This window comes from Carassius auratus, chromosome 50 (genome assembly GCF_003368295.1).
Source record: "Carassius auratus strain Wakin chromosome 50, ASM336829v1, whole genome shotgun sequence".
NCBI classification, from domain to species: Eukaryota; Metazoa; Chordata; class Actinopteri; order Cypriniformes; family Cyprinidae; genus Carassius; species Carassius auratus.
The window spans coordinates 6,400,901-6,545,079 of record NC_039292.1 but is presented as its reverse complement, the minus strand read 5'-3'; the positions used below and the strand labels follow the sequence as shown (position 1 = coordinate 6,545,079).

General features: G+C 36.9%; 6 protein-coding genes and 3 pseudogenes across 16 annotated transcripts; 7 read left to right on the top strand and 2 right to left on the bottom strand.

Annotated features, from left to right (window-relative positions):
* The first annotated feature begins 27,051 nt into the window (after positions 1-27,051).
* LOC113066807 (cryptochrome-2-like) lies at positions 27,052-38,522 on the top strand. The gene is made up of 11 exons (XM_026238850.1): positions 27,052-27,390; positions 28,731-28,839; positions 30,325-30,467; positions 33,110-33,383; positions 33,651-33,791; positions 34,687-34,998; positions 35,078-35,229; positions 35,604-35,806; positions 36,423-36,506; positions 36,766-36,989; positions 37,410-38,522. Exons 1-10 carry the CDS (start codon positions 27,233-27,235, stop codon positions 36,981-36,983), a joined length of 1,794 nt encoding a protein of 597 aa, XP_026094635.1. The 5' UTR covers positions 27,052-27,232; the 3' UTR covers positions 36,984-36,989; positions 37,410-38,522.
* Positions 38,523-39,704: 1,182 nt separating this feature from the next.
* Positions 39,705-55,718, top strand: LOC113066805 (C-Jun-amino-terminal kinase-interacting protein 1-like; annotated as a pseudogene).
* A 1,843-nt stretch (positions 55,719-57,561) lies between these two features.
* LOC113066804 (cytoskeleton-associated protein 5) lies at positions 57,562-78,994 on the top strand. Of its 7 annotated transcripts, none has more exons than XM_026238844.1 (46): positions 57,562-57,667; positions 58,924-59,010; positions 60,082-60,275; positions 61,150-61,356; positions 61,481-61,652; positions 61,809-61,941; positions 63,482-63,585; positions 63,677-63,790; positions 63,874-63,978; positions 64,123-64,212; positions 64,304-64,468; positions 64,576-64,704; positions 65,096-65,248; positions 65,335-65,433; positions 65,534-65,644; positions 65,746-65,838; positions 65,928-66,113; positions 66,481-66,575; positions 66,674-66,731; positions 67,207-67,332; positions 67,633-67,769; positions 67,882-68,056; positions 68,203-68,316; positions 68,439-68,567; positions 68,802-68,996; positions 69,219-69,351; positions 69,661-69,758; positions 70,060-70,146; positions 70,654-70,779; positions 71,529-71,678; positions 71,759-71,962; positions 72,060-72,195; positions 72,289-72,482; positions 72,586-72,752; positions 72,941-72,964; positions 74,558-74,731; positions 74,829-74,949; positions 75,077-75,256; positions 75,438-75,625; positions 75,768-75,843; positions 76,419-76,607; positions 76,692-76,829; positions 76,905-76,988; positions 77,072-77,234; positions 77,321-77,463; positions 78,239-78,454. In XM_026238844.1, exons 2-46 carry the CDS (start codon positions 58,954-58,956, stop codon positions 78,452-78,454), a joined length of 6,132 nt encoding a protein of 2,043 aa, XP_026094629.1. In that variant the 5' UTR covers positions 57,562-57,667; positions 58,924-58,953. The 7 variants fall into 7 exon arrangements, with proteins under 7 accessions (XP_026094629.1, XP_026094633.1, XP_026094632.1 ...); XM_026238846.1 differs by having other exon boundaries at positions 57,594-57,659; XM_026238845.1 differs by lacking the exon at positions 57,562-57,667 and adding an exon at positions 57,701-57,837.
* Positions 78,995-83,560: 4,566 nt separating this feature from the next.
* LOC113066799 (group XV phospholipase A2-like) lies at positions 83,561-89,979 on the top strand (annotated as a pseudogene).
* Positions 89,980-90,033: 54 nt separating this feature from the next.
* usb1 (U6 snRNA biogenesis 1) lies at positions 90,034-91,958 on the bottom strand. Its single transcript, XM_026238842.1, has 7 exons — positions 91,626-91,958; positions 91,332-91,540; positions 91,079-91,262; positions 90,756-90,809; positions 90,543-90,648; positions 90,374-90,457; positions 90,034-90,245 (listed from the first exon to the last, which is right to left on the bottom strand). The coding sequence occupies exons 1-7, from the start codon at positions 91,730-91,732 to the stop codon at positions 90,141-90,143; spliced, it is 849 nt and encodes a 282-aa protein (XP_026094627.1). The 5' UTR covers positions 91,733-91,958; the 3' UTR covers positions 90,034-90,140.
* A 454-nt stretch (positions 91,959-92,412) lies between these two features.
* On the top strand, positions 92,413-99,401 carry LOC113066798 (zinc finger protein 319-like). 4 transcript variants are annotated; one of them, XM_026238835.1, is made up of 3 exons: positions 92,413-92,977; positions 94,919-94,942; positions 95,058-99,401. In XM_026238835.1, exons 1-3 carry the CDS (start codon positions 92,969-92,971, stop codon positions 97,023-97,025), a joined length of 2,001 nt encoding a protein of 666 aa, XP_026094620.1. In that variant the 5' UTR covers positions 92,413-92,968; the 3' UTR covers positions 97,026-99,401. The 4 variants fall into 4 exon arrangements, with proteins under 4 accessions (XP_026094620.1, XP_026094621.1, XP_026094623.1 ...); XM_026238836.1 differs by having other exon boundaries at positions 92,414-92,977; positions 95,061-99,401; XM_026238838.1 differs by having other exon boundaries at positions 92,438-92,977; positions 94,919-94,983; positions 95,061-99,401.
* A 100-nt stretch (positions 99,402-99,501) lies between these two features.
* On the bottom strand, positions 99,502-102,222 carry LOC113066801 (coiled-coil domain-containing protein 113-like; annotated as a pseudogene).
* A 165-nt stretch (positions 102,223-102,387) lies between these two features.
* Positions 102,388-110,624, top strand: LOC113066802 (casein kinase II subunit alpha'-like). 2 transcript variants are annotated; one of them, XM_026238840.1, is made up of 12 exons: positions 102,388-103,257; positions 105,831-105,942; positions 106,206-106,307; positions 106,879-106,929; positions 107,193-107,252; positions 107,343-107,426; positions 107,651-107,761; positions 108,201-108,302; positions 108,442-108,542; positions 109,233-109,381; positions 109,467-109,566; positions 110,133-110,624. In XM_026238840.1, the coding sequence occupies exons 1-11, from the start codon at positions 103,154-103,156 to the stop codon at positions 109,541-109,543; spliced, it is 1,053 nt and encodes a 350-aa protein (XP_026094625.1). In that variant the 5' UTR covers positions 102,388-103,153; the 3' UTR covers positions 109,544-109,566; positions 110,133-110,624. The 2 variants fall into 2 exon arrangements, with proteins under 2 accessions (XP_026094625.1, XP_026094624.1); XM_026238839.1 differs by having other exon boundaries at positions 102,390-103,257; positions 109,467-109,549.
* Positions 110,625-119,115: 8,491 nt separating this feature from the next.
* LOC113066797 (fatty acid 2-hydroxylase-like) lies at positions 119,116-143,135 on the top strand. The gene is made up of 7 exons (XM_026238834.1): positions 119,116-119,397; positions 137,273-137,377; positions 139,883-140,025; positions 140,144-140,244; positions 140,710-140,882; positions 140,997-141,249; positions 141,866-143,135. The coding sequence occupies exons 1-7, from the start codon at positions 119,116-119,118 to the stop codon at positions 141,931-141,933; spliced, it is 1,125 nt and encodes a 374-aa protein (XP_026094619.1). The 3' UTR covers positions 141,934-143,135.
* The last annotated feature ends 1,044 nt before the right edge of the window (positions 143,136-144,179 follow it).

The window sequence follows — 144,179 nt, the reverse complement described above, 5'->3', positions numbered from 1 at the left end:
CATCGTAGCCGGAACTACTTCTCTCTGTTTATGTCTATGAAGAATCACAAAGGTACTGGGTTACTCCGCCGCGGTACCCCCGAAGCAATCTAAAATAGTCCGAATATAAACACTTATTATAGGTGCACCCTAGTGATTCAGAACAAGCTAAAAACACGGCTTGGAAAATGGATTCATGGTGTCACATGGTACTCACTTATTATATAAATTTTTCTACATTTTGAACACAAACAAAGTTACGGACCGCAGCTCTGATTGGTTATTTTTTACCGGGAGCGATGGGGTTTCTGCAAATGGCAATAGGACCACTGGGAGGAGCCAGAGGAGCTTGATTTTTTTCACAGATTATCTGTCTCATATTCTACTGTCAGGACACAATGACAGGTTTAATAAATATGTAAAAAATATTTTTTTACAAAAGTTCCCTACAGCACCTTTAATAGCAAAAATGGCATGCATAAATACCACTTTGGCATGCACGAAGTGGGCTAGGCTTCATATGGTTGTGCTTTTCAGGAAGTCGCACAGATGGAGACTTGCCTCCGGTGAATTTTTCACATTATCTACAATTAGACATTCTGAACAACATGCCTTGCGGGCATCCACTGCCCATGATAGTTTGATAGAGGTTTGTTAGCTGTAGTTTTGGGACAAGGAAGGTTTCGCACAATATGAGGATGTTTGACAAATTGAAAGTGCATTGTACAGGCTGATTTCCATAAAAAATAACTCTTCGGATGGCAGGAGACTGTAAAGACACAGAGCTTCCTCAGAGAACTAAAGCGTTCCAACCTCCCTGTGTGCGTCTCTGTTTCTCAAGAGAGTGAGAGATGTAAACACATCACAACACAACTTCACATCTGTCATTTCCTAACCTTGAACCACTTAGATGATCGCATATGAGGTTTATAAATACTGTACCATTGTTTAAAGCCTCTTTGAGTTGTCACTTTTTTTCTTGTCATTTAAGTAAAAAGGAACGGAATATGACTAATACTGATAAATACAAAGCTGTCTCACTGGAGAATATGAAAAAATATGATTAAAAAAAAACGACATAATGCACAGTTTTATTCCAAAGTCATGTTGTATGCACGATATTTGCCTTAAATAAATAAATAAATAAACTCATGAGTTTGCTAGTGGCATGCTCTGCTATTATGATTAATAAATGTATTTATTATTATATTTATTTAATATATAAATGGTTAATATATTCAACTGTAAATAATAATAATAATTTGCATCTAATCTACAAATAAAAAAATTAAAAAAAATCTAACAATAATCAATAAAAAATAATTTAATTATAATAAAATGTAAAATAATGTTTAAATAATAAAATGTAATAAAAAATTAGAAAAGTAAATAAAAATGAGAAAAACCTAATTTGAAATAATAAACACTTTCAAATTTATAATTTACATTTTATTTAATACTGATTTTTAATAATGTTTTAATATCTTCAGTAATTCATAACTAACCTTTAGCCAAATAATTTACAGTACTTTACAGTTTCATTCCAAAGTCATATTTTATGCACATTATTTGAATAAATAAATAAAACCCATGACTTTTCTAGTGGCATGGGTTACTGTAAAAATGTATATATCTAAAATATATATATATATATACACAGTATATAACAAAAGTATAACAAAAATCATTTAAATATTAATTACATTTTAAATAATTAAAAAATATTTATAGTGCATATCTAATAAAATAATGAATTAAGTGAATTGAATTAAAATGTTTATTCAGTACTACTTTTTGTTTTAATGAGTTAACAACTTCAATAATTCATAATTATTCTTTAGGCAAATAGTTTGCATGGTTTTATACGCACATGCTTGATATATTTTTAGAGCTTGATAAATGTGCTTTGACATTCAGTCTCGTTCCAATATGTTTTATCAAGCAATTTCACATTTGCATGATTTATCAAGCATATGACTATGTGGCATATTCGCTTCTCATTTTAATGACCCCTTTCCTCTTGTCAAACAGAAACGATAAAGGCAGCGGCACAATTTCCTGTTGCGAGGGGCTAAAAATACTTCCGACTTGCTGATCTAGATGGATTCAGTCAATAAAAAGATGTGAGCATTACAGGGCAGCTCAAAAGGACACGGCTAGTAGCTGGTGAGCGTGCGTTTGTATGAGTAACCCTATATGAATATGTGTGTTTGTTTGCACCAGGATGGCATATGAATGCATCTGGCTCTTTTTACAGGTGTGAACGAAATGCAAAAGACCCAGAGAGTTGATGGAAAGGCCATTCTATTTAAAATACTCTGTTAAAGCCCAGTGCCAAATGGAGTTATAGGAGACCTGTTTGTTAGACCACTTCTCTCAGCTTTTCTCATTTGGTGAGCTTCAAATTAGATTCAGTGTGTTACCACCATCAGTTTTCAGCAGTCCGTCTACCTTCTTTACTCTCTGCATTCTAATTTGATTCTATTTCGTTCGCCATTCATTTTCCTCCCCCTCTCTCTCTTATTCACTCACTTTCTCTTAAACTCCCCGACATCTCTGTCTTACCAGTCCAATTTCATTCCAATCAGTCTTCAACTGTCCAGCAAAATAAAAAACAGCCAAAAAGAACAATGGAAGGCATTGTTAATCAAAGCAAGCAAGCCAGTGTTATTGGATACCACATTAAAGCTAAAATACCTGCTTTAGAAACTGCTTTAGTAAACAGATTGCACTTGCTTTTCTAAATGCTGTTGCACATGGTCTGAAATATTTCCAAATTAAACATTAATTGCAGCAAGTGAGTAAGACACTAACAAGCCAGTGTTGCTCAAATCGCTTCATTTACTTGTAAATAACGCTGTGTCTTGTCAGGCCTAGGCGACTTATTGGATATTAATGGTGTGTTCAAAAAACTTTTTACTTGATATAAAATTTAGTTTAGTCATTCCTACTTTCAAATATGCTTACTTCCCTACTCTACAAAAATGTTGTGGAAAAAGTCATATGTCACATAAATAGGAAGAAGTCTGAAACATAATCATTAAAAAAATAATCAAATAAAAAAATTAATAAAAAATAATATCAAATGTAAAGTCTGCTAAAGTTGTCTGAAAAAAATAAAAAAATAATAATAGTTTCAATAGCCAAAAATGCATTTTATGAATTTTATGGAAAAAAAAAATTATGAAAATTTTTTTTATGAAAAATTTTATGAATAAGTTTGAAATTGAAAGTGATTTAAAAATGCAGATTTAGATTCAAAATGAACAGTTGTGATTCTGATACAAAACTGATTTATTCAGTGTATTCATTTAAAACCTATTTAAAGATTTACTTTGATTGTCATCATTCAAAAAACAAAATGGTCTAATTTAATAAATGCTTTCAAACCTTTTCAGATGAAATACACAAGTATTGAGATATTGAATATCCTTATTTCTCACTAAGCCCTATTATATAAAACTAAGCTGAGATTTTCTGGAACTGAGAAAGGGAGAGAGTGAATTCAAATTGTATCAGTGGCTCATTTGCATATAGAGGAGGTTGCACAATCGTGACCAGTGTGAAATGAGTTTGGTCACTGATGAGAAAATAAACAGTATTTGTTGGCTCCTCTATACACTGAAATGCACTTTCTTCACAGAGTGTGTGTTTCAAAAAATAAATATATTATACATTACACTTTACAAATCATTTGAAGGTCATCCTGTGAATAGTTGCATGGAAACATAATTGAAAGGGGATAGAGGAACATATAACAATAAGAACAAATTAATCAAACTATGTTTCTCTGCCATTTACAACTTATCTCTACTGATAGCAAGCAATTGGGAAATGGGAAAAATTGTATCTTCAACTTCATTAGCTGGGTTATCTAAATTACAGCCCTTATCTGTTTTAATTATTAATTTAAGTTTTAAGTGACTTCTTTATCTGTACTATTCAAATACAATGTGGTGCTATACTGCTGAAATTTCAACTACAAGTCTAAATCTACTCGGATTTACTTGCTCTAGAACTATTAAATTGATATGAGGTTCCCATCTGCTTGCCATCTTATTCTAAGTCATCTGACAGACCCGAAAAAAGAGGGAAAAGTTCGATTTGAACCTGAAATCCACATGGTGCACTGCTGTTTCATTTACAAGCCCAGCAGCTCCAGAATGCAGTCTGATTTCAGCACCATGGAGAGCTCACAAAGCAAGCTCCTCACAGCTGAGCACTCCTCTTTCAACTAGGGAATTTCTCTGTGTATCTGTGTTCTAGGTCTGTTTTTGGAAAGTGGCATGGAATATATTTTCCTACCTTACTGGATGGGTTCTGTCATATTGTTGCCCTATTTTCCTTCTCCCCAAATGTAAATTATTAATATATCCCCATTTGAGGACATTTTATGCCACTAAATCTTTGATTACTCAATTATTGGTGCAGCCTTCTAAACTCTAAAATATATGTTAGTCATTCTGTCCATTTTCGGGGTCAAATAAATAAATACATACATACATAAAATGATTTTATTAATTAAATTAAAATTAATAAATAAAAGTATTTATATTCAGCCCGTGTAACTCCAAAATGCATAATTTTATATAAAAAGGCAACCTATCCCATTTTTTGAACAAATAAAATGTAATAATTATATAAAAAAAGAAAATTATCATATAAAAAATATAAAGAATATATATTGATTGGTCAAAAATAATAATAAATACAATTATTTTATCAATGTTTTTCATGTTTCGTCCATTATTTGTGTGTGTGTGTGTGTGTGTGTGTTATAATCATTGTACTACTTTATTATATATATGCAGCCTTCTTAATCGCTTAATGAAACATAAAAAAAAAATCATACATTGTTTATATGTAATTCAAATTAAATATAATGTGAAAACATCAACATAAATAGCATATTATCATTTAGCAGACTCTAAAAGAAGAAACCTCAACCAATTCAAAACAGGTATGTATTTAATGTGGTAAAGTCATTTGTGTTTTAGGGTCAACTGCATTCTTCACTGAATTAAGAAATTGATCTGAATTAAGCTAAACTGAATTTTCTTGCCTTATATTGTAGTATCTCAGTGCATAATGTTAAAACAAATGTGAAATGCTTCCTTTCTCTCTCTTTACTTCTCCTTTTTAGTTTGTCCTTGATGCCATTTCACTCAACCCAAGGCGAAAAAAAAGCTACTGTACACAGAGCTATTTTAGCCACACAATGGCTTTTTTCATACAGCTCCACAACCTTTTTGGCACATTATCCACAGGGCCTGTGAGGTCATTTATAAAAGACTGTAAAGAAACCGCAGCCTTTCAAGGGCTATAGTAATACGCCTTTGGATTTACACAGTTTCGTTTTGCACATATAAATGTACATTTCTAATAAAAAGCATTTACGAGCACAGACCTTTATTACTGTGCTGTGAAACACCTCACTGTGGTTTAATTAGTCCCATTACCCAGCATTCTCTTTGGCTGAGCATTGATAATACAGCGGATGCAAAAGCTGTGTAATTGTATTCGAGGCCCTCGCTTGAAGCCGGTGTCTGCGACACATTAAAAATGAAGCGGCACACATACCCAACTCTCACAAACACTCCACTTGCTAATCTCCTGCCTGAGTTAGCACTTGTTATGTTGAGGGGAGAGTCAAATAGTACGGCCCACTGCCTCACAGACAAATGTGCCACATTAGCATTTGAATATGTATTGTATTCTAATCTCCTTTCACTCAAGCATATTGAATATAAACCAACTTTTTTCCTGTCCATTCCGATTAGTCACTTTGCATTGCTCCGAAAGGACATGGTTAATATTCAGTATCAGATTTTCATATTTTGTAGGTTCATTGTGTGGTAATGATATTTTATTCTATAATAAGTTTTTTTTGCGATTTTTACTGATGTGGGTTTCATACTAGGCTTTGTCTGAAGTCTATTTTTTTCTTTTGCTCTGATACAAACCTATCTTTGAAGCTGTCATAAACTATAAGGTTGTTGAGCTAGGTTTCTGTGTGCTATATTTAATCAGAGATTTGAAGGCAGGAGTTAGCCCGCTTCTTCAGAGCGAGCCTCAAAAGGCCAGATCAGACATTTTGTATATATATATATATATATATATATATATATATATATATATATATATATATATATATATATATATATATATTTATTTATTTATTTATTTATTTATTTATTTATTTGGTTTATTACACTAACCCTGAGTGTTAAGTGTCATGATTCTGCCTTCATGTCCTGACTTTTCTCTAGTCTTGAGGCAGGATCATGACAGACCCGTGTTTTGTGTACAAGCACATGGCCTTGTCTTTGGGCCATGTGCTTGTGTTGTCTCGTTCCCTTGCCCCGCCCCCTTGTTATCCTAGTTTTGTCGTGATTGCCTTACCTGTGCCACCTGTTGTGTCTTAATTAGTTCTCCTATTTATATCCCCTAGTGTGCTCTGTCTTTTGTCAGTTCATTATTTCTATATATGTTTCTACATGGTTCCTGTGATTGTTAGCTTGTGAGTTATTGTATCATTGTTACCCCTAGAAGAAGTTGTTGTGTTACCCGTGAGTGTTTTGTTTGTAGTTAGTGTTTAGAGTCATTGTTTATCGTGTCAACCCAGTCTTGTTTAGGTATTTAGTCTCTGCCTTAGTCATTGTTTTCCCCCTCGTGGGTTTTGTTTTCCCCTTGAATAAACCATTGTGCTGTACTTCCTGTCTGCAAGTGAGTTCCTCCTTACCCTCCACATAACAAACCAAGCTTCCAATAAGGTGTGACTGATGAGGTAACAAGACACAGGTGAAGGCAATCAGTGATGATGAGTCTGGCAAAGAATTATGGGAAATGTAGTCTGTGAGGGTGTGACAAGGGGAGATCAGGGAGTCAGGGGAGGGATGCCCTCTGGTGGAGCTCATGGGCACTGCAGTTGGTGATCGTGACAATAAGATTATTAATTACAAATGTATTAGCACACACAAAGTACAGTATCTAAAGTAAATAATATAATATTAATATAATAATATACAGAAGTAATTATACATATATATAGAACCACTCTGATTTCGTAAGCCCATTAATTATAAAATTAATAATATTCATATTTAATATAATTAGATTAGATTAGATTAGATTCAACTTTGTCACTGCACATGTAGGTACAAGGCAACGAAATGCAGTTAGCATCTAACCAGAAGTGCAATAAGCAGTAAGTACAGAATAAAGGTTTATAATATGTACAATAACTATACAGGTAAGTATTATGGACATAATTTACAGATATTAAATACTATAAGCACGATATACAGATAGGTGTACTATGAACATACTATACAGATGGGCTATGTAAAAGTGTATGTACACTATAGGCAGAACTATGAACATAATTTACAGTATTGCAATGGACAGTAAAGTGCATAGAAAAAAATATTTCAATGTGCAAATGGATTATACATTGTTCCTGGACGAACAGGCAGTAGTGCAAGTAATAACAAGTTACTTTTTGCTTGTTGTGAGTAAATAATAAATCAGAGTGTTGAATAGGGGGAGGAGTCTATGTGTGGTGTGGGGGGTGTTGAGGGGTGTCAGAGGGCAGAGTTCAGCAAGGAGACAGCTTTAGGGAAAAAGCTGTTCCTGAAACGCCTTCCGGAGGGGAGGAGGTTAAACAGTTCGTGGTCAGGGTGAGAGGAGTCCTTGAGAATGCTGCGAGCTCGACGTAGACAGCGTTTCTTCTGGATGTCCTCAAGAGCAGGAAGTGGTGTCCCTGTGATGCGCTGGGCAGTTTTCACCACCCTCTGCAGTGCCTTGCGGTCAGCCACTGAGCAGTTCCCATACCAGACTGTGATGCAACTGGTCAGGATGCTCTCGATCGCACACCGGTAAAAGTTCACCAGGATGGTTGAAGACAACTGGTTCTTCTTCAGTGTCCTGAGGAAGAAAAGGCGCTGGTGAGCCTTTTTGACGAGGCTGGAGATGTTTGTAGTCCAGGACAGGTCCTCCGAGATGGTGGTTCCCAGGAACTTGAAGCTGGAGACACGTTCAACAACCATCCCGTTAATGTGGATGGGGTCATGCGTGCTTCCTTTCTTCTTCCTGAAGTCCACAATGAGCTCCTTGGTCTTATTGGTGTTAAGGAGCAGGTTATTGTCAGCGCACCATGTGGCCAGGTGCTGTATCTCTTCCCTGTAGGCAGTCTCATCGTTGTCACTGATGAGGCCAATCACCGTGGTGTCATCTGCAAACTTAATGATGGAGTTGGATCCATGCACAGGCTTGCAGTCGTGGGTGTAAAGGGAGTAGAGGAATGGCCTCAGCACACAGCCCTGTGGTACGCCAGTGTTAAGTGTGATGGTGGTGGAGTGGTTGTGGCCTGACCGAACATGCTGAGGCCTGTTGGTCAGAAAGTCCATAATCCAGTTGCAGAGGGAGCTGTTAATGTCCAGGTCTCCAAGTTTTGTGGTCAGCTTGGAGGGAATGACGGTGTTAAATGCTGAACTGAAGTCAACAAACAACATCCTAACATACGTGTTGTTATGGTCCAGGTGTGTGAGTGCAGAGTGCAGCACTGTGCATACTGCATCCTCTGTGCTCCTATTTCTGCAGTAGGCAAATTGGTGTGGGTCCAGTGTGGGTGGGAGGCAGTCTTTGAGATGTGCTAGGACCAGTCGCTCGAAGCACTTCATAATGATGGGTGTGAGTGCTACGGGGCGATAGTCATTGAGGCACGTTGGGGAGGAGTGTTTCGGTACTGGCACAATGGATGTGGACTTAAAACATGTAGGCACAGTTGCTTAATAAATTGATAATAATAATTTGATAGTTTTAATGTTTAAATTTACATTTGAAATAAGTTGTGTTTTAAAAGTAATTACCTGTTATCATTTGGAAACATTGACCTCGTATGTACCAAATGTACCAAACTAGTCCTTGCATAATTTACAGCAACAGCTGAAAGAGAATGTCTTCCATTTAAGCAAAATTCCATTACAACCAATTATATACCCAGATGAATTTAATGAAACAAAGCAAATTGGAACTGAAATGAATCGAGAGCTTGTTAATGTGAATCAAACCCACTTGAAGCTGCATAGAAACTCCCTGGACAATGACCCACAATGCCCTTCCATTGTGAAAGCAAGTCTTTCTTGAACAAATACTGCTTAAAATCTAATAGCATCTCCATCCATTAGCATTGCCCCTGTTACAAGATGGGAAAACCTCTGGTGTGTGCTACATAAAACACCTTTGCCACTAACAGGCTTCTATAATTAGAGCTTTGTCAATCAAATATTGAATTTCTGGACTTGTTTTATTAAAGGACAGTATTCAAAAGAAAAAAGAACAGCCTGTCTCATCAGTGTAGTTTATAGCAAGGGACCCATGCAGGTGGTGATCATTAGTCTCTGGGTTTGATGTTGCTTCTGGGAAGTGTCTACGTCATTGTGTCTTATCAAAGAGAAATACACCACCAGACCACAGCTACAGATGACCACAGCGGAGCTATTGCGGATCTGTTCACCTCTAACATAATTAGAGGTTAAGAGCTTTAAAATGGCCCTTGACTCATTTGCTTCACCAGAGCCATCATTAAATGATTTCAGTTCTGCACGGGAGGGCCTAATAAATCTCTGTTTCTCACTAAGTGAGTAGATTTCATGATTTCAAGATTCACCCTAAGCATTTTCTACTGACCTAAAAGCTAAGCTTTGCAGTCAGACCCACAAGTGAGAGAAGCGCCTGCAGTCAACTGCGAGCAGCAGCCCGTGACAAGTTATGTCCATGGTTTGACAAAGCACATCTTCAGAATGAATGGTGTCAGGTCAGTACAATGACATATTCTATGGGTGGATCACTGTAACATGTCCTCCAGCCAATAGACGGGTATAGGTTGTTTGTCAAAATCCCTGAAATACGACCCATCAAAGTGTATACTACAATTATGCCCCTATCAGCAACAGGACACTTTCATATTAATGCTTTGTACTCTTTTATCTGTGTCATAATTTGGGATTCGTATAGCTCAATTGGTAGAGCATCATGTTATATACGACAATATGCAATCATGTGATCATGGATTTGATCCCAGAGAACGCACTAGCTCGTAAAATGTATATGCACTGTAAATCACGATTTTGCATGATTTCTGTGAGGGTAGGCTTAGGGGCGGGGTTAGGTGTGTTCATTCATACGAATTCATATTAATAAGCCACCTAGTAAAATAGGTATGAATTGCTGTGAGATCATGTTGAACCATGTAAAAAGTCTGCGCTGCATTTAAATAAACACACATTTTGATTGGTAATGACAGTCATACATAATTTAATGACGACAGACGCAACAAAAAACTGTCATTATTTTTACGCCCGCTAGAGGGCACTTAACTTTAAAACGTAAATATAGGTCCTAATAAGGTGCTTGCACAAATTACCTATGGGGTGTTTTTTTGTTGGAGAAAAGTCTGGGTGGATTATCCTTTGTTTGTTTCACATGAGGCGAACAAAACAAACAGATCCTTATACATATTAAACAGTTTATAATGTTTTCTCTGAAACAGCGGGGACATCTAATTACTGCATTTGTTGTGATGTTAAGACCTGTGCGAATCTGCTCCTCGTAAAAAAGACAGATATCAAAGTGAACATGTGTCCAATGGCATGTGTGAGGGTGATTGTATCGATGTAGACCCCATGCACTGAGGGATGCGTTGAACCTGACTCCAGACACGGCAGGCTGACAGTGAAATGCCTCGGATTGAGAGTGGATACAATGTCAACATTCATTAGACAAGGTCCTAAATGAAATGGAGAGCTAATGGACTAGAAACTAAATGAAACTCTGGTCTGTGTGTGTGGAAAGCAGGATTTCTGGAGTTTTTTTTTTTTTACCTTGGCTAAACAAACTTTGCATCAAATATTAAAATAATAAATTTTAAAGCTAATGATATCAATACAGCATAGTATATTGTCTCCTCTTTATAATTCAAGCACAGCTTAGCAGTATCATTGAGTGATAATAAGTAGACTATCTACAATGACTTTGACTGCTGAAAACAAATGTTTCTATAGGAACTATGGGTTCCATCTATCTAGTACTTTTGTGAAAGAGGCAAAAAATAATCATTTGCAGAAATTAGCTTTTATAGGTGAAATACCAAGAGTAGGAGAAGAATTGCAGCTCACTGGAACAAAGAAAGTCATAGTCAGAGTTGGCGTAATGTGTACTGAACAGTCTGAACACAGGCTATTGTGGAAACAGAAAGATCTTTTACAAGAAGAGACTCTTGTAAAAGGCCTTTAAAATGGGTTTCATTTAAAAGTAATACCACAGGGAGTAATCTCAGCATTATACGCTCAATTTAGGATCACATTTTCAAAACATATAGTTAAATATTACACTTATAACCTCCAAAGATAAAACTCCCAAATGTTTAGTGCTGCAGACCAGTGTTATTTCAGTATTAATTTTATACTGAAATAATTTTTATTCATATTTAGATTTTGTTTCTCATTTTATTTTGGTTTCATTTTAGTTCATTTTTAGTAATTTTCTTATTTGGTTTTATTATTTCTGTATATTTCTATTTAGGTTTATTTATTTTTATTTCAGTTCTTTTATTTTATTTACATTTAGTAATTTTAGTGCTTCGGCTTTTATCAGTTAGTTGCCAAGGAAACATTTCTAGTTTTCATTTATTGTAAGTTTTTAATTAAATATTTATATTTTATCTTATTTCAGCTTTATTTCAGTTAACAAACAAACAAACAAAAACTCTGTAATACAATATTTTTAATTAACAATAATAACTGCTGTGGACATTATAAAAACACACCTAGCGATGACAGAGAATACCCAAACAACCACTCCAAATGCATAAGCATCCACACAGAAATGTACAAATAATAATATGTCTATACTATATTAAATATGACTATTTTAGCAAATCATATCTACAATTTCCAGCAGTTTTTTATATAAAAAATATTTTAATAAACAAAAAAGAGAAAACTTCACTTGTAATGAAATATATTAATGTTTTTTTCTAGCAGATTTTCAAAAATATTTTTCCTATATGGCATTTGAATATTTTTCTATGATATTTTGTAGCAAATTAAAAAAAAAAACACATAGCTGAAAGTAAAAACGGATTATTTTTTGAGAGTGAAAATATTGGCAGGTCAATTAAAATCAGAACTACAGGTCTGCCAGGCCAGCAGCAAGAATCCTTAATGCTGAACACTGAAGGTATATCTGTTTGTAATGCCAACAACACACATGCCTGCACACACACACTCGCTGATATTAGATGGTGGTGGATAAGACAGTCTGTAGACTCAGTATTTGTATTCAGAATGCTTTGGTCCAGTTGAATGAGTTCATGTTTTTGTAATGATGATCGTAATAAGAGGCTGTGTGTTTTTGCAAAGATTTCCCACGAGCCCCATTACAGACATCAGACAGCTGCCGCCACCACCTCTGTCCACCAGTTCCAGCATCTGCTACACACACACACACACACACGGATGCCAATAGACACCATTCACTCACATACAAAAGCGGACTTCCTGAGGAGCCAGTAGGGGCCTCAAGTTTCACTTCTCACCTTTAAAAGGTGAAACAAACCCATTCGGCCACTGGGACCTCGTACTCTTTGCCAATAACTGTGCCAAGTAAGGTTTATTAACATTTTAGACAATCAATCATTCGATCAATAAATAATTTTCTTTTCATTTTAAAATGGCCTTACACAAAGGAATGCATCAATGTATCATTTAAATGCACCTCAAATATTATGCTGACCGGTTTTATTTCATGCATTAAATCAATTTTATTTTCCAAAATTGCTTATTCGTTAACTAATGCTTAAAAATATATATTTAAAGAAGTCTGCTATCAAGTAAATTTGCCTCAAAACTTATGCCAACAAATTATATTTTGCCATTTTCTACCGGATTGTTTATAAATAATAAACAATTGCACATAAATAAATGCATCCGATTTCCCTTCACAAAGAAAATTATTCAAATTGGCCTAAAACAAAGAAATACAGCAAAGAATCGGTCGACATTTAAATGCACCTCAAGAATAATGCAAACAGGGTTTATTTTATGTTTTAACCCCATAAACTTCCTAAATTGCTTACTCATTCTCAATTCCTTAATGAAATATATCAAGAAATCTTTTATCACCTCATGTCAACAAGTCTGCCAATTTATGTGAATTTTCCAGATTGCTTGGCATATTCATTCTCTATTATTTATTACGAAGTGCATAAATGTTTCAAATGGTCCACAAGAGTAACATAACCACAAAGCCACAAAGTGATGTCAACAAATCCCACAAGACCCAATCCACAGTTGCCAAACATGTTAGCCGATAGCTTCGTGTGTGCCAGAAATGGGAGGGAATGTTCTTCCACGTTTACCTAAAACTAACTAATCACGAGAAACCAATATGACCCAAACCTGACTTCACCGATCTGTCGTTTTTTCCCTCCGAGGGCTCAAGATTAAGCCGAACAAATGGACAGATTGTGCAAAAGAAACCCCATCTCCTTTCAAGCCAACTTTATTACATTGTGTTGTCATCCGATACCATGATTAGGACAATGACTCTCACTGTGAGACAGCGTATGGCTATACGAGACAGAAACGAATATCCTTCGTTTCACACAAAAGCGGCCTTAAATGTTAGCGGACATCCAAACTCAGCAAAGGACATTTCTGTTTTCCTTTCTCTCCTGATTATTCAGAATAGATGGACCCCAACACTATGTCTGGCGTACAATTATCATCGGGCCCATTTAGCAAAGGAAAGAAAGAGCAGCTTGTTGATTAAAAAGCTTTTTACTTTAGACGTGTCCTCCATTCATTCTATTCAAACGCTCACGTCAAATCGCCTTGTCTGGAGGCTAATCACTATGAATGATCTGCAAACTCAAGCAGCCCAAAGAGAAGCTATTCATAACTGTTAGCAGCCTCAATAATAAAGCCTTCTAATGCTTTAATGGCTGTAGCTGGTGTGTAGCGGGATTCATTTTCCTTTTTAAAAGCAATTACGTTCACATACTCAAACAGGTGCGCAGTCTCTCTCAGAGCTGTTTACTGCGACACGGGGTGCAATAAACCTTCTTTTGGATGGCATAGACTAATTTAAAAACGGCAGATTGATTCATATGCTAGACTTTATGGCTTCCGCGAGCTCTCTGGTGGATGCTAGCTCAGTTTTAGTATTGTATAATATGTTAAAACTACGCTAATCTAACTCACAGCCGAGCCTGGAAAGTTGAGCTGTTCGCTGGCACGGTGATTTTTAACGAGTGCAGCTTCTCATTACTGTCAAGAACTGAAGGACCGTCTTCTCTGACTTTAAGGTGCTAATTTCGCAAACAGTGAATTTTTTACAAGTCAAGTACCGTTTCTTTATATTTTCTGTGGCATGCAGCAAAACCAGCTTAAGTAACATATTGCAGCGGAAGCTAAAATTCACAAAACTTAATTATGCAGATGACACGTACTTTACGGCACCTCTTGACTCTGTTTTGGATCTGTTACTGTCATCACCTCGCTCCTCCAGACGTCTCAAAGGGGAGGAAGGCAGATGCAGACGGTCATTCATGGCCGTGATACGTTCTCATCCATTCTGACCGAGAAAAGGAGCTTTTCTGAGAAAGATCTGAAGTGCTCGTCTGCCCACCAGCTGATAGCAGCATTCCAGACTTAGAAATAACTTTATTGCAGAGATAATATTGGAAAGAAAAATGTAATTCATCATTTTAACCCTTATGTCAATCCAAACCTGCAGGATTTTATTATTCCCATAAAACGCAAGAGATAGTTGGATGTTCAAGATGCTGTTTTCCATCAAAGTGAGCCCTGACCAAGGCCTGTCGATGTCGAAAATGAGTAAGAAACGTATATGTAGCATAGCGGTCGCAGTGAGTCCTGGATCAACATCTTTTGATGATCCTGGGTCAACATTATTGTCCAATAATATAGATTTAACCCAATCCCTACCCCTAAACCTAACCCTACCTATATGATAGCTAATTAACAAGGGTGTAGAAGAACCTAACTCTGATTGTAAGCTTAAACCAGATATTTCCTGAAAAATGATATCTCAATTCTGATTGGTTGATTGGAATGCTGTTCCAGGATCAAGGATGTTGATCCAGGAACATGTTGTACTTGGTGAAATCACGCTCACCGTAGCATAAAAGTGCTTTATATCATTAGCATATCATAATAAGTCTTTTAATTGACTCGCCTTCATGACTGACTTTCTCATGTCAAACTTAGAAATCTAGCAAATCATGACAGTATATTAATTGTTGGGTTATTTATTTCTTTTTATATACACTTACTGGCTATAAAATTATAATTGTATTATAATAACACATTATGCTAATCAAGTTATAGTAATAATAGCTAAAATCATTGGTGTTTATTGTACATATTTTATTGTTTAAATAAAAACAGCAACGACGATAATAATAGCTACAATTATTATTTATTAAACATTGAATATTTTAATATAGTTAATAGTTCAAAATAATTTAAAATATATTGTATTTTCATTCATAGCTTTATTTTTTTCAGGTCTTACACCTCTAACTCTAAATGAAAAAAAGATCAACAATTAAAGATCTTTTCCGCACATATTTTTAACAGTATAAATCGGTCTTTATATGTGACCCTGGACCACAAAACCAGTCATAAGGGTACATTTTTTGAAATTGAGATTTATACATCATTTGAAAGCTGAATAAATAAGCTTTCCATTGATCTATGGTGTGTTATGATAGGACAATATTTGAGATACAACTATTTGAAAATCTGGAATCTGAGGGTGCAAATGTAAAAACTGAGAAAATCACCTTTAAAGTTGTCCAAATCAATCTGGATCTTTACGTAATGTACTAAAGATTTTTAGTAGCACTTTATTTTACAGTCCTGTTCCTCATGTACATACTATGTACTTATTATAGTAATTACAATAACTATGTAATAACTAAGTACTTACCCTAAACCTACCCCTAAACCTACCCCTACCCCATGTAGTTACCTTGTGTTACCAGAACTTTCTTAGATAAATACACTGTAAGTACACTATAAGTACAAGTAAGTACACATACTGTAAAATAAAGTGCAAGCAGATTTTTGGCATTAAAAAAACTATATTTTTAACCCATACAATGTATGTTTTGCTATTGCTACAAATATACCCCAGCAACTTAAGACAAGTTTTGTGGTCCAGGGTTCACATACAGTATATGAAATAAATGTATAGCTTCTTCAATATTTTTGGAAAGGGATCCAATGCAAGGGAGTTCGTGGCATCAAAAAGCTTACAAATCTCTGGGTTAACAAACTCCAGGAAGCATCCCTCATTTGTCTTTTTCATGTATTTCATTGATTTCTTCATTGTGTTTTCATTTTGATAATGGCCTTTGAGACGGTTTATTCTTTGTGACATTAATGATTCAGACTGACCTACCATGTTTGAGCCAAATAACAAGGCCAGTGGATTCAGACTGCAGAACCAATGAGAGTGACAAATTATCTAAACATCAGAATCTAGCAGATCATCTGACTCATCTTCTCCGGTGTGTTCATTTCAGTTCCGTTCTTGTTCGAGGTGGATGGAGGATGAGTCACTGGAAGCGTTTTTAAGCTCATAAATGCACTCTGCTCATCATCTGCAACTGATGAAGTCATAATTACAGAGCTTTGCAGCCGTGCAGCCGCCAGATATCATTCAGCATCACCTCTGTCCTCAGATGTGTGTCTAACAGTCGGGCCGGTGGAAAGAGATGCTGCACAGCCACAGTTAGGAATCCGTGTTCGCAGATGGGCACAGCCTTCAAACACTTTGTGCAACATCAATCTTGTGGACGTGACATTTGGCCCCCTCCCGGCGCCTTCCACAAAGCTTGCTTTTGAAAGATTACTTCGGGGAGCGTTTTTCTGGAGAGCAGAACAACCTGATGTATTTCGGTCTTGGAAAAACCTCAAAAAGATTAAAAGCAGACTGCACCTGCACCTGCAATCGACATATTTTCGTACAGCGTGATGAATGGATATCCTAGTTTTTCTGTTATTAACTGCATTAAAGAGTTTCTGTACAGGTCAGCAGAGATCTGGTAGCTGGTCATTAGTGATGTCTGCTAAAGCAAAGCATTGCTAATACTTTTGCTCATTCTTGAGGAATTTGAAAAAAAAAATCACTAAGCAGTAAAATTTGGTGCATACATTTTCCTGAATGCATAAAATCAAGCAGCTTGTTGAGGAAATGTTCGACTGTGTTCGATTTTTATACCTGGTGGACAATAAAATGTATGAAAATATCCTTAGACTTACACTGAAGAGGAGACCTGAGCCATATCTAAAGTCCAGAATATCATAGATTTGGGTTCATCCAGTTACTGTACCTTTGAGGTACTACTAGCATTGTTCTTGCCATCCAGCTGGTCCTGTTTTCCTTGTTAAATAAGATTTGGTTGAGGTGTACCCTGACAATGTAAAACGCTTTGAGTGCCTAGAAAAGCATTATATAAATGTAAGGAATTATTATTATTATTATTAAATTCAGCAAGACAAGACTGCTTTGCTGTCTTCTCGCACCATGCCAGCTCTGTGAGACTTCCAAAAAATCACCCGTGCGTTAACTGGCATGGACACTCATCCCTGGCAAGACATGAATTAAAGCTAATACAGCATGGATCAGCACCACCTGTTCTCACAGAACGACAAGACTTAGACCCAAAACTTTTCATTTAAAAAAACAACACTTTACATAAAAACACTCTTAAGCCACTATAAAACGGCTTTTGGGGACTCACTTGGTTTGAAATTAAACTGATAGTCCGTATTAAAACTTTTATCTTTCTAATTAAGTCACATTCATGGATTCATATGCTACTCATATAGTCCAAAACATACTAATATGTTTTTTTTGTTGTTTTTTTTTTACAGTTTTCATAACTTTGTTCCTTATGATGCCTACTAAACACATGTATGCCTATTTGGAGATAAAACATTTTTAATCTTGTGCTGCTGCTAATAAGTTAATGAACAGTTATCAAACACTTAGCTGTTGTAATATGTTGTATTATAATAAAATGACACTTCTTAATCCTGTGAAATGTCAGATTAAGAGACTTCCACAACAGGAAACTGTTTCTAATGAGGTGTACTTTTCGATACAGCATTACTGAAAGAAATGAGAAGGTCGTTGGAAAAGCAGGAACTTGTTAATCATTTATAATGTCTGAGACACATATGCTTTTTACAATACTTGAATATTACAAGGATGTACTTTATATTAAAACTACTTCTACTGATAGCAAGGGACAGCTTAAGGGTCAGCTCTTTTGATGCATGTTTTAAAGCATTCAATTTTAATTGTCCATGGTTGATTTTATCCAGTAAAAAGGGATTAGTCTAAGAGATATTTATCTGGTATCACTACATACAGCAGGAGGTTTGAAGGCTTATTGTAGAGCAGGTTCCAGCTTGTCAGTGATTGAATTTGGAGCCTTTAACACCCAGAAATTTATCAGACCATTCATAACAAACGTCTGGAATCTGCCCAAGTTCAATCTAGACTTACCATTATTGATCAAAACACATCGCACATCTGAAATTGGATTGGTTGTCTCAGAAAATATATAAAAAATAAGAGTGAGCCTCTTTTTTTTTTTGCACTCTGCTCAGTTTTCAAGCATGTGAGGTATTTAAGTCATTCTTAAATCCAGATCTTAATTTTGATAGACAAAAGAAAGAATTTTCTCTATGAATGTTATTAAACTTTAGACCTTAACAATTTAACTCAAGAAATCCATGCTGGAATTGTAGATTAACAGAAAAATAAAGTGGGAGGATAGTTTTAAAATGTGTACTTAAAGCGCCATCTAGAGGCAAGTAAATGATTTATTATTTAAAAAAATATATTTATTTTTTAATTATAATAAATTATTTATTGTTTAAATATATGTATTAGAATATTTATACAACATCTTGTATAGAATATAATTTTTCATTTATCATTTATTATTAATATAATAAATGATAGGCTCAGTAAACTTCCAAAGGGCCACAAGATGTTACATTATACTGTACATACTAGATTAAAATGTTAAAACCATTAAAAATAATAATGATGATAATAATAAACCTGTAACAGGAAAAACATCTGAAACTTTACAACACAACATTTCTCTCAATAAATAAATAAACAATAAATCAGCGGATCTAAAATGTTTGTACTGACAAATTCTCCCAGATATACAGTACTTACTCATGTTTCCTGTAAATAGCTAAAAAAAAAGACTATATATGTTCTTCAAACTGAGAAAAAAAGATCATTGTAAATGGATACTCCACCCATAAATAAACAATTCAGTCATAATTTACTCACAAACATTATTTAATACATTTTGAAGAATGTTGGTAACAAAACCATTTCGGTTCCTAGAACCATACAAAAGATATTCATACAGGTTTGGAACGACATGAGGTGGAATAATAGATGACAGAATTTTCACTTTTAAGTGAACTATACCTTTTAGAATCGTTCAACAAAAAAAAAGGTTCTTTCTAGAACCCAAAATGGTTCCATGGTATTGCTGCAAAACAAAACTTTATTTTTAAGAGCGAATGACAAAATAATCATAGCAGAAATCCATGTAAGCAATAAAAAGAATATGCATTTATTTACATTGAAGGGTTAATGTAAAATAAGTTAGAAATTACAAAAGAAGATGAAGAAAAAACTGACCAGGGAGCAGGACTTCAACGGAGCAAAATCAAAGAAAATAATAAAATACAACTCCACTTTAACTAGATTCTCATTCCCAAAAACTACCTATATAAAATAATAGAGTAATAATAATTTTTAAAGTTATTATTAACTTTCCTAATAACAGTTTGTTTTCCTAGGTGTGTGCAAACATGGAAGACAAGTGACACCCTAGTCACTGTTTCCAGCAACTTCAGAAAACACAAGGAAATAGAAAAAGCACTAGCAAATTAAAAAAAAACTCTTCATCAGTTTGACAGCAGGTGCTGCAAATGCTCACAATGCAAACAAATAAACCAAATAAACAATTTTATTTGCAGCGTTTCTTTGTTTGGTTGTGTTGTGAGGGTTTGCATTGCATGTTTGTTTTTTTGGTTGTGTTGTGAGCATTTGCAGCAGTGCATCTGTTGTCAAACTGATGAAGTTGTTTTCTTAATTTGCAGGTGTTTATTCTATTTGAAGCACGTTGAGTTCTCTCGGCCACCGTAGGCCGGCGATCACAAATCATAACAAACTGGCAAGTAGCAACATAAAGACTCTAAATATCAAAGTAACACCAAAAAATACTAATTAAAAAAATTAAAACTAGTTAGTTCAAAGCAGGAACGACATTAACTAACACACACACACTCACTAAGCCTGTTCAATCGCTTGGTAGCACAAATTGCTAATCAGCCAATCACATGGCAGCATCTCTCATTTAGACATCTAAATGTGGTGAAGGCGACTTGCTGATGTTCAAACTCAGCATCATGGGGAAGAAAGGGGATTTAAGTGACTTTGAACGTGGAATGGTTGTTTGTGCCAGACAGGCTGGTCTGAGTATTTCAAAAACTGCTGATCTACTGGGATTTTCAAGCAAAACCATCTTTAGAGTTTATAGAGAATTTTTGAAAAAAATATCCAATGAACAGCAGTTGTAGAGACAAAAATGCCTTGTTGATGTCAGAGGTCAGAGGAGAATGGTAAGAGATGATAGAAAGGCAACAGTAACTCAAATAACCACTCGTTACAACCAAGGTATACAGAATAACATGTCTGACTGCACAACACGTCGAACCCTGAAGCAGGTGGGCTACAGCAGCAGAAGACCACACCAGGCGCTGCTCCTGTCAGCTTAGAACAGGAAACACCAAAATTTGACAATAGAAGATTGGAAAAACGTTGACTGGTCTGATGAGTCTCGGATTCTTTTGTGACATTCAGATGGTAGGGTCAGAATTTGGCGTAAAGAACATGAAAGTATGGATCCATCCTGCCTTTTCTCAATGGTTCAGGCTGCTTCTGGTGGTGTAATGGTGTGGGGGATATTTTCTTGACACACTTTGTGTCACATTTATGAACTTTCTGTTTCCTTTGTCACCTTCCTCCTAGTTTTGGTTAATTGATTATTCCCACCTTTTTCCAGTTCCCTCCTGATAGTTTAAATACCTGGTCTGTTCAGTTCTCCCTCGTCCGTGATTGTTGATGTGTTTGTAAGTAGATGTAACCTGATCTAAGTGTTTATGCTAAATGTAATCGAGTCTATTGTCTTTGTCCTCCTTCTTCACCAGTAAAACTCCTTATTTGTTCCATATCCTCATCTCGCCCTTTGTTTGACGTTTAGCACTACCTTAGTTTATAACACTTTGGCCCCCTTCATGCCAATTGAAGATAGTTTAACCTGTTAGGAAAAAGGTATGAAGTAAAATTTTAAACTCACTACTTGTTCTTTTACTTGACTACATTCATGAAGAAAATCTGTACTTTTTACTGCTTGAGTCCTTACAATTTTATTTCAACTTGAAAAGTACTCCTTACATTTTTACATTTTTATTATGCACATTGAATATGATCAAAAGCTCAAAAGTGCTTTTGACATGCGAGAACCAGTGAGGTTTGTTTTCATGAATCAAGCACACACACACACACATTTCAGGTTTCATCAGATAAATTTCTGGCTTCAAATGTTTGCATGTTAAAATTAGCATCACTAATTTTTATTTGCAATCAACCAATATATTTCACAGCTTCCTCAGATTTTATAATCCATGTTGTGATAGGAGTGATTGCTTTTTAAAATTAAATGTAACAAATCTAAAAAAAAAAAAAGTAATTGTAACAGTTTGGCTTTGCAAGGAGAAGATGGTTCAACATGGTGACAAAAGTATATTTATTTATTTTGAGTACTTTATTTGTACCCCAACTTTTTTTTTACTTTTATTCAAGTATGGTTTTGGCCAGATACTTTTCCTCCACTTAATTTTGACTGAGTTTCTGTACTTTCACTTGAGTATAATTTTTAAAATACTTTTTATACCTTTGCAAGTCTGAATATCATTCAGTTCCTACTTTATTTATTGTTTAAAAAAAAGAACTATTAATCAGATTTAAATATCCATCCAGATGTGTAATAACAACTTTATCTATTTAAAAAAAATCATAATAACCAGAATAAAAATGTAAAACGTAATTAAGTGCTTTACTATTCTTTCTTGTAAAACGATAAACTCATGGATAACAACAATAATTTTATTTTAGTGTTAGAAACACTGTGACTAAAAAGTTTGCACATACTGGTAGATTAGCCATTACAGAAACATAAAAAAAAGATTTTGGTTATCACCAATGATAATAGTTTAGGGCAGCTGTGGAAATGTTTTCTTATGTTGGAATGAAACACAACACGAAGGATGAAGGGTTTCTTATTCTTACCCAAAAATACAAAATGGAAGAAATAGAAATGCAACTGAAACTGAATACAGTCTTGCTATTCAAGCTGTGTATGAACATTTACATACAGAGAGGTGCTGGTCATATAATTAGAATATCATCAAAAAGTTGATTTATTTCACTAATTTCATTCAAAAAGTGAAACTTGTATATTATATTCAAATTTTTATTTATTTTGATGTTTATAACAGACAACTAAGGAAAATCCCAAATACACTATCTCAGAAAATTTGAATATTGTGAAAAGGTTCAATATTGAAAACACCTGGTACCACACTCTAATCAGCTAATTAACTCAAAACACCTGCAAAGGCCTTTAAATGGTCTCTCAGTCTAGTTCTGTAGGCTACACAATCATGGGGAAGACTGCTGATTTGACAGTTGTCCAAAAGACAACCATTGACACCTTGCACAAGAAGGGCAAGACACAAAAGGTCATTGTAAAAGAGGCTGACTGTTCACAGGGCTCTGTGTCCAAACACATTAATAGAGAGGCGAAGAGAAGGAAAAGATATGGTGGGGGAAAAAAATGTACAAGCAATAGGGATAACCGCACCCTGGAGAGGATTGTGAAACAAAACCCATTCAAGAATGTGGGGGAGATTCACAAAGAGTGGACTGCAGCTGGAGTCAGTGCTTCAAGAACCAATACGCACACAAGTATGCAAGACATGGGTTTCAGCTGTCACATTGTGTCAAGCACTCTTGAACAACAGACAGCGTCAGAAGCGTATCGCTTCAAAAAGGACTGTACTGCTGATGAGTGGTCCACAGTTATCTTCTCTGATGAAAGTAAATTTGAATGAAAATAAAGTCAGGTTCCCAGAGTCTAGAGGAAGAGAGAAGAGGTACACAATTCACGTTGCTTGAGGTCCAGTGTCAAGTTTCCACAGTCAGTGTTGGTTTGCGGTGCCATGTCATCTGCTGGTGTTGGTCCACTGTGTTTTCTGAGGTCCAAGGTCAACGCAGCCGTATACCAGGAAGTTTTAGAGCACTTCATGCTTCCTGCTGCTGACCAACTTTATGGAGATGCATATTTCACATTCTTGGCACCTCCACACAGTGCCAAAGCTACCAGTACCTGGTTTTAGGACCATGGTATACCTGTTCTTAATTGGCCAGCAAACTCCCCTGACCTTAGCCCCATAGAAAATCTATGAGGAAGATGCGATATGCCAGATCCAAGAATGCAGAAGAGCTGAAGGCCACTATCAGAGCAACCTGGGCTCTCATAACACCTGAGCTGTGCCACAGACTGATCGACTCCATGCCACGCAGCATTGCTGCAGTAATTCAGGCAAAAGGAGCCCCAACTAGTAATTGAGTGCTGTACATGCTCATACTTTTCATGTTCATACTTTCATTTGGCCAAGATTTCTAACAATCCTTTCTTTGTATTGGTCTTAAGTTATATTCTAATTCTCTGAGATACTGAATTTGGGATTTCCCTTAGTTGTCAGTTATAATCATCCAATTAAAAGAAATAAACATTTGAAATATATCAGTCTGTGTGTGATGAATGAATATAATATATAAGTTTCACTTTTTGAATGTTATGATATTCAATTCAATTCAATTCAAGTTTATTTGTATAGCGCTTTTTACAAAATAAATCGTTAAAAGCAACTTTACAGAAAATTATGTTTCTACAATATTTAGTAGTAGCTAGTAGTTTGTGCACATTTGACAGGATTTTAGAAAAAATAATAATAATAATACAAGACGTAGTCAGCTAGACGATGAACTATCAATATTATTAAGTTATTATATGATTCAGTCACACATTTAGCAATAATTGTTAGTTCTGTTTGTTGATTCAAGGTTAGCATCATCTGGGGTCCTCTGAGGGTCAGCATCATCTCTTCTCAGGTGTTCTGGATCCAGACTGGAGCTTGTGTAAATCCTAGTTACCACGGGATGTAAATCCCGTGGCGAAACATAGAAACAAAATACAGACATCATTAGCATAGCTGCTGATCCAACAAAGTAAAATTAGTTTAACCCAAGCTAATGAATAGAAATGCAACTTTGAACAGATGCAACTACACTCACAATTAAAAAGAAACATTATTCGAATGCTTGGCGAAAGAGATGTGTTTTTAATCTAGATTTAAACAGAGAGAGTGTGTCTGAACCCCGAACATTATCAGGAAGGCTATTCCAGAGTTTGGGAGCCAAATGTGAGAAAGCTCTACCTCCTTTAGTGGGCTTTGCTATCCTAGGAACGACCAAAAGTCCAGCGTTTTGTGACCTTAGGGTGCGTGATGGGTTGTAGCGTGGTAGAAGGCTAGTTAGGTACGCTGGAGCTAAAACCATTTATGGCCTTATAGGTAAGTAATGATAATTTGTAACTGATACGGAACTTAATAGGTAGCCAGTGCAGAGACTGTAAAATTGGGGTAATATGATCATATTTTCTTGACCTCATAAGGACTCTAGCTGCTGCATTTTGGACTACCTGTAGCTTGTTTATTGACGAAGCAGGACAACCACCTAGAAGTGCATTACAATAGTCCAGTCTAGAGGTCATGAATGCATGAACTAGCTTTTCTGCATCAGAAACAGATAACATGTTTCGTAGCTTGGCAATGTTTCTAAGATGGAAGAATGCAGTTTTTGTAACATTGGAAATATGATTTTCAAAAGACAAATTGCTGTCTAATATAACACCCAGATTTCTGACTGTAGAGGAAGTAACAGTACATCCGTCTAGTTGCAGATTGTAATCTACAAGATTCTGTGTAGTGTTTTTTGGTCCAATAATTAATATCTCTGTCTTATCCGAATTTAATTGGAGAAAATTGTGTGTCATCCAATCTTTTACATTTTTAACACACTCTGTTAGCTTAGATAATTGGGAAGTTTCATCTGGTCTCGTTGAGATATATAGCTGAGTATCATCAGCATAACAGTGGAAGCTAATTCCGTATTTTCTAATAATATTACCAAGGGGCAACATATATATTGAAAATAGAAGGGGACCTAGGACGGATCCTTGTGGCACTCCATATTTTACTGATGATAAATGAGATGACTCCCCATTTAAGTAAACAAAATGGTAGCGATCGGACAGGTAGGATCTAAACCATCTTAGAGCCTGCCCTTGAATACCTGTATAGTTTTGTAATCGATCTATGAGTATGTCATGATCTATGGTGTCGAACGCAGCACTAAGATCAAGTAAGACTAGAAATGAGATGCAGCCTTGGTCTGACGCAAGGAGCAGGTCATTTGTAATTTTAACAAGTGCAGTTTCTGTGCTATGGTGGGGCCTAAAACCTGACTGAAATTCTCCATACATATCATTTTTATGCAGGAAGGTGCTCAATTGAGCGGACACAACTTTCTCTAAAATTTAGACATAAATGGAAGATTTGAAATAGGCCTATAATTTGCCAGTACACTAGGATCTAGTTTTGGTTTCTTAATAAGAGGCTTGATAACCGCCAGCTTGAATGGTTTTGGGACGTGTCCTAAAGTTAACGACGAGTTTATGATATTGAGAAGCGTTTCTTCTGCTACAGGTAACAGCTCTTTCAGTAATTTAGTGGGTACAGGATCTAATAAACATGTTGTTGGTTTAGATACAGTGATAAGTTTATTTAGCTCTTCCTGTCCTATGGTTGTAAAGCGCTGCAGTTTATCTTTGGGTGCGATGGATGAAACTGAAGTGTTAGACGCTGTAGAATCTACATTCGCTATTGTATTTCTAATGTTATCTATTTTATCAGTGAAGAAATTCATAAAGTCATTACTATTTAACGTTGGTGGAATATTTGAATCAGGTGGCATCTGGTAATTTGTTAACTTAGCCACTGTGCTAAATAAAAACCTTTAAAAAATTAAAATGATATTATAATTATATTACCAGCACCTGTATGTGTGTGTGTGTGTATATATATATATATATATGCCTCTTTTCCATTTTGCATTTACTTGCACTTTTACCTTCCATACTTTTCTGTACATTTAAGATTTAAAAAATACTTCTCAGACTTAAGTATAAATATCACATACAATTACATATTAAATATTATTAGTATTATTAATTTAATAAGTAATATTGTATTATACTACAGTATACATTATATTAAGTTGTAACACTATTGATATAAATTTTTCATCCATATTATAAATAAAAAACATGACTTGGCCACAAAAAATAGCACTGACCCTAATCTGAACCTTGTTTTATCTGAGCATAGCAATCTGTAGAACTACCAAGAGGGGGTGCGAAACACCACTTAATTGCAAACACGTTAATGCAAGCCCATTTCTTCAGTTTATGCTTATAAAACATTTAGACCGTCATGTCCTCTCGTGTTGTGCTCAGTGCATATATTGAACAAAGACTTGACGTCTGTTTACCTCAGAACACTTAAGCGTGTGCTTTACGTGTTTTACCAGTTGCATGAACTGATCTCATGATTTAACGATTATTTCCCACGAACACGGCGAACAACACACCAGAGAAACGTGACGGGGCTGGACTTCCACCGTGGGGCGGAACCAATAGCCGCCAGGAAGCGCGAGTCACTCACTATGGGTAATCCGTACACGTGTCATTCTGCTACCCAATGAAAGAGACGAGAGGCGGAAAAACCATCGAGGCTAGTGTGACTGCCCCTCATCTCAAACTTCACAGAGAGGCATATGTGGCTCCTGGTCGGCTGAAATCGGGAGTTTGTTTACGCTTCTGGAATACCATCGACTTCACTGAACCTTTAAAATGGAATAAAGTGCAACTATGGTGGTGAATTCCGTGCATTGGTTTCGCAAAGGGCTGCGGCTTCATGATAATCCGGCTTTGCAGGAAGCACTAAATGGCGCGGATACTGTACGGTGTGTTTATATTTTGGACCCGTGGTTTGCAGGCTCGGCCAACGTGGGAATCAACAGATGGAGGTAACGTTACGTGCCTTTTGTTTTAGTTTTTTTTTTTTAGCTATAAACAGACATACTGTGTGAAGTGTTATACGTTACACGTGTGAAGGGTAACGTTAGATATGGTGCCGCGTAACTACGCAGCATTTTTGCATAGCCGTTGTTATGTTTTGGCCCTGACAAAGGCCGACTCGTGGTCTGCTATGTCATTTCAAGGCAATACTTGTGCATATATCTAATTTAAGTTGAAAAAATGTAACGCTGTTTTTTTATAACCCGTGTATATTATAAAAAGCGTAAATTATTGACTCTCGTAAGGGGCCCAGCTGCAGTTTAGAGCAAGTGAACGAACTTCACCAGACAGCTGGACACTTCTGTTCAACTTATCTAAATTCAATAGAGTATGTTATTTCTATTTTTAAAAATAGGTCTGCATGAAATGTATATAATTGTGGTGGGCCGTGTGACAGAGTTCTGACATCTCAGCTATATGGAAGCTAGCAGGCCAGTCGTTTTGCTCACACCCACTTTGGTTTTATATAACCACTAAAATTACCAATTTCATTATTGCGTCACTGGCTGTGTATTTCGGTGAATTCAAACACGCAGTTTGGAGACAGAATTTATAAAAGCCTGCGAGATTCTGAAGATTCTAAATTCGATTCCGCGAGTCACGTGACAGAACGATCCTGTTTTCACGTGTGCTGTCGTATGCTGCATTCAAGCCATATCATTATTAATGTGATTTCGAAATGACAGCACGTGCTGTTCTACTTAGAGCTGTTCACACCCTTGGACTCGGAGCTATTTCACTATCAATCAATGCCTAAACATAGCGCCTAATGAATCTGAAGTGGTCAGGTGGTAAAACCGTAGCGGTCAGAAAACTCCCGGTTCACCAGTTGTAAATACGAGTTCTACGAGGATGTGAACGCTTTTTACGAGTTGGTATCCCATAATCACGGTAGTTACGATATGCCGTGAATGCACTTTTATTACGTATGATGTAAAATGAATTGTGACTAGCGAGCTGTAGTTTATTAAATGTCAGATGTTGAATAGTATTTACAGTTGTCCAATGAAAATCTGAATAAATACCAACCAATAGAGATTTGGGTGATCAGTGCAAGGTGCTAATAATATCGAAATTTGCAGCAAATCATTTAGATTTGTACTTAACATTTGTCATTTCAATTTTCCCAAATGTTGACAGAAAAAATGTATACAGTATGTATACTACACTAACAATATTGAGAAATTACTCCTGGTAAACTGCTACAATTTAGCTCTACTACAAGGTTATGGCTTATTCATATAAACTTTTGAAAATATTATAATATTTGAAATTTCCTCTCTGGCAGATTTTTACTGGAGTCTTTAGAAGATTTGGACACAAGTTTGAGGAAACTGAATTCCCGGCTTTTTGTGGTGCGAGGACAGCCAGCGGATGTCTTCCCTAGACTCTTCAAGGTTTGTATTTCTCTCTGGATATTTGGTGTGTTCCTTTAAGTCTCACTCTGGCTTTTAGAATCTAAATCGGTATGTCTGATAACTTGAAACATGGACATTTTCCACCAGGTCTGATGATATACTGGTGCAGAAATGCAGAGTTTTTTAGTATGTCTAAGTGTTTACTATGGTTAGTGGATCTGATAAAGCAGAAACTTATCTACAGAGAATTTAGTGGCTAGCTATCATTATGCGGTTCAGTTGCAAGTGATGACTTGTTTCAACAAATACACAATTTTTGTCAGGGTTCAGTCTACATTTTTCTTAAAAACTAGAGAACTATGCAGTGTGTTGTTGTTTTTTTTCTTCTTCTTCAACAGCCGTTCTTAACAGATAACAAGCCTAAACACTGATTTCAAACATATTGTCAAATATGTGGGTGTTTTGATCACTGGTCCATCACAGTATCAGCGTAAGAAACATCCTCAAAATGAGGTTCAGTTTCCTGTGTTGCCCATTCGGTACAAGACATAATAAAATGATGCGATATGACCTGGATGGTGTTTGTTGGAAATCACGGCTTAAGTTGTTTTTTCTTTATAATGATAAGACTAATAAAATTACAAAGTGTTTGGAGATGGTCTCCATGGAGGATGACAAACCTTGTGTTGCTCTAGTCTTAGTCTTTTTGTGGGCCAGTTACCTAGTGTGATAAATTAATGTCTTTTTTTTATATTAGATGTACAAGTAGTAGTCTAATGTCTTCCAAGGGTGCGTTTATTTGATCATTACATGACCTTATTTTCCTTAAGTAAACATGAACAGCTGGAAAATCCATGGGAATTCATTGTTTGAAAGGTGTGGGAACCTTGAGTACTATAAGTGTTTATTAGCTATGCTTGCTAAGGTGATCATCTCTTTACTGTTTAGGGGAGTATTCTAACCTAAAGTAATAAAGTTCAGTGCATCCCACAGCTCTTACATTTCTCATTTAGATGCTCCATTAATTCAATATTCAGCTAAACATCTGAGTCCTGATTGATTTGCACCAGCATTTTAGAGTAGTTTGCTATGAAAGATCTCATTTTCTTGCAGTCGGAGTGGTCTTCTGTCTCTTGATCACAGCAATACATCACTCAAGTGGCTTGTACAAACCCTTTGGCAGGTTAATAGTGCTGTTTATGCAAGGGGGTGAGGGCACCTGCACACCAGCCCTTCAATGTGCCTTTATGCAAAGTGCACAAAAGTCACCTGAGTGATGTGTGAAAGGATATTGAAATTACTAGTAATAGTTTTCTTTTCAGGCCTTTTGGTAATAATAATAAATTATTATATCACTAGATGAGATGTACTTGCCGTCAAAAGAAACCGTTTGGTAATTATGTTAACATCTCACTTTATAGATAGAGAGAGATTTAAAAGATTCTGCACCCTGATGTTTTTATAGTTAGTTGTAATATTTGTATCATTCTTTAACACACACATCTGGTCTCTTGTCTCTTTTAGGAGTGGAATGTCACACGTCTCACCTTTGAATATGACTCTGAGCCTTATGGCAAAGAAAGAGATGCAGCCATCATTAAAATGGCACAGGAATATGGTGTGGAAACCCTGGTACGAAACACTCACACGCTCTACAGTCCAGACAGGTGGGTGATGAACTGAACTTGCACACACATTCACTCACAGATGCAACCTTTAAGGGTTAAGGTTTAAGGTTTTGTAAAGAAGTTCATTTAGTGCAATTATTTGTCTAAAAAAATGTCTGTATTAAATTAACTTTATTAAATATACTACCTGTCAAATATTGACATGCTAGTTAATTAATGATATTTTTAGCATTATTTTTTTTCAACCATTCACAAGTGTTTTAAGAGGTTTTATTATGAATGTTTACTGCCGTTTAAAAGGTTGGGGTCAGTACAAAATTAAATATTTTTGAAAGAAGCACAATAAACTTTGTAAAATAACTCAAGAGCAATCACACACCCAATTTACACAAAAAAAAAGATAAACAAAATAAAAAAAAAATGACTGTCATGGTACAAATCATTATCATAAAACAATGCGATTTTGGTCATGTTTACAGTTGTATAATTTCAGGTATTATTTTTATAATTCTAAAATAATTATTTAATATTTATAATTTAATAAATTTTTATAGCTGAAAATGTGTGGGTGTGGGTATATATATCATTGACCATGTCTCATGCATTGTTAATATAATAATAATAATAATAATAATAATAATAAAATATTATTTACATGTATTAATAATACAAATTACATTTGCAATACTATCATTTTCAGCTATTACAAATTGTATTTGTTAAATGTTTTTATACATTTTATCATTCTTTTTAAAATATATATATATATAAAAATATATTTATATATTTTATTATTTTTATATATATATATATATATATATATATATATATATATATATATATATATATATATATATATATATATATATATATATAAATTTTTTTTTTTTTTTTTTTTTTTTTTTGCAAATGTTATAGGTAAACTTTTTGACACTGATGAAATATATATATATGATACAATCTACTAACTTAGTTCAAAAAAAAAAAAAACTGTATTTGGGACAAAAAAAAGCACTTTTAGTATAATATGACATAAAGATGAATTGTGCACTCATGTTTATGTGCAACTCCCGGTCTATCTCATGCCTTTCCTGAGAGTATTACCAGACAGGAGAGAATGACTCTTCCCTTCTCAGATCATCATGCAGATACCATTCCTGTCGTGTAATGTAAAACAAGTGTCCTTTTGCGTAGGTTACATAAATGGGACAGATGATGGTAATACGCCCAGATTCTACGTCTCATTCAGAAGGGAAGAGAATGAGCTTGCATTCATAAGTGTGTGTGCATGCATGTGCGGGTGTGCATATGACGTCAATCGCTCTCCTGGACATTATGAGACTCGCTGCTGCCATCTGGCCGTGGGAAGCGGCACTGGCGGTCACACTGTGAAACATGTGCTGTGGGTGGGAGGGTGAAATAGCTCATCATGCAAGTCACCACTCCAAACATGTGCGAGCCGAGCACTAGGCTTTTCCTAACGAGCACGCGGATGCACCCTGATTCTGCACCGTGCCGAGACAACCAGCCAATGGCAGGGGCTCCACCCTGACCGATATAGACAGGAGTTGTATAAGGTCAGGATTATAAATAAGGGACGGGCTGTTAATGTTTTAAGGCTGTTGTTTCTCTCATAGTGTAGCAACTGAGACAATTAGCTGTTCTCTTTGAGTCTCTCAGAACCAGACAGGCATATGTGCTTGCATTTAAAGGATGAGGGGAAATGTATTCCCAATGGACATATTGCTATGCACACTTTCTGCTTGATCCAGTATGATTTTACTTTATTGACCTTGTTTTCTTAAGAATAAAATTGGGCTTTTTGCAGTGCCACTTTAGTAGAATGTTCTAGTGAAGAATCCAATAATCAAGCAATTTTGTATTATAACAGTCAGGGCTATAAGTTTGTTTTTGATTTTCTGTTATATCAAATTTCTGGTCTGACCACATTTTATATTTTATTTTAAGTAATTTAATTAATGTTTACTTAATTTACAGGGTTTTTTTGTAGGAATGTTTTAACTCTTTTATGCTCACCAAGTCTGTATTCATAAAATATATATATATATATATATATATATATATATATATATATATATATATATATATAATACACACATTTATATAAAATAAAATAACTGATGTGGATTATTACAATTTTAAGTAACTGTTTTCTTGTTTAATTTATTCTGAAATGTGATTCATTCCTGTGATAGCAAAGCTGAATTTCCAGTATCATCCCAGTATGCTGATTTGGTGCTCAAAAAAACAATATTATTATTATTAGCAGAAAAGGAAACAGTTGGGCTGCTTAATATTTTATTGGAAACCATGATTCACTGTAATATTCAGAATTCTTTGATGAATATAATGTTTAAAAGAACAGCATTTGTAATATTATGTTTACAGTCGCTTTTGATCAGTTGAAGGTGTCCTTGCTCATAAGTATTCCTTTCAACAAAAAAGTTACTTGCTATCCCCATATTTCCATGTTTTTTACACAAATGTAAAACCTGTGACAGCCTGTGATAAGCTTGATCAAACTTTTGAACCAGATGAACTCGGCAATGCCTTTGAAAATTATTTATCTACTCCATAACAAGACAAAACCGAAATGGTTCAAAACAAATACTTTTAAAATTAAGTTAAAATTCAATGACATGTTTTTGCTTTTCCCTCAGGATCATAGAAATGAACAATCACAGCCCCCCTCTTACTTTCAAGAGATTTCAAGCCATTGTGAATCGACTCGAACTTCCCAGGAAACCATTGCCGACCATCACTCAAGAGCAGATGGCCAGGTGTCGGACGCGGATCTTGGAAAATCATGATGAACGTTATGGCGTACCCTCTCTCGAGGAGCTGGGTTTTAATACTCGGGGGGACAGCTCACATGTATGGAAGGGTGGTGAGACAGAAGCCCTGGACAGATTAAATAAACACTTAGACAGAAAGGTGAGACATGGTGATACTTCAAGGTATAAAGTTCAAGTCATAAAGTTCAACATTTTAGAATACATTTTAATAATGACTGTGTACGTATTAATTATTAACTAGAAAATCCTATTATGTATTTTTAAATTTTTATTTTTTTTTAACTCCAGTGTATTTCTAGAAAGTAATAATTAATGGTTATATATGTCTGCCAAAATAGTTATTTTTGTAACTTTCATTTATTGTTCTTTTTTTAATATTTGATGTAATCATGTTATTTTGATGCAGGCCTGGGTAGCAAATTTCGAGAGGCCTAGAATAACCGGTCATTCACTGTTCGCGAGCCCCACTGGACTTAGTCCTTACCTACGATTCGGCTGTCTGTCATGTCGCGTGTTCTACTACAATCTGCGGGATCTTTATATGAAGGTAAGTCATTGCTGTTTTATGGCATTGTTGGTAGTCTAGAGAAGTGGAAGTTTATAATTACTCTTGCCAATAGATGCATTTATGTTGAATAATAGAGGGGCCTAGAATCGAGCCTTGGGGACACCACAAAAACAAAAAAACATGATGATTATACACTACTAGCCAGAGTTCTGGACACACTTGACTGAACTTATTTTTCTAATGATCTTAAAAGTCCTTTTGATCTACAGGTTGATGTTAATATGCTTGAAAGTATTTTAGGAGAAAAATATAAAGTTTATTTACAAATACATGGAAAGTTCAGTACTCCTTAAAAGTATGACCGGTGGATACATCATGAAGTTAGCTTTGAAATAGAAAATTCTAATGTGGCAGTAATTAAAATGAAAGAAATAATTGTTACCCTGGACCACAAAACCAGTCTTAAGTCACTGGGGTATATTTTTAGCAATAGCCAAAAAAAATGGTATTGGTCAAAATCATCGATTCTTCTTTTATGCCAAAAATCAGGATATTAAGTAAAGATTGTATTCATGTTCCATGAACATATTTTGTAAATTTTTCTACCATAAATGGATCAAAACGTAATTTTTTTATTAATAATAAGCATTGCTAAGAATTCATTTGGACAACCTCAAAGGCGATTTTTTTTTTTTTTTTTTTTTTTTTTTTTTTTTTTGCATTTTGACTTTTGCAGCCTTAGATTCCAAATTTTCAAATAGTTGTGTCTCGGCCAAATATTGTCCGATCCTAACAAGGATTTCAGATGATGTATAAATCTCAATTTCAAAACATTTACTCTTAAGACTGGTTTTGTGTTCCAGGGTTCACTATGCCACAGCATAGTAAAAATAATATTTTGTGACAATTTTTATGACCTTTTGCACTTGTCCAGCTACGGAGACACTCCAGTCCACCCCTCTCGCTCTTCGGACAGCTGCTGTGGCGAGAGTTTTTCTACACGGCAGCCACCAATAACCCCAACTTTGACCGTATGGAGGGAAACCCCATCTGCGTGCAGATCCCCTGGGACCACAATCCCGAGGCATTGGCTAAATGGGCAGAAGGTCGGACAGGGTTCCCTTGGATCGATGCCATCATGACCCAGCTAAGACAGGAAGGCTGGATCCACCACCTGGCCAGACATGCCGTAGCCTGTTTCCTCACTCGTGGAGACTTGTGGATCAGCTGGGAAAGTGGAATGAAAGTAAATGAGATGGCACAACTTTGCCGCCTTTACTTTTTTCTTTTTTCCCCCTCTCTTAATCTCTTTCTCTTTCCTTCAGGTTTTTGAGGAGTTGTTATTGGATGCGGACTGGAGCGTGAACGCAGGCAGCTGGATGTGGCTTTCCTGCAGTGCGTTCTTCCAGCAGTTCTTCCACTGTTACTGTCCCGTGGGCTTCGGCCGCAGGACGGATCCCAGCGGAGACTACATCAGGTACACAAACCAGCCCTGAACCACTCTTAACCAAGTCATACATCACTGGCAGGTGTTACATTTTGAGGGCTTCGCAGATTTGTGTTGCGTAAAGGCTTATGTAAAGTGCCACAGGTTCAGGCCTTTCCACTGTGCATATTCAAAAGAGCTGCTGTGACATTGTGAATAAAGATGAGAATCAGAAGAATACCTTGGAAAATAACCAGCTGCGTCAAATTATAGCACCTGCAAGATGCCATAAAAAAATACAAAAAAATTATGAAATGAGATTTTTAATCTTTTGTAATAAAATGTATATAATTAAATTAGTTAAGTGTTTATTAACCCATTATTTGTGTCTGATATAAAACGGTCTTGTACATTCTCACATACAGGAGGTACATCCCGCAGTTAAAAGACTATCCTAACCGCTATATCTATGAGCCATGGAACGCTCCAGAATCGGTGCAGAAAGAGGCCAACTGCATTGTGGGTGTGGACTATCCCAAACCTATGATCAACCATGCCGAGAGCAGCCGGCTCAACATCGAGCGAATGAAGCAAGTTTACCAGCAGCTGTCACACTACAGAGGCCTTAGTGAGTAACACACAAACTTCTCAATGATGACATTACTAAAATATCATTCTGATGATATTGAATGCTTGTGTATGGGGTTGATTAAGCTGTTATTAAGCAATAATTTTCAGTACAGTAATTTACTGTCATTTCACACTAACTTTTTTTGAAGCAGTAGCTTTAAGAACTGTAATGATGCAGTTTGTTTTCGACCCAATGGAGTTTGTAGATCATTAAACCGCATAGAGAAGTGATCATGCTTGCTACACAAAATGGAAAATATTACATTTGCAAATTATACAACAACTGAAAAAGCTTTTCAAGAATAGCATAAGATAACTGGTCTATTGCATTGATTTCAATTTTTTGAGTATTGTTAACATTGCACACAAAAAAAAACAAGGCTGAGAACATTACTTGTTAATACTAAAAGAGGTCTTGGTGATTTCAATGTGTTGAAAAAAAAAAAAAAAACATTTTCAGCATTTTAATAGAATTTCTGTAAATGTACAACCCAGGTCATCAGAAAGACTTGCTTATACGTAATGTGAACCTTGTATATTTGTTTTTATGCAGTTAATTTAATTAGCATTTACAAAAAACTGCAACTAAGCCTCTTTCTCTCTTTTCATGGCAGGTTTGCTCGCCTCAGTTCCTACGATCCAGGAAGAGGCAGAGCCTCCCATGTCAGATGACTCTCATGCCAGCAGTAGCTCTGCAGGTGAGACACGTCAATCATCCATCATCATACTAACAGAATTCACTGTTCAGCTTTCGGTTTTCTTTTCTTTGCTTTGCTTTGTTTTTATCTGTAAAGCAAAATGCAACTACACTCCCTGATCTCACATAAAAGTTTTACAATGCCAGAGAAAGTAAATGCTTAAAGCAGATTTCACCTTTAATAAGTTATCATCCCTTTGGCCCTTAAATTTTTCTTGTCAGGACAATGATTTGCTGATGAACCATCGTGTTTTCTATAGGTCAAGCGTCCAGTCCTCTCTCATCACCGCACCGGCCCACATCTGCACCATCAACCCCGCCCAACTCGGAGCCCTCAAGCCCGACAGGTTCTGCCCCGGGGGTCCACACCCAGAGGAAGAGGGGCCGGCCCTCTGGGCTCCCATGCAAACAGAAGTCAAAAGTCAAGCACACCAGCCAATCCAAAGGAGTCAAGCAGAATACTGACGACAAGCAGTGACAACAGGTACCAGCCAGAGTTATAAAAACATATAATAATTAATAATATAATTATATTTTTTGTTTATTATTATCAAATGATGCTTTCTTAAAGATCATTATTTTGTGTATTTGGTGTAACAGAATATCCTGACATGCTTTAATGTAAAAAAAAAAATATATATATATATTATTCTTAATAATTCAATATAATATTCTTGTTCATTTTAATTTGAATAAGTGGCAGCTCCGGCTGAATGTATATGTATCTATTTATTACTGAAGTGTTTTGTGATGAGGTCTGGGAGCGGTTTCATAAACCAGCTTTATTTCTTAATTTAATTTGCTGAATCCCACAACTGATTTATTAAGCGTATTCAGCAAGGAGCTATATAAGCCAGCCAACAATGATGATGATGATGAAATGCTTATATTCTGCTCTCTTCAGGTTGAGACTGCATTTGCGGTCCCATATTCAAGGAAGTCGGAGTCTCGGCCACCTCCCTGAACCAGCACAGACAGAAACCACAGGAGAAAAGTATGAAATGGCGCCACCTTTTGCAGAAAACAGAAACGGCACCATAAAAATAAAAATAAATACAGCAAAAAAATGAATGCTGGAGTTCCGTCAATGCGTGTGACAAATCCAGGACTTAATTTTGTCAAGCACCCATAATAAAAAAGCTGCTTTTGTTCCAGTTTTGGCCTGCTAAGCTAAACATGATTGTATGAAGATACAGATCTGTGTCAGGTGTGTAGTTCTCTTGGCGTTGTGATCTGACCGAGATCTAATGGATATTGCTATCACTGTTTAAATTTTAGGGTAACGAGTGATCCGCCGATATGACTATTCATGGATTCTAGCCAAATTTTATGCAACCCATGTTTATGTTTAACAATAGAAATGTTGCAGGAACATTCGAAGATATGGCCTACAGTGTTCTGACCAGGTGAATTAAAAATTTTCTTTTTTTTTATATAAAGTCTGATGTAGTTGGACTCAATAACTGCTTGCAAGCTCCAAGCAACTAGTTCGCACAAGCAATGAAGAATTTTACTTCTTCGGTTTCTGGTTTAGTAATTTATCCCTGTAAATATACGCTTTGTGTATCTAAATCTGAATGCAAACATTTCATTGCCATTGGCCGCACTAAACTTTTCTGAATTTAACAGTATCCAATACTCCGTTTATAATTCTATAAGCTTGATTTATTTACCTAGTGATTCATTTTAAACGTCTGCAAGGTTTTAGTTGACGAGGATTACATTCCACTAATGTGCATTCATAATAATTTAACATTTTAAGATGTTCTCTCTGACAATGTAGAACCGCTTTATTTATTTTTCGTCCCTTTATCTTTTTTGTATTGTATAAAAGAGTTTATTTTCATGAAAATGCTGATGGGATTGTTAACCTGTTATGTTTGTAGGCAGTAATTTATTTATGCCCTTTCACTGCATGCTTCTGTCAGCGACAAACCGTTTCCGCAATATATTGCATCTACAATGTTTCAGTGTAGATTACAATACATCAAATAAATTTCTTGAACCCATTTAAAAAATGTTTGAGATTGTTTTTCTTTAACCTGAGAATTTTATCATGTTATTCAAACATAAACGAATAATCATACAGCTCACAGAAGAAAGTGTGTTTTATTTTTCTAAGTGATCAGATGAGATGTTGGAACAGCTGGATAGATCCCATAGATCAATACTAAAGGAGGGGCCGTAGCCATATGTAGGTATCACATGATCAGGTTGTGTGCTCTTTTGACTTAATCGCTAGCAATTGTTTAGCAATTCCCTATCAACCACTCACAACACTAGCATGGTGATGGAAGTCTGGTTTTAGTTTTGAGAAACACTGACTTCAGCCATCACTAGAGGGCATCATGTCGACCTAATGTTTGTTTTTAATAAATATATGAAAATGCCAAAGGGCATTGAGTGGTTAAAATTGATCATATTTATGGTCATAGTCATAAATCTTATAAATCATTAATTAAGAAATCTTTCCAAATGTCTCTTTTTTTTTTTATGACTGCCCAGTACATATCTCAAATAAATATACTGTTATATGATTTAGTATTGTGTATTTATTTCTGCATTTTTTTGCATTTTCTTTATTTTCATTTATATTACATTATAAAAAAAAAAAAAAAAAGCTTTTAATGATGTCTTTTGGGTGGTTGTATGCATAACATTCGTTTGTGTGTTTATTATTTTAGTTTTTTTTTTTTAAATATAAAGTCTTTAGTGTTTTTTTTTATTATTCTGGTATTGTTTTATTGTGAGTATTGTTTTATATAGCGGTATGTATTTTAGATTTGTTTTCCCTTTATTTCTATTAAATATATAGTATTTTGTTTTTAGTATTTATTTTATTGTATTGTATTTTCTTGTATCGTCTTGTATTGTCCTGTCCTTTTGGTGTCCTGTTTTGTTTATGTCTTTTGTTCTCGTTTTGTGTTCTTTTTCCCCATTTGTTTTTGTTTTCCTTTCCCTTCTCTCTTTTTGGTGTGTTTTGGACTTTTTGTTTAATTTCTTTGTTCTGTTCTGTTTTGAGTTTTGTTTAGTTTTTTATGTTCTGTTATGTTTTTTTGTTTGTTTTTTTATTTTTGTTTTTGTCCTGTTATTTTCTCTCTGTTTTTTTTTCCTCTCTCTGTTGTTTTTTGTTGCTTTGTTTTACATAAAAGTCTCACATGGTTAATTTTTTTTTCTGAATAAGTGTAAGATTGAAATGACATCTATGAATTTCACATTTGTATTAAATCAGTGTGCTGTCAGCATCCAGCAGTGAGGCTGGCAGTGTAGTAATGCAATAGAGCTGCTGTAAGCAGAGCTGATGTGAATGGCGTCCTGTGGGAGCTGCGCTAATGAGGGAAGAGCTCTCAGCTCCTGTCTAGGTCTGCTAATGTCTGCTCTTATAGAGCATACTGACCATGGAGAGACTCTTATCTCTGCCGTTTCTCTCTCTTCGTCCTCCATCTTTTGCAGAGTCCCACAATGAAACGGATCTCCTCCAAGTCAATAACACATTATCTGCAATCGCCCCACTGCACAATGTAAAATAAGATGACGCATGTATGATCCGTCAATAACATGCTTGTTTTTCCATTAATGAAATGCAAGAAGATCTGAATCTAATTAACAGGGTTTAGGAGGAGATCCTAATGAACTGTAATGATGCAATGTATATCTCAGGAAGCTTTCCAAATATTTTCATCTGGTTATCAATGCCATCGATTCCCAGCAGGCATCTCTTCACCAAACTGGCCTGCAATTGTGTGGAGGTGGCAACTCGAGCCGCATTGATCTGGACCATCAATCAGTGGGGTGGCAGACCCTTTTAGTGGAGACTACGCCTCTCTCTCTCTTTCTCTCTCTCTCTCTCTCTCTCTCTCTCTCTCTCTCTCTTTCTCTCTCTCTCTCCTTCAGTCATCCGCTGCCGACTTTAATGGCTCCATTGAAGGACACACGCAGAGCAGAGCAAGGAGTGTTAGGGGTGTACAGTAGGATGTTTACAAGGGGAAGTGAGGACGTCCTCGACAGCTTCCGTGGCTGATGTAACACCCCGAGGACCCTCGTGGAGGACATTTATGTGTGAAGTGCCGGACGGGTGGTTGAGAAATAAACTGGCAGAATTGTTGGATCCATCGATTTTCCCCACAAGAAGGGTCCAGTGGCATCCTGCCCTGCCCTGCAGATGGTGCTCAGCCTGGCCATGGACTCCAGAGAGGATGGGGACAGCTGGATGGAGGAACAGTGGGAGAAATGGTACAGTAGTGATACTGCCGTGTGCCCCTGCACGGCCTTTTTGCGCTGCACTTACCTGACCTTGGATCAGCTTGTGGGTTCTGAAATAGGCCAACATGTTAGTTTGGTGTGCATGAAGGAAATATATGTAGGGTTATGGATGGGACTGAATGAGATGTGAAGGTTTACTCATTTAATGCGTGTATGTTTGTGTTTCCGATCATTCTTTTGAATGGTACAAAATCATAATCAAGGGATACAATAATGATTGTGGTCTGCAGAAAGACGTTTATAGTTCTGCTAGGTTGATTATATTGACTAAATTTGCTATGTTAAATTGTTTGTCTTGTTATCAATCTAGAAATGTGGCGGCTGCACAATTGCAGGTATATTAACAGGAAGTACTCCAAATTTTGGATGTCAGAGTGCTTTTAAAGCTTTATTTGTCAGTGAATGGCTAGCTTGCAGACAGAAGGTATTAGGATACTGAAAACCAACTTTATTCAAAACATTAGGTAGAATAAGAATGTAGCAAGTTCATACAATGTGTTAAATCAGCATTTAGGATTTACATTTAGGAAAACAAAAACAGAAGAATTGTGTTTGTATTTGCTTATGCTTTCTTACAACAGATTTCCACATTCATAACTTGCATAATTCTGAATAATATCTTTGAATCTATGTAATAATATTTTATGTAAATTTGTTTGTATATAAATCAATGCAAAGGTTTAGAAAATAGACTATTAAATAACTAAATAATCTTAAAGTTAGCAGGATGTCAACGTATAACTACAGGATTACATTAAATGACTAAAGAAACTACTTTAAAAGAAAGTGGTGGGGGGTATACACTTTTATATAAATGTATACACACACACACATATATATACATATGCATACATACTTATTTTATTTACATTTTTATTTGCATTCATAGATCAATGAGTTATGAACCTACAAGTTACAGCATTGCAGTAGTTGTGCAGTTATCAGACGAGCAGGCAAGCCGTGCCTCTCTGTGTATGACTGTCTAGCGATGGCCTCGTGGAGGGATGACGTAATGTGTGTCACTATCTGTGTGGGTGTGCTGGCTCTTTGCAGGTTAACCCATGACATCAGTCTGAATGAATACGAGGATGACGACCTTTCAGAAATGACAGAAATTCACGGATGAGAATGGAATCACTCTCAGCCATCTCGACCTCGACCCTAGTGTAAGTCTGTACCCTCAAATAAACTTACTGGACAGATTTTAGTCTGTTTTCATAGCTGGCATTTTGGGGTAAACATACATTTTCATACACTCTCAGAAAAGAAGGTACAAAAGCTCCCACTGGGGCAGCACCTTTTCAAAAGGTACACTTTTGTACCTTATTTATCCTTAAATTTGTAACTTAAAGGTTCATTTTAGCACCTAAATGTACTTTTTGAAAAGGTACTACCCCAGTGAATTTTTTCTGGGAAGGTATTAGTAATTTAGGTTATTTCCATATAAATATATTTACTTGTATATTTAAGCAATATATTTGTAATTTTAACCATTTATTTATTTTGTTAGTATATATATATATATATAAAACATATTGTGGTTTCAGGGTTTACTCTTAATTTTTGGGAGGTGTGCCAAAGCACCACCTGGACATGCCTATGTGGGTTAATAAACATCTGCTCTGAGCCTGTAGCTAATCTCCAGTGGGCCAGTTTAGGAATCAAACCTTACACTTAACTTTAGATTTATTCGCAGCTACAAAATCATTTTATGTAGAAAACAAAAGATGATGTTAGGCACACATCAGTCACCAACTCTCAGTGTGTAAAAGAGAAGCTTGGACATTCTGTGAAGCATTTTCTTTTGCTTTTTATGAACAAAAAGTCAAACCGGTTTAAAACGGCATGAGGGTGTGTAAATGATGACCAGCAGACTTTTGCATGATGTATCCTTTCCGTTTTTGACCTCCTTTGTGTCTTCCTTTGATTAAAATGACTTTCAAGAGCATGGACTATAGTGATTACTATAGTAATCACAGTTATCTTAATTTTAAAACATTACATGTCAACAGGCAGTCCTCACCACAAAGTAAAACATGTATATGTGGTTTATCTCCACCCTAAAACCAAACAGTCACTTATCTTTCCATGAGACACAGTCTGGAGCTGAATGAGGATTCATCTGACGGTGCAGAGCTTTGCGAGCTGTTTACCCAACAGCAAAAATAGATTTTTTTAGTTCAAAGGCACATCATCCGTTTCCATGTATTGCAGCCCAAAGAATGTGTAGAGATTGAGAATTTTTGTATTTGAGTGAGTAAGTGAGGTCACAAGAGACTGTTGTGTTCAGAGCCAATTAGCATAGCAGTCAGTTAGCATTAGCATTAGACATAAACTCTGAGGGAAGCCGTCAGAGTCAATCACATCTGACTGTTTATCATGTTAACCACTTAAAAATCCCTCATTTATCATTTCAATAACTTTTTATGTGATTACGAAGTGTTTTTTGCTAGAAAAGCTGTGTTTGAAGACAATAAGGCGAGTTAGAGTTATTGGTTTGACAGAGAGAATTTATTGTTCAGTCTCATCTGGTGGTTCAACATGGATATCATTGTCTGAGCACTTACATAAAAATCCCTAATTTATGAATTCACCACCTTTTAATGAAATAATTAGCACTGTAAGTGTTTATGCTATCAAAAGCTGTGTTTAATGACAACAAGGCAGTTTAGTGTCATGACATTGACAGAGAGAATCCAAAACATTTTAATTTACGTCAGATGATTGATCATAATTATTTTAATGCAATGATTAGCATTATGACGTAAGTGTTAATGCTAAGAAAATCTGCGCTGAAAGAGCATAAGTTTCAGCTTAATTTGCTTTGACAGAATTTAAGACATGTTCAGTAACATCTAACTGTTTAGCATGGATATCATTATCTAATCACTATCAGTAAAAATCCTTTTTTTATTTTCACAGCCTTTCAATTAGATACTGGAATAGTGCTTATGGTAAGAATAGCTGAGTTTAAAGACAGTAAGGCAGTTTAGTGTAATTAAACATGTTATAATCGTTCTCCTCGTCATTTTTGGGTGTGTTTATTTTGCTTCTGTCTTGTGACACGCCTCATTGTTCTCTGGGATTGAATTAGCTTTCCTTACAGCAGCCAGGAAGCGAGCCACAGGCTGATGTCATCCCCGTGCTCTGATTGGCCGGCTGCGTCTGACTGCAGCTCCTTTGCTCTCGCCTCTAAAGCTCTGCTGCCTGCTCTTCCCAGGATCACATGACTCAGCCGACCAATGGCACGCCGAGGAGCGGCCGGAGGAGGGGGGTGCTGGAGCTGCAGACCGAGATGCTCCACTTGGACCTGATTGATGCAGAGGGAGGAATCTTGGAAGAAGAGGAGGAAGAGGAGAACGAGAGGCGGCCGGTTGATCCCGTCGATGACAACCACAAGGAAGTGCAGGGTGCAGGGCCGCCTGTCACTCAGCCTCAACTAAAGGATTTCATCCCTGCCGTCGTCATGGATACATATCGGCCCAAGAGACCCACCACCCTGAATCTTTTCCCCCAAGTGCCAAGGACTCAGGTGAGACGGACAGCTTTTGGCAGTGGCCTATGGTCTTTAAGAGGCTTGTGATTACGTCTGAGGCAGATGGACAGGGATTACAAATTGTTTTAAAGTAGAAGTGATGATTTCCATTCTGCACAAACAGGATCTTGAGCCGTAATCTCGAGCAGTTCCCCTGGAGGGATGGCATGTATTTTCAGTGTGTATGCAAATCGGTGGCATGTAGCGTTCAGGTTTCTTTGATACTACCGACCGGTGATGTTGATGATGTTTCCTGTTTGTGAGCTCCAGCTCGTCCCACCTGCTATGAATCACTGCTATCCGCCCTCTGTGTAATGCAATCCAACAAGAAAGAGCGCAAGTGGATCATTACTGTTGACCTGTGAGGGTCAAACAGCAGGGGGCGGCACTTTAATGGGTCGATTCGAACAAAACATAATGAGGTGGGAGTAAAAACATAGTCATATGTGGCACTGTTTTGGAAAGGGTTGTGATTGACATTGTTGGGCTAGCTACTGTAAATAATTTGTTGATCTATATATCATGTTAGAAGAGACCGGGGCATGTTGTCTCAGTTTTTAACATTATAAATGTGTTAAAGTGTTATTTCTTTCTTATTACTGTGCATAATCTTACCTAGTATTGTTATTGTTAAATCAAAGTAAAACTATAAAAAAATATCGTTTCTGGATATTGAAATAAAGCTTAAATAAAATAAATATTAGATTTAAAAAATATATAAGGAATCTGAAATGTTGCCTTGACAATAACCAAAATAAGTAAAAGTAACGATATTACTAAACAAAAATTAAAAAATTTAAAATTTAAATACAAAATTAAAATAGTTAAATGTATTTAAAAATACTAAAATAAATAATAATAATAATAATTACAAAAGCACATTACAAAATTACTAAAACTAAAATGCATTTAAATACTATATATATAAAAAAACTATGACTCACTGAGTCTTCTCTCTCTGAATTTTGAAGTGCATCATGGGTAATGAGGCTGAGGAAACTAAATGATTTAAGTAATGGCCCAGCACTGATCTCCTGAAAAGACTTCCAGCCCAGACTGTACTGAACTTAAAATGACCTTTTCAGTTTTCTCTATTACTGAAATTGGATTTGGTTATGCTGATTGCTGCAATTTTCAATATTGCCCCAAGTTTTTTCGAAAAAACATTTATTCTAGAAATAATGGTTTTATGTGTTCTGTATTTTCAACTCCACACCCAAAAATGAATATTGTCATCATTTACTAACCCTAATGTAATTTTTTTTTACATTTAATATAAAGCAGTTTAATCAGGTTGTTCTGAATTGCATAACAATATTTACCATTTTATTAGTCCTGGCCAGTCCAGTGTCCCGAATTCCCAAATCACCGGATATATTGAAACCAGTGGTCTCTATACTTAAGACTTGCATAAGCCCACTTGTATTATATCCAATTATTTTGCCAACTGATTATTATGAGGTGACATGAAACCTAGTAGTTGAAAAACAGGCTTTTGCTTGAATATTTGAGCATACTGAATCATATCCAGGTCAGCAGACTTTTTAACGATCACAGAAGATGATGCGACTGTAAATGTGCTTCCCTGTCTTTAATCTCATAATCTTGCCTTGTCGAATCTCTCCACGTCTGCAGCATTGGCACAGCCGCTGGGCTCAAAGGGCATTTGAGGAATTAGCAAAGAGCTTTTCATCCTGAAAGAAAACAGGGTTTTTGGATAATACAAGTAAAACCATGAGAAAGTCTGCTCTAAAAATATCTACATTGTGACAGTAATATTTTAACCCTGGGTATTGACTGAAACCCTAAGAATCAATGTGAAGCTCTATTGACAACTTATTTACATTACTTCTGTAATCTGACATATTTCTGAGAGAAATGGCATATTCAGTTGTTAAAAAATTTAAACAGTTGATTTTACAAGGAAATTGAATTTTTAAAAGTGTTCATGGCATACCTTAACTTTCATTTCTTTCTTTTGTTGACATATGTCCTATTTCCTAAATCATATTTTTGGGCAAAAGTATTCCCTTAAAAATAAAAATAAAAGCCAATTGCCTTTAGTGATTTTTTTTTTTTTTAAAGTTCAGTCATTCTTACACTAGAAAGCATCTGATTGGATGAAACAATGTAGTGCAGGATGAGTCATCAGCACCAATAATATCCATCTTAAATCTGCTAAAGGAACTTTTAGGTGAACATTAGAATATAGATAATGCTATATATGATAGTAGCATATAGCTAACTGTGTATATAATAGTAGCATAACTGTCAATTCCTCAAAAAGCCTTTCTCAAATTTCAATGTTACCCATTATATTTCCTGCAGAAATAAAGATTACTTAATTCTAGTCTGATATTAGTAGACCTACAGTAAAAGACTGAGACAGGCTCCGATTAATAAATTAGATAGCAATGAACTGTAAGGATCGAGTTTCTCCCATCTGGGTTCTTTCCTCATACTAAATGAGAACATCATATCAGCCATCTGTGTCTTCTTTCTCCATCACGAACACTACTATGCATTCCCATCTACCCCCACACTTACACACACACTACTGACACGCTCTCACGCAGGCCAGTTCCTGCATCATCGATGGGCGCGTTGTGTCCATGTTAAAGGTGCATTATAGCGTGGTCAATTCATGAGTCAGCGTCAGGAAAGAGCAATTAATCTATCTGTAGACTGCTCTTCCTGTAACTCTCTCGTTATACGGACTGTAGTCAGATATGGTTTCTGTTTCAATATATGATATAAAAGCACCTAAAATGTGTTGACAATTAGAAATGCTGATTTATCCATGATGGATGGATGTACATGTCCGTATGTGTTTTAGTGTAATTTTTACATTTGATTTAAATTTTATATACTTTAAATAAAAACTATTAAAAATGCAATGACTGTACTGTACTTTTTAATTTATTATTTTTAGAAAAGTGGTCCAAAAATTGTATCCTGTTTAGTTTTGGTATAAACAATATGGACTCTCTCAGCCTTTTGTATATTGAAAAACCTATCCCTCAATCTTTTTACTTTAATCGCAGGACACAATAAATAACAATTCCTTTGGGGAGAAAGAGCGGAGGAAAGATAAGAAAAGCCATTCTTCATCGCCACACATTAAGGGTGAGTAATGGCCACTCACACCACACAAATGAACATGTCTGAAGAATTGCTGAGACTTGAATTTTCCAAACAAGTAATTTTTCAATAAACACTTCCATGCATAAGAATAATTACCATGAGATAAATGAAAGAAATGCACGTTGTAGGTGTATTATTGTTCATACTGTAGCTGTTTTTGTAGTATTCGCTTTCATGGAATGAAAATGTGTTTAAGTGATGTGATTAGCTTAATGGGATTTCCGTCAATCTACTTACCCAGAAAGTTCGTCAGACTTGTGTCTGACTCTTCCAGTATGAAAAAAGGTTTGGATACTGTAAAGCTAATGTCAATTGTTCTGTTCCAGCTTTATACATTTAGGAGTGTAAATATTAGGGCTTTGTCCCAATTTGGATGAGTTAACTATATACTAAAATGATATGCTTCCCTAATGATGGGAAATTAGCATTTGGTATATGTAAGCATTATATGTAAGCACCAGTCTGTATGAAATGAAAATTCACACTATTTTCTATTACCTATTTATATATATTTTATATATTTTTAAAAACCCATGTTTTTGATCTTATTCTTAATGATGTTCATCATTGATTTTTTTCCCCCTCTTACTACCTTGCGATTCTTAATCAAAAGTCATAACTGGATCTTCTGTTGAAACTACAGACGACTTTCTGGTGACAGACTTCTCCAGTTAAGATCTGGCTCCATCCAATCAGCAAACGGTGGATTGAATTAAGTCCCTGCCTTACAATACTAGATTTTTCGATAATTTGAATGTTAGTCCTAGTATGGATAAAAACTGCTGTTGCTACTTCTATTGCAATACGATTTTAAAATTCATTACGATTTTAATTTTAAGTTCATACCTTTGTTGCGAAGGAAGCTTTGATCTCATTGTATTTGATGGTACCTTTCTTCAGTTGACAAAATGACAAATTTCACCTTTATATATTATACCATATATATCATATAGTCACCTTTTACATTGGTTTAAAAGTCATCAGGATTCATTACTTCCTGTACTGAGTTAAACTTGGCATTTTGCAAGGCTTTAACTGTGGCATTAACTGACATTTTACATAATCCTCTTCAGATGTTTTTCTCCATTAGGCTTATTGCCTAATGTATAATCTTCTGTGTGTGTGAAACAGGAGATCCCGCGGTCAAACCTGAGCAGGTTAGCCTGACCGATGCGGACAAAGTTCAGGCCAGGGCTGGCACAAAACCACGGGGACCTGCCTCCTCCACAAACAAAGCCTCAGCCTTTCACACCAAGAAGCAGGATAAGCTGTCTGAACCTTTGAAAAAGTCCAATGTGGTAGCACCCCTTACACAGACAGTCATGAAGGGAAAATCCACGGAAGTGACACTGATAGAGGGTGTCCTTGACATCCCAACCATTTGCAAGGAAAAAGCCCGGTATCACACCGTCAATGGCTATCGGGAACAAGTGCATTATCTTGTGGAGAATGAAGGTATGTGTGATCAATTGGTCGACAAAAACAAGGACTATGTCATTTCAGAAGGAAATGCAACAGAGGAGATCCACCTCACACCAGTCAACGGTGAACAAGAGCGGCCATTTCTGTCCCAGAGCAGTGACAGCAACCGCATGTCCATTAGTTCGGACACAGAGCTTCCTCCCCTTCACTACTACCCATCAGCGGGTTGTCCGAACCCCTCTATTAGTGAGGAGGATGAGGTGTACGCACCCACACCCCCATGCCGGACTGTCAGCCTCAGCAATGCAGAGGACTCTTGTCAGTGGGCTGAATCCCGTAAGCCTAAATTGGTGAAGGAGGACACAGGGAAATTAAAGACAGTGGCGGTCAGCACAGATGCTTCGGGACTGACTTATGACTCTGTTAAGTACACCCTGGTGGTGGATGAGCATGCTAAGCTCGAGCTAGTGAGTATCAAGGACTGCTACAAAGGTTACGAAAGTGACAGTGACAATACCGTCTATGAGTCTGCCATCGATGAGGATGAGGAGGATCAGGAAGAGGACGCAGAGGAAGAAGAGTCTGGAGCGAGAAGCATGAGGAGAGACACTTCCTGTTTGTCTACGGATTCCACCACAGACACCACCTCAGACATGCCCCGTTCCCGCAAGTTCATGAATGTCTTTGTGAATGGACGGTCACGTTTATCTGGTGGGTAATAGAAGCTGATTTGAAATTTAGAAAATAATTCATTTAATTGTTTTTGTTTTTTTAGAAATACATTTTCTTAATAAAGGGGTTGTTGCAAATGTGTACAGATCTTAAACATTGTAAGTACTCTGAAATCCATTTAGTCATTTACTGTGGCTGCTTCGGCTACTTTGATCATGAAACACTTCCACTTTCCACAATGCCAAGTTTATGAGTTTATTTTTGGCTTCTGGTATGTTGCAATAATATGCAGTGGATATCAAATGAAGGCAAGAGCAGTGTGAGATGCTCAGAAAGAATGGCAAAGGGCCAAGGGTTGAACCTTGTGGCACCCCTTCAGTAATGCATCTGCCTGAGACTTTGCAAGAACACCAGGTTTTTTTTCATTTATGGGTTTGCTATCAGACCCACCTTTCACCAGCCAGGATCAAGATGATGAAATTCAGCCGGCAGTTCCTACCGAAATGTCTCTATCCTTTGTTGTTCTTGTTGTGACAATGAACGTTTGTTCTCCCACTCAGCTGCTGAGTTTGGATTCTTCTCCTGTGTTATTAACGGAGAGGAAAGAGAACAGAGCCACAGAGCAGTGTTCAGGTAAGAATTCAATCAAATTCTTGATGCAACGTTTGAAAAAAAAAAAAGAAAAAAACAGGAAAGTAACCATGCGACTTAAAAAGGACATTTAACCCTATCCTGTCAAATAAATTTTAAGGAAGATTATTTATTTATTTATTTATTTATTTATTATTGAATGAAGCCTATTTTGGGGACCATTATTATTATTATTTTTTCTGCTTTTTAACTTCTTTTTTTTTTAAGTTATGCAAAGCATAACTGTTATAGTGCGTTGGTTTATTATTATTGTTGCTATTATTATTAATATATTTTCTTTAAATGTGCTTAATTGTCATTAAAATAATGTCATAATGCAAGCAGATTAACTGTCCCAAAAAATATATATTTTTTAATTTGAGTGTGAATTTTACCCATTGACCCAAATGAAACACGAATAATAGGAAAAACTACACAAATATATAGTTTTCTTCAAATAGATAGTCTACTCATTGGTTGTTACCCTAAACCAAATTTTGGCCTTTTTACAGGTTTATTCCTCGCCATGAAGATGAGTTGGAGTTAGAGGCAGATGACCCCTTAATAGTTGATATGCAGGCCGAGGATCTATGGTGCGAGGCCTACAACATGCGCACTGGATCCAGAGGCATCTTCCCTGCATTTTATGCTGTCAAAGTGACAAAAGATGAACTTGTTAAAGGTACATCTTGGCTTTGCTATAAGTATTTGAGCTTTTGTATCTTGTACATTGAGGAATAATGGCCTTCTCTGTCTGCTGATTTGTTTAGAGGTCAAAAGTGACTGGATGGACAAATTCTGGGTAAAATTCCTTGGTTCCGTTCAAGTTCCGTATCACAAAGGGAATGATGTGCTTTGTGCCGCCATGCAAAAGGTATACTAATCATCCATTTCTGCATTATAATTCTGCCCTGGATTTCCATATATATTTACATAATTACACAGATATGATATTGTTTAAATGTAATCTGATGTTCATATGCAATTTGATTGTAAACAGATAGCATCAAACAGACGAACAACAATGCAGTTCAGCCCCCCTTCGCCTTGCATTCTGGAAATCAACACACGAGGAGTGAAAATCATCGTTCAGGATGACTGTCGGACTTCTGGAAGGGTTTGTATAATATAAAAGACCTATAATATTATTTTTAAAGAAGCACAAGGGTCATTCCTGTAATGCAGTATCTTTTCAAACCTCAAAGTTTAAAAAATAAATAAATAAAAATGAATGATATTTTATCATTTATGGAGGTAATTCAATAAAGGTTTGATGGTGTCAATTTAATTTTGATAATTTGTATCCTTATTTTAACCTTGTTTTTAATATTTTAATGTTATATTTGAAGTTAGACATATTTCTCTCATATGACATTTTCAAAAACACAAAATTTAACTTTTCAATCTTGACATATTATGATACTAATTTATATGATGTTATCAGAAATGTTGAAATAAAACTGAAAACTGAGCCACACCAAGTAATGATACAAAACCTCACAGAATTAATATGATCTTTTGCAAAAAGTGATATTAACTTAACATGTGATAAGGGTTTTTATAAATTATCCAAAAAAAAAATGTTAGATCAATGTTATGAGGATACGTCTGGAATAAATTAATATTAAATGAAAATTATTAATTATATTTTGTAATATAATATTAGAACACATACATTTAAATATATATATAAGTGTTTGTTATAAATAATATGATTTCTATCTTTAAAAATTTGATGATGACATAGGGACATAGGGAAATAGCATAGGAATGAATAAGATGACACAGTTTGAAGTGCTCTCAATATTACCATCCATAGATCTATAATATGGATAAATAATCATTTTAATTCAAATAATTTCCAATTATTTGGAAATAAAAAATTGACCTTTGACCTCAAGGTCAAATGATTCCTCCTGCCTCTGCTTCACACTGTAGCTATGTTGCCACCAAAAGGCTCTTCCAATCAGCTGTGCTCTATGATGCAACATTTGCAGACCTACAGTTATGCAATTAAGCATTTTAAGACCGAATGGTAATCTGTAGCCATAATGTGGGTGGGGGGGGCCCCTTAAACCTCTCTGAATTAGTGAATTAGTGAGCCTGCTCAGTGATGTAAACCACAGGATTCAGGAGTTTAGCACACGTACTAAGACAACCTCACACTGCAGCTTACACCAATGTTTCAATCCCTGCTGCTGATTAGTCTTTCTTTCTGTATTTTACAGGGTGAGAAGTGCTTTCACTTTTTTCAGCTGAAAAACATCTCCTTCTGTGGGTGCCATCCGAAGAACAAGAAGTGAGTATAAACAGAAATGCATGGTTTCTCTCAAAGTGCTATTATTAGAAACTTTCTCTCCATTTTGACTTGTTCCGATCTGAAAATAAGCGAATTGGGTTCTTGAAGCATCTTAGAGACATTGCCACAGTTCTTCTGGATTTAATCGGTCTCAGTTTGTCCTGTTTCTTCATGTTATTCCAGACTGAATGATGGTGAGATCAGATCTCTGTGTTGAGCCCTGGCTATTGTCAGATTCCTTGTGCAAACAAAAATCTCACTGGATTATTACAATCAATATCAATATTTTCTCTGTGTGTTTCTTTCAGGTATTTTGGAGTAATAACGAAACATCCAGCATATGAGAGATTCGCCTGTCATGTGTTCTTTTCAGATGATACAACCACAAAACTGGCTGAATCTGTTGGGTGAGTTCTCTAGATCCCACAAACACAATTTTTGTTTCTCAATTATATTTCCTGTTGAAACCAAGTTATTTATTGTGGAACATTTCCTACTCATTTAACATACTGCTTTATGTATGTTATCATCATGTATTCTGCATATACAATAGTATACATTATTTTTATTTTTTTATTTTTGAGGGGGGGGCATATTTTTGCTGATTGGTCAAAAGGGAAAATAGAGTGCAACAGTGCCTTTCCACTTTTTATTTTTCACATAAAAAATATGTCTTTGTAAAAAAAGTTATAAGCCACAAACAATTCTGCTATTATACATTATTATTAAAAATAAAAAAGCATATACCAAAAGCATATACCGTTGATTAACAACTTTGTAGCTTAAAAGGATAGTTCACCCAAAAAATGAATTAATTCTGTAATTAATTACTCACCCTCATGTCATTCCACACCAGCAAGAACTTTGTTCATCTTCTGAACAAGATGAAGATATTTTTGAGCTACGAACTAAAACCATGACGCATGCATGTGGTGCCACTGACGTAGAACAAGTATGCGTTCTTACAAGCAAAGGAATGCACATGCATGCGTCATGGTACTCTCGTGAATAGAGGCGGACCGTGACAGGGAAGAGAAGAATTGTTGAATAAAGTCATTGTTTTTGTTTTAGCTTGTAGCTCATAGCTTTATAAAATTAAGGTTGAACCACTGATATCACATGGACTATTTTAATGATGCCCTTTCTATGTTTCTGGGCCTTGAATGTGGTAGTTCCTCTATGCAGGGTCAGAAAGCTTTTGGATTTCATCAAAAATATCTCAATTTGCATTCCAAAGATGAACAAAGGTCTTAGGGTTTTAACAGAATTAATGACAGACTTGTTATTTTTGGGTGAACTATCATTAATGGTTTACAAGTTAGCGTTAAAAATATGTTACGTTAAAATATGGCAGAATTATGCTGCTTTCTGAGGCAGAAATATGAGTTCTGTTCCAGAGTAAACTTTTGAAAGCACAAATAAAAACAAAACTCGTTCTAGATCTAAAATCACATCTAGACCTTCCCAAAATGAAATGAAAATATGGCTACAGTGGATAATTTATATATGTGCATATAAATAAATACTTTATTTTTACAGGAAAGCGTTTCAGCAGTACTACAAAGAACATATGGAATATTCCTGTCCAACAGAAGACATCTTCCTCGAATGATCTTCAGTCTGCTTTTATTTTTCCATTATCACATAATATATGAGGCGTCGCATGATGGTGGTTTTGAGTCACTTTGTATGTATTGACGATGTTTATTTTAGACAAATGAAACAGATATCAGCTACAGCGCAACTACTTTCACATACTGGTGTAAAGCCTTAAGATGTTTAATAACAGAAAAAAAAATTTGATATGACTTGTATAAATCATTTGTGCAAAGTCTGGTTTTAAATTCATTCGAAGCACAATGTCTGACGCATTAATGATGGATGAAACATCACAAAAAGATCTTAAAACAACTGTATGTTTAAAAAAAAAATTACCTTGAAATGTAAATTTCAAAATCATTCTGATTGCGTACATAATCTATCTGAGCCGAATGGCTTGTTTTTTCCCGCGCTCCTTCACAAATGCCTGGGAGTTTGTAAGCTTGGTGAGCGGATACGAAATACCGCGAAAAGGGCGGATTGTTTTACGGTAGCAACAAATTCACATTTACTGTTTACTGTAATTACGAAAGCGAAGTTCACTCTTTTAACTGTAGGGGGCTTCAAAGTCACAACACATAGCTACAATACAGTCTTTGAAAAATACACATACAGTGGCTTTAAAGCTAAACTGTATCCAAAATCAAAGATTATCTGAAACCAAAGCTATTTTGGGCCATGTCCTTCTTCGCTCAGAATGGATGTGAACCGTGTAATTGAATTCAGCCCAGACTGTCCATCTGGTGTCCCACTATGCGAAACCCCAGGTTGAAGACCACTTTAAAGCGTTTCTCACATTGTTTTGAAAGGGTGTCTACTAGCACCTCTCTGAACTCAAGGTTATGAACCGGTGATCCAGAGCATAGCTGTGCCACAATTTCAAGAGTTGTGTGTTAAATAGGATAATTGCTGCCATTTTTCTTCAGTCATTTGAGACAAAGTCTCACAAATCCATGCTATGACGTCCATGCTCCATCTGTGAATGCTTTTTCTTTTTGGTTGTCGTATTTAATGTTTATGTGTGCTTATATTCCCATATGTTGCTCTGTTAAACAGAGCGTAGTCTGGGCTTATTCACATTCTTGCTATCCATGATGTATGTAGCTGTGAAAACCAAATAATTTAAATTTCTTTTTACATATTATATATTTCTTGTTTAGAATTCTATTGAAATGGAAGGATCTTAAAATATATTATTCTGGCAACTGAAACATATAAGGAGAGAATGCAACACTACTGTCAGAAATGGTGCTGAGAAATACAGCTGTTTGGTAATAAATAAAAAAATGTGGTAATTTTTTTTCCCCCAGATACAAAATGAAAGGTTTTAAAGCCTTGGCCTAAAATGGACCCATCTTAACCAGTCCATTCAAAATGGCACATCCTTACAGCATGCGCTTACCTAATATGCAATTTACTAAATTAGCAAAGTTTTCAATGAACTGATCATCAGGCCAAATGGTTTGTGAAGAAGTTATGGTTGGTACGGCCATTTTGAAAGGTGGAATTCAGTTATTAGGATCATATGTGTCTGCAAAAAATATCTGCGATCCGATCCTGCAAAATCACAAGTTGTGCCTACTTCATTTCTCACTGTAAATTTTTTTTTATGATCATAACTGTTCTGTGGAACCCATAAAGTTATATCCTATTTGTAAATGGATTGTCCTGGTGTGTAATTATTAAAAGTCTATTTTAATAAGGAAAGGAAATATGAAAGTTACGTTAAATATCAATGTGAAAGGAGAGAAATTTCAAGGAATCATCTATATCTATATCTGTATATACATATATACATACATATATATACACGCACACACACACATGAATCTACCTGGCTGCGTTTTGTACCATCTCAGTAGTAAAGTCAGGACACAACAGTTGTAAAAGTTAACTATATTCTGCCATTGCCAAGAGATCTGCAAGAAACAGCTGTATTTGTTCACTGTAAACACACCAATGCAAGCAACTAACATAACATAAAGAGTTATGGCTTAACATAAAAAATGATAAGAGGATTTGCCTCGGCTGACCCCCATTCATTCCAATATGTCTGAAGCATTTCCAGAAGATATGGATGAAGGACTCTCGGTTGTGAGAAGTCACCTTGATAACTGAATTCCCTGAAGAGCACGATTCCCATTTTTCACACTGGTAAAACTGTAAAATTATATTTTGGAACATGTAGCATGGTATATATCTGTATTTTAAAAAGATATATATTTATTTATTTAATATAAAAATAGTATAGTTATTAATAAGATAATATTATTAATTTCAATTAACAGCTGTAAAATCAAAAGTGCTAAATAATAACAACTTACTATTATGCAAAATATCGGAAGAAACGCCAATGACATGACAGTAGTGTGTTCATTCTTTTAAATGAAACTGTCATTCTGCGAGCAGGCATCTTGGAACCAACTGCATTTTATCAATCTACGAACCACCCAAATAATAATAACTTAAAAATACCCAAATACTCGTCAATAGTGAGGTTGAATCGATCCGTATTCATTTTCATGGTGTTTTATGAAATTAACTGATTAGTCTTAGCTGAGATGCAGATGCAGAATGATGGTAAAAAGGTGCTTTAGCGGTAAGTGTGCCCACTCTGCACTGCGCCAGAGTAACATGCGTACATTTTCTAATGGCTCAGTGCTGAAACTGCAAGTAAAACGTTATTTTAATTCATTTAAATTGATTTTATTCTCTTATTTAAAAAGTATATGATCACTGAAAATCGATATTTGTGTTTTCCCCGAAACATTTACTTTGTATTTGTGTAAGAACCTCAGTCTCTTCGCAAAAATTAATCCAGGGATATAAACCAACCAATAGACGACGCGGTTGAGTAGCACGTGACACAACACGAAAGTGGGCGATGGGTGGAGTCTGGCCCTCATTTTTGAAAAATGCCTGCCTGTGTTTCGTCAGTTTTTGTTGACGCAACCGCGGCCATGGAAACCCGCGCATGCGCAGCGCAGCTGTTTTACTGCGTCCATATGGCTGGCCATTTAAATACTGATTCCACGAGGATCTGTAATTAAGTATTTTTGTGCTGACAGATTTCGTGTAAGTTACATATCAGTTCCAAAAGCACTCTAAAAGGATATTTACTGCATTACAAAGGTACATTTTGTTTATAGCAGAAATGTAATACTATAATTCTTAATAAAAAATGGCATTATATATATATATATATATATATATATATATATATATATATATATATATATATATATAGCTAAGTATTAGAAATTGTTTATTACTATTTATTATGAATTTATATTAGTTGTTTTGTTTTGTTCCAACACCATTTACTGAAAACGTGATAAAATGTGAATATGAGGATTAAGTTAAACATGAACATTCGGAATTGATTGCTCACTTAATTGACTCACAAACATATTCAAATGTTTCATATAATGAAAATACACCATAACAAACGAAGCAGTGGTTTGAATGAGAGCTGGGCGTCTCCTCCTCCGTCTGCCGTCCCGCCCTCGGAGGCGTTTACTTTCAAAGCCTGGAGAGTAATGACCAAATATCGGTCCCAGCTGATGAAGATCGCCCCGTCTCCCCTCTCTGTAAGCAGGTAACTAAAATTTTTATATTTACTTGTGATCGGGAGAGCTCGGAGATTATTAGGCGAAAGCCGTTTTAAGCCTTTTCTGCCTCGTTGTAGGTTGCTGCGTTTTATTTGAGGGCCTCGGTTTTAGTGACGGACTGAATCAAGCCGCTTTTATATCCGTGACAAACAAAAGTGTGAGTCGGGTTTTTCATTTTATCGTCACGTATCAGGTTAGATGAGGTCGCAAAGGGGGATTCTGACATTTCCAGCGTTGTTTTTGTTGGAGAACGTGAATTGCGTGATGGTTTAAGCTGTTGCAGGGCTAACAGACAGTCAGTCAGGGCCGCGTATGTGCTAACAGCTAACCGGTATATTTAAATTTAACCATATTTACACTTCGAAGCTAAACAAACCATACACGGAAAAGGTTTTATAAAGCTGTAAGGAGTAGATTTGCATCGTCCTGATTGAAGTAAAATCGTATTTAAACGTCTTATCCTGCAAAAAGCGACGGCCCGAGAGACAGCAGCTGCGGGTCACTAACGGCTCTGCTGCACCCCGAGAGCTTTCCACATGTGATGCGCTGCAGGAAACTAACGGTTTTAAACCCCTCAAACTACATAATCTAGAATTATTCCAACTGCGAACTCATGTAATCGTTTGGTATTTAAATGCCAAACGACACTCCTTATTCGCTCTTTTATGTTTGTTTTGGGCGGGCTGAATTGGCGGCGGTTTCTGCACGCGTCATTCTTCTACACGTTTCTTGGTTATAAATGATTTTAAATGGTGTTTCTCACTTAAAGCCTGGGCTTTTGTGTTTAAGGATTTATTTTTCAGCTCGGATCGATATGTAATATGAAACCAGCCTCTTCTGGGAGATGCATTAGTGGATGTTGCTCTGCTTTGGCTGCAGATCTGGATGATGTGTGCATTTGCTGTGAAGTGAATCGAGGCATTTCTTCTGTCTGGCTGGAGGGGGGTTGTTGTTGAAATGCATGAGGATGATGATCTTGCAATGTTATTGTGAAAAGCTAGTCAAGTTCCCCATGCCATCCTAATTTACATTTGTTTTTAAGGCTTTAGATGGCTGAGATGTTTGTTGAATGCATCAGATGAGCTCAAACGTGTGTCTAAACTTCAGAACTTCGTTATGTGGTCTTAAACTGTAACCTTTATATATTTAGTGCAGAATGCTGAGAAGTGTAAAAGTTGGTCTGGTTGTTTGTTCTGCTTTGTATGCCATAAGAGCAACTAAAGTTTCCCCTTCTTTTGTTTAGCTGAATAGATAAGACGGACAGAAAACAGTCATGGGGGACGACAGTGAATGGATGAAGTTACCCACAGACCAGAAATGTGAACACAAGGTGAGTGATCCTGGTTACTTTTATATTTTGGCCCGTCCAAAAATCCCCTGATGATGTAAGAAGCACCAGCTTGTGGATGTAGAACTAAACAGTCAGCGAACACCTCACCCTAATTGTTGCCTTTAGAGATGAATGCATGCAAAGCACTGAATTAAACGCAAGCAGCATCTTTATGGAAATAACAGCCCTCTTGTCAGCAATTTTATTTACAAGGGAAAAGCCACCTTGCTATATGGTTGTCATTTTGCGTCACTTGCACCCAAAAATGCTTGGAGTTAAAAAAAAACAAAAAAAACTAGGATTTCAGTCATATGTTTTTAATTTTTTTACTCCAAGCCACTGGAAATCTTGGAAATACTTGCTAAATATTTGTTATAATATTTTATCAGGATTCTTTGAATAGAATGTTTCCTTGATAAGTAATTTTTAAAATGTACTAAATCCAAACTTTTTGAAATGAATAGAATATATAAATGTAGTGATGTGTTTTAGTTAGTGGAGAACTTTACTGAGGTGAATGTCATGTGAGGTGACAGGTTGTTTACATGTGACATCATCCCACATTTTAAACTGATTGGATGATAGCATGACAGATTTCAGCCAGTTGTTTTGCTTCTTTCATCATACCCTCTGATGTTCATTCATTTTCATTCTTGCTGGAACTTGTAGTAAAGAGGCGGGACAATCAGGGGGAGATGGTAGTGAGCAGTGCTGCTGTTGGAATCTTTTAGTTCATTCTGACAGATTCTTAAATTGCGGATTGTTAAATTGCTACATCAATTGCCCACACACACCACATTGAAGAGCAACACATCTTTTGCTCGAGTTTAACTCGAGCAAAAGGTTAATGTCTGGTACTTTGTTTTATCAACCTGAGTTTTGCATACACGTTACATTACCATCAGGAAATAAAGCATTTCATATACAGTGTCCTTGAGTTCATGTGTCCCTTTATTATAAATAATGGTTGTTAAACGTATGTATCAGCCCCTGAAGAAAGTGGGTCAGTTCATCAAGTAACAAGCTAATTTATTTGGTTGTTCGCTGTCATGATCTTCTTGTTTCCCTTAGATTTGGAAAGCAAGATTAAATGGATATGAGGAAGCATTGAAGCTCTTTCAGAAGATAGAAGATGAGAAGAGCTCAGAATGGGGCAAATACCTTGGACTTGTCAAGAAATTTGTAACAGATTCAAATGCTGTAGCCCAACTCAAAGGACTGGAGGCAGCACTTGTTTTTATCGAGAATGCACATGTGGCTGGCAAGTAAGTAGATTTTCTTTTTTTGGTCCCAAAAATGGCACAAAAACATCATAGTATTAGGAACAGAACTCTTTGAATATAGTCCTAGTCATGCGTTTCACAAACCACTGATTTGTCCTTGGAGGATTGATGACAATGTTTGCTTTTTTTCCCTTGAACCTGAGCAGCTCTTTGTGTTTCTGTGACCTGTTTTATATGGAATAATGCTTGGCAAGAGCTAATTTTTTTTTTTTTTTTTTAAACAACTGAGTTATGGAACAAAGAAGAAACATGATACCTGGTAAAAGTGTATTTCTGGATTGAGTGAGAGTCATCGGACAAAAAAAAGTGTCCTGTTTAGTAACACTGTAGTTTTAGCCCATTCAGAAAACATGTATGCCAAATTTCCTAGTTTCCATGAAGAACACTGATTCCTTGGATCGAAACAAGCATTTGTGGGGGGAAAAAGTCAATTTCTGATGCTCGTTGTACCTTTTTTTTTTTTTTTGAGTGATTGTCTAAATATAGCTTGATAGAATCTAGTCAGCCATTGTTAACGGTACAGTAAACTTTTGTAGAGTATTGATTGTTTTAAATGAGCTTTGATAAAGGAACGATGTGAAAACAAGTAACTTATTACTTGATCTTTGTGTTTTGATGTGGTTTACTCGGTTTGCTGTAGAGATACAATCTACAATTGTCATATTGTACAAGAACATTTTCTATTGAATTAAGAGAAAACTTATTTTTAGCTATCTGTGACCAAAATTGTCCAAGTTGGTGCTTTAAACGAGGAAAATGCTCGGCACAGTATAGAAGAATTTTCTTGATGCTGATAGTGTTGATTTGTGTGGCCTAGTGTATCTATTATGTCCTAATGGAAAGTCTTGTCTTGCAGGACAACAGGGGAAGTGGTTTCTGGAGTAGTTGGCAAAGTCTTCAACCAGCCCAAAGCACGAGCTAAGGAGCTGGGGTCTGATATCTGCCTCATGTACATAGAGATTGAGAAGGCAGAGGTGGTCCAGGATGAGCTGATCAAAGGATTGGATAACAAGAACCCCAAGATTGTTGTCACTTGCATTGAGACGCTAAGGAAAGCACTTTGGTGAGTAGGCAATTTTTAAACCTGTTAACCAGAAGACTGAAGAAAATGCGGTAGTCAAATTGTCACTTACTTGCTGGCACTTATTCAGCATAAAATACTTTTAAATGTGTTTTTGTTTTTTCAGTGAATTTGGATCGAAGATCATTACTCTCAAGCCTGTAGTGAAAGTGTTGCCAAAACTGTTTGAGTCTCGAGAAAAGGCAGTTCGAGACGAGGCCAAATTGCTGGCGGTGGAGATCTATCGATGGATCCGCGATGCTCTGCGAGCTCCCCTTCAGAATATCAACTCAGTACAGGTGAGTCTGCATCTCATGACGTTTTCAAATATATAATGTTTCATTTAAAAATATGCATTGAAAATTCATAAAGATTGGGTCTTTTGAGTTAAGTGGCATTCATATCTCAATGTAAATGGTCCATACAGGTTGTAATATTTGATGCTTTTCTTTTAGTTGAAAGAGTTGGAGGAAGAATGGGTGAAACTGCCAACTGCAGCTCCTAAGCAGACCAGGTTCTTGCGCTCTCAGCAGGACCTCAAGGCCAAGTTTGAGCAACAGCAGGCTGCAGGAGGAGATGAGGCTGACGGTGAGAATACAGCTTCTACACCAGTGCAAAAAGCAGTCAGTAGTGGAAATTCAGCATTAAATTTGAACTCTTATGAAGACAATATTAGTAGTTAATCCTGCAGATTTATACATTTTCTCTCAAATCCTGTTTTTGTAACTGACAGTCCCTACTACCATTTTGTATGTAATGAAATCAGATCTATTTGTCCAGTTTGTGAATATCTGGTATATCTACATTGGTTGCCATAGTAATGAATTAGTTGCCAGCACAAAGCAAGGAGACTTTCTTTAATAACTCAGTAGCTGTCAGTGAGGAAATAGTCAGTTTACTGACTCAGTGAGAAATTTGAAATTGTGCCAACCTATATAATTACATATATTATGGGTGGAATGGTATACAGATGTTACAGTTTAGTACATTACTCAGTTTGGGGGTAACAGTTTGATATGATCTCTGTACAATAGGGGGGAAAAAAACAAATCTACTATGCTCGGTTTCTTTTTATTTATTTTGGACAGTAGGACAAATTACTATATTTTTTTTCACTTTGATGTGAAATTCTAAATATTACATAGTTTATATATATATATATATAAAAATATCTGCAGAACATACAAGAAATTCTTGAAAGGAGAAAAGTGCGACACATAACAGCCTATAAACGCTGAGTTTCAGTTCATTCTGACAGGCTTCATTGGTTCACAGAAAGGAAACCCAAATGGCAGAAAGCACATCCTATTTGTTCTTTATCTTTTAAAAAGCACAATGTTTTGTTTTCGTTGTGCGTGTACACCGATAATAGCAGACCTTTATACAGTGATGCATAATTAATAAAACAAGTTGATTCTGCTGGTTTAAGGAAACCGTTTAGTAATGGCGCCTGCACACAAAACACATCAGTTCCAGCATTGATAATTTGACAGTGCCGTTGGTATTTTATCAAAATAAAATAGTGAACCAAACATCAGCGAGCCCGCTTGTGTGTCACCGTTGGAACGCAACTGAACCACAAAGCCTATAATTTACATAAATAATAGTTTAATATTCAGATGCATTGCAATTTACATCACAAATATGGACATTTATTTAATTATATATTTAATTAAATATTATAATTCGTGCTCTGCATTTAACCCATCCAAAGTGCACACACAAACCGTGAACACACACCTGGAGCAGTGAGCAGTCATTTATGCTGCGGCGCCCGGGGAGCAGTTGGGGGTTCAGTGCCTTGCTCAAGGGTTCCTCAGTTGTGGTGTTGAGGGTGGAGAGAGAACTGTACATGCACTCCCCCCACCTACAATTCATGCCGACCAGAGACTTGAACAACCTTTGGATTGCTAATCTGAATGTCTAACCAATAGTCCACGACTCCCACAAATACTATTTTTTTCTTTTTCTTTTTTTCAAAAAATTTAAACCATGTAAAATATTTTACAGGACAGTACTAAATCATTTTTTAAACATGCATTTTGTATGATCTATGTGTGTGTGTATGTGTGTGTGTGTGTGTGTGTGTAAACATTTTATAAGAATTGAACTTGATTTCTAACTGTAGGAGACGATGATGATGAGGCTGAAGTTGCTCAGGTGGATCCTTACGAGCTTTTGGAAGCTGTCGAGATCCTTTCTAAACTTCCAAAAGACTTCTATGAAAAAATTGTAAGTTGAACAATATAACACTGATCTATTTAAATAATATTGGAATTTGTATCAATTTCAATCCTGTGTCATGTCACTTACTAAATCGCAGGAAGCGAAAAAATGGCAGGAGAGGAAGGAAGCATTAGAGGCAGTTGAGACTTTGACTAAGAACCCAAAACTAGAGAATGGAGACTATGGGGACCTGGTTCGGGCTCTAAAAAAGGTAACAGACCTAGTGGGATTCTGGGTAATGGGATATCCTCTGTGTGCAAGGCCATTAGAAAATACTCCTTTTTGTTGTTCTAGGTTATTGGGAAAGATGCCAATGTGATGCTAGTGGCCATGGCAGCCAAATGCTTGGCTGGACTGGCAGCAGGATTGAGGAAAAAGTTTGGGACATATGCAGGTCTTGTAAGTGCTCACTATCATGAAATTAACTCCATGGAAAAAGATAAGCAAATCATGATGCTGCTTCAATTTTAGATGTATATCACTAAAATTATATTACAGCTATATCACTTTTTTTTTTTTTTTTTTTTTTTTTTTTTTGTGAAGGTGGTGCCAACCATCTTGGAGAAGTTCAAGGAGAAGAAACCTCAGGTGGTTCAGGCCTTGCAGGAGGCCATTGATGCAGTCTTCCTTACTGTGAGTGGTCAAAATGCATGGTGGCAATTTCACAGAAATGATTTACAATTTGATAATTTAGCAATAACTTGGAAAATGCCAACTGTTGCAGACAACCTTGCAAAACATCAGTGAGGATGTTCTGTCGGTGATGGACAATAAGAACCCCTCCATCAAGCAACAGGCTTCACTGTTCCTTGCCAGAAGCTTCCGTCACTGTACCCCGAGCACGTTGCCAAAAAGCGTTCTGAAGCCCTTTTGTGCAGCATTCCTCAAGGTACATATTCCCCATCAGTCAATGCAGGGAAACGGTTTTTGAAACATGTCAGTACTGGTGTCTTTGGGTCTTGAAATGAGTAAGTTGTCCCTCTTTTCTCTGTGTAGCAAGTGAATGATTCTGCTCCGGAGGTCAGAGATGCTGCTTTTGAGGCTTTGGGGACGGCCATGAAGGTGGTAGGGGAGAAAGCAGTCAACCCATTCCTGACTGATGTTGACAAACTCAAGTTGGACAAGGTAAAAAAAAAAAAAAGTTTCGCTTTGCATTGAGATTTAGGTTGCGGTTTTTAGAGGTACAATATTTGTAATATTCGGATGAATACTAATAAGCCAATAACCAATCTTTTTTTTTTTGTAGATTTAAGTGTTTTATTAAATGTAAAACTGAGAATGAAACTTAGGATCTCTGAGATATTCATTCAATTAAGTGTATTACATTGTTTTACAAAAAGTAAAGTTTCTAAAATGGCATTAAACCCAGCTAGTTGAAGGGGAATGACACACACTTCCTTTGTATTAACTTACCATTTTTGCAATGCAAATGTGTATCAGGCGGTCAGCCTACAGACTGTGGGTGGAACAAGTGCAAAAGTTCATGACTTTTATTTCATGTTTCATGCATAAATAGATAAAAGAATGTGCTGATAAAGTGGAGCTTGCTGGAAAGAAAGGAGGCGGCGGTGGGGGAGAGAAGAAAGAGAAACCTGCTGCAAAAGCACCTCCAGCTGTTGAAGCACCTGCCAAACAATCCGGGCCTCCTAAGAAAGCTCCTCCTGCGAAGGTACAACTAGTTCCTATTTTATTCATTATTTTGAACCAAGATAAATGATATTGTACTGATTTGTTTGTCTCGTTCTTTATGAACAGGCTGCAGGACCTCCCAAGAAGGGCAAACCTGCCTCAGCTCCGAGTGCAAAGTCCAAGAAAGCTCCAGACACAAAGGAAATTGTCGAGACGGAGTTGTCTGTACGTCTCCAATTTTACATTGACACTTAATATTGTATTGAACTGAAGACTTGACCAAAAATAATGGTGTCATGTAATTGTGATCTTGTGTGTCAATCAGCCGGAAGTGTGTGAGGAGAAGGCTGCCGCTGTGCTCCCAGCCACCTGTATGCAGCTGCTGGACAGCGCTAACTGGAAGGAGAGACTTGCTAGCATGGAGGAGTTTCAGAGGGTGACTGGCTTTTGTCTCTCTACCCTTTGTGCTGTTTTCAGCTTATTTGTAATGATTTCAACTTGAGGAACATGCTCTAAACTTGAATGTGTTCTGTTCAGGCTGTGGAGCAGATGGACAAATCTGAAATGCCGTGCCAGGCTTTAGTCAAGATGCTGGCTAAGAAACCTGGATGGAAAGAGACCAACTTTCAGGTAGTCCTCTTTACCGTGTAGGGCTGTTCTTAATTCTCAGTGTTTGGCATTCGATCTGGTGCTAGTTTCCAGTATCTTTCCATCTCCAGGTAATGCAGATGAAGCTCCACATTGTGGGTTTAATCGCACAAAAGGGATCGTTCTCGAAGACGTCCGCGCTGGTGGTTTTGGATGGTCTGGTTGATAAGATTGGAGACGTGAAGTGTGGAAGTAAAGCTAAAGAGGCTCTCACTGCGATCGGGGAGGCCTGTTGTCTGCCGTGGACTGCTGAACAGGTTGGTGTTTGGGGTGTGTGGGACGGTTACCGCATTTTGGCAGGAAAATCTAAAAATAGTTTCCATTGTGCACTTCTTTTTTTTTTTGAAAGGAGTATTTGAGGTTTATTTTATAAAAGTAGTAGTAATAAAAAGGCATGTTTAATGTTGTATCCTCATTGAACTGCAAGATACTTAAGTATGACTATTGTTCTATATATATATATATATATATATATATGTGTGTGTGTAAAAACTTGTATTATAGACATGTTTGTCTTTTTTATTAATACAAATGGTGGTTTATTTAATAATGAAACACCATTATGATGATGATAATGTAAATTATTTTGCATTTAAATAATTGCCCTTGTTTCTTTATTTGCAGGTTGTCTCGCTGGCTTTTGCTCAGAAAAATCCTAAAAACCAAGCAGAAACATTGAACTGGTTGGCCAATGCCATGAAGGAGTTTGGATTTGCAGGGTGAGCAGTGTGTATATACATGGACTTTTTTTTTTCTCTCTCTTCATAGTCAATCTCTTCCTCATTTCTAAATCTGAATCTAATTCCCCTTAATTCAGAATAAATGTCAAGGCCTTCATCAACAATGTCAAAACTGCTCTGGCTGCCACAAATCCTGTGAGTAATTTTCTGAGTCATGGTTTCAATATGCATAACCATTCATCTCTTGTGCCTTTCAAGTGGATAGGCATGTTTAAAGAAGTTCACTTCCATAATGAAAATTGTCATTACTCACCCTCCACTTATATACAAAAGAAAATATTTAAAAAAATGTCAATATCCAAACAGCTGATGGACACCACTGACTTCCATAGTAGGAAAAAAAATACTATGGAAGTCAGTGGTGCCCATCAGCTTTTTTCAAAATATCATCTTTTGTGTTCATTCCGGTTTGGAACAATTGGAGGGTGAGTAAATGATGACAGAATTTTCATTCTGGTAGTGAACTAATCGTTTAAAACTGCCTTTATGTGCAACCCTTACTAATGAGAGTAATTGATAAACATTCTTTGTCTGAAAAGTTTTGCTTGAACTACAATGCAGATCCATTTGTCTGATTGTGTATAATGTGTTGTGTTGGTGTTGATGTAAGGCTGTGAGGACCTCAGCGATCACTCTGTTGGGAGTCATGTATCTGTACATGGGCGCTCCCCTGCGCATGTTCTTTGAAGATGAAAAGCCAGCCCTCCTTTCACAAATTGATGCGGAGTTTGAAAAGGTAAATATGCTCTTTTGAAATACAATAATTGAAAGTTGGCATTTCAACAAGTTGCCTTGATCATCAGTGGGGCTTGCGTTAAAAGCTGGTTTATGTACATAATCGTTTGAACCATTATTTTTATTTGGTATTGCCTGTTGCTCCCTACCTAGTCTGTTACATACATACATAATAGGGGTGTGTGTTTGTGTATATTACTGCCTCACTGTATGTATTGCCTGTGTTTGTCCATTAGTTATTACACCATGTTTATCAAAGCAGATAGTTTCATAGTGCACATGATCCTAATTTCACCTAAAGATGCAGGGTCAGTCTCCTCCCGCTCCCATTCGTGGTACCAAAAGAGCAGCACCGGATGAGGAGGGAGATGCAGCTGAAGAAGAGGTGGACAGCGGAGCCGGAGACATCATGGACCTGCTGCCCAGAACTGATATCAGGTCTGAGCGAGTGTGGCAGTGCTTCAAAAAAACGTTTTCTTTTCAAACTTGAAATTCATCAGGCAGTTTTGGGATCTCTGTGTGAACTAAGAGTCTGATTTCTTGTTCACAGTGATAAAATTACATCGGACATGGTGTCAAAGATCAGCGACAAGAACTGGAAAATCAGGAAGGAGGGGCTTGATGAGGTGGCAACAGTCATTTCTGAGGCCAAATTCATCCAGGCCAGCATCGGCGAGCTGCCATTGGCACTGAAGGGCCGTCTTAGTGATTCCAACAAACTACTGGTAATTCAAATTACTTAAATTATCTAAAGTCAGAAATAAAATGTTGGAATATGGTGTATTTTAAGATCTCTTCATTGCCATTCAGGCTTTTCAGTTGTAGTGTTCAATTAAAGGCATGGTTGTAATCATGTCAAATGTGTATGTAGGTCCAGCAGACTCTCAATATTCTGCAGCAGATAGCTACTGCCATGGGGCCATCTCTCAAGCAGCACGTTAAGAACCTGGGAATTCCTGTGGTTACTGTTCTTGGGGACAGTAAGGTATGAACCACTTAAGAGTCTTTGTTACACTTGTGGTATGGCATCATGCACACTTGTGCTGCTTGTCTGGCTGTTCAGATAACCTACAGAAAGAGTGAGTTGATTGTAACTTGACTTTTCAGCCTAATGTCCGTGCTGCTGCCTTGTCAACGCTGAACACATGGGTGGAGCAGACTGGAATGAAGGAGTGGCTTGAAGGAGAAGACCTATCAGAGGAGCTCAAAAAGGAAAACCCCTTCCTCAGACAGGAGGTACTGCATTTGTGCTTTACCCTGTAATGCCTAGCATATGAAATAAGTCTGTCAATTTTTTTTAAATGGAAGAATTTATTGAACCTATAGACAAAATATTAAAAAGGAGAATAGAATGGGAGCATAAGAGAATATGTAGCTCTTGCTTATGGAAAAGACTTTTAACAAAAATAAACTTAAATGAATTGTATGTGATCAATGATCACAAGCTAAAATGCTGTTAAAATTCTGTAGCTGCTGGGCTGGCTTGCTGAGAAGCTGCCCACCCTGCGTACGGTGCCTGCAGACCTCATGCTGTGTGTGCCTCACCTGTACACTTGCCTGGAGGACCGCAGCGGAGACGTGCGCAAGAAAGCTCAGGATGCACTTCCCTTCTTCATGATGCACCTGGGTTATGAGAAGATGATCAAGGCTGCCGGCAAACTGAAGGTAAGTGGGAGAAGTGCTCAATTATTTATATAATTTTTAAAGATGTATTTTTTTATGCATGTCTTTACTGTCACTTTTTGATCACTTAAATTCATTCTGAATAAAAGCATGATTTTCATTCAATGTTATTGTAGATGGCTCATAAGACCAAAACGCATGGATCAACTTTTGACCATAGAAAAGCCGTCGTGTAACATCAGTCTCCCTCTTGTCTTTCTGCAGCCGGCCTCAAAGGACCAGGTGGTTGGCATGCTGGAGAAGGCCAGGGCCGTGATGCCAGCCAAGCCTGAAGTTCCTGTCAAAGCTGCAGCTTCCAAACCCGCCTCCAGTGCCCCTGCTGCCAAACCAGCCTCAGGTTCATGCACTTTCCCTTTAACCACAGCTAATATGACCACTACTTCCTGGCTGGTTTATTGAAAACATTTATATTTGCATGGTTGTTAATGTAAATACATGCACACCATAAATGTACCCTTTTTGCACCATACATTTACCCTTTTTTTGGGGGGGGGGGGGCGGGTAATTACGTGTCTTTCAGAAAAATACAATTACTTTTTCATTCTTTATTGGTTTAAGGAAAATGTAAAGTAAAAACTTAAAAAAAAAAAAAACTTTGAGATTTTTTTAAAGATGCTGGGCTCAACTTGATCTTTTTATTTTACAGCTCCAGCCAGGAACCAAAGTCCCAGTGAAGATTTCAGTGAACCAGAACCCAAACCAGACACAAAGAAAGCTAAACCAGCAGGTCCTGCGGCTAAAAAGGTGCGGCACATTTCAATGTTTCTGCTTTGCCTGCTTCGCTAGGGAGTTGCTGCTCATGAAAGATTTAAAATCTTTTTTCCCAAAATGTGATCTGAAACATCAGGTCCATAATACACGAGAGACTGCTCCTGGGAAGACAATGACTGTTCTTTTGCAGTTCAAAAATAACGAGCCTCTATTAAATGTGAATTTAGATGTTGGCCTAATTTCTAAAGTATGAAGAGGCTGAGGATGAATTGGGTTCTACCTTTTTTTTTTTAAATGAGTGTTGCTCTCTATAAAGTGTCATTTTGTGCACTAGAGAGAGAGCATGGAGTTCAAGGTGAAAGGAGAGAAAGATAATGCTAAACAAAACAGGCTCTCAAGAGGGACCCCTAGCAGTGAGAAGGTATATTAGAATCTGGTATGAGGTGGCACGGTTTGGTGTGGAAGCACTGCATGTAAACTGACTCACAATCTTTCTGTAATCCCATCTTCTTCACTCAGCTGTAATGGTCCTGTCCAAGTTCGGTTATCAGCAGAAATTATTACAATTATTGTAATGAGAAACTATTATAAATCTGTTGCCAACAAAGAGAAGCTTTAAGGACTTCCTGCTGTTTTTAGCTGAAATAAAAGCCCGATTGATTGAATGAAATAGATATTTATAATTGTAGGTTATATAATTTCAGACAGCATTTTTATTAAAGCTTTGCTAATGATTAAGTTGCGTGTTAATATTAATTGTAAGAGTTAGAATCCCAAATGAGAAAATGAATATCCCTGAGATAAGTTGCACAATTCGTAATGTTGAACCCATTTAGCAAACTGAGGCAATACGATCAAAATAACTTGACATGAAGTAACAGAACTTGAGACTGATTTAGTGTAACCATTGTTTTCCTGACCCTTTTAGGGTGTTGTGGGTAAGAAACCTCCAGTTAAGGCTGGTGCAAAGGATGAGGAGGACAGATCTGGTCCCATCTTCATCCTCGTTCCCAACGGCAAAGAGCAGAGGATCAAGGAAGAGAAGACATTAAAGGTGAGCAGTTTTCGAATCGTCCTCCTGAACATTTGTCAGAGCTGTTAACGCCTAGTCCACACGCACATGGGTATTTAATAAACTGAGTTTTTCCTCCTTTATTTGAAAAAAAATCTCATCCACATGAAACTGCAAAAACATGCTATGAAGTGCTGTAAAGAGCATGCCAAACCAACAGGTAGCGGTATAACCCTATCCATAAAGTTATAGACAAGCCTCATGGAAAGTGAAAGTCGTGACATTGGCCAAGTATGGGAACCCATACTCTGAATTGGTGCTCTGCATTTAACCCATCCAAGCGCACACACACAGCAGTGAGAATTGAACACACACCCAGAGCAGTGGGCAGCTATATATCCAGCGCCTGGGGAGCTCAGTGCCTTGCTCAAGGGCACTTTAGCCATGGGTATTAAGGGTGGAAGAGAGCGCTGTTCATTCACTCCCTTCCACCTACAACTCCTGCCAGCACTGGGACTAGTTACCAGAAGGTTGCAGGTTTGAGTCGAAGTCTCTAACCATTAGACCACAGCTGCCAAAGGAGATGACAGGCACGCTCTGACATCACAAGCTAAAATCTCCTACACTGCAACCGGTGTTCTTGAAAATCTTCACACTGGCAGGAGTTTTAAAAAAAGGTCGGGTTTCGCATTGAAAATGCTGCAGTTTTGAGAATACCAATGTTTGAGTGGATAGTGCCCAAGTTTAGGCTTTTGGGCATGTTTGGTAACCATTTCTCAACTCCTCTCCAGATTCTCAAGTGGAACTTCATCACTCCTCGTGATGAGTACGTGGAGCAGCTGAAGACTCAAATGTCAACATGTCTGCCCAAGTGGCTCCAAGACGAACTTTTCCACTTTGATTTTCAGCGGCACGTAAAAGCTATTGGAGCCATGATTGAGGTTAGTCATGTTGCAATTTGCGAGTCAAATCGTATCAATTTACACAAGACTAATAAGTTGCTTACAACTGTATTTTTCAGCACATGGAGCCAGAGTGTGAGGCTGTGATTGGCTGTCTAGATCTGATATTGAAGTGGTTTACTTTGCGGTTCTTTGACACAAACACCAGTGTGCTGATGAAAGCCCTGGAGTTCCTCAAACTGCTCTTCACCATGCTGAGCAGGAAGAACTACCAGCTCAATGACTACGAGGCCTCCTCTTTCATCCCCTACCTGATCCTCAAGGTGGGTCTTAATCCATCCAAACATTAGTTTTGGATAGCATGCATGTGTTTTGTTAAAATAAACCACAGCCTAACATGGTGCTTTCTTGCCTTTTCAGGTTGGAGAGTCAAAAGATGGGGTGCGTAAAGATGTCAGAGCTATTCTGACAATGTTGTGTAAAGTCTACGCGGCCAGTAAAGTCTTCCCCTTACTTATGGAGGGAACCAAATCCAAAAACTCCAAGCAGAGATCTGGTAAATACACATGGATTATGTTTCTCAAACACAGAGCCATTTTTACAGTAGAAATGGTCTTTATCATAACTGTCTGTCTTATTCGTTCTTCAGAATGTCTTGAGGAGCTCGGCTGCCTGATTGAGAACTTCGGGATGAATGTCTGCCAGCCGACTCCAGCCAAAGCTCTTAAAGATATCGCTGTCCACATTGGAGACCGTGACACTACGGTCCGCAACGCTGCGCTCAATACAGTCCTGGCTGCCTACAACGCTTGTGGAGACCAAGTCTTCAAACTCATTGGCAATGTAAGATGCTAATTACCCTCATACATGAACCTTTCCCTTTTATTACCATCTTTGGATGTGATGTCCGGCTAAATTCAAATTTGAGCTTTTTATCATTGTCAAGCTGTCTGAGAAAGAAATGAGCATGCTGGAAGAGAGAATCAAACGTTCGGCCAAGAAGGTGCCTGCAGCCTCAGCCAAACAGGAGCGACCACAGAGAGAGCCTCCTGCAAATCCCAGTGCAACCTTCCTGCGCAAACCTGCTCAAGAGGAAGTGCCCAACAAGCTCAAGTATGTACTACTTATTGTCAATTAATGCACTCTTAAAAGAGTCCTGGTCCATGTGTAATACTTTCTCTATACACAGTCTCATTCTGTCTCGTTCTGTCCTCCTTGTGTCATTGCATGTTGTTTCTTAATCCTGAGCCTTTCTCTTCTCTTACTATTCCCTTCTTTTCTTCGCTGCCCTCCATGGACAGAATAATGTATCGCACTTACAGGATGTAAGTACTGCTGTAGCCACTGTTCACATGACATGGCACCTGACATCCTGGAGGTCTAGAGATCACAAAAAAACTGGACTGAAATATTTGAGAGATTAGTAGATCATATAGATGACTGATATAACCAGATATTTTTCAGCCTCATATTTGATATCCCTATTGGTTTCACTCTTGTAATTTTTATAAAAGGAGTATATAATGGTACAAATGTATTTTGAAAGTAAATCATGTTTCCACACTTTCAGAAAATGAACACACAGAAAATATTTAATTGATGCACCAGTATAAAAAAAAATTTATACATAAAAATATTTATAAAAATATGTATACACTACCATTTTAAAGGTTTGGGGTACATGAAATTTGAATATTTATTTTTGCGCAAATGCACCAAAGCTGTATTTATTTGATCCAAAGTTAGAGTAAAAAAACGCAATATTGTGAATTACTATAACAATTTAAAATATATTTTTAAAATGTAGTTTATTCCTGTGGTGGAACTATTTTCAGCAGCCACATGTTACTATTGTTTTTTTTTTTTGAATAAAGAGTAAAAAAAAAAAATGAAATGAAAATCCATAGTAGCATTACTGTAAATATTCAGAAGTGACACATTAAAATTGATTACAAAAAATCTTACTTTTGATCAGGGGTCCGTTCTTCGTACCTCGCTTATTTTGAGATAATAATTTAAGTTTGTGTGTTATAAGCATTTTGAGATTTAAGAAGTGGTCTGCATCTACCATCAAAGTCACCCGCATAAAAGCTTATTGTTCAAATTAATGCACGACTCAGACATACTCGATGTGTGACTGTAATAAAATTGAATTATTCCTTCACGATTAAATATCTCAATGAGTAAAACTGGTCGTGTCCATTATTATAGATTTACACAACATCGTAACTATTTTCAGATTTTTTTAAAATTATTTTTATAAAATATTGTTCCTGGTTTAACAAGGTACTCTTGTAAGAAAATGGCAGTGGTTGAGACAGTTTCAGTATCACCTTCACGTTAAATGATGCAATCTAATCCAGTTTATGTGAAATAAGCCCGCTACTGAGCAGGTGTGAGCTCACGGACCTGTTGCCATGACAGAAACTCCAGGCTGAGAAGTTATGAATCCTGATGTCAAATCGTCAACCATAAAATCCAGCTAACGGAGTAATCCATGTACGAAGAACGGACCCCAGGAGTGTGTGTGTGTGTATACTTGTGCAGTGTTTTCAATGATAAATAATTGGAGTGAGGGAACAAACTAATGATTGAATCAGTTTCAGATCATTTCATTTGAAACCATGAACTTCACAAAAGAATCACATGACCAACTTTCTTTTTTTTTTTTCTTACGTTAAATGCTTCCTACTTGAAACTATTCACTTGCCACTGGTTTGTAAACTTGAGACAAAATGGTGACATTCATTGTTGCAAATTTTATATTGCAAGGAAAATCAAAAGTGCACATATGCTTTAATACTTGCTTTCCTTTTTGCTTGTAATGAATCAGGATTTTTGGGGGCTCTTATTCATGTTGTGGCCAGTAAATAACATAAAAATGCACCAGAAGTGACCTTTTTCTTCATTTTCAACAGTCAAGCTCGGGCACAGAATGCTCACTTGGAGCAGTCCACTCCGTCCATCCCAAAAGAGTTTCAGCTGGATCTGGATGTGTTCGAGAACAACCACACATGTGCCAGCGACATCCCTGACCTGGTGCAGCATAAACTGGATGAAGTTCTGGAGCCGGTCATGATCCCGGAGCGCAAGTACGAGTTTAGTCTTGTTGTATGTCTGTCAAATGTATTACATGACAAAATATTTTTGCTTCTGAGATGCTAAAGTGTATTAAAATGTTGTTTTCAGGATTCGTTCGGTCTCTCCTCATTTTGATGACATTCACAACAGCACTGCCTCCACCATCAACTTCGTCATCTCCCAGGTGGCCAGTGGAGACATTAACACCAGTATCCAGGCCTTGGCACAGGTGGGCATCCCGCATCCACTGTTTGGATTCTTGCATCCTCATGTCAAGCAAAAGAAATCACTTTTAATGTTTTATTAAATGAAGACATGAATACATCAGTAAGACATTTCCTTGTGACATTCTGCAGATCGATGAGGTCTTGAGGCAGGCGGACAAAGCGGAAGCCATGTCTGGCCACATCGACCAGTTCCTCATCGCCACCTTCATGCAGCTGCGGCTCATTTATAACACGCACATGGCTGACGATCGGCTGGACAAGAAGGACATCTTCAAACTCTACAGCTGCATCATAGGAAACATGCTTTCTGTGAGTTCGGTTTTGCTTTTTTGTTAGGGAAATTAGCTTTTGCGTCAACATAGAAGATCCCTAATTTCTGAACACATCTAGTATTGTATTGCCAGAAACAATACGGCTTTTATTTGCAAAAATAGAAAGGAGAGTCTGCAGAGCAAACAAAAGTGCTGAGTCACTGTGTGTCCGTTTCCAGCTGTTCTCTATGGAGAGTCTGGCGCGGGAGGCCTCCATGGGCGTCCTGAAGGACCTGATGCACGGTCTCATCACACTGATGTTGGACTCCAGGGTGGAGGACATTGAGGACGGACAGCAGCTCATTCGCTCTGTCAATCTGCTCGTGGTTCGAGTTCTAGAGAAATCTGACCAGACCAACATCCTAAGGTTAGCAGTGCGGCTCCGCTGGGCTACAAGTCCTTAACAGGAACTTTGTTTTGTGTACTTTTCTGTATACAGTTGGCCGACACTGCAGACTGACTGTAATCGATGGTTGTAGGTTAAACCAAGGTCATTGTTTTCTTTCCAGTGCTCTGTTGGTGCTGCTGCAGGACAGTCTTATCAGCACCGCCGGTTCCCCCATGTTCTCTGAACTTGTCATGAAGGTACGACTGGTGCATTTTGTGCCCATATATGCATGTTGACATTTAAACTACAGAACTCTTAGGTCTTGTTCTGTTTTGTTTTAATAAGCCTGTAGGACTTTTAGTTACTTTCCACAACCCAATGAAATCATGATGGATAACATTTACTGGGCTGCTAAATTTTACAGGATTGTCTCAAACACCAAAAAGTCTGAACAGTATGCCATTTTATTAGTTGATCGTCTTTTTATGGCAGTGCTAATAATTTCCAAGTCAATGTTGTAATCTAAAACAATTATATTTCCAATAATTGAAATAAAATATAAATAAAGAGGGGAAAACTTGACTTTAATTAGTTGCCAAGATTTCTTTTATTTTTTTTGAAGCTGAAGAACTCAAATGTAAACGAAACAAAAAATGAAAACTGAAAAAAATAAAAAATATAAGTCAATTTAAAAAAAAAAAATAGTATGTACATAACACTGATGTAATGGGGTTAAAAATCTTATTCCAACATAGATTCAGTGTTTTATGAAAATATGACCTATTTTGCTTTCTTGTCCTCTTTAAATAACACCGCTCTCTGTCCCATGCAGTGTCTATGGAGAATGATCCGTTTCCTGCCGCAGACCATCAACAGTATTAATCTGGACCGCATCCTGCTGGATGTGCACAACTTCATGAAGGTTTTCCCTAAAGAGAAACTCAAACAGTTGAAGAGTGATGTTCCCCATCGGACGCTGAAGACGCTGCTGCACACGCTCTGCAGGCTCACTGGCGCCAAGGTACACGTTTGAGACCTTCATAGAGCATTTAGTTCTTTATGAAACTTTCTTTATGAAAGTAATCGGTAAATGTCTCTCTCATAGATATTAGATCACATGTCCATGATTGAGAACCGCAACGAGTCGGAACTGGAGGCTCACCTGAGGCGGGTGGTCAAGCATTCGGCAAACCTCTCCGGACTCAAGTCCGACAAGAGCTCAGAAAAGGGCGCCCTCAGATCGGTATGTTCCTAATGATACAGGGAGAAAATTGTAGTGGTTGATCTGGTTTCTTTAACTGAATTTCAATTTGGATAGGATGATAAAATGATCAAGGCCAAAGTGAGCGACATCCTGTCTGAGATCTTCAAGAAGATCGGCTCTAAAGAGAATACAAAAGAGGTGACACTACAGCTTGCTAAAGACTTTTCAAATTTTGCGAAATAACTGGAACTATCCATTAATCGGAGTATGTTGTTTCTCAGGGTCTGACGGAGCTGTATGAATATAAGCAGAAGTACTCTGACGCAGACCTCGAGCCCTTCTTGAGGAACACGTCCCAGTTCTTCCAGAGTTACGTGGAGCGAGGGCTCCGCATGATTGAGTCGGAGCGTGAAGGAAAAGGCCGAATCCAGCCCTCCACAGGAGGTGGGTTGCACCAACTTTTATGTAACCTCAGTGTTTTGTTGTCTTGATTTTTGTCTTGGCGTACTAAGGTCCGCGTTGTCTTTCAGTAATCCCTCAGCACAGCACAGACTCGTATTTGCCGGGCTCTAGCAGCGTGCCCGTCAGCAATAACGGAGAAGATATGAACGCCGCTGCCTACTACGAGAGACTGAAGATCTTACGGAAACGGCGCGGCCTTGAGAACTCAACGGTTTGTCTCATTAAAATCTTATTGACTTTCTTGGTCTTTTGGTTATGAAAAAAGCTGAATTATGCAAATTCAGTAGTGTTTTTCCTTATAGTACGTGGCTTGACGTATTTAAAAAAATAATAGAATTTGGGTGCTAAAACAATATTTTTTTTTTTTTTTTTTTGTGTGTGTGTGTAAAATTTATTTACCAATACCTTCAACAGCAAAATGCATTTAAATAATGTAAATGTATTGAAACAAAACTATTTATATTTGATGTATCAGCTAATTCTTTATTACATTTTTAGGATTTATATAATGACAATAACAGCGGTTTTAATGTAACTATTTTTAACAGTAAATCAAAAAAATTTGATTAACTTTTTAACAAATAAGTCTTAGGATCAATTTTGTTTATTTAAAAATGCTTCAAATATCAATGTTTTTTATGCTGTTTTTATTTACTTGTATTTAAATTTTAGTATATAATAATGAAACTAATATTGTGTAATTATAATGCATCAAAAATCAATATTTCCTGTATTTGGTAAATATTAGTGTAAAATATCATGATTGTCTATAATTAGTGAATCTGTGTTTTAATATATATTATGTATTTGCCATTATTCTTTTTAAAAGAAAAATGTTTTTCAACAAAATAATAATCTTAAAAATTACTATTTTTCTTTTGTTTTTCTTTTTGATAATTGATGTAGTAATACTTTTACAACTAAGATTTATGAATTTTAGTTCCAGTATATAAAACAGTTGTAAATATTTGCGTGTTCTCCTGCAGCCGGAGGAAGACCGGCCTCCTCTCAGTTCTCTGAGACCGTCGGTGGCCTCCTCCACAGACATGCTCCACAGCAAACTGTCCCAGCTGAAGGAGTCCCGTGAGCACTTCCAGCAGGAGCAGTCCCACTCCCACAGCCCCACCCGCTCCTCCTCCCCCGCATCCAACCTCGATGACCTCAAAAAGAGGCTGGAGAGGATAAAGAGCAACCGCCAGTAGATCAGCGCCTCGCCTTCATATGCTAATGCACTAGATAGTCAGCCGACTTCCCCAAACTCCACCATCCCAACGTTTTTCAGGGTAAATGCCTACATAGATTACGATAATGCGAAATAGGCTGAAAAAATATAACTCGGTCTGTCTACATTGTATAATATTAAGTAAACATTTTCTGTATGTTAGTATTGTTGTTTTTGTACATACAGTGGCTAACCACACTAGGCTTTTACGTGTCATTTAGGGTTTTCCGTGTACAGTTTTCCTGTGCAGAATGCTGTAATATGTGTAACTGACGCTTGTTTTGTTTGTTTTTAAAATAGACATTTCAGAGAAATCTAAATTAATGTCGCTTTCACTTGGTCTCAACTTCTGTCTGTTCAAAACTGTTTGCCATTTTTGCTGTTTTCTTTCTCTCTCTCAAGCATCTCTGAAGCTCTCATAACGTTTGAAGGATTGATTCCTTTCTTTTAAGGAGCATGGCATGAAGTACCGGAACTTTCTTTTAATGTAAATAAAGTTTGCATTACTAAAGGCTGTTAATTCCGTTCTTTTAATAACATTCCCAACATTTTGCAAACTGTAGTGGAATCTTGGTTATTGATGGATTGTTTTGAATTACCCAGCAGGGATTAATGTTGAAGTGTTGCTATTAAGTTTTAAGTGTATAATCTATAGTAAAAATGTCAATAAAGGTTTTTTATATATATAATTTAACAAACTATACATTGATGCTCTTCTGAATTTTTACTTCAAGGGGCTGAATGTGTCTGGCTGTACAATGCACAATACTATTACAGTATAGATTCATGTACATATCCATATTGTGATAGTATTGTATAGCTATCTCAGTTTTTTTTTCTCTGCAAAAATGGATTACATTAAAAGTAACAGTAAAGATTTTCACACCGTTACAAAAAAACTAAAACCTTAACTTTATATTCAGAACAGAGCAGTTATTAACTTCTTAAGATATTTTAGATTTAGTCCGAGAGCTGTCAGTCCCTCCATTGAAACTGTGTGAACTGTTATACTGTCCATGTCCAGAAAGGTAAGAAAAACATCATCAAAGTAGTCCATGTGACATCAGAGGGTCAGTTAGAATTTTTTGAAGCATCGAAAATACATTTAGGTCCAAAAATAGCAAAAACTATGACTTTATTCAGCATTGTCTTCTCTTCAGTGTCTGTTGTGAGAGTTCAAATCGAACTGAATCATGTAAAACCGTTTGTGTCTCCAATACGCATTAATCCACAAATGAGCTGTTAATTGTTTTTTTAAATGTGGCTGACACTCCCTCTGAGTTCAAAAAAATAAATGAATTACTCTGGGAATTTGGTTTGTTTCGAACTCAGAGGGAGTGTCAGCCACATTAAAAAAACAATTAACAGCTCATTTGAGGATTAATGCGTATTGGAGATGAAGATATTAGCAAGAAATCTGCACATTAGAATGATTTCATGTGACACTAAAGACTGGAATAATGACTACTCAAAATTCACAGGAATCATTTACATTAAAATATATTAACATTTTAAATTAAATATATTCCAGAGTTTTACTTTTTTTTTTTTTTTTTTTTTTTTTATACTGTGTTTCTGATCAAATGCTGCCTTGGTCTCTTAAGAGACTTCTTTCAAAAAACATTTTAAAAAAATCTTGACAGAGCCCAAACTTTACAACAGTTGTGTTTTCTTGTGGCATAATCACTTTTTCCAAATAGTGTATCAGATATTGTATGTGTTTCTTGACATTAATCAGATCAAAATCACCTAGGCCTACATAAAACAGAACATTCTAACTCGACCCCACGTCTACATCATAATGTGGGAAGATTTTCATAATGCTGCTCAAATGTTTACGCAAAGAAAGCATGACATTTTCTGTAATAATTTTTGCCACCCCATATATATATATATATATATATATATATATATATATATATATATATATATATGAAGAGTTCAGATGCAAAAGCCTCTAAGTGCCATCTGAAATTTTCATCTAAAATTAGGATTTTTATCAAGCTCCTATGCTTAGGATGAGTCATTTTACTTTAATGGCAATGTGCAGGTCCTTTTCCAGGCTATTAAAGTGAAATAACTGAACATAAATATAGGAGCCTGATAAAAATCCTAATTTTAGATGAAAATTTCAGATGGCATTTAGAGGCTTTTGCATCTGAACTCTTCATATATATATATATGGATGGGGAAACAGGAACAAGCTGTGCATGTGACACAGTTCAGGGGCATGACTCATTTGGTCATGGTCTTGAATCAAAAGATTCTCACAGCAATCCAGAGAAATTTTGGTGGGAAAGTACCAGGAGAAAACAAACGACAGCTCTGAAGATCTCTTAGCTCTTTTTTTTGTATGACATTTTCCCAGCTACATTGTATCTTGTTATCATGTACAAAAGTATGTCTTGCGTGTCTCTTTTTATTGGTTTATATTAATAGGCATGATATAGTCATTTTTCGCTTTGTTACAGTTTATTATACAGAATTTATCAAATATATTTCATCTGTACATTAAAGATTATAGCCACCTCTTAAAGTGTGAAATGTACAAAATGTTTAATTTTTTTGTATAACATAGCATAACTTAAACTGTCTTTAGTACCATAATATGTTAATTATATTTATATATATATATATATATATATATATATATATATATATATATATGCATGCAGGTGCATCTCAATAAATTAGAATGTTGTGTAAAAGTTCATTTCAGTAATTCAACTCAAATTGTGAAACTTGTCTATTAAATTAAATGCACACAGACTGAAGTAGTTTAAATCTTTGGTACTTTTAATTGTTTCATTAATTTAACTTTTAATTTTGATTTTGTCTCACATTTAACAAAAAAATTAAGCTATTCTCAATAAATTAGAATACTTCATAAGACCATTAAAGAATACAAATAAAAAAAACATTTTTAGTGAATTGTTGGCCTTCTGGAAAGTATGTTCATTTACCGTACATGTACTCAATACTTGGTAGGGGCTCATTTTGCTTTAATTACTGCCTCAATTCGGCGTGGCATGGAGGTGAACAGTTTATGGCACTGCTGAGGTGGTATGGAAGCCCAGGTTTCTTTGACAGTGGCCTTCAGCTCATTTGAATTTTTTTGGTCTCTTGTTTCTCATCTTCCTCTTGACAATACCCTGTAGATTCTCTATGGGGTTCAAGTCTGGTGACTTTGCTGGCCAGTCAAGCACACCAACACCGTGGTCATTTAACCAACTTTTGGTGCTTTTGGCAGTGTGGACAGGTGCCAAATCCTGCTGGAAAATAAAATCAGCATCTTCTAAAAGCTGGTCAGCAGAAGGAAGCATGAAGTGCTCCAAACTTTCTTGGTAAACGGGTGCAGTGACTTTGATTTTCAAAAAACACCAGCAGATGACATTGCACCCCAAATCATCACAGACTGTGGAAACTTAACACTGGACTTTAAGCATCTTGGGCTATGAGCTCCTCCATACCTCCTCCAGACTCTAGAACTTTGGTTTTCAAATGAAATACAAAACTTGCTCTCATCTGAAAAGAGGACTTTGGACCACTGATCAACAGTCCAGTTCTTCTTCTCCTTAGCCCAGGTAAGATGCCTCTGATGTTGTCTGTGGTTCAGCAAATTCCTTGACACGTCTGTGTGTGGCTCTTGATGCCTTGACCCCAGCCTCTGTCCATTCCTTGTGAAGTTCACTCATATTCTTGAATTGATTTTGCTTGACAATCCTCACAAGGCTGCAGTTCTCTAGGTTGGCTGTGCATCTTTTTCTTCCACACTTTTTCCTTCCACTGAACTTTCTGTTAACATGCTTGGATACAGCACTCTGTAAACAGCCAGCTTCTTTGGCAATCAATGTTTGTGGCTTGCCCTCCTTGTGAAGGGTGTCAATGATTGTCTTCTGGACAACTGTCTGCAGTCTTCCCCATGATTGTGTATCCTAGGGAACCAAACTGAGAGACCATTTTGAAGGCTCAGGAAACCTTTGCAGGTGTTTTGAGTTTATTAGCTGATTAGCATGTCACCATATTCAAATTTGTTGAGATATTGGGTGAATTGGTGCGCTTTTGTTAAATGTGAGCCAAAATCATCACAATTAAAAGAATCACAACCTAAACTACTTCAGTCTGTGTGTATTGAATTTATTTAATACACGACTTTCACAATTTGAGTTGAATTACTGAAATACTTTACTGAATTACTTAAATTACTTTTCCATGAAATCCTAATTTATTGAGATGCACCTGTGTGTGTGTGTGTGTGTGTGTGTGTGTGTGTGTGTGTGTATACACACACACACACACACACACTCACTGGTCACTTATGTACACCTTTCTATTACGGAGTTGGACCCCCTTTGCCATGAGACCTGCCTTAATTCTTCGTGGCATAGATTCAAGGAGGTGTTGGAAACACTCCTCTGAGATTTTGATATTGACATGATAGCATCACGCAGTTGCTGCAGATTATTGGGCTGCACATCCATGATGCAAATCTCCCGTTCCACCATATACCAAAGCTACTCTATCGGATTGAGATCTGCTGACTGTGGAGGCCATTTGAGTACTCATGCATGTTCCCGAAACCATTCTGAGATGATCTGAGCTTTGTGGCATGGTGCATTATCCTGCTATAAGTAGCCATCAGAAGATGTGTATAACTACTGTAGTCATAAAGGGATGGACATGGTCAGCAACAATACTCAGGTAGGCTGTGGCGTTTAAATGATGCTCATTTGGTACTAAAGGGCCCAAAGTGTGCCAAGAAAATATTCCCCACACCATTACATAACACCACCAACGCCGCTCATTGGATATTTTCGAATCATTCTCTGTAAACCCTAGAGATTATTGTGCATTAAAAAAAATCCCAGTAGATCTGCATGCGTCAAGGTTTTTTTGTCATTATCACGAGAAAGTTTATCAATATAATGAGAAAGTAAGTCAATATTAGGAGAAAGTTTATCATTATTATGAGCAATTAAGTCATCATTATATGAAACTACGTCGTTATCATGAGAAACTGAGTTTCACGAGACTTTCATAATGAGAAAGTTTTCAGAGTCTCCGCTGAGGCGGAAACGGGCTTTAGAGTTCAGATCATACCCAGAGCTCTCGACAGACAGATGAACACAAGTGCACCCTGAATCCAGTGAGCCAGCAAAGGTGTAAGATATTGAAAAAAAGAGATGGTTTCCTGCCATCGGTTGACCCTCGCGTCGCTCCAGCTGTGTTTGTTGTTGTTGGTGTCACTTACCGACAGCAGAAGTCTGAAATGCTCACCGGGGAAAGTGTGCCCGGATCGACCGCCTGTGGTTCTCAGTAAGTTCGTTGTTTATTTGCACATCCTCTTGTCCTGTTGCTTTTCTGTACTTTTATGTCTCATACTGGCTATTCAAAACCTAGTGCGCTACCTACCTAGACAACATTTTTGCTTTTCAGGTAGGCAGCTCACTAGTTCAGATATTCAAAAATTGTGATGGCCAAAATGTTGTATAGATAGCGTTTGAATGAACTTTGGGCGTTGACATGATGTAAGAGTGCTTTAATCTCATAATCATGCAATTTATAGTAGCCTATTATATGGGGTGTTTAATAGCTGAATGCGTTTATAACCTGATCTTATCTCAAGTGGCTTAACACGTCTTGAAATGTGTCGATATTTTATTAGCAGTTTAATTAACGAGTCATGAAATTATTTAAGCCTGTTAACTATCGATTAAACCTAAATCCTGTCAAACAGTAGAAATGGTCCATCGTATAGGAGGCTCTTGGTTTGGTTTCTGGCATTTTCATTTTCTTCTTTTTTTTTTTTTTTTTTTTAATCTGTTTATTTTCGCATTTTCTCAGATGACACTGTCATATGATCTGAGGGAAAAAATAAAATGATTGTTTTTGCAACCGGTGTTGTGTAAGATTCGATTCCTGTAAGGGACGGACTTGGAGGAAAAAAACGCCCCTGTATTTTCTCCCAAATATAACAGCAATCAATATAACATCACAAAACCCATGGTGACCATGGGTAATAAATAAATAAATAAATAAAAAGATTGTGTAAGGCTGGGGAATATGGAAGCATATGGGTAGCATTATTCAATATGGGATGTAATATGCAAAATGACAATGCAATATGTAAAATGGCAATGCATTTTCCGATACATTTGTGCAACGTTTGGTGCAAAATGAAAATCAAAATTAAATTACATAAGTTTCATTTGCCATTTCATACACCGGTTTTAATATGTAAAATGAATATTAATTTTAACGCTTTATAAGTTGCAAAATTAAAATGAAAATGTATTACAGAAATGATTAGATATGTCTAACACGTTCAAGCAAAGCCTGTGGCAAAATGATCATTTAAATGCTATTTTTCTTAAATGCATTAACACTCACAGTCAAGACACTTACGATTACATTTTCATTCAATGTCCCGCAATGAATGTAGCAAAATTCAATGTGCACATTGAAAATGCATTCCGAGCCGATCACGTGTACGCCCCCTCCCGCCCGTCAATCACTGTGTGAACAAGGCGGGGCTTGCAGAAGGTCAAGAGACATAAGTGAGAGAAAATGGACAAGACAGTTGGACCGTGTACGTTTTGATCATTTCGGTTTATGGCTTCAATATTTCATTCGCACTTGTGGGCGGACCTGAAACGCTGCTTTCATCTGATTGGTCGAATTGCTCCACTTTCAGCTCGGTCTTTTTATTCTTTCAGGCAGAATAAGAGTCAGTGCGAGTGAAGCACTGTAATGTCTGAAAGCACCGCTCACTGTTAATTAGCATAATATTTGAATCAGATGTAGCTGGGAACATAATTAGTGCTGCTGAGACCTGCAAATTATTTCTAAGTTGTAGTATTGTATGAATATTGTCCCACTGATAAATACACAGCAAATAGTTCTGTCTCCTTGAATTGAAAGTGAAATAAAACATTGTAACGAAATGCAACATTGTTCACTGTATCATTCAAAAGCTTAGAGTTAGTATATTTTTTTTATTTTTTGGAAAATAAATTATAGAAATGAATACGTTTATTTAGCAAGGATTCTTTAAATTGATCAAAAATGATTATAAAGACATAATTTTACAAAATAATTATATTTCAGATAAATGCTGTTCTTCTGAACTGTCTATTCATCAAAGAAACCTGAAAAAAAGTCTACTCCGCTGTTTTCAACATTATCATAATAAGTGTTTTTTTTAAGCAGCAAATCAGAATAGTAATGATGCTAAAAATTCAGCTTTGAAATCTCAATAAATAACATTTTGAAATATATTCAAATAGAAAACAGTTATTTTGAATAGGCAAAATTGTACTATTTTGTTGTACCCTGTGATCAAATAAATGCAGGCTTGGTGAACAGAAGAGACTTCTTTAAAAAACATGAACAAGCTTACTGGTCAAAAACTTTTGACTGGTAGATACTATAGGCAACTTACATTTTTCTCAAATTTCTAGCTTTTAATTGGATTAGAAATCTATAACTGCTAGACAATAACAAATAATAATGATTTGTTTATATACTATAAACATTTTTTATCACATGAGGCAGAATAGTTTCTATACTGTAATAAATGCTATGTCAATTAGCACTGCGTTGTTCATGTACTTTAATTATTACCCGCTTTAGATGACTTGAAAAACCTATATGTAAGCTATACATTTCTGTTTTTCTGTGAAAACAACTGTGATAATTAATTCTGGATGTGGTGACTGATGATAAAAACATGCAAACATTGCAGAATATTATATTTAGAATTGTAGTAGGGAGTTAAAATGCTTCAAACCAGAACAAACCGGCCGAGATTAGTGATTATTATAACTGTTTAAACAGTATAGGTGAGAAGTATTCAATCTCTTTTGAAACGTGGTAATTTTCAAGTGTTTTTATCAGTGATTCTTATATCATATTTATCATTTTAGCAGTTTGTGAAGTGCTTCTCATTGATCTTTCTGTGAAAACTCATTAATATTTGATTAATCTCTCTTGCATTTTAATTCATTGTGGTTAGCTCTGATTGGTTAGCTGGCCTATTTACTCTTCTCCATAGTTCCAGGAGATCTTGGGAATCAGCTTGAAGTGAAACTTGACAAACCTAGTGTAGTGCACTTCTTCTGCTGCAAGAAGACCAAGGACTACGTCCCAGTATGGCTGAACCTGGAGTCACTGTTGCCAGGGTTCATTGACTGCTGGATTGATAACATGAGGTAAGTTGTTGATGTGGCAGTTTAAACCAATACCATTTTTCTAAAACAAGCATCCTTCTTCTGCAACAACCTTAACATTCAGGTTCCGGAAGTGTAAATGCCATTCATTTTTCCATAAGGGAATTGTAATTATAATTTATAAACCTTCAAGGACAGACCTACTGTGAGTTCCGAGGTGTTAATCAGTGGTATATACTTTTATTTAAGCCATCCGTTAAAATAACGTGTTTAACAGCCGAATTTGTAGTAAAAACTACATTACCCATGATGCTAAACTAAAAATTAAATCTGAGTTGCAGTTAACAAAACCTGCCAAAAATTAAATATAAAACATGCAGTAACTTTACATATATTGTTTTCAAAGATATAATTTACCACTTTAATGATAAATACAATTTTTTATTTGCAATGCTTCATGGGATTGTAGTTTTTCTCTCACTAAGACCATTAAGTACACATTTTTGTACCTTTTGTCTTTTTGTTCAAGTTTAAATTTGGAAGCTGATTTTTTTCTGTTTTGAATATGCAAGTACATAATCAGCATATGATTTGTTTGCAGGCTGCTGTACAATCGTACAAGCCACCTCACTGAAGCTCCTCCGGGAGTAGATGTCAGAGTGCCTGGGTTTGGACTGACCTATAGTTTGGAACATCTGGATACTTCTATTCTGCCTATGAGTGAGTGCAACCTGGGTGTTTATCTCATTATGTTGATGTGTTGATTGGTAAAAGTTGTTTGAAGAGAGCTTTGTCTGTTTCAGTAAAATACTTCTTCACTATAGTACAAGCATTGGTTGAAATTGGTTATACCAGAAATGATGATGTTCGAGGTGCCCCCTATGACTGGCGTAAAGCCCCAAGTAAGTGTCTTCATGATCTCTTTGTGCACACAAATGCTGACTTTTTTCTTGATGTCTAACTTTTTAAGTTTTTCTCCTGATCTGTTATTTGCAGATGAGAATAAGGAGTACTTCTAGCGTCTGAAGCAGATGATTGAGGAGATGGCTAATAAAGCTGGAGGTCCTGTAGTTCTCATCGCACACAGTATGGGGAACATGTACACACTCTACTTCCTTCAAAAGCAGACACAGGCTTGGAAGGACCTGTACATCAAGGCATTTGTGTCTCTAGGGTCCCCATGGGCTGGAGTGGCCAAAACTCTGAAAGCTATGGCAACAGGTATGGGCCAAATTTGTTGTGGAAAGGAGATTTTGTGGAAATGGGTTTTTGTAGGTAAATGATGTAGCTCTCATTTTCTTTCTATTAATTTACGCAAAATGAATTAAAAATTCATTCACATATACAACTTTATTTTCTGAATCATAATTCGATTCATTTCACTGATATTTTTGAAGGCAGAAAGTCAAAACTGTCATAGTGATACAACTGTCCTTATTTTATAATGAAGAAGAAAACGTCCAAGTATTTTGTGATAGTCTTATATTATTATTGAAGAAGAATATTATTTAATAAATATGCAATTAAAAGTTATTTTATCAGTAATGTTATTTCATAATTATTTAACGAAACTCATTATAATATTTATATTAATATTTTTAAAAGCTTTTTGTCATGTGGTTTGCCAACTTAAAAATGTAATAACTGAATCAAGTCGTTTATTTTTATAGCGCAGATAAAAATGTAAGATATTTGTAAAAACGTATTATTATTTTTTAAAAATGTATACACGTTCCAAAAATACTGGTCACAATTACAAAGAAACTTGTTAAATTCAACTTGAAATTTTTAAGTAAAAAAATCTGAAATTGTATTTTCTTGTAAAACAAACTTCAGTAATCTGTTTTACTTAAAACTTTAAAAAAAACATTGTATAGAGTGTATGTTAAACATTATTATGTTTATTTTATTTTTAGAATATAAAAAAACAACAACTTGAAAATGGTATAAAAGTTTTTCGAAACCAGATGAAATACAATACAATACAAATAGATACGTTTCCAAAAACAGGCGATTGTAACAGTCAAACATGTCTGTCTAGCGCATATTTAACAATCCCTAAAAACATGGCACTAGTGTTTTGAAACTCATTTACAATCACTGGTTTGACCATTTTATGGTTTCGGTTCCATCACAGGCGAAAACGACCACATTCCTTTTATCGAACCACTAAAAATCCGCACCCTGCAGCGTACGGCCGTCTCCACCGCCTGGCTCTTACCCTTTGCCCACACCTGGCCCAAAGACATGGTCCTGGTTTCGACCTCCAACACCAGCTACACTGTCCAAGACTATAAGCGCTTCTTCAAAGATATCGACTATGAGGACGGCTGGGCCATGAGGCAGGACACAGAAGCACTGGTCAATGCACTTAATCCTCCGGGTGTTACTGTCCACTGCCTTTATGGCAGCGGTATCCCCACACCTCAGGGCTATAATTACACAAACTTCTCAGACACAAATCCTACCGTCATCAACGGGGATGGAGATGGAACAGTCAACCTGTTGAGCGCGACACTGTGTAAACACTGGGAGAACAATCAGAAGCAGCCGGTCTACACAGTCAAGCTGCCGGGGATTCAACATATCTCTATTCTGTCTAACGAAAAAACAGTTAATTACATCAAAAATGTGCTGCTTCCACCGTGATGGCATCACAATTTCCCCGTTTAACTTTGAACTGAAGATACAGGTTTGCCAAAGGGGCAGGACTCCTGTTTTTTTGGTGGGGTGGGTCATGAAATAGTCAGCTTTTGTTGGGCAAAATTGTCTGTGTCAATCACATTTTTAACCCTTTAACCAATTTTATCTATTGCTTTTTAATGCATTTTCTAACCAAATTATTCATGCATTGCAGTATTTTTGTTGATCCTGTCGAACAAGCAAGTGGCTATTTATCAGGCTGTCCATGACCGGTATTGATTTATGTATAAGTTGTCTCAAACATCTTATCATTGCTCAATTAATGGCGTCTTAACCTGTGTGACCGCAATTGTGCCAGGACCCAGGATGGGTTAACTAATGTAACTCTTATGCAAACTCTGCTCAGATTTTGGAGCTTTTGTTTTTTTACATGTACTGACCTTTTGAATATAATAAACAACGGTTTGTGAGGAAGGTTATTTGTTGCCTTTAAAACTGGGGTTGTATTATTATGTTCTGTCATTAAACCAAAGACTGTATTTAAGGTACAACTGTGGAAAGTAAAACTTAGAATGTGGTGTTTTGCTCGTAAACGGTTGATAGTAAAAATGCATTTTTCAGTGGAATTCAAACCCTGGGCCTGGCTGTGTGTTGCTAACCAACATTTGCTAATTGCCATGTTGCAATTATGTACAATAAAATGCTCTAAAACTTACGTAACAAAACAAAGAGATTCTTCATGCATCAGTTAGTATTTAGTACAAATCTTTATTATATTATATTAAAACACAAAAGTTGACAGCAATACAAGTTAGCAAACCTGAAAATTCACATTTTATAAACCGGGTTTCAAGATCACTGGAGGGGGAAAAGAAAGACTTTATTTCCTGATTTGCAGCGAAGCTCCGTGCAGTTGAGCTTTATGTAAAATGGCCCGTCTTCATGAGCGTCAACGAGACTCTGGAAACAAATGCACGTTATTAGTTCAGATGTCAACACAAAAAAACAGCCCATCTCCACAACCTCTGCCTTTAATCAGACCTCGTCCTTGTTTAGTTTGTGGTGCAGATCTGTGTTTGGGTTCCTACCTGCAATTCTGATAAACATGTCTTTTTCAGTGCTTCCACATGATCACCCACACACCAAGCAAGGCTTATATGGAAAGAAGGATCCTATAATAGACCAGGAAGAGTGTTAGATGATGTCTAAATTTTATTGTATTTGAGTCACAAATATGAAATCAATGCCAGCTTTTACCTTATAAAAGGTGCTAAGGTTAAATTCTGTCATGGTTTCATCCACTATTTTGATGAGCTCAAGCAATGGAGTTTTTCCAGTGGAGATTTCCATACCAAGGAAGGTCCTGCATGAACAACTTGATGCCATTAAATCACTGCATGTCCATTATTTGAAAGGAAGAAATGAATACACATCCTAGTTGGGTCATTAAGATTTAGAGTAATGACATACCTAGTCTTTTCAGCATTAGAATAAACCTTCAGTTTATCGGCCAAGCAGAAAAACCTGAGAAAACAATCGGACTTAGATACCCAGCAACTGACATACAGCATAATGAAACAGTAGGGCTTTTCACACTTAAATTAGTCAACCCTGGGTTATTCTAAAACCTTGCTTCAGTTTTCAGATAGCTGCCGGTAAAAACTAATGCTTCTAAGTTACTAGTGTGAAGCGCTCCTCTTCCTGGGGTTATAAGCGGTGGTCAAAATGACAATAACCTGGGGTTAATCACAGTGTGAAAAACCCTAATGAGGTTTTGAATAGATAGCACTGACTTCTTGAACTGTGTCAGTCCAGTCCGAATGGACTGAATAAATGGTTGGATCCAGTGATGGCGCAGAACCACTGTCTTTGAGAGACTGAGGTGAAATTCTTCAGACAGGGTCAGGGGGATGCCGTGAGAGGCCGCAAGCACCATCATTTCATTAAGTAGCTCCAAAAAGGCCTCCTCGGGATCATCTAAAAAAGGGTTAAAGGTCATTCTGAGAAGAAATTACAGTATCTAAATACCCTGAATAAAATGCTTACAAGGACAGAACACGCATGTAGCCCAGTTGCCCCGCTCATGCTGGAAGGACCGCAGTCGCCCTCCATGTGCTTCACTTTTATCAATCCACTGTTCTTCTGATTCTCTGAACATCTCCTTCACGCTGTCAGGAAGAGGCAGTCGAGGTGCCGAGTGGGCTGATTTGACTGCTTTCCTTTTAACAGATCCATGGTCCAAAGGTTCACTGATGCTATTGAGGTAAAAAGAGGAACTTAGACCATTGGAAAAGCAAATCAAACTAAAACTAAATCAAGAAACGATCAAACGCACCAAACCTGTTTTCAGTGTCAAGTTTTCCTCTTTTCCTTAAAGGTGAGGAATCATCTTTTGAAGTGTTTTCAGTTTCATCTTCAGAACTGCTGCTACTGTAATTGACAATCATCTTTACAAAAAAACTTTTTAAAAAACTGCATCAGAGAATTAAAAAACCTTTCTTGAAAAGCACCAACTCAGTTATGACACTCGTTATTACTGTTGCGTGCAAATTTGCACGATTTTAGCGCCCCGCTAAAAAACAAACCAGAGGATTCATTAATGAATCATTCTTGAGTCGGATCTTTTACACTGATTCAGTTGAACCGGTTCACAGCTCCCGTCAGAATGATTCACTCACAAATCTAAAGCGGTCCGAGCAGTTTTGAGCGACTTGGTAGTTTCATATCATAATCTATAACACAAACGAAATAGTGAAATATTTTTTTTAACATTATTTCATTTTAGCGGAGACTAAATTCGTCAATTCGTTTTATTCCTAATCATGAGTTTATTCAAAGCAAGGATATTGGATGGGTGCGTAGGTACGTTTTGAATTGGTTCTTTGAAACTAAACATTCGAAAGAACCGATTCAGGAAATGATTCGGACCTCCTTCCACCAGAAAACAAACGGTGCTTCATCACAGCGTCCCACTACAACAAAGATCAACTCAAATTGTTCCGGTTCTTTTGCATTCTGCCCTTATAAAACATTACAGTGGGTCAAAATGACATGAAGCCCATATAACTCAAACTTAATCTGGCATCCTAGCATAAACACTAACATATAATGTTCACACGAACAAAATATTGACGTTGATTTTCTTGTGAAGCTTCATATGAACAATTATCCTGTCGTTTGCTACAATAATTACTCAAAGTGTTATAATAAAATATAAATTTGCCCTGAAAAAGCGATATACACATATAATGCGTAACAATGACGTTTTTAGTGTGAATATGTAAATCTAAATGCCGGTTTCGAATAAAATTAATGAAGTTCCGGTATGTTTCGTGAAGATGTCAAGTATGAGTTATTCAGGTTCCCGCGCGGCTGTCGGGGGTTTCGGTGGTCACTGATCCAAGCCCGATATAAAACACACCATGTTTCGGGCTCTCCTCGTAAATCGGCTTTCCTAAATGCGCTGCAAACGCCCAAAAGGCTGTTATCGGTGTTCCGCGGAGTAATCCAGGAGAGATCCGGGGACTTGGCAGGGTTTTCACCTGTTATTGTAGATACTGACCAGGGGGTGCGGCCTAGCCTAAACCGAGGATCGGTGGGAGGATTCACGGCCTTTAGAAACACCATAAGCTGTTTTTTATTAAACTTATATTCCCGAGAATGAACATGCGTGGAACCCGCTTATGAAAAAGGTAACGTTAGTATGCATATGTGAACAAAACGTAGCAGGGTGTCTGTGTTGCAGAGCTGCAGTTAGCCTGTTAGCCGTCTTGCAAATAATTGTTAGCCATATTGCAAAGCTGTTTGCTTACGTTTTTCCCCCCATGTGTCTTGAAAACCCGCCTGTTTTATAAGTAGGTTCTGTGTAAGACATTAATATTAGTGCCAACTTACCTAACGATACAATTTTGTCACCGGCTTTTATGCTCTGCTGAAAAAACGCGAATATGTGTGCGCGAATGTATTGTGTGTAAACAAATAAGAGGCGATCGAGCGTCTTTCAACATTGTTGCGTTATTACATTGTCTTAACCATGCATGCATGCTTGCTTTGGGACATGTGTACCCCCTTTTGTACACAGTCTATTAAAGAGGTGATAGAGACAAAAGGATTGTCTTAAAACATCTGATGCATATGACACGGTGTTAACTGATTTTTAGTTTACTAGGTCCTCAGGTAGAATATAAGTAAGCACTTGAAATTCTAAGTTAGTATGACATGATTTGAAATGTACATTCAGGTGATCATTTGATGATGCTTACAGAGCATCAAGCCAAGACTCAAAACCAGCTGTTACAGTAAAGATTAAGGCTGTTCACATTAACAGTGGTTAAACTGCCAAGGTCGTCAAGTTGCTTTGCTGATGTAGTAGGATCACCATATCTTTTTAAACTCATGGTGGCTTAAATAGACAGCTTTCTTTATGTCTTCTGGTCAATTTTAATGATGCTAGCTCTTGTCAATGTCAGGGGTCTTATTGTTGAACAATAGAGTTTTTATTCTGTCCCATTCAGATCAGTAGTTTTTTTTAAAATGTATATATATTTTACTTTACTGACCAAACACATTTTAATTTCAGCTATGTTTTCTATATGCCAGAAGATGTAAATTTTTCATATCATCTTTTTTTTTAAAATATATATATATATATATATATGTATGTATGTATATATATATATATATATATATATATATATATGTATGTATATATATATATATATATATATATATATATATATATATATATATATATATGTATATATATATATGTATGTATATATATATGTATGTATATATATATATATATATATATATATATATATATATATGTATATATATGTATGTATGTATATATATATATATATATGTATATATGTATGTATGTATATATATATATATATATGTATATATGTATGTATGTATATATATATATATATATATATATATATATATATATATATACATATATACATATGTATATGTATATGTATATATATATATATATATATATATATATATATATATATATATATATATATATATATAAAAGGATCGATTTGCAATTTTTATGTCTTATTAATGTTTCCAAGATTTTTTTTTTTCTGTTTTAACAAAAACTCAAATTTACAATTTAAAGGTGTCACATAAGTGCTTCTAAAGTGGTAGTTAATCGTCTTAGACTAATTAAAATGCTACTCAGAGGTGGCATTAATCCATTAACACAGCAAATACAACTATATAGTTTTATACTTGGGAATAAGATGGGTCAGAGCAGGCCTGGTTTTTATGCACCATTGCATCTTTATACTGTATTTGAAACGGGTACAAAGCAGCCTAAACTTGGCGTGTAAAGACTCCCTTTGTCAGCCAATTAGATAATGTTACCTTGGTAACATTTAAATCAGCAAAATATGCAATGACAATACTTATCTTAATATTTAGTTTAAAATTGCAAAGCATAAAATGACATGTACACGATCAACAAATGTATGATGTGGCAAGTGATGGTTCCATCAACAGGCTCAATACTGTTTCACAAGCCATCCTTGTTGTGGAGCCCTGAGGTGTGAATGCCCTTAAAGATGTGTTCCATTGCACGTTTTTCATTCATTTCTCTTGTTTTTCTCTTATAGGGCTGTACCAAGGTGATGAAGAAGGTTAAGCTCCTTTTGCACTTTTGGCTGATGCTCACATCCATGTCAGTTGGCTGTTTATATCAAGCCACAAAGTGTACCTAAAAACATTATTACATATATTTTTTTTCTTCATTAGCAGTTCTCACGAGCTGTCAAAATAAGTTCCTCTCTGCCTCCCCACCTTTCCCATCGTGGGCAGTCAAGCATTTCCGTGCCCATAAATTCGTCAGGAAAGAGGTTCAACTACGGCTCAAAGCTGAATCCGTACAGCCGAGCCCGGATGACGGAGGCGTGGCCGCAGCATGCTGTTGCCCCGCCTCCAGTGGTGCACACCATCCCACCAGGGGCGGACACACTGGGCTGCACTGTCTATGGTATCGTCCTCCAGCCAGACACAGCATTGCAACAACAACAGCAGCAGCAGCAGCAACAACAATCCCAGCAACAGCAACATCACAGTCAGCAGCATAACCAGCAGCCGCATTCGGCACAAACGCAACAGCCCTCTTTGCATGTAGGGAATGAGGGGGGACACAAGTGTGGTGCATGTGGCCATGACATCTCCCATCTGGCTAATCCCCATGAGCACCAGTGCATGGTGAGCCAAGACCGTTCGTTTCAGTGCACGCAGTGTCTGAAAATCTTTCACCAAGCCACTGACCTGTTGGAGCATCAGTGTGTGCAGGTGGAGCAGAAACCCTTTGTGTGCGGGGTGTGCAAGATGGGCTTCTCCCTGTTAACTTCTTTAGCACAGCATCACAATGCCCATAACAGTGGCAACCCCATGAAGTGTTCCATATGTGAAAAAACATATCGGCCGGGTTCTGGAAATGCCACGCCAACTTCATCAACGGGCACTCCAGGGCAACCATCTAATGACGAAGCATCGTCCAGTGGCAGCGCAGCTGTCGGGACATCAGGCCAGCCTACGTTTGAGCCTTCACAACCTGACAGGCCCTACAAGTGTTCGGTGTGCTCCAAGGGCTTCCGTCACTTATCTGAGCTCACCCGTCATGAACGCGTCCACACGGGTGAGAAGCCTTTTAAATGTGAAACATGCGACAAGAGCTTTAGCCAGTCCTCTCATCTTGCCCACCACCAGCGTACCCACAGCTCAGAACGGCCGTTCAAGTGCGCAGTGTGCGAGAAGAGCTTCAAGCACCGCTCCCACCTAGTCCGTCACATGTACGCCCACTCGGGTGAGCATCTGTTCAAGTGCAACCTTTGCGAGTTGCACTTCAAAGAGTCTTCCGAGCTGCTCCACCACCAGTGTCAGCCGCAAGGTGCTCGCCCATTTCGCTGCGCCACGTGCGGGAAGGGCTTCAAGCGTCCGTCCGACTTGAGACAGCACGAACGCACCCACTCGGAGGAACGCCCATTCCACTGTGAAGACTGCCAGATGAGCTTTAAACAACAGTATGCCCTGGTGCGCCACCGACGCACGCACAAGCCCTCCGCCGACCGCCCCTTCAAATGCAACCTTTGTGACAAGGGCTTCCTGCAGCCGTCCCACTTGTTGTACCACCAGCACGTTCACGGCATGGATAACCTTTTCAAGTGCGCCTCATGCGGCAAGGGCTTCAGCCAATCCGGTGAGCTGCTCCGTCACAAATGTGGTGAGCCCTCCTCAACACCCACAAATCCAGACAAGCCCTACAAGTGCGACGTGTGCGGAAAGGCCTACAAAAAGGCCACCACACTACAGCGGCATCAGAATTCCCACTGCACCGAGAAGCCTCTCAAATGCTCGCTGTGCGACCGACGCTTCCTGTCCTCCTCAGAGTTCGTGCAGCACCGATGCGACCCTTCCCGTGAGAAGCCCTTGAAGTGTCCTGACTGTGAGAAGCGCTTCAAGTACTCCTCGGAGATGCAGCGGCACAGACGGGTCCACACCGGAGAGAAGCCCTACAAGTGCGCCAGTTGCGACAAGGGCTTCAAGCAACGCGAACACCTGGCCAAGCATCAAAGCGTGCATGCGAGAGATGCCCAGTTTAAATGTGTATGGTGTGGAGAGCGTTTTGCTGATCTAGGAGCACTTCAGGAACATACTGTCCAGCACACAGCTGAAGGTGGGGGGTACCCTGTGTCCTCTCTCATTCAGTAACTTGTGCCCCCAGTTACCATTTGCAGAGTATAAGCAATTTCTACCCCAGTCAAATGATTTCTTACAAAGCCCGGTGACTTCATAGTACCTAATTTTGTTCTAAACATGCATATGATCAACAAGTATAGTTATTCCCTTTTTGATATCGAGGCATACTTAAATTGGATTCGATCAGCGAAAAGTTATTGAATCCTGGGAGGAGCGAACGGGAGATCTCAAACTCTATCCAAGATACCACTGTGACCCTAGTTCAGTAGGGTGGCATTTGCCCTGCATTGTGGTTCCTTAACCCGACATGGCTCACAAATGCCCCCATCAGATCTTTAGAGCACAACTCAAAAAATGATTCGGTCTTGATCCTTCATATTAAAAAAGCTATACAAATTTGTTAGTACCTAGTATGGTTGAAATAGTGCTTACTGTGGGCCTCCATGTAATAACTACTCCGATCACTAGCCTTGGTGCAGTGTACACATATTTGGAGTACCTCCGTGTGCCTACTGTGTGCATTTAGTTCGCCCCGCAGCTAAAGACAAAACAAAAAGGGGGACAAAGTTGTGCTGTTATAAACTATAAACTGTTATGAAACTGTCTGTATATGTCAATGTTGACGTTCCCCTATTTGTGGCAACTAATGGTATCTACCAAAAACCATCATTGTACTGTACCACACCTTAAATGGGACAAATCGTTAACCAGCAGAAGTATGACGAACTCAGATGCTCTACATTTCACGGAGATTATACGTAAATATATAGAATCTATATAGAAATGTAAACTTCAATCTTGTATACAAACAGTTCATATTACCACGAGAATCAGTACAGCTGTCCTGAAAATTGCCTAAAAAATGGAAAAGGCTTCCTGTTTTACTGTATGTACATAGTTAGTATGTATGCAACTTGTTTACCAGTCCTGTCATTAGAAATTGCATTGTCTTTCTTAAACTGCACCACAATTTTATAAGTAGCTTTTCACGTGAAGTTCTGATTCATACATTCTTACGTTTTGTTTCCGATTTGCCTTTTTAAAATTCATTTCAGCCTCTTTGTAGATGTAGTTTGGATTGTAATTGGTGTGTTCAAGGCTGTGTGAAAGTTGAGTCTGATTTTATAAAGGCTTTTGCCCCATGCCCTGACCACCCACTGCCCCATACAGGACTCATGTACTTGATGTGTATTATAGTAGCCTAAATGTCATTCTTCCTCTACTGTATAGATTTATCCATGTGTTTTTATCTCTAATCTGCCAACACTGTCTTGCCTGCAATCATTTGCCTTTCGCAACATGACTGATTCGTTTTTCTGTTATTCTTATATAAACACCATAAGATCGGAGCCTTTCAAAATGGATTTTTGGTTTCCCCCAGAATCCAGGAGGGAAGGTGTTTGTTTTGGGCCTCTGAGGCCTTGACTTAAACGCACGTCACTCTGATGTTTTTGTTCGTGAATGTCTGTTGCATACTCCTCAAACTATAACCAGTACGTTCTTTGAGAAACTGATTTTTAAACTGACACCTTCTACAATTGTAGTATATACATGTTTAATTTAGAGAGTAAGTGGTACTCATACAAGAGTAATCCTTGGTTTTAGAATCACGTACTCTCCTTGTTTTAATGTTAGAAAATGCTACCACTTTTTTATTGGTCTACAAAGCTGTTTTCTGTCAAAGTTTTCATTTGCCTGCTTTGTTTCCCTCCCACCCACTTCACAATTTAGCATTATCTTACTTGGGGCAAAATGACATTCTCGGCTCTGTTGCGTATGCAGTATTACATGTTGGCCATTGGCCCTTGAGGAGCATCTCTCTCTTGCAGTTAGGTTTCGCCTAGTACTGTACGGTGAGGTTAGAGGTGGTAGTGACACTTTGGCCTTAAGCAGGGGCGTCTAGTTTCTCTGCAGAGCCCTTTGCCTCCAATCTGTTTCCCATTTATTGTATCTATTTATCCATTGTTTTAAATACCAAGGGGCTTTTTTAAACCGTAGGCATTAAAAATCTGAACCGTTTTTTTATGTTTTCACATTTTTTGTATATTATTATTATTTTTTATTAATATTGTTTAAAATCTCTGTATAAATATCTATATTCTGGGCAGACGTGTCAGGACCACAGGGGAACGTTAAGATTGATGGCCTTCCTCTATGGTTTTGAGACCTCTCCACCCCGTGCATGCCTGCTGTGTTAGTTCCCGTAATCTGTTCCAAGTATGTGCGCTTCCAACTACACATACTTCTCCTTAGCTTTTTTTCAAACTGTAGATTGTGAATGAGCTAGTAAGAAAACTTAATGTGGTGGTTGATGTGACATTCATGCTGATATATCTGTATGTAGCATTTAATATACACAGCACTAACTAATAAACCTTTTCATTAACACTGCATTGTTGTGTGTCATTTGTATGTTCATTTTTATTATTTATGTTAAGACATTTTTGCTTCAATGAAATTTAGCAAAAGATGCTAAATGTATGGGCATCTTTTACATTATCTTGGGCACTGATGTTAGTTAGGACATAGTAGTTTAGTTGTTTCAGAACCCATACAATCCAGCATCTATAGCTGCATGTTGTGCAGGAACTGGTCTGGCTCCAGCAGCGATCCGAAGCTTGGCCCAGGATTTTGTGTGTGTTTTTAATGCCATCTGGAATAATTGGGTAATTAAAATGGAGACTCAATGATATGATTGATTCTTGGGGGGAAAAACCTTATGTAATCACCTCTGCAATCTCCACCTTGCGTTCCCATTCTTTAACACTCTTCTGCAGCTGACCATGAGACTCCTTAACCTTGATGTATTGTAGGACATGTGGTATGTGAAAATCAGCCAACTGGCCCCTCAACTTCCTGTTCAGAGTCTCTGCTTTGTTTCGTTCCTATCAGGAAAAAAAAATCTATATTATGGAGTACTACCCAAACTAGTAGACTACCAGAATTTTTAAATTGTAAATATTAAGCCATTTACTGCCATCATTTTGGATATTGAAGAACATATAAGTAATTTAATTTTTCTGACCTCTTCTGCTTGCTTAGTTTCCTCCTCAATCTTAACCAGTATCTTCATTCGTAAAGCAATGTCACTGTTGAGCACATCTGACTCATGTGTCAAGGTCTGAAGCTTCTCCTGCAAGACAGAGATATTGAAACAATTCTCTAGACACTTACTGTGCCCAAAATTTTCGGTTTACCGCTCAAGGCCAAGGGTTTCTTATAGTAATGATCCTTAACAAGATCTGTCCTATTATTACTGTGGTGTGTAGCTCAACACATATTTGATATCTCCACTTGTCAGGCTTGCAGACCACTTTATAGTTGGTTGAGCATCTCACCTTCTCAGAATTCAAGACATGCAAGGTCTTCCCTGCAAGCAGTTTGAGTTCCATATGTTTGAGGTTTTGCTCATCCAGCTGCTTCCTACATTTCATGTTCCCAAACTTGAGCTGCTCAAAGTCCATAGCCGTCAGCCCTTCACCCATCTCCTCTTGTTGTTTCAACTGGATTTGCAGTTTTTTCTTGAATGAGAGGAGTGCTGCGTTCTTCTGATACAACTTCTCAATCAAGTTCTCCTGAAAAAATGTGGGAACTTGATTGTGACTTTAAATCACAATTCCTGTCGGAATAAACAGGCAATCTCAAGTTTTCTTTTACCTTTGCCCTTACTTTATCCTCAATGTATCTGCTGACCTTCTCAGCACTCATCGTCACACCCTTTTTGTCTCGCAGTGCTTTAACGATGTCCCGATCAAACTGGCAACATTCTTTTTTTAACCTCTGCCAAGTGAATATTAGCTTCTTCCAGAGTTGCCTAAAGAGGGTATAATCAATTAACTTGAACATATGAAATGAATTTGTCATAGCCTCATGGGCTTGTTCTCTGTCTTTTGACTAATGACCTTGTAATTATCCAGCTCTCTTTCTGAATGGTCTTTTGCTTTCTTCAAATCTTCTGTAATCTGTTTATGCACGCTTTGGGCGACATCACATTTCTGTTCCAGTGTCAGAAGCTGTTGTCTCTCTGGAGTGTGTACTTTGGTTTTCCTTCCTGCACTCTGATATCACAAGATGGACAGTGAACGAATGACGTCATGACTGACGATGATGAACAGACGAATGAGGTAATTGAAATGTATTATTGAAATGTCATTGAAAACGTTTAAATTACAAGATGTACATACACATGCAATATTTCACTCTTAAAAAGAGTGGAAAGAGACGATTAAGACGTCATCGACTTTAACGTGTAGCCTATGTAATGACCGTATTCATTTAACATTAAATACAAAGATAAAATATTCAAAATGCGTATAACATATGTCGACTATAAAATACGTACAGTTGCCATTTCGAGCTGTGATGCTGTTTCAAAAGACTCCAAATGAGTTTGTGGGTCCAGTCGATTAATATATCGCTCAGATAGATCGATTTCTGCTTGTTGCGCTGCATTGGAGCGTCTTAAATTGAGGGAAACAAAAATTAGTTATTCAAATGTAGCTAAATATAATTTCTAATAGGCCTATACAACAATATTTGTCGACAGAATACTAAATGATACGTTTAGGGTCCCTTAAAACGTTTATAATCCGTCTGGTTTTCAGCCAACCACGTACAGTATTATTAAAATTAATAATATGTAGGTTATAGGCTATCTTTTGGCAAATTATGTCTGCGAGAATAAGATTTTGAGAGAGAGAGAGAAAAAAAAGATGTTATGCTTTACTTCAAGTCCTCCAAGAGTTCAACAAGTTGTTTTTTATCCATGTCGATTCGACCGTCCTCTGTCGTTTCTGCCATGGTTGTGAAGGTAAACAATGCCATGGTTTCGTGCCTTTTCTTTGCCATTAAATGATTTATGTTAAAATAATAAACACATGCATTTATTAGTGTGATACTCTATGAAAAACAAAAACATATTTTCTATTTAGGGACATATTATACCAGACATTTTTTTATGAAAGATATTTAAGTAAGACAGTAAATTAATAAATAACATCAGTATTGTTATTTAATATTGTAAACATTTATCTTACGAGGAAATTTACATGCTAGATTTAACGTTACATATTCCGTTACTGTTTCCCCGAGTTCATCGTTTATTAAGATAACGTAAACAACTTGCACAAAACCGCAAGTGTGATGATACTTTTGAGTGAAATGAGTGAAACAGGAACAGTGAAAAATGCAGTCATACATTTCCTCAAAATGTATATGTCTTTGTGTGGATATGCAATCTGTTCCTCTGTCATCAGAGGAAGCGGAAGTCTTTCATATATGGCCGCTTAGCAACGGACGGACATGCCCAGTGGCCATGACAACTCGTACTTCCGTCAGTTTCAACGCTAAGCTATCTTGCGCTTCCGGGTCGAACCGTTGCAGTCCGTTTTTTCCTTCTGCAGCACGGGGGGGATTTGTCCGGAAAACCCGAACCTCGACCACAAGCGGAACGCTGCACGGGATTATAAACGAGTTTTGCGATTATTGCATATCGACTTTACGCAAGCGACGTCACGGTGACACGGTTTTTCCACGGGGGTCGAGCACAACATCGATCTGTAGTCCACCGCCTCTCTCTCTCTCTCTCTCTCTCTCACACACACACACACACACACACACTCTCTCACCAGTCAATCAATATCCTGAAGCTTAGAGACTGGTTAGTTATATTCTACTCAGTTACGGTGGACTGTATTTTCCAACATCCATTGTTACAGACTGAAGACTGCGAGGAAACACATCCTGGCTTTTCTTCTGGGATCTCTATGCTTCGGATCTAGGAATTTTAGGCCCCTTTGGGGTGGTGGGGGGGTTTAACCCACAATAATTAGATTAAAACAAACCCCCCGCCTAAGACTCAAAGTCTATTTTTAAACCAAATGACTTTTCACATACAGATCTAAATTAGACCATCTTAGCTCTGCGTGCGACATTGGCACTTCCAGAGCATTTCACAGACTATCCACCGTTCATTTTCACGCTCGGGTCTCCAGATATTAGACATCACACACCCGAACCGGACACCGTCAGACCTCTCCCGGGTTGGCGTACTTCCGATCAGTGGTCCTCCGCGTGTTTGTGTGTTTTAAATTGGATTTGGCGATCGGGTTTCTCCTACACCCTGAGCCCCGTTGCCCGCCATGCCCGGCCCGGTGGCCGGTAGTAAATCTCGGGTGTATGCCGATGCCAACACTTTGAAGAGCAGGGAATACTGGGACTACGAGGCCCATGTGCCCACCTGGAGGTGAGAGATTTAAAGATATAAAAAGTCCAAGTGCATCATCGCCTGATTTGTGTCTCAAAACCTAGTAAGCTGCACACCAAGGCGCGTTTCGTGTGTGATTTTGTGCATGTGCCTACTGTTTTTCTTGCGCAGTGGTTCTTCACATTTGTAGGCTCGCTATCGATCGTGCTGGGTAAGTCATCAATCTGCGTGATCGAGCAGCCCCTGTGTGAGAGCTGATGATGAGAGGATGACATGATCGGATGTACAGATGCTGTGTTAGAGAGAGGAGTGTGTGACTGGCCACAGCATCCACAGATTTTATGCAAATCCGCTGCTTCCCTCGAGTGCGCCAGTAATTACCATTCTAAACCACTGCACAAATACAGCATTTAGTGGTTTTAATGGTTAGATTCCCCTGGAGTAGTTAATGTGCTTTCATTTTAAACAGTGCACATATATTGTAGTAGGTGACAATGAATATGCTGTCGTTTTTTATTTTCTGTTTTCTTTATTACTCAAAATGAGAATTTGTTTAGCAATTTTCACACAGCTCTTTTCTATACAGTAAAACTGATCATATTGATTGTCAAAAAAAAAAAAAAAAAAAACCCACCAGGAAAGCACCATAAATTTGGCAACTATTGCGCTTGATATCAGTTTAGTGAAGTTATTTATTTATTATTTATTTATATAACTTACATTTTTGTGTGGTGATTCAAAATTAAGTCATTATTTACTGTCAGGTTCCACGACATTGATATTCGATGCGATGTGCCAGAAACAGAAATTACTAATATTACAATTTGTTTTTGTTACTTGAAATACATTTGAAATAAAATATAAATATTAGATTAAACTGTCCCAAAAATGAGAAATGATGCTTTTAAATAAGATGAAGTACTAATTAGGGGTGCTCCGATCACGATCGGCCGATCGTTATGCGCATCTCGTCAGTAAAGCCGGTTCTCTAGGTTAATTCCATCAGGTGCTGATTTCACATAGAGCAGCTGTTACTACTCAGAGCCGTTGTTAATAGAGAAGATGCGCAAATCACGTTAATTTTCAGCGTTTATTGGCCCATCTTCTCAGTTAACAACGGCTCTGTGTAGTAACAGCTGCTCTATGTGAAATCACGCACCTGATGGAATTAACCGCTGATTAGAAAACCGGCTTTACTGACGTGATGCGCATAACGATCGGCCGATCGTGATCGGAGCACCCCTAGTACTAATGTAACTAAAACTGAAATAAAAATCAATTAAGACTTAAGAAATAAAACTAATTGCAAAATTACTAAAAATTATAGGGGTTATATGATGCTTTTTTAAAAGATCATTATTTTGTGTATTTGGTGTAACAGAATATGTTGACATTCTTTAATGTTCAAAAAACACATTATTTTTCAAATACTGTAAATTATTGTAAGTCCTCTGTGCCCCGCCTCGTTTTCTACAAAGGCCCTCCTTCTGACAAGCACAGTCTGCTCTGATTGGTCAGCTGACCCAATGCATTGTTATTGGATGAACACCGCAAGCACTCCTCGGAAATGTAACGCCCCTTTCTAAAATTGCGAGCTTCATCTTTCAAAATAATTGTAAAGATAGTTAATAATGTCCTTAGTTTTACCATCAGTTCAAGCCTGAAAGGGGAACAGAATCATGTGACAAACACGGATGAAGCTCTGTGTTTGCAGTACACAAGCCACGGACGGTTAAGAGCGCTAACTCCACTGTGTGACCCTGTATCTCTCTCGCTCTCATACACACAAACACACACGACACGTAAAACTCTGCATTTAAACATTCAATAGCAAATACTTAAACTCACAACAAAACGTACTTCCAGTAGCTGATTCACAAGCACCAGATTATCTTAGCAAAGTCAGAATTACCTCCTCTCCTAAGTTCACGAAACAGTCATCCATAAAATGCGTTGCTGTTCTGTTGTAAGTAATCTTAAAGATTCCTAAATGTATCTACTTTCAGAAGGCCAAATAAAGTGCTTTTGCTTTCTCCTAGAATAGATACACATAGCATCTCCCTGACATGTTTGCTTCAGCACTAACTGTGGTTACTGAAACCATGCTTACTTTCTTTGCATGAACATTTGGGCAGCAATATGCAAATATTTCCACATAGTGATGTAGACATGTGGGGGCGTGTTTGAATAAACAATACTAAAATAGGACCGTTGGATGGAGCCAAAGTTTTGTATTTTATTTTACATCGTAATGTATTTATTTATTGTAGCTTACTGCTTTAAGCCGTTTTGATTCAGATTAAAATGTGATTCTGCATGTACAAAGCTCTGTAAGAATAGTGTAATTTGCCTCATTGCTATAGTTAAGAGCGCTTCCAGACAGGAGGCCAATGCTAAAAATGTCCAATTTGGCTCAGTCCCTTGGTAGAGATGTCAGTCAGCCCTCGGCTGACAGGGGGAATGATGGGCCTGGTCATTTTCACAGATGGTTGAATGTGTTTCAGCCTCTTGTTGCTCGCAGATGCCTGGTGTCTGTGTGCTGGGTTGGAGATGTTGCTTTCTGGTCTAGATTCTCGATCTGACTGGCATGTGATTCTGTGTACCACCTGCAGTAACCAGGAGGATTACCAGCTGGTACGGAAGCTCGGGAGGGGCAAATACAGCGAGGTCTTCGAGGCCATCAGCATCAACAATAATGAGAAGGTGGTGGTCAAAATCCTCAAGGTGAGTTTGTATTCAGTGTGTAGTCAGTATGACCTTCTAGAATGAGAATTTCCCTCCCCTCTAATAATCTTACTAGCAATAGCAAACTATGTTTTTGAAGTAAACTACAGGCTATTGGCTGATTTCATACAAAAAGACAAGCCTTTTGAAATTCCTATTTCAAAATTTACCACAGACAAAAATGTGTTTATCAAGTTTTTTTTTCTGTTGTTTACTGTTGATTAGGTGTTTATATTGTTACATATTTGATTTCTAAATTATAGCCTGTCAAGAAAAAGAAGATCAAGAGAGAGATCAAGATCCTGGAGAACTTACGAGGAGGAACCAACATCATTCAGTTAATGGACACAGTAAAGGACCCTGTGGTACATTGTCCATCTCTCTCTTCTTCTGTTGATGATACTTGTCCAATCAGGGCACACAGTTTGTCCCAGGAGGACTTAGATTTTTCCTTTTCTGAAGATCGTGGGTGGACAGCATTTGAGACAAATTGCTTTTTATAGCTTACAGATGCGGATTTGTGTTTAGGCCGGAATTAGTTGTAAGAAGTTTTTATTTATCAAACTTGTCAGTGAAATTACATAAAAAAAAAATCAGATTGGAAATGTCACAGATTTAGCGTACAAACATAAGCAGCCGGTAATAGTGATTTCAAAGGATTAAATGAACACAAATGAGATCATATGAAAATTACTGAGAAGCGTAGTGATGATTACTTAAACAGCAAATTAGATTTCACATCTGAATAATGAGTTGCAGTTGGCCATGATCCTTTTGTAGTCCTTGTGCTCCTATTTTATTCCTGATTGCCATCACAATGACTGCTTGATTGTGTCTGTTAATGCTTAATATTGTTGATTGAACGACTTCCTGTTTTCTGATTGTGCATCTCTTTTTCTCTCTGTTTTTTGCGATTCCTTCCCAATCACTCTGCAGTCTCGAACGCCTGCGCTTGTCTTTGAATGCATCAATAACACAGATTTTAAGGTATATTCTATTTAATGTTGTCTATTTATCTGTCTGTCTCTCTTTAAATCTGTCTGTCGTCCGTCCGTCTTTCTATCTATCCATATATCTATCTATCCATCCATCTATCTTCTGTCTGTATATCTACCTTTCTACCAATCTGTCTATTTCAGGTAATTAATAATTTAGTGCATATTATTAGATTAATAATGTAAGTAGCATTTAATGCTTTTAAGTTGCATTAATTCTTCAAATGTAATAGTTTTTGTTTCCTTCCTCTTCAGGAGCTGTATCAAAAGTTAACAGATTACGATATACGTTTTTACATGTATGAACTACTAAAGGTAAGCTCACAAGTGTGTGCTTCACTGGCTTGTTTTGGAGACTTGTATCCATTGCTAAGGTCTTGTCTTGTTTTGTTTAAACACGAGCAGGCTCTGGACTACTGCCACAGTATGGGGATCATGCACCGTGATGTCAAACCCCACAATGTTATGATCGACCACCAGTTAAGGAAGGTAATGATGCCGTTATTAATTCTTCATCTTGAATTGCATTTAAGACATTCAGAATACAAATCGGAGAGCCTTTCAGAGAAAGAATGACTGTAATGTTCCCTCTCTCATGTAGTTATTGGCTTTGTACACCAGCAGAGGGCATCAGGGTACCACATTCTTTTGAGTAACGAAGTGTTTTTCAGATGTTGATTTGCAGCATCATGTTTTTTGTGTGTCTGATGCAGCTGAGATTGATAGACTGGGGTCTCGCTGAGTTCTATCACCCCGCACAAGAGTACAACGTCAGAGTGGCTTCACGCTATTTCAAGGGTCCAGAACTTTTGGTGGACTATCAGGTAAAACGCTCTTCATGAATCACGCAGAATGATTAAAAAAAAAAGAGTCCTCTATTTTATGACGACAACAAACACTTTGTCTTATGTAACATAAAATTCCTCAGATTCTCGTCAGTAACTTGTCCATCCAGTTTTAGTTCAGTTTAAGTGGCTAAAATATTTCTGCATCACTAATCTCGGTCTTTTGAGGAGTTGCGCAATGTCATTGTTTATATCGCAAGTCTTTGAACTTATTTCCTTCTCTTCAGATCATAAGTATTCCTGACACTGTTGTCACATGAAAGACAGATATAAAAAGCTGTCAGTAACCGCCTGACTTGCATGAAATAAACAATGATGGTGTTTTGAACATCATTTGCTTAAACCGCCTTAAACGTAGTATGTTTGATATTAGACCGATGCTTAATAAATGTTAACGATTGTTTTTGTGTGCGAACAGATGTATGATTACAGTCTGGACATGTGGAGTCTCGGCTGCATGCTGGCCAGTATGATCTTTCAGAAAGAGCCCTTCTTTCATGGCCAGGACAACTACGATCAGGTGAGTGACATTTATATACATCAGGAATAGATCATTCAGTTTTAGAAGTATATTTAAAATGCATACTATGCATTTAATGCAACAAGCTAAAATCTTTATCTGAAGCATGTGACCATGATTTCATTTCCTTGTTCTCCAGTTAGTGCGGATTGCAAAAGTTCTTGGAACAGATGAGTTATTCGGCTACCTGCGCAAATACCACATTGAACTGGATCCACGATTTAAAGACCTGCTTGGCCAGTGAGTACCAGCAGAGGATGTCATAGAGGCATTTCAAAAATTGAAATGGATTTTTTTCTTAAATAAACATTAATAAGAAACACAAGACTTGAATAGAAAGCAAATGTATTATGGTATGCTGTGTTCTATTATATTAACAAATAAAATACCAATTATTTGTTATGTCAGTATATTGATTTATTATTTGAGGTAATTCCTTTAGTTAAGTAAATGTTTATGTATCGTAAATGATAACTGGCCAAACTTAAGTTTTAAGTACGTGGATATTAAAATACAAAGCAGTGTTGTTATAGTCAAATAAACTGAAATTTAAAACCATAAAAATTGTATTTAACTGAAAAAAAAAAAAAGATTATATATATATATATATATATATATATATATATATATATATATATATATATATATATATATATATATAATCTTATTATTTTTTTTTTTATAAAGCTATTTACCCAGGCAACATTTCTCATTTTTCCACTTGATGTTATAAAATAACTAAAACTGAAATAAAAAAATGTATAAAAAAAAAAAAAACTAATGAAAATGACAAAAACACCAGAACCAAATAAAAACATAATAGGATATTAATGATACTGAATTAACACTGATACAAAGTATCAATTGTTTTAATACTAATTGTGACATAAGTTTGTAACCAGTTAGTGAAACTCCTGCCGTATCCCGCAGGCAGACGCGGAAGCGCTGGGAACAGTTTGTGCAGACGGAGAACCAGCATTTGGTGAGCCCAGAGGCTCTGGACCTTCTTGACAAGCTGCTACGCTATGACCATCAGCAGAGACTGACCGCCACCGAGGCCATGGAGCACCCTTATTTCTGTGAGTCCGTTACCTCACTGCTGACAGCTTGTGTACACACAACTAATTGACTCAAATTCTAGAATCATACATAATTTGTCTTTAGATCCAGTGATGAAGGAGCAGTCTCACACTAATACAGATGGCACCATAGTGTCAAGCGGAACCAACACACCCCGATGAGAGCAGGTATCAAGAATTTAGAAGTGTGTGTGTGTGTATTTATTTATTTGTTATTTAATGGTACATGATTATTTATGCATATAGACTACCAAAGTTTCTTTAAAAACACTAAGTACTACTATGGTAGTATTCATTTTAAATAAGCTTTTATTTGTATATTTTCAGTCATCATTTTTGGTTTGTTTAGTCATTTTATTAAACGCTTGTCATTTTTAATACTTAGTTTTCATTTTAGTATTTCTACTGACTTTTAGTGTCTAATTAAAAATTGTCTAATTTTAAATCTAAAACAATTTTAATTTATTTTACTTAAGCTTTTTTCTTTTCAATTACCAAAAATTATTTTTTGTCATTTTAGTTATCTAAAACTACTCTGCTGTATTATAGTGGTGTGATGCCTAAATATTCATTGTACTTCTTTTTTTTGTATAATTTTTTATATATATAAATATTGGTATTGACCAGAATTTTAATATCTGTGCATCTTTAAAAATGATTAATCACCAATTACAATATAAAGGCAGTTCTGTTTTTATTCTTTGTATAGCATTTAATTGTCTGAAATTCCTTTCTTGGTATTGTTTTTCAGGAACCAGAAAAGGATGGCGTTTGTTACCTCAATTTTTTTATCCCTCGTGTCTGAAACCTCTTCAAGTGTACAGTGAAAGTTGGATCTAAGCAGCACCTGTTACACCTCGTCTCTCAGACACACACACATGCACACTCGCATACACTCACACCGACACAGACATTTCCGCTTTCCTGTGTCTGTCAAGGTTGGTCTGCCCCTCTATAACAGGTCTGTTCCTCTAGCTTGAAGATTTCAAAGCGTTCCCTTCCTCGACTCCACCCCCAAGTACACTGGCCCCTCCCACCTTAAACTAGGCATGGAGAATGAAGACCAGAATGAACCCCGCTCCCTCTCTCCTTATTGGTCTGTGTGTACGTCTGTTCAGTATTCAGACCTTGGTGCAGCCTCCACATACTGTAGTAATAAAGTGGCATGGTGGACCTTTATTTCTTTGCTCTAGGTAGATTGATTACTATATTAATGAAAATAAATGATTTTTATTTAGATTTATGTTCCTGGTTGTTGTCCATTAATTTGGGGGTTGAAATGTGTGCCTAATTTTTTTTTGACGGGAATAGTCTTCCCCTCTTTACGTCATTCCAAGTATACTTTTTTTTTCTTCTTTGCCAAAGAAATTCTGTAAATAATGACAGGCGCTTTGGGAGGTGTCTCAATAGCACCATGGGTTCATGTATCCACTCTTGGCTCATGGGATGATGCGATTTCTCCAAGACCTCTTGGACTGCGCTGTCCACATCGGTCCAGTCTACCTCCACAGGTCATTGTGCACCTGTGTTTAGTTTCTTTTATTTTTAACCCTCTTCTCAATTTCAGAGTTAAACAGAGAGACTCATTATTTATGTCCGGGCCTCATGTGGTTACTTCTGCCCTCAGTGGCCCTGACCTTGACCAACAGCTCTCCATGCAAGACTCTGACATTAATGAATCTCTCACCAGATTGAGGCCTGAGAGAATATATGTGAAGCATAGATCTCACAGGACTTCAAATACATATCCTTGAAATTAAAATGAGGTTTAGAGACATTACCAGCCACATCATGACCTGCATGTTCCAAAACTTGATTAAATGACTTGGGCTGCTCCCAATGGTTATACTTCGAGGTGAAAGGAACCCTGGGTCAATTTGGTTAACTTAAACCACATCCAGCAATTACACTGATGAATGGAAGTAAGGTTGTGTAAACAAACCCCAAAAGGTCACTTAAAGCGATAGTTCATTCAAAAATTATAACTCCCACACTTTATTCACCTTCTTGTCATTCCAACCCTGTATGTCAAATTTTCCGCAAACACAAGAGAAGAACTTTTGAGGTCCACACAATGAAAGTAAATGGTGTCCAAAAACATTTTTCAAAATATATTTTTTTGTTACACCAAAAAAATTATAATCATACAGCTTTAGAATAATATGCGGCTGAACTGTTGGGGGTGAGCTATTCATTTAAAGGTAACAAGAAAAGCCATTTTGTGAAAATAAGGGGTTGTTGGTGTCAAGCAACATAGAGGAGATTGCTATTTTATTTTATTGTGAGGATGGAATTGGATAAAACATTATCTGACAGAAGCTGTCCAAACATACTTTTAGTCTGGTGACAACATTCTTACAAGATGACTCACTGATACTACATCCAGATCAAACAGAAGGGTTGAGAGAAACACTAATCTGACTGATGGTGATTCATCTCCACACCTTTCCTGGAGTATGGCTGCACTATCAAATACCAAGGTTATTAAACTGACAACTGCATTTAGAATACTGTTTTCTGGAATTTTTTTAAGTGGTCAGTCGTTAGTCTTGTGTGACCAGACGTGTGTTTATTGACATATGTTGTGGTTTGCCTGAAAGCTTATTCTGTCTAGGTACCACCTGCAAAGGCAGGAAGAGATCATCCAAAAGACATGCAAATCATGCAACCGTCCACAGTTTATTTTTTTACACAATTTGAGGCAGGGAATTCTGAAGTCAGGGATGTCATCATAACAGACAAGCATGCTGTTGAGGAAATGTTAGCACAATTAACATTAGGAATGCAAGTTGCTCTAAATATTAAGTTAAAACAAGCAAAACTCAGAATATCTCTGAATACGTTTTTCTTAAAAGTACATTTGTAGCTCAGTATATAGGCTAGTAAACAACTTTGGTTTCAGACCAATGAGTTAAAAGTGCACCCAGACTCTCAAAAATTGTGAACTTGAAGTCAGCCAATCAGATCAAACCTAGTGATTTGACATTTACTTTTTCGTGTGTTGTCATGTTTGATTTTCTTTCTTTATTACTCAGAATTATTTAAAACGTGTTTATTTATAGCAGCAGTTTTTTTGCCTCGGACTACAGGCCAGCAGCTAATGTAATTTGATGCGAGATAAACTTCCTGCTGAAGAAGTCACCTGATCCCTGGTTTCCTATCCTACAACCTGACTCCCAGGCAGGTCACGTTCAGAAAACTTCTTCCCCATGTTCAGCACTGCTTGGTTGTACCACAATCTGTGTCCGGTCAGCCGTGATCATGACAACCCCAGCACCTGCCTTAAGTCAGTGGAAAGCCATCTTAATTCCATAAGCGGCAGAACCATGAGGTGAGTTTAACCACTTAAAGGAACAGTTCACCCAAAAATAATATTTCTGTCATTATTTATTCACTTGTTTATGTCACCCTAAACTCGGATGACTTAATTCTTCTGTGAAATAGAACATAAGAACTATGTTCTTTCACACCGTATAAAGAAAGTGGATGGTGACCAACAGATTTCAAGCTCCAAAGGTATCATTGATTCTTCACAATAAAGATTCATGCAACTAAAGCACTATATTATAAATCATCTGAAGCCATAAAATAGCTTTAGGCTCAAATTGAATTAGTTTTTCTTAGACCGCTGTGGCTTTTTGCTATTAATTTAATCTTTTCCACATAAGAAAAAAAAGAAATATGATGAACTTTTATTTTTAATGTGACGTATTCTAAACATTCTACAGATGGATTTGCCAAAAGAGGCATTAAGGTCCTAATAAAATCCTGTACCCCAAAACTGCAATTCTGGGATTTCCCCTTTGTCTTACAGTCAAGTCATCATACTAAAAAGCTTGTTGAAGTAATCTGAAGATGAGTTTATGATTATTTGTGCTGAACTCACCCAACTTTTGAAATCATACTGTTTTATTATTGAAAGGTTATTCAAATGCAGATAAACAGGAAACCAGTAAATTCACAATGTTGTCACACACTATGTTTTAGTTTCAACACTGTAATGCACACCGATAGCTAAGTTTCCATCACACCTCTTTGAGAGAGAGGGAACCTTGAGCCCCCCATTCCACACACAAACAAACAAACAGATGAATAAATAAACAAACAAATAGCTGTGTCGTATTTCCAACCTGATGAAGACTTTCCACTGGTTTAATTACAGATAGAAGTGTTTGACCCTACTAAAATTTCATAGATTTCACAATTTGAGTTCACAGAGTCCAAACAAGTCCAAGAAAACATATCCTATCAAATATCATGTAAAAAGAAAAAAAAACACCTCCTCCGTGTCATTATGAGCAGTAAGATATGTAGAGTTCCAGCACTCAGGGCATCTAAAGATCTGCTCCTTTCCAATTCAAGCCAGATTTGTTGCATGTTAAATCCTCCCAACAAAAGAATTCAACAAGATTGTAGAGCGATGTCTTGATGCCTCACTTTAACTCTTCTGTGTAGAGTAAGGACTGGCTCCATTAGTTTGTAATCTCCCACAGGGCTGAAGTTGTTGGGAGGTTTTGGAGATGCTGGATGCTTAACTCACTCTTTTGATATTGTTACTACGTCTGCGCCGGAAACAGAAAGGTAAGCAACGCTTTTCCGATTTGATAATTGGTGAGCTTGGAGGAGAGGCTTGTTTTCTGTAAATCAGAAACACAGAAAGTAAAAATCAATGATAACATAATCAGCTGATTCATTTATTTCAATCTATACAACAGTTTCTGATGAGTACAAACAGCAGTGGGACTTTGCAGTATTTTCATCACTCCAATGTGTTGTCTGTGCACGTTCCATTCAAAAAGTCAGTCTGCAAGTTATGCCAATAGGTATTTTTGAGTCTTTAAATAACTAATTTGTTCAAAACACCAAATCATTGAGGAGTGAAATGTCTTTATGAATGTGATTGAATCACTCAGAATCTGTTCTACACTGATGTGTATTGTTTGGGAACGTACAACTATTAACTGCAGTGGCTTTGTTTGTTTCACAGATGAATCAAAAATAGACAAACTAACTGGCAAATTATGTGTGAACAGCAAATGAAGTATATTTGTGAATGAATCATGGTTCAATCAACTAATCAGTTGAGTAAATGATTCAACGACTCATTCAGAAAAACATTATTTTTTATTGAATCAACTGATTCATATAATTCATAGGCTCATAAAATAAAACAAAATCAAATAATATATACAATTTTATTTTATTAAATTTAGTATCTGATTACTAAATTAAATAATAAAAAATATATATTTTTCACCAGTTTCACTTTAAATAAATTTGCAAAAAAAAAAAAAAAGTATTTAGTGTTTATATTATATTTGTGGAAATTATGCGAACTATTTATTTTGTCTTCCACAGATGAAAAATTGTTGCATGGGTTTAGAGCTACAAGAAGAAAATAATTTAGAATTTATTTGTATTTAATAGTCCCTTTTATCATGAGTATTTGGGAGAGTAAGCCTCACCTGGCTGCTGCTGCTGCAGCTGCTGCCGCTGCCTCTTTATTACGCAGCTGGCGCATTATACGCAACATGCGACAAATCTGACGCAGTGTCATCTTCGGTGCATGGCAGACCAGATGTGGTGGAAGAGCCCCTCTGGGCCTTCGGTAACTGAAAAGGGATATGTAATCACCATCAGGCCCCCTCCCAAAGAGCTGAACACTGCCACTGCCATAGCAGGATGCAAACTGAAAGAAAAAACAAGAACAAAGATAGAAAATAGTTTAGCTTGAAATCAACATTTGGAGATCTTTTATATCAATTAACCAGTTGATAACAAATCTTTCCCAAGCTTCTGGTTTCAAACCAAGAACACGATTAATTAACTACATCCTAAGAAACCAAAGCCTTTTTAACACACACACACACACACCGACTCTATACAACAAGCTTGAAGGCACACAGATTGTTTTACTTGACACTTGATCGGCCCAAAGCACAGACACGATACATCCACACCAATAGCGTTGATAGAACATGACCCAGTCGAGAATAAAGATAGCTCCAACTAACTGAACTGAGAATAAGATTCATCATGTTAAGTGATCCAAGGCATGTCTTTTATTTCATTAGTATCACTACCCAAAACACTATTGTAATCAATAGCACACAAAAAAAAAATCCCTTTTAACACCTAAAGCATCTTTTAAATTAATCTAAAATCTAAATCTGTCTTCCAAAATGATTTCAGGTGTGCAGCACAAGATGTTTCTTAAATTTGGACTATCTTTTATTGAACCCCAGCCATGTTTGAAGTCATCTTACGTCCTTAAAAGTGAATAATCATCAATTCATCTACAATACAAAAAAGTACTCTTAATCCCTGTATACTCACCGGTACAACGGTTGCCATGGGAACCAACTCAGTTCAGGGTGTCAAAGGGATGCTGCAGAATTATGTGTAAAATTTTGCCCGGCTTAACCGAGCATTCAACCCTTATACCTGTTGTCTTCCCAGGTGCCACATGATGTGACCAATCACAGGCTCCCTGCGCTCAGTTCCTCCCTCTGAACCTGACATCACCAAGTGATGTCACCCCTCCACTGCTTTAAACTGGACACAACAATGGCCAGAAGGCTGTCTCGCATTTCAAGGCCTCGGAAGCAGTTACATGCAGTTAATTATCAAGCTACCTTTTGTCTCTGGTGGGTAAATTTAGAATCTCGTAGGAGAGAACAAAGGAGCATTCTAGGAACAATGCATGCTCTGAATTGGTTGACGTGCTCCTGGGAGAAAAGCTTTGTGCCACCTACAAACAAAAATTAAAGCAACTCATGTTTTACTGACAATGACGCTGCTATTCTATGAAAATGGGTCATGGGTTACGTGTGTGTTTATTAGTGTTTAGTTCATAGATGGGGATTTGAATTAAAGACAATTTGATAAAAACATGAAAATGATTAGGGGTTGATGAATGAATGGCGCTGGGACACAAAGAAATTTAAGCATAGGATTTTTCATAAGTGCAGTTTAAAACGCTTCCTGAAAGTATGAAAACATTTGAAAAAGAACACAACAACAATATTAATAATAATAATGATAAAAACAACAATCTATCAATCAATCCATCCATCAATCAATCAATCAATCAATAAACAAAAAACTTTCAGAAATTGGAACAGCAAATAAAAATGTAATATTATGCCAAAGAAAGTGGCATAAAGCAGGCCTATATTAATCAGAAACAAAAAAAAACTACTTTTTTGTGTTAATATTCTGAGCTTGCTATTTTTTAGGAATGAATGGCTTTCTGAAAAATCAGCTTTGTATGAAGTAAGTAAATAAAAAAATAAATAAAAGATTTAAAATTACTTATTAGTAGATTAGGATCACATTTTGACGGATGGTTAAAAAAAGAAAATGAAAGGAAAAGCAAACAAAAGCAAACAAATAAAAAAAAGTATGATATGATTTGGATCACATTTCGACAGACAGTCATTAAAAACAAATAAATGGGAAAGCAAATAAAAATGATCTTATTTTGAGCTATGAGCTCAATTTAATTGGTGAAATTTTACAGATTTGGGAGACATATTGGTTTTTAAAATGCAGGTTCACTTGCTCACAGTATGATTTTTTTTTTACAATGTATCATGTAAATAAATAAATGCAAAGATTTAAAACAATTTATTTAGTATTAGTGCATTCAGAACTTTAAAACCCAGTAAAAGAACCATGAATCAATCCTACTTACTGTACATGGTAACCATTTTAAATGAACTACAACAGAAATGTAACGAAGTAACAACTCGAAGTAACGAAACAATTTCTTGGCAGCCATCCACCAGTGAAAATGAGAAGTGATGTCTTAGACACAGTATTAGCAAGACTTAAAACTCAGTTCATTATATGACACAATCACAAACCCACACCACATCTGTGTTGGCTTATGTTTGCGGGCACAATTGACACCCATGGCTTTTTTTGCCTTGTTTAACTGTCAGTAGTTTCATGAAAACTAATCATCACCTTCAAAAACCTCAAGACAGGCCTTATCAGCTTTGCAAGGCGTAGCTGCTCACCCAAAAACCAGAAGCCACTTTCATGTAATCAAACAAAAGCAGATCTGCAACCTTCAAAACGTGTGAGTGAACAATATTGTTGAATCAGGCCTATACTGCAGAGATTATCATGATAATATTTCCTACCCTACCATAATCTTAAATAAATTCAATAGATAGACAGAAAAAAGTTTGCAATAGATATTCTTTTATATTTTGGTGTTACTTTTGTAAATTTTTGGTCATGCAATATGGAGCAGAACTCTCTGAACTCTACTCCTCTCTTTATCTTCTCCCAGGCTGTAAATTTGTATATGGTTTAGTGTCATAAAATATAGAGCTGCAATGCACCTCTCAGTAACCACCAGTGCAAATTTCAACAGCCACTAAATGTCCTTCCTGTTTCCTAACTCCTCCTTTTATTAAATCAGCCTTTATCATAATCTACAGTATATTGACTATCTTTACTGATATTGCCATACCTTAATTTCTGATTCCAATTATTAGCCTAATATATTAGATTTATAATTTGGGTAATTTTAGTACTATTTAAGATTGCTTTACATACAATATTAGATTAAATATATGTTAGATTTTCTATTAAATAATGCTTTTTCTGTAAAAACGTTCAATTTAGCGTAATGTAGGCCTATTTACTTAACGATACTGCCACCCAGAGACGAAACTGTGATGTCCTAAAAAAACAACAACAATGGAAGAGTTAAAATTCCTTCATTATTATTATTATTTTATTTTAGGTGTTATATGGTAACTTTACTGATGGTAAAATGCAAACCTAGGTTATTAAAGATTTTTAGATTATTCATAGGCTTACTACTTAATAATAGCCTATAATAATAATAATAATAAAATCTGAGTAGATCAATCAATTAATTAATCAATCACTGTTTTATACTTAAAACAGTGATTGATTATAATTGATATAAACTAATACTTTTTTAATTAGTTTATATTTCTGTTTGTTTGTTTAACTGGTGTGGCTCGTGGATGTGTTTTGCGTGGGTGAAGTAAACCTAAAAAATAAACAACCATATTTAAAAGGCATTCTGACTCATTTATATTCAATATTCCATCTTTATAAAGTACAGCAAATTAGAAATCTGATTATAAAACTGTCCTGATATTTAAAAACCAATCCAGTAGCCTATGGGAAACCAGCAGTGCTTTTTTTTTTTTTTTTTTTAGTCAAAGGCGGGTTATTTGCGTGTTAAGTTAAATAAAAACCTAAAACAATCTCACCGATCGAGTCAGGTCTCACTTTGCCATAAAACGCTATTGAGCGCCTGTTTGAGTCGCGCCCTGTGTGCAAACACCGACAGGGTTATGACACCAAACAACGCCCACAAGGAGGAAGTACACTGAGCAAGCATCGATAGTTGTGTGAAGAGTTAACTTTTGGCATTAGTGTAATTTCTTTTTTTGAAAATAAAACTCAAAATGAGCTTTTTGTGTGAATTATAAACTAGAAAAACGACACAAACACAGCATGTACATATTTTTGCACGCTCAACAGGTGCTCGGATCAGCAGTGACTACGTCATGAATTATTCATGAGATGCATAATGAGCAGGCTGGTATGAACTGTGCTCGGGCTCGAAGTCGAAAGTCAGTAGTTGTAGTCCACGAGCGCTGGAGAAAGTCAGTGGGGGTCCCACCTGCGAGCCTACCCTTCTCTATTCGCCTTGTGGACACCCCTAAATTAATAATAAAATGTCGCCTTTGGTGTCCCCTCGCTTTTTTTCCGAAAAGGAGGTATCCAAACATTGCACCAAGGATTCGTGCTGGGTGTTGTTAGGGACGCGCGTCTACGATGTGACGGGGTTCCTCCGGATGCACCCGGGCGGAGAGGCGCTCATCCTCCGCCGCTCTGGCAAGGACGTCAGCCGGGAGATCGAAGGACCGCCACACCGGCACTCGGAGAACGCCCGGAGGTGGATGGAGCAGTACTACATTGGTGAACTCGACAAAAACAGCATAGATGAAGATACGGAGGTAATTCCCGAAATAGCAACATAAAGTCACTCAGTTAATCACACGCACTATTTTAAGGAAGTTTACAATAGCCTACGTGAGGTCATATCTTAAGACGTCAATCTTCAGGAACTGTTAGTCCACACAGAGTCAGAAAGTTTTTTAAGAAATAAATTTGGTCCGTAAAGGTTTTAAATAGCTATGTCAGATTCAAGATGAAAATCAAAACCTTCTTCTGAGTTGCATCTTTTTAAGAAATCAGTGGAGTTTGTTCATGATTCGAACTGAATCGATCCGAGCGGTCCTTCAGTCACCGATTCACTGAATCGAGAAATAATAAAGCACTGTAAACAAGCTTGAGACTCAAGTGCATGCTTGCTTTATACGAATCAGACTTTTTTTTTGATGCGTCTGTGTCACGGAAATTAATTTTAGTAGGCTATTATGTAGTAAATGCAAATTATATTGTTCTAAACTCCATATAAAGTTTGACATTTGTCACAGATTCAGCTTCGAAACCCTTTAAAAGATCAATAACTATTGAGAAAAAAGCCTTGAAACATAACACACATACTAAATCTCACCTGGTAAAAATATTGCAAATGTTACATATTTGAAAGAATTAAAGTAGTTGTAATAGTAATGTTATTAAGAAAAATACGTTTTACATTTTGTGTAAAAACTATAATAAAATTAAATCCCAAATTAAATCCCAAGTGTGTTCTGTTACTACTGTAGGTCCTAAAATCTGCTTTCAGTTGGTTTTACTATCATAAGTGATGCAAAAGCAAAGATATTGAGATTCAGATGTGCTAATAAATTTGTATAAAATACATATAGCCTACTATTTTTTTCGAATATAGAACAACATTTAGTTTAACTATAGCACAAGGCATGCTATTGATTTTCAAAGAAAATACATAAATTAATTGAACTTTAAATGCTGTGTTGTTAATGGTTCCCTTAAAAAAAATGCTTTGTTTTATTCACAAAACTATAGTACAAAATGTGTTATTGAAATTTTAAATTGCGAAAAATCTTGCAAAACCTTTTAAAGAGTGCTCATCTGCTTTCCTGGGCCTTTTATTAATAAACTGTATAGCAGATTTGGTCTTTTTATATGAATGTACTTTGTCTAATAGCCTACCTTAAGCATTTTCTTTATAATGGTTTTCTATGGGGGAGAAAAAGCTTAAAGATGTAGTTGATTAGCTTTTTTGAAAGTCTTGATTGTGTTTATGGGGTACAGTGTGTTCATGCGATTAAAAAAAAAAGTGTTCTTTTAACATATTTTACCTTTATTCTGCACCGCTGTTTCGTTTCTTGTCAAAACACTCTGTTGAGTTCCTGATTCCATGAAGCCCCTCCTTCAGAAATCAGATTGGTTAGCTGGCCCAGTGTGTTGTGATTCACTGACCATGTACGTGCATGTTGTCCAGACATGTCATGGCCTGTTACCATTAAGGGTAGCTGCATGTTCCTGGGGGCAGGGTTTATGTAAATATCAGGGTTGGTGATGTCACAAACCCAGGAAGAAGCATGTTGTAGTCCCTACCAGCCTTTTTTGTAGTCCTTAAACAGCGATTTCTTTAAAAGAAAAATATATCCCTTTGCATCGAACTTTGAGCGTTATAACTTTGGAAATATTGTTTATGCTCTAACAGCAACATTACACACTTAACTAAAGTTAAAAGGTGAAATCATAATCAACAACCCTTAAATGTGCACTAGCGCATTGCGTTCATATTCTGGGCTGTTCTGCCTGGCTGTAAATAGAATTTCATTAACAGTAACATTATTAATATTAATAGTGTAGTAATAATACGGAGTATGGTCTTTCAATGTTACTGTTGTAGTATATTAAGCCACATTTAGTTTTTCAGAATGTCCCAAAACAGTGCCTTGAACTAAACACTGACTGCATTTCTTTATACTTGAGTCCAAGTTCAAAATAAAACTCTACGTACCACTCCATTGTGAACGTATGGAGCTGAACCACAGCACTGGTTTTGCAAAAGAATGCAAATATCATTGCGAGGGGATATTGCAAGAGAATGTAAAGATTGTATAAGTAGCAATAATAGGCTATAATAGTAATGACATATTTTGTGAACAGTATAGCTTATTTAAATAGCTTATTATATAAGTGAGCAGTGCTTGTGTGTGTATGTAATAAGAATACAGGGAAACTTTTTGCAGCAAAATAGTTGTCGAATATCCAACATCCAACATCATATGAACTTTATAACGGTGGTTCTAATGAATAAACAAAATAAACTGGGACTCATAAAACTACAATAAACATTATTATTAATACAGCCTATTAAAGAAAAATTAAATTATAAGTAATATGTGCTACATACTTTCTATATGCACATTTTAGAACAAATCACGAGCCACGCCGTTATATCACACATTATGACACAAGTCGTCAGGACGTAAAGGAGTCACCGAATTGATTTTTTAAATTAACGATTACCAAACTCGGTTTTCTTATCTCAGTTTTTTACCTGTGCAGGGTTTTTTTTATTAGATTGGAAAACCAATCCATAAGAAACGCATCGATATTTGTGATAGATGTGATATTTGTGCATCGTGCTAGCAAGTAGACAATAATAGATAGATAGATAGATAGATAGATAGATAGATAGATAGATAGATAGATAGATAGATAGATAGAAAGACAGACAGACAGACATGCCTTCTGTCCCTGCTTGCCTCTCCTCTGTGACTCCGCAAGGAAAAAGCCGGGGGGAAGGACCAGGTATCTAACCTTCCAGTTTCAGCTTTATGTATTATTTTCATTTTATTGTTAGCTTTATACATATCTAGTCATATTAACACAACTGCTAGGTATTGTCAGGCTTTTATTGCCATTATGCCTGTGATGAACATTTTGAAATGAGGCATGTACTGACTACAAGCTCAAAGTGCAGAAGAAGGGTGGATATTTTAGAATGTAGAAGGTATAAATGAGTGTGTGTGTGTGTGTGTGTGTGTGACAATCAAACCGGTCTGTCTTGTCTAAGCAGTGGTATATACTCCGGCTTGACCCACAACACACACAGAGTACTGTCAGTAGTCACATGAAAGGGTTAATATACAAAGTATCTTTATGCTATAATTACTTGTCACTTCATGCTTTCATATTAGTTTCTAACTTCATACTTTCATATTAGTTACTGACTGAAATCAAGCTTATTTGCTTGTATCTTGGCCCATTTTAAATATGTACAGTATGTGTATAAAATAAGGGAGTATTAGAAGTTGCATTGTTCTTTGTTGTGAGTTGTGATTGGTTAGAAAACGTGTACACTGAAAAACAAAATTAGTATGCGTTCCAATTTGAATTTCTGCATTTTACTTCAAGGCTTTGAGTCAGCCGTCCTGAAGCAAGACATCTCTCAGCAGCTATGATTGCAATGTAAACAGTCTGATCCTTTAACAGTGTGACGACTTGAATCTCCACCACTCAACACAAGAGCTTGGCCTGAGACATTGCTAATCTATATTTCCACATAGTTTCACAAGCACATTTTAACATCCTCAGGTGATAAATACTGCTGTAGTAAAAAGTATTGTATTATTATTTTTTAATGAGTCATAATGATTTCAAATTTCAAACTTATAATTTTCTTTTATAAAGTTGATGTTTAATTATTTAATATATTTAATTCAATGCAAAATTTCTACTACATTTCTCTCAAAGATTAAATGTGTATTTTTGTAATGGTTATTTGTAATTTTTAGACCTTTGATATCTGACATCAGAGTATGTTATACAAATTTAAATATAAAATTACCATTAGTTATTGATTTATTTTTAGCAAATGTTTTTCTTTCAGTCCCAGTTCTTTCAGTGCGTAAGATATTTAATAGCAAAATATCAAAAATAGAAGCAAATTTTAGAAACAAGGATTTTTTACAAGGAATATTTACTCATATATTTAAGATAAAAAAAAATCTGTTTTAACAACATTTTCAACAAAACAACTCTTTTCAACATTGATAATAATCAGAAATGTTTCTTGAGCAGCCAATCAGAATATTAGAGTGATTTCTGAAGGATCATGTGACACTGAAGAATGGAGTTATGATGCTGAAAATTCAGCTTTGCATGACAGGAATAAATTGTATTTGAAAATATATTCAAATGGAAATCAGTCATTTTAAATGGTAAAAATAGTTCACAATATATATTTTTTTTACTGTCACATAAATTCAGCCTGGATAAGACATAACAAAAAATAAATAAATAAAAAGAAAGCCCTGTGCATTTCCACATCACGTTTGAATCATTACATACTCATTGATTGATCTTCATGGTAGAGCATCTTAAATGTTAAAGATTTTTCAAAGAGAAGATAACCCTAAACCAGCACAATCTTCAAAAGGTCAGTAAAATTGTATTATGTTTATCATTTTTTATTACATACTCATTTACAAACAAGATCCTTCCTGAGAACGTAAGTCCATTGATTTCTGTTTGTTCTGAAAAAATCTGGCTAGACCTGCTATAAACTTATGGTCGAAAGTATTTGTAGTATTAATGGTTATGACATTGCAAGGACAAACTCAAAAGGCCTTAGTCAGGCAGCAAAAACAAATGATCAAGAAATCTGGGGGATCATCTGTCCCTCTTTCTTATTGATCGCTCGTGAAACCAGCTGGACCTGTTGACAAGGTGCGAGGGCTGTAGTCCATCTACTCGCATCTAGTGAGGGTATTACAAGACAACGACTTGTTATGGGTGTGTTGACAAAATGGGATCAGGCGGTTCCACTTCTTGAACAAGCATGAATTTGAAAGAGGAGAACGAGATAAATGGCTGACTGAAGTGATGCATGAATGTTTAGGTAAACACCTGTTAGGGTTATGGATATATTGATTGTTCTTTATGAAACAACTGGCCTTGTGGCTGTTAGTTTCCTTGTAACTAGAATGGAAAGATCGTAATGCTCAGTATTGTAAAGCATGGCAGCACGTCAGTTCATAACTCTGTACAGAGGTGAAAGAACAAAGGCTTCTTTAGCACCTTTATTTACATCACTCAGATGTTTTTGCAGCATGTAGTGGTGCCATCTCAAGTAACACCCACATTCCCACTCCCAAATGCTCTGACACATGCACATCTGAATGTATGACTTCAGATTGGATATTGGATATTTCAATATTATATTGATTATATTTGATATTTTGTCTGAATATATTACAAATGAAATAATAAAATCAATTATTAAAAATGCTAAACATAAATTTAGGCATCACAACATTATATTGTACGGTGTGAAAAAAATGCATATTCATTTTGAGGTTAGCTAAAGATAACATTTAACAGTATTAAAACAGTATGTTTAAGACTAAATAAGTTCTAGAGAATGGAAAAGGTTTTAAAATGTAAATGTGCATGCTTCTTTCTTTTATTTTTTACAATTAAATATCCAAAATAAAAATTTGATACAGTAAATGAAATTGATCTAATATTGGCTTATGCTACCAATTATTGGCCAATTCAACTGATGTCACTAAGGCCTCTTATGTTTCATCCAACCACCTGCTGTATTTTCCGGCTAGTTTTCCTCCGTGATTGACCACAAACTCTGGTCTGAAATTGTTCCATTTAATATATTTAAAAATATGTCTCAATACAAAACATATTAATATAATAGAAATACAATTTTAGGCTGTATTTTTTCTAGTCCATTGGAAACATTTGGTAAACATCTCACCAAGTCAGTTTGAATTGGTTTAGTTGCCAGTTAATTTTTAATAAGAACGTGTAAGGCAGAGGCATTGATCTCTGGAATGCATTCTCTCTGCGGATATTATCTAATTTCTCCTTCAATAGCCTTTTTGTTTTCCATGGCTTCAGCCACAAAGTAGCATGCCATGCCAACCCTCACCAAGGGCCACTTGGTTGTGAATGCTCAATAAAGTTAAAATTCACTGAAATTCCTTTCATAACATTGTCTCATGTTCGTGATGAAACCTCATACTGAATCAGTTTAGTTAATGCTATAATCTAAGTATGCCTATAACCACAAGACTATAGGATGAACAGGTATCCTCTGGTGGGAGAAGTGTTTACTACCGGCTGCTATGCTGACAGAGACGACCGCAGTACTTAGTTCTCCAGTGTCATCAAACCTTTTCGCTTTGTAACACCCCATTGTCTTTCCCCAAGGAGACTGTGTTAGACTGGTGAATTACACCTTGGGAACACAAGGCATTTGGGAGCCAAAGGTATGATTGTACAAGATGCTTAAAAGTTCCCACTGATGGATTATAATGTAGGTCACTGATAGATTATATGCAGATGGTTCGGCCAACATCGGTCCCTAAGGTAACTAAGATTTGCTCGCTCATTAATTGCATCAAGCTACTGGACGGTCCCCAGGAGAGGAGCATGCTACAAAACTCATATGAGCCTGGCGTCACAGGAGACACTTGTTGCCATGGCTCTGGATGGAACCCTGGGACCCGGAAAAGCTCTCAATGGTTAATGTAGCAAAATGCACAATATGGCTAAGGTTGGTTTTAAGGACCAACCAATTATTTTCCATAACGTAAAAGAGGAAAATGTACTCCGATAGGAAACTCTTGCACCGTTGCTTGACTGTGTCAGATTTCACACTGACACTCCCATGAGTCACACACATGGTTTCGATGCAACCAATTGAACTGCTTATAATACAATGCATAGAGAATCATTGTGCGAACTGAATGAGTGCGATTCTTATAAATCCTATCCGATTTGTGGCTTCGCAAAGTAAAAGGGTGTATTGTTTCCAAGCAGACACCATAGAAGTTCAGCAAGGCCAACCTACACATTGATTATGTTGTTGTATGTAACATTGTAATTTTTTAATCATATGAATCACCTGTATCTTCATCCGTATGACGATCTTCTGTTTGAACTCCATTGCATCTGCTAGATCTCAGCTTGAAATCAAAACAGTGTGTCAGAAAGGCTCTCAAAGATACTTGGCAAAACAAGTTTAACCAGAGAAGGTTATATTTAAAACAATCAGGTGGTGTCTTTCTTAGAACTCAAATGATCTTTTGTGAAGTCTCATTATGACTTGGGTGCTTTTGTAACTTTGGTATTTGAAAGGTGGTTGACAGTGCGCTGATTCAGTTTTGAACAGTTTCGGCCAGTAGAGAAGAACCTGGATTGGTCAGCTTGTCAAAGTCTTCAAAAGAGATACAAATGGAGGAGACACGTCAAAATGGGAAAACTGTGTCCAGTATGATGTGTGTTACCCCTGTCCCCTATGTTTTCAAATGCATGTGTCACTGCCTTTCAGATTTTACAGAGCTCTTCTTATCTCAAAAGATACCTGCATCAGAAAGTTTTTTATTGTAGAGAACCTGAAGCTGAGATGTTCCTCTTTGATGGAGAAGTTGACCCTTGTTTGCCTGCTTGGGGAATATTTGATGAGGATTAAACTTTAAACTACAGGCATGCATCACTATACCACATTTACAGTAGTCACTGGTATCAGAATTTCTCATTTTTGAAACCGATATCACAGAATGTGAATGAACACATTTGTGTATTATCAATATTAATGTAATATGAACAGATTGAGAATGAAGTGACAAATGCTTTTGAAGATTTTCAAAAATATTTAAATATAAATATTTTTTATTTTTGTATAATAAAATATTACAAACTAATTGCAGGCATTAGATACAAATTAGGTAAACGGTCATATTTTTTTGGTGTTGTTTCTAAACATTACCGAAACTGTGGAAAAGAGTGGTATTGTTACACCTTTTTATCAATTAACTTTGTACCAAAGTCCCAGTATTTTGACATTCATAAAGGCTTGACCGAACTCAAAATCACACAAATAATCTCAAAATGGGAAAAAAAAGGTTTTGTTTTTTACCCTTTGCACTATGCAACTTTTACTGGTTTAAAATTAAATTTATTCTTAGATTAGAATTGAAATTGATAGGTTTCATGTCATATCATGCTGAAAATTCACAACAACCTTTGTCTGACTATACACACTTGCCCAGATATCTAATCTGTCTCAAATCTGCAAACCACAAGATAATGAAACTGCTCATTGATGTTAAATTTGGCTTGACGATTGAGGAAAGGAATGAAGGAAAAGAGAAAAAGAGCGAGAAAATGCTTCGGAGGACTCCAAGTATCTGGCCCAGCAGGTTCCACCAGTTCTCTGGCTGATGCAGTTTACCAACCAACAACATCCCTGTTTATGGTAATGGTGAATGGAAATCAACCCTGCCTACCACTTTAAATTCCAGAACAACAGGTCTGAGATCAGTTTCGGCACGAGTCATGAGCAAAGTAAAGCAAAAACAAAACAAAAAACAGCTGTGGAACGATGATTAAGAGGAGAGCATTAAGAAAGAGGCATTGATTTGAATGCAATGCTTAAGTTACAGATAACTCATTCAAAACATTAAAGGAATATTCTGTGTTTATGACATTACATGTTAAGCTGCGGTTAACAGCATTTGTGCCATATTGTTGATCGTCATAACAAAAAACTTACAATATAGTAGTAAATCCAGAAGATTACTTTAGTTCAAATAATGCATAAGTAAGTAAACTCAGGTTTGCCTTTAAAGAAAAAAAAAAAAGGAGAGACAAGTCAAAATAATTTTTTCAACCACATGGCAGAACTGGAAAACAGAGCACCAACAAGGACACACTTGTCAGTTAATGTTCAAGAGTGACACACAACAAACAGGCTTGTTATTTAACATGCATGCAGAAAGATGGTTCATAATCTTAGAACAGTGATGCATTCAGCAACCTTCCCTCAGTACATTTGCGTTAACATACTTTTGCTTAGTCATTTACATATGTTGAACAAGAAGCCACATTCTAAAAAAATGCTGGGTTATTTTTTCTACCCAACTGCTGGTTTGAGCTTGTTGGGTCATATGTTGGGTTGTTTTTCCAGTGCTGGGTAGATTTAGTCACCCAGCCATTGAATTAGTGGCTGGGTCAATCTCACTGACCACTGGAACGATACACCCCTCCCCCTCCCTCTGACAAAACAACCTTACTTCAACCCAGCTGTTGAGTTACAGGCAGAGTGTGGGCTTTTGTGTCCTCAGGAAAGAGTGCTTCTCAGTGCCGCCGAACTGGTGCACTTCTTCAGTGAAATAAAGATTTGTATAAGTTTTATTTAATCTTTAATATCTTAACTGTGCTGTAAATCTTATTATTTTATGCAACACAACATACAGGGATGAGATGTCAGTCAGCGAAATGCGTCTGCAACTGTTGTTGCGCATGATGAAAACCCCTACCCAACGCATCCTGCCTTGCATAACATAAATAGATTTATTTGTTAAAATACTGCATTTTATTTATTTGGATGTTAGAATATGTTATTTAATCTCAGTATTGTTTGTTTATGGGTAGGTTATGAAGTCAGTTATGGCATGTTTCAGTAATGAGTGAAATGCGAGCCAGCAGTCTGAGGTTCACAGTTCCCCCACAGAACAGCAACCCATCACCAGCTCAGATTTCAGCGACACACCGGCACTAGAATCAGCACTATTTTGCTGAAAAGGGATTACAAAGAACGGTTGAATACACTTGAATTAAAATATTAATTTTAATTATTTTTTTTTTTTAAATTCTTGTTAAACAAGTTTAAATGTAACATTGTAAACTTTATTCACCCAAATAAGTTCAATTTGTCTTATATTTTACTATAAAACATTTAACCCAACCAGCTGGGTCAAAATAACCCAGCATGTGTTCTGTCCAACATTTACCCAGCACTGGGTTGCCAAAACCCCCCAGCATTGGTAGTTTTTAACCCAGCATTTTTTATAGTGCAGTCTTTTTTGCTTGTATTAGATGACTCTCCCATGCTTGCCCACATTGCGAATTGCTTCTCTTAACCGTGCTTGACATTTGGGGGGAAGTCGTGGTCTAGTGGTTAAAGAGTTTGACTACTATGCTAGGGATGTGGGTTTGAATCTTGGGCCGGCAATACCATGACTGAGGTGCCCTTGAGCAAGGCACCGAACCCCCAACTGCTCCCTGGGCGCCGCAGCATAAATGGTTGCCCACTGCTCCAGGTGTGTGTTCATGGTTTGTGTGTGTGCACTTTGGATGGGCTAAATGCAGAGCACAAATTCTGAGTTGGGTCACCATACTTGGGTGAATGTCATGTCACTCACTAATAAAACCTAAACATCCTACATGGAGAATAAGAAAATCCTTCTACAGTTTTTACAACTAGTGTGTTTAGAGAGATATGTGGATTTGGGAATTGGACAGGTGGAGGAGGGATGTCTGCCTGCGAATTTCCATAAGTGTTGCTCTGAATAACACAAGCCAAATGTTTTACATCTGCCCCAAATCAGTGCCACCATGGCTGATGTTTCCGACAGCTTGGAGCAGTCCATCAGTTGCTGCCTCTTATCAGGATCAGTCTGTCCAATTGTGTATCCTGGCACCCATTGGATAATGGTTAATTATTGACTTGGAAGAACCCTCATGGGTCATGTAACCCTCTTGCACCTACCATTGTTGAAATAGTCGAGTTAATGCCGCATAGTTTTTTTTATTTAGCATCATTTTTGATTCCAAAGAACCACTGACTTTATCACTCATTTTGTAAGAACTTCTAGAATGATGCCTGATAACGTTTCATCAAGATTCTTCAGGGATCCAGTTTGATGATTTGTGTTTGATGACCAGCTGAGATGAATGAATGATTCTTAAGTTTTTTTTGTTTTTTTGTTTTGTTTTGCAGATCAACAATCAATCTAAATCAGGGTTGTTTAATCCTGCTTCAGAAGGGCCAATAGTTTAGCTCCAGTCTGCCACAGCACACTTGCATGGAACTTCTTAGTAATTCTGATACCTGAGGTGTTCTTAATTTAGGTTGGAGCTAAACTCTGCAGGTCATTGCCACTGGCCTACATAGACCCCAATAATATAAGTCAGCTGTTCTCAATTCCAGTCCTTGTGCCCCACTGCTCTGCATATTTTGCACATCTCTCTTTGTTAACACACCTGATTCAGATAATCAGCTCATTGGAAAGAAGCTCCATTCATGAACTGTGTTCCCATTGTTCATTGTTTAAGTTTACCTTACTTCGGAACATTCCTTCACTGATTTGTGCTGCGCAGCGTCTTTACACATGGACAACTGTGACATCATATACCTCTGTAAATAAATACAATTTAAATTAATTTCTCGCACACTTCAATGCACTTTGATTGGAACATATACGTTTGCTTCGAACTGGAATCATGGCGGAATATCCTGTGATGTCCACTTCGCAGGGCACTTACTTTCGAATAGAACAAACATCTGAAGCGCTAAAATGAAATGTGAAGAGCAGTGGGGCGCGAGGACTGATATACCACTGATATAAGTCAATTACCATAGTACTTTTACCCTACTGGAAACCCCTTTTCGGCAAGACCACATGCTTGGCCAGCCAATGATACTTAAAGGTACAGGTTGTAGGACCTGCCATGAGTATGGAATGATGGGATTTGTTGTCTTCTACCCAACCGCTGATGGCCATCAATCAGATGGAAAGATAAATCATTGATTTAACGGATGAGGTAAAGTTTTATAAATGTTGTGTTTGATATCATAATTTTCAAACGCGAGTTCAACGATTTGCGCAAGTAGATTACATACAAAATCAATGCAAAGATGCGATCAGACTATGGATCAGACGCGTCCTCGCATCTAGAGACGCGATGCCCCACATTTCGCGTGTATGTCCCATAACACTAATCTTGTTGATCGTTATAATCGCATACGTTTTCTGTAAAGATACGAATCAAAACAACTCACCTGTCGATTGAAACAAGCGAGACTGGCATCTCTTTCTAGTTGAAGTTTGTCGCGAAGCTCTCTCCATCTCTCCAAAATGCTACACTGATATTAATCCTCACTCTTTCTCTCCTCTTGTCCCAAACTCTTCTTGGGTCGTTTGATTGGCCTGTACGCTTACGTTTATGGGAGCTGTTCTTGTCGACAGAACCAGCGGCAGACGGTCATCCATAAATAAGTAACACAATCCACCATAAAACGTGCAAGAAAAAGTAAATAAGGATCTACTTCAAGCAAACTAGTGGTTTGCTGGACGCTAGACACTACTTCCGCATTTGTCCACGACAATGTTGTCATGTGCTTTCTACGTCAGCAAAGACGGTAACAAAGGGTAACTAACGTCATCGACAGGCGACTGCACTGCCCGTGTCACTGTTTAGAATGGGAATTTTCTCATGATTTACAAGTAGTTGAAAACATTAGAGGCATTGTTAGTAATCAGCTGGACAAAATATATAACACCAGCCTAGTGGTTTTTGGTATTTTAATGCAAATATCTTATAAATTGTACCTTTAAACAAACATCTCGTTCTACAAACATTAGATAAGCAATGGCTTGGTTGGAAATATCCAAACTACTATCTGTGCTTGCATAAAAGATGACCAAATATGCTCTCTTTCTGCACCTTTGTTAATGCTGAACTGATTTTGAATGTCTGCATTTTGTTCATGTTCTCTTACCAAGAACAATAGGGATGTGTTTTCCACTAGTTGGTATGTGGCTGCAATTGTTCCCACATCTTTATCTGGGGAATGTGGTGGGTTTGAGCAAATTGTGAAGAGCACTGCCCACCATCACCATCAACTGAGTTAAGCTAATTAGGGTTCTGTTAGGCCTTTTGAGTGTATGTGTCCGAGGCTATCAACCCCCAACTGTACACTTATCGCCACCCCAACACCATTCGACACACTGCCAGCTCTGTTTGGATTGTACCAGCCTGAGCTCTCTTGCTCTGTCCTCCATGCTTTTGTTCTCACATTTCTTTCTGTATGTATGTGTGTCCCTGTTATTCAGTTTCCCAGAACCTCTACAGTGCTGGCCTCCTTCTTGCCCTCATCTTACCAAACACAAACGTTCTGCATTTCGCCACTGTAAATCTCGTTGATGACTATTACCAACACAAAATCTATCAGGATCTGCCTGCTTCCCTGGAATCCAGATGGCCTGATGTATCTGGATTAATTGTCTTTAAAAGAAATCATGCTCCAAGGTCTGCCAAGTCCAAATTTAGGGTATCCTGACTACCGCAATGGGATAACCCTGAACACTTTTCACACCTTGTTCATTCAATATTATTTACATCTCTATGTAAACTACACTGACACTTGATTTTTTGTCTGCCAGCGCAGCTGTCGTAGCTTTAGTCTAATAGATATTTGCATACCGCACTGGAAAATGATGTCGTCTAGGTGTAATGACTTGTGGCTGTATTTTCATACATTCCACTCTGTTGGACTTCATGCAGAGCTTCACTCCTAATCACACCGTGCTTTTTGCTGAATGCTAAAAATTTTTTTTTTCTCTCACACCAATAAGGAACATGCTGTACATTTGTGCTTTCTAGACTTTCTAGACCACAATAAAGGATTACTATTCTCGTCCAGATTTACTTTATTCTCTCAATGGCCACTGAGAACAATTGGAAAGCCTCTCTTCTGTAAATAAGCATCCTTTTACAAGGTTAAATGATTTAATGTGGTATGGTACAGAGAGACATAAGATCATGTATGCTTGATTTGATTGCATATTTGTTTAGGTTTAATTAACTGTAAAGGAATATAACAAAGGCATAGACCACAAAAATGGAAATGAAATGGAAATAGTAAGTGGGTTAGTTTTGCGGTGAATTATTATTTTTTGTTGTTTTTTTTTCTTTTAAAATTTCCATTGTGAGGGGAGTCTTCGTGTTATGGTTTTGTGGTACACATAAAGTGGTCTGACTAAATATGTCCTCCACTGTCTCTTAGGACAACAATACATCTCTGTGGCTATGTGACCTAAATTAGGTTGAACAAATCTACTGACTGTGGATCATTCGAAAAACATTTCCAGGTACATGAACTTAACCACAAGCCATATTCACACGATTAGACACAATCTAACATTCTGTCCAGTTAAACTTTATGATCTTCATGCTTGCTCAGTGAAAACTGTGAAGCTTACAATTCATTCATTCACCGCTGCATACAATGAACTAACAAGTAAAATATAAAAAATATATATTTTTCAATGTTTATAAAATAAAGCACTTTCCCTAAAGTTCATATACATTTCAACCTAAGATTATGATGTTGAGTGAAATAATACAAGTACACGGATATGTCCAATAGCAACCTTATCATTGGAAGCAGAGTTTCGTAGAATGAGGTTTAATATCTAGACACAATCTTTCCTTCACAGTTCTGTTGTGCTCAAACTCGAACTCTGAAAGACCCCCAAAAAGCCGCCTGAATTACGGGACGATTAAACCTTAACCAACTCTGCAGCTACTGTCTCTTTGGAAGATTTGCAACTTGTTATAACTATATTCCCAGTCTCTTATGTTTGTAACTAGACTCCAATTGGCCTTACCCTTCCCAAGCTTTTCCAGTTTCCAACTAATTTCCTTTCTTTTAATCCTGATATAACTGCACATTATTTTGCCTTACTTTAAAGGACTTTTGTACTTTACTAAACTGCATCTCGCCGTGCTTTTCCTAAAGACTTCTTCACCTGATTTTCCTAAGCTTTTAGGCTGTAGGCATCCATCGCAAGAAGCTCCCAAAGCTGGCCAAATAACCTTCCAAGTGAAAACACATGACTGAACGGTCACGTCTCATATCACTAGCCAGTTCACACTTCAGCACCTTTGTTCACCTCAACGAAAGGGCAGAACACATCTTGGATCACATTTGCTGCATGCACACACACACACACACACACACACACACACACACACACTACAAGACTATTTCTGAGTCATGGAGTTTATCAAGACTAGATAGTATTTTCATTTTATCTGTTTCTAGGTTTGGTACTTGGCTGCGAATTGTTCACTTGAAAGCATGTAATCAAGATGTCAACATGCGAGTACATGTCAGATTGAACCTCTGCTGTTTAATCTGTTCTTTATTGTGCGAAAGGCCTGTCGTGCAGGTTTTCAGTGACTGCAGTGTTCTGAAAGTGACTGTATCTATAACGACAACTGTTTGTTTCTAGATGCAATCCCTTTTGTTTTGTCCTAGGCTCTAGTTTTGTGTTAATTCGTGTGTGCATTTGTGCTCGTGAGTGAATTGTTTCTTCAGGGTGTTAAAAATTCACCTAAAATGGGATTTTAGATATTTGCATTCTCCAGGTCTGTTGAATTAGTGTCACTAACAACCAATGAAGTTGACTCTTTTAAGTGTTAATTCCCCTATCCTCTTTCTGATCTTGGTTTGTGTGTATTTCTAAGCTAATGATTGGTGTGACTCATTGTAAACAGTGAAACACCCCAAAAGTCACGTAGGTATAGTGCGTGCTAGGTGCAAAACATCGAAATGACCACTCGATGTGGTGCTATATTTCCTTTTTTTATAAATTGTTGAATGTGTTATTTAAATTATTGTAAGTCAAACGTTACAGTGGATGTTATCTTGAGTGTGCCGATAACACGGACCGACTCTGAGTAAGCTTTAGCTGATGTCAGTGTCAACAAAAGTGCACCGAAAGATGGGTTTGCATTTGTGTATGATGTTTGGAATATCTGGCCAGGCTCGTTTGCTTTTTAAAGGTCTGATCCGTTCACCACAAAACGAATATGGCTTAGTTTGTTGCAGTTTTTATCGTTTCTTACAGAATTATGTTTTTGTAGTCCCCTATCAATTCACTTCGAATTTATTTGATCAATGGTGAGCATAAGAGACTTATTTCAATGTATAGAAATACATGACATACATGATATATTATTTAGCTATTTTTCAAGTTTATTAGTTATAGTGAAGGGTGGAAGGGGTCCTACTATAATAAATTCTATTTCATTGTATCTAACTGATTCAGTGGAAGTGGTGCAGGAAAAATTATGATTTTGTAAGTGATACGCAGAAACAGATTATGGGAAGTGGGTAAAAGACTCAATGAGAGAAAAAGAGAAGGAACACAATGAAAAAAACAAGATGGAGCATGTGGTCAGGTTACCAATAGTTGCTTGGTCTTCAGCAAAACCCAAACTGAAGCTCATGTAAACTATTTACACACTCACTTATTGACGATTCTGTTCTAATACAAATATCATTACTTGCATTAGCACATTAAATGTTAATATTCTTTTAACTGCACCAGTTCACTTGATGTTTTGTACAGTGGAAATAGCCAGATGACATTGCAAGACAAGACTACCAATAAAATAAACATATATGCACTGGGGGAAAAAAAGTTGTCAAGCACATGAAATGACACGATCATTCTATCAAAGTTCCCGCCCCTTTAAAAAGTGACATCATTGATGGAGATTTTCCAGACCACAGTTTTTTCTTTTTAAAACACAAGTGGTTTTCCCATGTGTAGTTGACACTCATTGATGATATTTCATAAGAATTCATAAGAGTGAATTATTATACGTATATTCACAAGAGTGCGACTTACGAAAATGTCACTAGGTAGCGTTTTATAAAAGAACGCAAGAAATCAAGTGAAGTCAAGCCACCTTTATTTATATAGCACTTTATACAATACTGGTTGTGTCAAAGCGGCATTACAGAGTCAAACAGGAAAATTGTTTTTCAATGGTGCAAGAAGAAAATAACAGTGTAATCTTTCAGCTAAAGTCAGTTCATGTATGATTCAGTGATCTGAAATGGAAGAAATGGGAAATCTACAGACCGTTATGCATGTCTTTAATGTATGTTTGAATTTTGTTGAAATGTATTGTACTGAAATTGCATGCAGGTCTGGATACAATTGCATAAATCTCATTCAAAACCATGTTAACCTCTAAGTTTGCGCTGTTTAAATAACTCAGGGGCCTCAGGCATGCGTAAACATCAACCATACAACCGTCATCCTGTAACTTGTTAAGGTTCTTCTGACACTGTTCTGTGGCAGAGTGTATGGAAGTGTGAAGGGAGCCAGGGTTAATCACCTCTTTAACTTTAGAATGGTATGGTTTAATTCTTACCTTTCACACCTTACTAGCCATCTGTGAAGGGTGTGTTTGAGTGTGAGTGTGATCCTATGGAGAAAAGAGAACCACTTCCGTCCTGCGGGATGAGGGATGACGTAATGTGTGCAGTGATGTGTGTATCATGTGAATAAGGCGTTGTGTACTTTGTGTGGTGGTATGATGATGATGATGAGGCTAGGTGTAGCTTATTTGTCATTTATGATCACAATTGTCTGCACCATATTGTTGGAATTTCTATTGTTAGATTTGATTGATTTTATTGAAAGTATTTAGTGCTTTGTTTTTGTTAGGATTTATTTGATTGATTTAGGTTTTTGTACAACAGCTGATCTGACTTTACAGAACTTCATTTTTTCGGCTTTATCCAGAAATATTTTAGAATGTTGATGTTGATATTTGTTTAATTGAGCGCACATTTACATTTTTGGTATATTTGTTGACAAATTAAATGGCTTTAAGTATTTCTATGTAAATATTGCGAGTTTTTCAAATACTTATTCAAGTGAAATATCAGTAATAATGATCAAATTTAATAAGAGTAGGTTACATATTATTAACATTACAAATCTACTAAATTTTTTCCTAATTAAAATACATTTCAATACTTTTTTACATAAAAAAAAAAGAAAAAAAGATGGCTTTAAATGGTTTTTTTTTACACAAAGCAGGTCACCTCATGTTAGGGTCACATGACCAGTCAGATGTTATTTACTGCAGCTCGGTATTTCCTCATGATGTCATACAGATTCATATCTCAAATCAGGCCATGGATCAAATATACAAACAAATTCATAACAAATGCTGACACACACTGAACACGGATGAATGTCATCTCATCAAATATGATCATGAGGATCAAGTTTTTTCTGAACCGTTCCTGTTCTTCTCTCCTAGACTCTGAGACGGAGGAAAAGGATCCCTGAAAGCACCACAGAAGAAGAAGAAGAAGAAGAAGAAATTTCGGCCGTCAATAAGTGCAGCAAAGTCGATGAAGAGACGGTATGCGAAAGTAAAACACACTGATGTTACAGACATATTCCTTATTAAAATAAAAGCTGGAAGTTAAGTCACAAAAAATGCTTTCTCCCGGTTTGTCAAACAAATACAATTATTATTACAATCATACAAAGACTGCACGATAGACTTCCGTTTCAAGTGCATTTCTGAGCATGTTTCTTTGGCACAAATAAGGATGAGACGGGATGTTAGATTAGCCATCTATCTGATTAGTGAGGTCAACTAGCTTATCTAGCGTTTTAGTTGTAGCTAAGTTAATATTTTGCACTGTAGTGCTACACGTCCTGTGTGAATTGTGAAAAGGCCCATGAGAAACGCATCTGATCGATGTGCGATAGACCTAACGATAAACCAGTTTAAATGTATATTATTTCCTGAAGACATTACGAAAACATAGTTTTACACATTCATAGGCTTAAAATGGCTTTTTCTGTGGTAATCAACAACATGCCACAGATGCTGATGATTGAGCTGAGTTTGCATTTAACCCAGAACAGCCATTTAATCGCTGTATCGCACATTCAACACTTTGTTTGACATCTGGAAGTGAAGCTTTAGTTCATATGACAGGAAACCACAAGCAACCATTCCTCTTTTTGCTTGAATTGACAGCGAAACACAGAGAGCAGGTGACTTTCTGTTGCTCTGTCTTTCTTGCACAGCGATTCTCTTTTAAGACTTATTTCCTTAAGACTTCATTTTCTCGTGGTTGAATGATGCCAAAAGCTGGATGAAGCGAAAATAGTTTAGTGCTTTCCTGAGACTGAAAAGATATGCGAGAAATGCTTGTGTATACACTCCTCTCACTCTCTTTGTGCGTGTGAATGTCCCGTGTCCTCTATCAGAGGCATACAAGTCTTTCACAAGCATCGATTGTTTTGGGAATTTGACAGATGGGGTCATTGATTTAGAGAACACTGACCCCGAGCCGCGCTGTACCATTCATTACCACTTCTAGTAATAAATATGTGCATGCGTGGAGTCGGAGAAGTGTTTCCTTATTTACTAGTAATTTAGAAAAGAAAAAAAGAAATTTGACTTAGCTTAAAGAAAGAGAATTAATAAATATGTATTTATAAACGAGGAAGTCAGAATGAAGTTATTTTTAATATGTAGAAATTATTATTAAATTCTTAATATAAAATTTGTAATAATGCATTATTACTTCACGTTTATTTAGAAAATGTTTTACTTTTTTTAAAATATAATTTTCCATTATATATGACAGAATTTGTAAATTAATATATATTTGTTAAAATATTTAATATTTGTTAAAAGTATTTTGTGTGTATAAATATATTTAAAATAAAAATAATATTATATTTTATTATAACTATATAAATTATAATAATTATTCTATTAAAAAAATAAAAAAATGTACAGTAAAAATATGGCCCACCCACTTTTCATATTTAGATTTGCTTGTGAATTGTTCTAACTCTGTCATTCTTACTCTGTGTTACACATAACATCATAACATAACCTGTGCATCAGGCTTAGGCATAACAACCAACACCGTAATAAACGACGTAATGAAACTCGTAAGCCAGTCCAGACCAGATTTCTGGGTACATTAGAGCAGGAATGTGGTCTCGGCACCAGTTTATTGCCGCACTCTCATTCATTCCAGCGTTGCTGTAAAGCGAAAGCCATTCATTCACCCTAACACGTCACTCTATTAATGATGTGACAGACATTTTCTAGAATTTAACCTGAATACATTGTTCTGTCTTCCTCCTCATTCCAGAAAACAAGTCAAGTGGGTGGTTACAGTTAAGCTGTTCTTCGTATTCCATCAAGCAATAATAATTCAAAATAACACTGAATAAATCAGAGCTATAATGATGAAGCTTTTTTTTATTGGCCCACCAGATAATGTAATTGACTTGCAATGTCGTTCAGGCATAATTTGCATAGGCCTACATCGTGACTCTGGAGAGGTGTTAATATGCTTATGATTGTCAGTTTGTGGTTTCATAAATTACACGCACAGAGCCATGCATAGACAGGAGTCTGTTGCCTCAGGTTAAGTCCACCTTGAGGTCAAGGCCTTTTTTATTGTTATACTGCCCCCTAACGGAGAACGTAGGGAAAGGCTAGTGGACGTAGGGAAAGCATCTGGTCAAAGTTTGCACCATAAACAAGGAAGTCAAATGATTTAGCAAACTAACATCATTGATAGCCAACATTCCCGGTGCGCAGTACTTCCTGAACTCGGTTAACTTTTACATAATGGCAGGAAAATGAACAGAATATTTGATAAGATGGAAATTTAACTTACATGACGTCGTTAGTATGAAGTGAATTTTTTGTGTGATTTGTTGAAACAATTAAAAACTAAAAATATACAAGTAATTCAAAATACTTTAATAGCATATAAATAATATTATCGGTTATAGATCATATTTATTAATATTAGAAGTATTATTATAAAAATATTTATTAAATGTAAAATAATAATTAGTTTTTTTTCCGTTGTCCACACAGGATCTGGTAGACTGGAGGAAGCCCCTGGCCTGGCAGGTGGGATACCTCGGAGAGAAATATGACACGTGGGTCCATCAGCCTGTGGACAGACCGATCAGGCTGTTCGAGAACGACTTTTTCGAGGCCAACACAAAGACTTACTGGTAAGAGAAATCACATTACATGATTTCCTGCGTGTGTTTGTTGAGTTAAACATTCTACATAAGTAATAGTGTTGTGTGTGGGGGGTACTTGAGCTTTGTTATGTGTGTGTTTTTGCAGGTACATGGTGCCAATTGTATGGATGCCTTTGGTGATCTATCTGAGCTGGTACTGCTATTCGTTTCTGGCACAAGAGAGGACAAGACTGTTTATTACATCAGGTGTGTGTGAAAAGTGTGTTTTAAGACATTCTTAGTTGATTAACTTAGTTATTTTTACTTTACTAGTATTTATAAACTATTATAGTATTTATGAATATTTTGAATTGCAGCTTTTTAAGAATTGTTTACGGTAGCTTTTTTTATATGTATATATTTTTTTCTACATAGCTTTAATTTAATACAGATTTCTGTTTGTTTTATTTTTAAACCTAATTATTTCAGTTAGTTGCCGAGGCAAAATTTATTATTTAGTTTAAGTTAAGGTTTTTGCATCTGATATTTATTTCATTTTTTTTTTTTTTTACCTTTATTCCAATTACCAAAAACATTTTTAATAGTTTTAGTTAACATTAACAACATGGGCAGAAAAACCCTTCTGAAATAAGTGACACAGTTAAGTAAGTTAATGATCTTAGTGGAGGATCATAGATCGGTGGATTACTATTTTGCAAATTTTCTTTTCAGACTACTCTATTCTGGTCCACAAGTACAGTTTTCCGTTAATTTTCATGCTTGGCATGTTCCTGTGGTCGTTCATGGAGTACTGCATCCATCGCTTCGTCTTCCACATGCGTCCACCCGCCCACAATTATTACCTTATCACACTGCACTTCCTGTTGCATGGTCAGCACCACAAGGTGTGTGTGATTTTGTTCATACTTGAGATTCATGAATAATTAATCGAGAAGATGAATGTACATAATTCATTAGATATTGACGAACTTCTACCTAACTCTTTCCTTACCCCTCAGTCTCCGTTTGACGGCTCTCGTCTGGTGTTTCCCCCGAGTCTGGCCGCCATCGTCATTGGTGCTTTTTACCTGACACTCATGCAGCTGTTCTCTGAGGGTCTGGGGTTGTCCCTGTTCGTCGGGGGTCTGTGTGGATACGTGGTCTACGACATGATCCACTACTACCTGCACTACGGCTCGCCACGGAAGGGCTCCTACTTGTACGGGCTGAAAGCGTACCACGTCAAACACCACTTTGAACACCAAAGGGCAGGTGAGGACATGAGATCGGAGATTCTTTCTTTATTACTTGTATCATTATTTTTAAATATGTATACATTTTAAATAATAATTATTTACTGTGCACTTAGAAAATACATTGTTGTATAGAAAAAAATCATTTAAAGAGTTTATTACTTGGGGTGGGGGGGTGGGGGGGGTTGTTAAATAGTTAAAATAAAACATTGTATTACAATATACAATGTTTACATTTTATAAATAAAAAAGTTCATTTAATGTTAAGTTAATGTTATTAATTCAATTAATATAAAAATCTATTATTTTATTGTTAATATTAAATATATATAATGTAATATTATTGATTGAAATAATAATTAAAAAAAATGTATTTGTATTAAAATTGTGTGTGTGTGTGTATATATATATATATATATATATATATATATATATATATATATATATGTCTGTCTTCAGGGCTATGACATTTAAAAAAGGTTCATATTAAAAAATAATTTAATTTATAAATTGAATATGAAAATATTTTACAAAAATGTTGAATTTTATTTATTCATTAGATTTAACCTGTTGTTTGCACTGTTTTCGTTTTGTCTGCTTTTTAAAGCCTTCTGTTCACTCTGTATTTTTTCCAGGTTTTGGGATCACCACCAGATTCTGGGACCACCCCTTTAAAACAGTCATCCCTGAGCAGACGTTTTAGAAGACCTTTTTTTTTTATGCCACAATGACCAAATCAAAATCCCCCATAAGGCTCTCTCTTTTGCATTCTCCCTTTAGCACTGGGTTAGGTTCAGTGTCAGGACCAGCTATTATTGCCTTAGGTTCACCATCATCATCATCGTCGTCACCCTCAGTTTTTAGACAAGGGGGTGGGGGTGGGGTAGGGGGGCTGGGGGATCCTGAAAAAAAAACAGAATGACAGATTGTCAAGCTTTATAACTATTTATATACTATGTATGAATGTACTGACGAATCAAACGTTGGATGAAATCTGTCTTTTATTAGAAGCACAGCAATATCAAACTCAGTTTTCATGTAAAATAAAGAGATGTTTAGACTGGGGGACGATGTGTGAAGGTGCGAGTGGAAATGAATTCTTAGTCGTAGTGTTAAAAAGCTGAAGGCTAGCAGAAGTAGGTCCTTTCGGTGGCCACGTGTGCTATTGAAAACTCAGGAAAGTCTTTAACTGTTCTCAGTGTTGATGCTGCAGCCGCTTACGGATCATCGCTTTGCCCGAGCCCGAGCTGTCTTTCCGAACTGTGCTCCGCTTGTTTCATTCTGCTCTGGTGGTTTTTCTTTCCTTTCTCATCTCGCCCACTTTCGAGGTGTTTTTTGCCAATCGACTTATTAATATCCTGATCCGGAGGACGTCAAAAGTAGCTGCTCCTCGAGTAATATGTTACATATCCAGTGAGATATTAAGTTATTGAGGACTGAAGCTTGGTTTTGGTTCTCCTGACTAACACATGGAGACATTAAGCACTTTGAGCTCAAGGTGAGGGCGTGAAGCGGGGTGCACGGGCCTCTCCTGCCGGTGAGGGTTGCCAGCTGTCGATATCTGTCATAGGGTGATGGGTCTGTAGAAATCCTCTGTCGTCATCAATGTCGATCTATCCGGCGCAAGCCTTCCATCCGGTGTGACGAACTGTTGCATCTGACCAGGCGTCAGGAGAGCGACAACATCCTCGGCTGATCTCTTAACCATTCTTACGGCAGATTTGTTCACTCGTCCGACACTTTTGTGCTGTTTCCTGCTCGTTTTAACTCCTGCCTTTGTTTTGACTCTGGTTCAATGATGTTGGAATTCTGGGAAATATCCTAGAAAAGCTGTGACCACATGTAACTGTTTCATACAGTCATTATGAGCATAATTAATGCTTAAGACGAAATATACATAATAATATGATATTTAAGTAAAAATTATCTTTGATGTGCCTTAGGGGCATTGCCTACCTTCCTGCTCCTTCCAAGCCAATGAGATTGCATAACTGTTTGGGCGTTTCAGCCAAAGACATGGAAGGACATTTGAATAGAGCTTTTCTTCATACCGTGATTCTGTGGCACAATGAAACTAATAAAATGCAATGGACACTGTAATGATTTTTGATTATTTTGTAACTGTGACACCATCCTGGACAGATCCCATGTCATGGGAGAATGCTTTCAAATGAGGCAAGTCAACAGAGCAATATACCGTATTTTTTGGACTATAAGTCACACCTGAGTAGAAGTCGCATCAGTCCAAAAATACGTCATGATGAGGAAAAAACATATACAAGTCGCACTGGACTATAAGTCGCATTTATTTAGAACCAAGAACCAAGAGAAAACATTACCGTCTCCAGCCGCGAGAGGGCGCTCTATGTCTTCAGTATAGACTACAGAAGCACTGAGCAGCATAGAGAGCCCTCTCGTGGCTGTAGACAGTAATGTTTTCTCTTGGTTCATTTCTCTCGGCTCATGTCAAATTAATTTTGATAAATAAGTCGCACCTGACTATAAGTCGCAGGACCAGACCAACTATGAAAAATTGCGACTTATAGTCCCGAAAATACGGTATTTATCTGTTTACTTTTGAAGTGAAGTGAGTGAAGTGAAGTGACATTCAGCCAAGTATGGTGACCCATACTCAGAATTTGTGCTCTGCATTTAACCCATCCGAAGTGCACACACACAGAGTAGTGAACACACACACACACACACACACTGTGAGCACACACCCGGAGCAGTGGGCAGCCATTTATGCTGCGGCGCCCGGGGAGCAGTTGGGGGTTCAATGCCTTGCTCAAGGGCACCTAAGTCGTGGTATTGAAGGTGGAGAGAGAACTGTACATGCACTCCCATGCACTGTTTAATCACATTGGAAGGTTTTTAATTCAGATAAAATTTTCAGCTATAGATGCCTATGATAAATCTGTTTACTATGTATTTTTATTTTGGAATTTA

Excerpts from the sequence above, each read along its gene's own strand:
- LOC113066798 (XM_026238835.1), top strand. Across the intron at positions 94,943-95,057 it reads GTACCAAGGTGATGAAGAAG|CAGTTCTCACGAGCTGTCAA; the intron begins GTTAAGCTCCTT and ends TTTCTTCATTAG.
- LOC113066797 (XM_026238834.1), top strand. The coding sequence starts at position 119,116 with ATGTCGCCTTTGGTGTCCCCTCGCTTTTTTTCCGAAAAGGAGGTATCC. Across the intron at positions 137,378-139,882 it reads GCAAAGTCGATGAAGAGACG|GATCTGGTAGACTGGAGGAA; the intron begins GTATGCGAAAGT and ends TTGTCCACACAG. Across the intron at positions 140,026-140,143 it reads GCCAACACAAAGACTTACTG|GTACATGGTGCCAATTGTAT; the intron begins GTAAGAGAAATC and ends GTGTTTTTGCAG.
- LOC113066804 (XM_026238843.1), top strand. The coding sequence starts at position 58,954 with ATGGGGGACGACAGTGAATGGATGAAGTTACCCACAGACCAGAAATGT. Across the intron at positions 61,357-61,480 it reads ACGCTAAGGAAAGCACTTTG|TGAATTTGGATCGAAGATCA; the intron begins GTGAGTAGGCAA and ends TTGTTTTTTCAG. Across the intron at positions 65,645-65,745 it reads GCATGGAGGAGTTTCAGAGG|GCTGTGGAGCAGATGGACAA; the intron begins GTGACTGGCTTT and ends TGTTCTGTTCAG.
- usb1 (XM_026238842.1), bottom strand. The coding sequence starts at position 91,732 with ATGATTGTCAATTACAGTAGCAGCAGTTCTGAAGATGAAACTGAAAAC. Across the intron at positions 90,810-91,078 it reads GGACTGACACAGTTCAAGAA|GTTTTTCTGCTTGGCCGATA; the intron begins GTCAGTGCTATC and ends TTGTTTTCTCAG. Across the intron at positions 90,246-90,373 it reads CATGTTTATCAGAATTGCAG|AGTCTCGTTGACGCTCATGA; the intron begins GTAGGAACCCAA and ends ATTTGTTTCCAG.
- LOC113066807 (XM_026238850.1), top strand. The coding sequence starts at position 27,233 with ATGGTGGTGAATTCCGTGCATTGGTTTCGCAAAGGGCTGCGGCTTCAT. Across the intron at positions 27,391-28,730 it reads GTGGGAATCAACAGATGGAG|ATTTTTACTGGAGTCTTTAG; the intron begins GTAACGTTACGT and ends CCTCTCTGGCAG. Across the intron at positions 30,468-33,109 it reads ACGCTCTACAGTCCAGACAG|GATCATAGAAATGAACAATC; the intron begins GTGGGTGATGAA and ends CTTTTCCCTCAG.
- LOC113066802 (XM_026238840.1), top strand. The coding sequence starts at position 103,154 with ATGCCCGGCCCGGTGGCCGGTAGTAAATCTCGGGTGTATGCCGATGCC. Across the intron at positions 105,943-106,205 it reads TGGTGGTCAAAATCCTCAAG|CCTGTCAAGAAAAAGAAGAT; the intron begins GTGAGTTTGTAT and ends TCTAAATTATAG. Across the intron at positions 107,253-107,342 it reads ACATGTATGAACTACTAAAG|GCTCTGGACTACTGCCACAG; the intron begins GTAAGCTCACAA and ends AAACACGAGCAG.